Here is a 144,179-nt window from a genome sequence, read left to right on the forward strand (position 1 = left end):
ACAAACCAAATGTAAAGAAAAAACTGTCTTGTGCTTGTCAGTCAAAAGAGTTGTAATTTTTTGTGTTCCAAGAAAACAAAAAAAGCCTAAAAAGCAACCCATCCTTTAAAATAACAGGGAAAAGTAGTACAGTACTTAAATTAATGTAGTCTATCTGAACAACAAGTAATGCAACATTTCCTTAGCTGTAGTAAAACTAGAGACAACCCACAGATATGGGCAGTTGGTGAGTGGGTAGCACTCCAGTACAGTCATGCCTGAGGAGTAATTGCATTGTAATTGGTATTTTTGCTTTTGCTCTCACTTTGCCTTGCTTCCAGCAAGTGGATGCTCTTCTTCCCCCACACACTGCTCTTACCTGACATGGACTGGGGGAGTGCAGACAATTGAGAGAAACTGTAAAATGCTCCAAAGAAAATTAAGCTTTTCTCTCAATATTTTAAACAGGAAGATATACCCATTTTGTGGTTGTAAAGATGAGCTGTTCCAGTGTGAAGCCTGTATGAATTCTCCAAAATGTACCGTATTCTCCATAGTCTCCTCCTTCAGCTTACTTTTATGCCACAGTAATTGCCTCTTTACTTCTCAGTCGCTTTGTACCAGAGGAGAGTGGAAATAGACGGTCCTGCACTGTAAGTTAGCAAACAATCTCAGGTCCTTCTCATATGTATATTGGGGATATTGTTTTCAAAACTGGTTACGTTATTTTCTGCAAACATCCTACTCACCAGCCCTAGGGTCATGTTCACAGTCGTATTCAACTATTATACAGTATGTAGGAAAAATCATGTGGAACAGATTTGACTTTTATGTGGAAAGGCTTGGCATAGTGGCCAGGGAACACTGTAAAACTTCTAGGTTTGAATCTCTTTTGTAGTTGCCAACATTTTGCCTTGAATTCCCTATAGAAGTAATTTTTTCACCCACAGATCTCTTCATTCTGCTATCACGTTAGTGAATCTGCCTGGCTGGTATTTTGCAGGGGAAGAGTCTGGGGAAACTGTGTTCTTCTGGCTTTATTATGGCATATTCTTTAAGGCTTTGAAAACAAAACTTACATTCAAAGTTAATTATCCTAAAGTTCTGGAAGTCACTTTTCTGAACTTAGACTAGATTTAGTTTTGCTCGTCTCTCCAAATATAAGACTGAACTCGTACACAGGACCAGTCACCTTTGATAGTAAGTCTGATTTGACTTTTTTTGTGTTTGTAACACAGCCATCTTCATTCACTTTTAGATACAGATCAGGAATTTCCCAACATTTAAATATGCACCTATACTTTCTGTATTAGAGGTTCTTTCACCAGCACCCTTGCAGAAGATGAAAGTGGCAGTCAAGGCCATCTGTTCAGCCTTGCTAGTTTGTAAATCTACCTGTATATCATGGGATCACAGTTTGCAATGCACAGATTAATTAAAACTACAATAAAGTCAATAGTATAGATTGACACTAACCAGGGAAAATGTCAGCTCCTTATTGAATGAAACAATGAAGTTAGGCTAGCAATTGCAGAGCTAGTATGACTAGAGTCAAATAAATAGCATGCTGCAGAAAATATAGCCAGCCTTACCTTAATGCAGTAGAAAGCATTCGAGGTGTTAAAGAGTAGTGTTGCCCCCAAGGCATATACATGATGTACTGTCTTTTAGTAGAAATTGGCAACATTGTAAAGACCATTACAGAGAGCAGACAGGACTATTAGTGTTGGGTTTGTCTATGCAAAAATGTAATCCTAGTGAAATCCACTTGGGGACATCTAGAAATTTAGAAAAAATACATATAGATATAGATATGAAGCTGGCCAGAAAAACATAAAACTGCAGCAAAGGTGATAGAAAATTGCATCCTGAACGGTTCTCTGACTAAACCAGTAAAAAATGGGTTGAAAAAAATATAAAATCAGATGAATTCGTGAGAGAAAATGTGAATAGACCAAACGTGAATAGACCAAAGGTCTTACCAGGGTGTGTTATATTTAATAACTGTCAGTCAAGTTTTCTAGGAAAGACCATGGTAGGACGTGTCTACAATCTGTGTGATACAACACATGAACACAACCTTTCTCAGCAACTAAGCTGTTACTGCTGTAGATAGTGGTTAAAAAGCCAGTATGTATATATATATTTGAAGGAAATAAAAAATCTAATACACTGCTTCCCTCCAACTCTTCAAAAGACAAATACAGAGCTACTGTAAAACTTAAGACAAAGAGACACAAAGTGAATCAGTTTGCGATGTGGTTTTATTTTTACATCATTTTTATCTTTGCTGCTGGGAATATTCTTTGACAAAGGATTGATTGTAAGAGAACTGAAGCATACATCTTGAAAACTAATGATGTATTTAAAAATCATCCTTCCTTTAATTAAGAAATATAAGAGTGAAGATTATTTCCGTATCTATGAAGTAGAGAAGTAAAAATAACTGTAGTGTAAATAAAAAAAAATACGTATGTAACAGTCATGATACAATTACTAGATTATTAGATTTCTATTAGATTATTTGTATTAAGTGTCTCTGCAGTATTCAGGGCTGGAAAAATTTGATCCTGCTGGTTTGGAGAGTACAGTGAGGTCACTACTCTTGTCCTTAGAAATGTATGCCTGCAAATTTTATCCATGTAAATTAGACTCATTGTTAGGGAAGCTTACACTTTCCCTCCAGATCTCATGAGAGTAGGACAGTTTATGACTCTACTCAGTTTGCAACTATTTTGCAGCAAAATCACTGCTGCCACCAACAAAAAGCCTCCAGTTGTGCTATTGTGATTTGTTGTTTTTATTACCATTCAAATCTGGAATACTCATCAAGAATGGAAATCAGTTACATGAACTGTATTTTAAGAGTTGTGTTGAAGTTGTGTTGATTCCCCCCAATCTCTAATTTATACCCATCATTTGCAAATTTCTATATATTGTGGTTATTGTTTCAAAGTACCAGTCATAAAATATTAGTCTTTTGTATAGTGAAGATGTTAAGGGTTGCAGCTTTGAATGGTAATTTTCAGTAACTTTTGCTGTCTCCTAATATCATGTGTCACAACCAATAAGCGTGTATATATGAATTATGTCAGCTCCTCCTTGCATATTAAAATATTAAGGTTTTCTAATAGAATCATAGAATGGTTTGGGTTGGAAAAGACCTTAATATCATCTAGGTCCAACACCCCTGCTATGGGCAGGGAAATCTCACCCTAGACCATGTCGTCCAAAGCTCCATCCAACCTGGCATTGAACACTGCCAGGGATGGAGCATTTGCCACGTCTTTGTACAATCTGTTCCAGTGCCTTACTACCCTCACAGTAAAGAACTTCTTCCTTTTATCTAACCTGAACTTCCCCTGATTAAGTTAGAACCCATTACCCCTTGTCCTGTCACTATAGTCCCTGATGAAGAGTCCCTCTCCAGCACCCTTGTAGGCCCCCTTCATGCTGCAGTATGCTTTCAAAGTTGTAGTAAATGCAGCAGTAGTAAGCTCTAATCTGTGAAACCCATAGAATAGATGTATTTTTACAGTTCTAGCTTGCCTGAAGCCACATAGTGGTCACAAGTGACAATGCCTTCAGAACCCTTCATATGAGAGAGATGTGTAGCAATATGTGGCACAAGGTGCAAGCTATCTCTAAAGGCATTCATACTTCTTATGAAGTTAGATTTGAAAACGTCAGATGAGATAACTGAAAACTTCATTTCCATAACAGGCGTAGCAGAGGACAGATTTCCTTTTCCTCCCAAGTAGTTTTCTCACAACTTGTTCCCATCATGGTAACCCACTAGGACAATCCTCACATAATTTACATGCTCTGAGTTGTCTTCATAGCATCTCTAGTTTTATCCACCCTGCCTGCCAATAGATGGCTTCAGTGGATGCTATAACTTTTTGATTTGTTAGTGTCAGCATGATAATCAGGTCAGTCACTCTGGCTACTTGCACACTTAGGGCTTTTACACACACTGAACAAACTGGGGTTTTCTGTCCATCTGTTAACATGAATAAAAGTGTCACAGTCTCCAGCTGCACTGCATTTAGTAACTAGGATTGCCTTGGCCATGATCTTGGCAACCATGTTTCCCATGAGTGAAGAACTGTGCCTGACATCATGTGAACATATCCTGCTCATCAAGAGAGAAAATGCCTCTTCACAGAGGTTTGTCTCCCCCTTCAGACTGCTCCTCTGTCTTTGTCTCTCTTAGTCCAGACAGAAACTGTTCCCTAGGGCATCTTGTGAAAAGCAGGTGGCATTTTTTTAATACGTAAGTGTCTGTGGTAAAGATGGGCATTTTCTTTGCAGGTAAGTTGCATTTCTGTGGTGTGGCCAAACTAGTACATGAGCGAAGCCCCAGAGTGTTCTGAAGAACTTACAGGGAGATAGATATTGCTGACATCTGGATGTGGCATGAGGGCGTCTTTGTATGGACCATAAAATGAGGTATGGTGAAATATCTGTTCCAGACCTGCTTTTACCTAGATGGCAGCAGTTTCCAAGACTAGTCATTCCCATTTCATGCAGAGTTTCCTGAGGGAGTGTTCTGATACCTGGAAAAGGACTTTCAAGCAGTTCTTCCTGCTAAGGTGTTCAACCATGTCCTCATATGCTTCTGCAGCAAGATGGCGTGCATAGCCTGTGAATTTGACTTGTAGGCTGTTATTCCTGGTTCTCTGGTAAGGTTTTATAGACGCAATAGTTAAGCTGAAAAGGCTCTTCAGGGCTATCAAAGGAGAAGTTGCAAAGAGTTACAGTGCCTTCGTCTAGAGTTTGAGCTAAATATCACAGCTCTTTCAGGCAGGTAATTGAAGTATAGGGAAGAACTTTGACTCATCATGCAGGTAGAGTGCTTTGGTTTACTTCACAAAAGGAAGATCAACCTGATTCTTCCTGACAGTTTAACAAATGAGTCATGCCATTTGGTTTTAATAGTAGTTCAGATTTCCCCAAACTTTGTAGAGTAACTTTAGCAAAATGTTTCCTAAGAAATTACAGATTATTATTCTGCATGCTCATGTGTCTACTAATTCTTTAGAATAAGGATCTGTATGCTGTTGGTTCTTTGAACGGTTACCAACGTCATAGTCACTAGTTAGCACAGGACGACAAAGGAATTCCTTCTGTAGTGTTAATTATGCTGACAGGAATCTGAAGGAATATTCACAGAGCTGAAGGTTTTCTCTTTTGCATAAAGAAAGGCATCAGAAGTAAGCATTTTCTAAGCACTACTGATAGGGAGCTAGCTGGTATGAACCAAGTATGCCGCATATAGTTTATTTTGGTTTTCTTTCTAATGCAATATTTTCTCTCTGTTTTACTTAGTGGCTGAGAAGCTAACACTTGCAAGTCTACTGGTATATGATGATGGCATGCTCTGAAATATGGATTTCTCATTTTCATTTTTAGGTGGTTGCTCAAGCAATATATGAAATGAACAATTATGGTAAATGGTTTGCGTAGAGTGAGGCCACAGAGATAAGTACACTAAAAGATATCATGTACTAATCACTAAAATGGACTACTGAGTAACAAGAAAAGGCATCTGGGAATACTTTTGAAAATTACTTAGTTTAAAGGCAACAGTTGCAAAGGAAGGGAGGAAGAAAATTGAGAATTTTAGCTGAAGAACTTAGAAAATGCCTAAGGATGATAGGGTACAGTGGATAAGACTTGGATTTAAGCAAGACTTAAAGGGAAATGCAGTAATCTCACATATAAATGTTCTTAAGAATAGTTTCCACTGAGGTCACTAAATAAACCAGTTATCTGCAATTTCTCAGGTAAGCACATCTTCAGAATAATTAAAAAATAACCTCAGAGAACTTTGCAGATTTTTCTAGTGAAATGTCAACAATAAAGGAGCAGCAAAGGTGAAAAAGAACAACTATGGGTATGTGAAGACATTCAGGATTCTAAGACAGCTTCTTAAAAGCCAAAAATCTAAATTAACATCTTTATTGAGAGCTGAAACTATCAAGTGTTTCAGAGTTGGTCACACACAATGTTCAATATTTCAAATAAAAGACGGTCACACAGTAGTGATTACCTGCTATGCTGAGTATATTAGTTTTCCTGTAGAAGGCATTCCTCTCCTTTACTATAGACAGTATGGTCAGAAAGAAATAAGTTTTATAAGCAGCTGCACTGGGGGGATAAAAGAGGAGGGCCGTAAGTACCCCACATGAACACCCTGGGCAGCAGCTGCCTTGTGCTGTGGTGTTCCATAGCCAGATGCTGCGATACTGCAGGAAATCCTTCTAGAACTGGATCTTTAATGAAGTGTTAGTTTTTATCCTGTTGTCTTTTCTGCCTCCCCTTCTGTAGGTTTGGGAAGATTACATTTCTGGACAGCAGAAAGATCAGAAACAGGGAGTACTTCACTGTTCAGGTTGGTTAATGAGTTCAAGGATTAATTGCAGAAGTTAGTGCACTGGAGGCTAGGGAGTCAAACTACACTGCACCAGCTACCTTATGTTACATCTGCAGCCATGTGCTCTTGTGGTCAAGCGATGCAGTAAGGGAGCTTGGACTGTTTTAAAAATGGTTCTGCTATTCAAAAGTAATTGGCATATACCTCCCCATCCATAGATGAAAGCTCTTTACATTCTCTACAGCCAAGCAGTACCACGGCTCTGTTACTGAGTGTGTGCCCAAGCCTCTGCAGTAGCACAAGCAGGTTGACCGGTTTCCTCAGCCTGGGCCTCTCCATACCCCAGACTAGTGAAATGAAGTGCCTAGTAAATCCACTGTAATCATCATCATGGTAATAGGTATATGGGAAGATGTACCTATATCTGTAGAATAGGGACTATAGTGATAGGACAAGGGGTAATGGGTTCAAACAGGGGAAGCTCAGGTTAGGTGTAAGGAAGAAGTTCTTTATTGTGAGGGTAGTGAGGCACTGGAATGGGGTGCCAAAGGAAGCTGTGAATGCTCCATGCCTGGCAGTGTTTAAGGCCAGGTTGGATGGAGCCTTGGGTGACATGGTTTAGTGTGAGATGTCCCTTCCCATGGCAGGGGGTTGGAACTTGATGATCTTATGGTCCTTTCCAACCCAGCTATTTTATGGTACTGTAATATTGCTTAAGCTGTTTCCATTAATTATTCATTTATTAGTGGTCTCATCAGGATGAGAGCTTCAGCTCTGAGGATGGATATCTGGGAGAATCTCTTTGTCTGTCTTTGGCCAGGCAACACAAGTGCACAGTAATGTACGGTGAAATAATTTAGCCTCTAGCTCCCCAGAACTGACACCAGTGTCACATCTCATTACTCAAGCGTGGAACAGCTGCCCCTCTTTCTCCACCTCAGACTTTGAGCCAGAAGAATTGCTGAAATACTTCTTCCTGTAAGTTTACAAGACTTTTGAAAACATGCATAAGCTTTGAACATGGGATGTGATTTTTATAGGTACCTTCACAGCCAGTCTCTAACTGCTCTGATGAGACTCTGTTTTTAGAAAGCAGCTAAGGTCTTTGCATAGCATTAAAAAGTGGTTTGTTGCATCTCCTTTTTTTGGTAGTATGCATGTTTTGCCACAGTACTCTCATAGCTTTCATTAATCTTAGCTGTATTTTGTTCTTACAATAAGCTTAACAAACAAGTATTTTAAGTTGACCTATGTGGAATAAACAGTTTAGCAGGAAGCTACATTATTAGTCTAAGAGATTTTTTATAATGCAGTGTAAAGGAGATTAAATTAATTTGGTCCAAAATAGATAGTAAAAGTTCAGGTTAGAGTTTCTCAGTGGAGTCTGTAGGAGTTATTAATAGAATAAGTTTGTTGAGTAAGAGTTGGTGCTGAGGAATCAGACTTCATGCTGTACCCTTTTGGGGGTGGGGTGTGTTGCTCCAGATGAGCGATATGCTGTTTCTGTAAACAGAACACAACTAGAAGCTGGTGTGCATCTTCTGGTTTAGTTTTACTTTGCATACCATAACATTGCTTTCCTACATGAACCACATTGGTTACTGGGGGATTCACTTCATGAAAAAGAAAATGGCTTCCAGGTTGCATCTACTACTGTGTTCTCGTGTGATTCTGTATCTGACTCAGGGGTGCCCACTAACCCCCCAGCAATCCGGTGCACTCTAATGACTGAGGGAGTGGGAAGATGCTGCTAAGGTAGCTTTTCCATTGGCTTACTGGCACACATCTCAAGCTGCTATCAGAGGACAGACCACCAAGAAGAATGGTGATCTTAATATATCAAATAACTTCCTTCGGGTCTACTGAGCATCTGCTGTGGGAGAACTTTCTTAAAGTCCCCCAGGTGCAATATTTCATGTTGGAATTCAGAGGTAGAGGAGAAGTCTGAACTTTTCAAGTGTCTCCATCAGGAAACAGAGCATCTTTTGTTTTAGTTTGCAGGTACTGTTTGTTGTACAGAAATACACCCCATCAACTGTGTATTTGTTTGGGTTTGTTTCCATGTTTGTTGCATCAATAAAATCTGCACCTGTTTGTTTTGGCACCAGGAACAGTTCATTTTCTATCCTCGATAAACATTTTCCACCTACCTCACTTATCTCTTCTCCAGTGCTCAATGCCCACTGCACTTGCTGTGGGTAATTAGCAGGCCAGTTAACCCAGGAGAGGCAAATATTTCCTTTCAGATATCTGCAAACACTTTTTTTCCTACACGCACTTTTGTGAAGTGAAAGGAAGTGAGTGGGATTTTTTAAGATACACAGGGAGAAACGGAAAACATTCCTAACTGATGTGTTGTTATGATGAACAGGCATTAATAATTGACATTGGTGGAGAGAGGGAAGGCAGCATGCACTCTGAGGGATTGTGATGATATCATGGTAACCATGAGAGCAAAGCCCGAGTGGTCTGTGATGACGGTAGGTTTGTGCATAGCTTTATACAAGCTGTTCCTCTGTTGGGTAGTTTGTATTTGATGGAAATCTGCTTATTAAATCCATACGTAAAATATCTACACATACTCCTGAAAGTTTGTTGGGGGCAAGATAAGGTCAGGGGGGGAAACAAACTGCTACTAACTTCAGGCATCACCAGAGTGAAATAAAGCAGAATGTCTGTCTTATGGTACAAGGGAATAGCTGTGCTGTGTGGAAGGAGCCTGCCGGCAGGCGAGCTACTTCCTAGGAGTAGGAGTGAGGTGAGATTCTCATCCTGCTTGTCCAGGGCACGGGCTGATGTATGGGGGATTATAGTTACTCCTGTGAATTGTAGTAGCTGCAATTTCCTTTGGTCATCCTTTTCTAGTCCTATCCGAAGCCCTCCAAATACCGCACAAAGATACCTATCTTCTGTGGTCACAGGCAGGCATCGTATTGGTTTTGCATAACTAAAAAACTGTATGATTGTACAACAGCTGCTTGTCATCTTCACACCCTCACAAACCAGTGTCCAGTAACTACTGTGAAAAAGATCTTTTTCTCATTTGCCTTGATAATTAATACACTTCCCAAAATGCAAATAGTTATTCTTTTCACTCTAATCCTTTAGCAACTCAATTAACTTGGCAACAACCCTTTCAAAGGGCAGCTGGTGGGGTGCCAAAGCCTAATGTGGGAGGACATCCTCAGGTCCCAACATTTCAGAATGGTGAAAATGGGCAGCTTCTCAGCTAAGTCTGGTGGAGGAGAGTAGCTTCCAACCCACTTTAAGCTGAGGTCTCGCTGCTTCAGTTTGCTGTTGCCTTTCTTTTTCCATAGACCGTGAGCTAGCAGTGATACAGAGCATGATACCAAGCTGCTGCTTGTTACAGCATGCTTAACTAAGGCCTTTTTGTACCTTTTTAGTTTTGTGTTCAGCCCTTCTGCTTAGCTGCATAAGCTGGTAAACCAAGTTCTGACCTTAAAGAATCCCTCTGGTTTGAGAATTTCTTTGCTGGCAAGACAGCTCTCTGCCTTCACAACACCAGTGGTGACAAAGGACCAGCTATCCTTAGGTACTGTTATGCTGTACTTACTAAACATGTGTCCCTGAGGAAAGAAATATGTGGCATGTAGTTGCAGAGCACTTGACATATGATGTGTTCTTGGTCTCTGTCCTAGTATACAACTCAGCTGCATAAACCTCTGTTCTGTGTAGCACTTTTTTGGCAGTAGTGTTGTTTCAGGCTAAGCATGAGCAGGTATAACTTGGTTGTCTTATCCTTTGTGGAAAGGATGACAAAACCCTAAAAACTATAAATCATAAGGTTCCTAGTTTCATGCTCAGCCTTCCAAGATAGGAAGATGCTGTTAACTGAATATTTTTGTTTTGTTTGTTTATTTCCTATTCTACCTGAGTCCTACGCTGGTTGTGTGCCTAAATCCTACATGGATTAGGTAGGTTTAAAAGTCTTTTTCTTTACAGATCGCTCAGGTATATGGAAATAAACTCACATAATCTCAGATTGCACACAGCAGTTATAAGAAGTATTTGCTGTAAACTCAAATAAGCATGTGCTAACACTTAGAAACAAAGAAATGATAGTGGAAAAAGGATAATCCCTTCAGTGTTGGGAATTTTAGTCACCATTGCAATGCAAGATACCCAGTAATGTTCCATCTGGGTAGCACCTTATATTAATACATGATCAGTTCAGTATAGCTTGTGGCATCTCAACCATCACTTTCCTTCAGAATGATTTTCAAGACTGCAGAAACATCCATGAAATGCTCTCTTAAGAGAAGAGTAAGTTCTCTGGCATTTAGTTATACCTATATTGTCATGATTTCAGTTGGGAAAAGCAGGGCGTTCTCCTGAACAAATGAAGTGTCCCAGTGCCAACTGAAGAATAAGAAGTATATATTAGACCTTTTAAAACTGTCCTAAGAATAGTCTCCTTTTTCCTAATTCTTATGTAATATTTGTCTTAAAAACACATGGACGCATAACAGATGCATTTAAAATACAAGAAAATCTGTGATAGAATGAAAGCTGAACTAATAAATGTATTCTTTACCACTCCTCACTGTCCAGAGGGATAGGTAAGGATCACTGACTGAATTCCTCTTTTTTTTTTCCCATGCAATTTTTGTAACCTAGTTACCCAAATTTCTTTTATACTTTTCTTATTTCTACCGATGTTATTATTTCCACATAACTTGAAATGTAAGTCTTTAGAAATGGATAAGGAAAAAGAAATAAAACTGTATTTCTTTTCTTCTTTTTTTTTTTTTTTTTATCGCTCCCTTCTCTTGATAAGCAGAAAACAAGAGAAATACTCAAATGTTTAGTGTAAAGGCAAAATACTTGAGCATCCTGGGAGAAAAGGGAAGGAATTTTCAGTGACAGGTAACTTTATGTGCCATCATGAATAACAAGCCTGTTTGTTTGAGGTAAGCATAAACTTTTCTGGTGTCTGTCTGGAGGACCTATGTTGTTTATTGATTGTTGCCCATACTCTTCAGACTTCCATTGATACAAGGTTACGAGACTAGTTTCTGCTGGTTCTAAGGATCAGCCATCAATAACAGTTGAATAATTTTCATTGTGTTTTCAACCTGTTATTTTTCTCTCAGGGTGGAAGAACTAATAGTTGTGTGGTTTAGCAACTAAAATGAACCTATTTTGTTCCCATTAACATTCAGATTTAGCTCAGGAGAAAGTACTCCATTTCAAATATCTGCTTTGTACCACACCAGCTTATTACAGCCCTGGAAGGCCAGTGGTTAAATATTAGTGTTAGTTTCCCCATTGAGAAAACTAGGAAACGTATAGTATTTGCACAAACCCAGTATTTCCTTTTTTTAGAACAAGAGGTGTTAAGTATATGTTCATAGCCTGATAAATGAGATCTCTTCCAAGGAAGCTAATCTGTGTGGCTTTTTCTGTTTGCTTTGTATAGGAACTCTTCCTTGAGGACTGAGCACTTTTATTTGAATAGCACACTGAACAATTATTTGCTCATTTAGGCCACATTTTTTCATCTGTTTCTCTTAGTAAGAGTGCCAGTTCAGTTTATTCTTGCTGCATTGTCAACAGTTCATTCCTGCCCTGTGTAGTTATTTTCTATAGGCTTATTTTTAGGCCGAATGAGTTCCCTGATGGAGTTTACATGACTTTGTAAGCAGTTGCATCAGAGCAACAGAGGGCGAAGCACAGAGGAAAGAAGGGTATATGGGAAAAGATGGTACTAAGCTAAGAGGAATGGGTGCAGTCATGACTTCAAAACAGTCCTTTCTGGGATGAACTTGCTGTTTCCTACCTGAGCCTTACTATGTATCTAAGAACAATGCTTCTCCTAGAATTCAGCTCAGGTGTTTTGCTACACATAGGCTCCATGTTTTCTGTTTGACAGTCTCTGTTCAATGTTGATTTCTCACCTCACCTGGTTTCCCATATTTCCTTTCCAGATTTTAGATGGTTGCACTGCCTTATATGAAGCACTTTAGGCTATTCTTTAATCTACTTCTGGGCATTGATTTTCTTGTCTGATGTTTCAGGTGTAACAAGAAAGTTATTTTAGTTTGAAAAAGAATATCACTCAAATATTTTCACTCGAATAATTGTAGTATTTTTGATACTACATTGTGGCCAATTACATATTTTCCCAGGTTTGAAATAATAATGATATATTTTTATACATAGATACTGTGCACATTCAAAGAAAGAGACTTCACCTTCTAAACCCAGATACAAACACATTTTATGTGTCTGCTTTACTGTGGACTGCTTTTTTTTTTAATTAGCATTTTAGATTCATGGGTAGCAGATTTACATATTTAATATTAAAAATTAAATTTTAAGTTGGAAGTATTAATCAAGGCTATGAATCTCTCTTTGCACCAAGCAAGCAATAGAATAGAATTCTTAACGTGAGGTAGCTTCACAAATTATCCTGTAATAGCAGAGGCCAGACTGGCAGTTTGACTCAGGTTCCACTGAAGTTGATAGAAGTCTCTGCATTGGTACTTATGGGGAATACACACCAGCTAATTATAGCTTAGGCTAAACCTCCCCAACTTCTCACTGCACAGTCAAGAAACCTAAGCTTCTCCAAGGGCCAGTTTAAAGCAGAAGCCTAGCACAGCTGTTCTTATTCATGCTCTGAAGGATCATGCAGTAGAGTCCTCTTCAGACTCTAATTATCTGTATGACCTAAGGTTTCAATAGCATCCAGTGCCATAGCAGCTAATCCTTTTACATGTTAATTAGATCACTAATATAATACAAAATGACAATATTCATTTTAACTGTACATAGAGTAGAAAGTTGCCATGTTTGTGGGTTTTATAAAAATGTTTGTTATAAAGTTACATGAGCACGTTATTATTTTCTATAAATGTACATAAAGACAATAAAACTAACAGCAGCTGCATGTATAAGCTTCCTTTTAGGCATATTTCTTAAACATAAATAAGGTCTCAATGAAAGAATGTGTCCCATTACTTAACAGGTATCATTACTTGCTAACCCTGATTATTAAAACTATGCTTCTCTGTTCAGGCATGCACACCACACATTCTATTTTGTGCAAAAAAGTCTGCAAGAGTTACAGCATCTTACCTTTGAGCTTCAAATGGAAAAGATTAAAAGATGTAACAAGTCTGGGTCAGAGCATTTCGTATTGTAAAGTCCATGAGGTCTCATGCATGTATCAGAAGTCCCAGTGTCAACAGGGAAAACAGCTCTAACAGTTCCACCCCATGTCCCTGAAAACGTAAGCTGCTAGTTACTGCTAGTCAAACCAGGACGCTCGTGTTCTTGGGGTTTTTTTTAATTCCATTTATTATATCTATTTCGCTGGTCCATAGAAGAATCTTCAACTTCCTACATGCAGAGGCATTCTCAGCTTTGCTCTCAGTTCCACATGGCATCAAGAGAATATGCAGGTCTCGTGAGACTGCAGAATCCTGTTAGTTTCTCAGTTTATTGAGCAGCTGCACAGGGGAAAATCCAAACCAACTCACCTCCGCAAAAAACCCTGGTTGTGTTGAAACCAGACAGGCATTTTAATAGTTTGCCTGTTAAACATTAACTTCCAAACTATTAACTTAATTAAAGGCCTATATAACCCTATGGTGAATACTGTAACACTTGCAAGGGTCATCACTCTGTAGCCTGAGCAGTGTTGAAAGGTGTAGATTGGAAGCAAGCTATCTGATCTAAAAAAATTAAACCAAAGCAAGCTGTATCACTAAAGTGAATGGACATAGGCTGTATATAACTGACAGTTTTCAGCAGCAGTGCTGGTTTAATCAGTCTGCACCTCCAGCTGCTAATTCCCTCTCTTTCCTTTCAGTGTGCTGGGGCAGGTAGTTGTGCAGCTGTGAGGCTCATGCAACTCAAAACCGTTATTTTCTCTGCTGGGTTGTCTGTCAGTGCAATCAGTTCCCTCTTTGGTTCGCAGTGTAGCTGAGTAAACACACCAGAACACAAGATGGGTGTCGTGGTTTAAACCCTGTCAGCAAGTCAGCCACACGGTCTACTCCAACACCACACACCCCCCCCCCCCAGTAAAATGGCAGGGATGAGAAGCCAGGGTGCTTTAACCGGACAAAGGTTCTTTAAAACTCTAGAGACAGTTAAGAAACCTTTCACACCTTCCCATGTTGGTAAAGCTCAAAGAATTCCTCCTTTTCCTAATGTGTAAGTCACAAACTCTTTATTACACATTTATATTTTAAAAGACTGTGAAGGAGTGGGCTAATCAAACCAGACAGTGAATAACAAATCATCCTTTCTGAAGAGCTGGGTTCATTTTATCAGTGTAACTTCAGTTCACATGTGGCTGTATCTACCATGTGTATATATCTAGAGATTTTTTTCTCTCCATAGTGTTGTGGTTTTTTTTCTATAAATCAAACTTTGCAGATGGCCTTTGATACACTTAAAAGAGGAGAGGGGAAAAAAGTCTCTCTGCTCTCTGGCTGATGTTCAAGGCAAATTCTAAGAATTGAAGTTTCTTTTGTTTATTCACTTCTATGCATAAGAAAGGGACTTTAAGGGTCATACTTAGATAGTCACTGATGACACTGTAAAAGAAGACCTTTTTTCTTTATTTTCGCCCGTACTTCTGTGACATGCCAGAGATTCTTTTCTTTATTTCAGTTGAGTGAGTTCTGCTGGCTTTTTAGGCACACTTACAGTTTGTATTAGAGTATGAGTATCATAGTGCTTTTTCAACATCTCTGTTTAATACAGCCTTCCTTCCTACCAGCACACTCAGCCAGGATTCTTTATGTTTTTAAGCCAGGCAGCAATTATTAGAGGTTTCTGTTCCTAAGCACTTGCTCCTGACCCTGTGCCACTGTTTTGGTTGTGCCAACACTCCTGCACCTGGAGTTACCTTGGCCAGAAAGTATCTTCCAGGGTTCTCTGGTTTGTCATTTACCCTGAAAAATGTAATTGACCGAATCTACAACATATTTCTGTAAGTTCTTTGGATTGCCACAGCTCAAGTGACAATAAATTCTGTCACAAGGGCAGGAAACATTGGTAAGGGTGAAGAGTGATGTATGAAATGCAAAGGTATATTTTGTCAGATAGTTTATGATTAATACAATATTTTTTATAAAGTTGTGTTTCTTCTTGAGGAGATTAAAACTGAAAACCAATGTTTTGTAGTCATTGATCGTCTTCAGCACTACACACTTTTAGACATACACTTAATAACTTTATTCCTATTAATTCGGTTGCATTCTGAAGTGAGACACCTCCTCAGGTTTCCTTCTCTCTATCAAATTTTGTTCACTTTTGATCATGTTTATTTACCTGGAAAACTTTGTTTCTCTGTTGTCAATGGCCATTGCACATCTGCAGTTTCTACAGGTCATGTATTTGGTAGCTAGAATAATCGCAACAAAACCCCAACATGTAAAACATATAAAGAGAAGATTTAAAAGTAGCCCCATTACCAGATAATTTGTTTCATATTGATAACACTTGCCTGGAATAGCTCTCAAATGAAATAATCTAATCTGTCAGTTCTCCAAGACTTCCACGAGTGGCACCGCCTGAAGGTTATAAATTCATGCTCACAAACATTTGGGTTAGCACCTATCTGGAGCGCACATTAGCTTCTCATCATCATATCATTGTAATAAGTCTTCATCTGCAGGCCTGTGAAGTAACAGAGCTATTGCTTCTGCCTAAAAGTTGGGGAACTACACTGCTACTCTTTCAAAATCATACAAAAATCTGCAGAATATTTGGGAATAATCTGAGATTTTCCCAATTTATAAAATAGCATGAAACTGCTGTTTGACCCTTCCTCCATCCACTAATGAAAATTCCACAAATAAGATGAAACTTGCATTGGCAAAGGATGACAAAATAATTTGAGACAAACAGAAAAAAGGATCACATTCGATTAGAGGAAAGCTACAGCTCTATTTATGCACTAGACAGAGATAGACTTCCTGCCATAGAAAATTCCACATGTGGAATCTGGATTTGGTCCCTTGCTCTTGCCTCACTGGGAGCTGGAGAATTATGAGACACCCTATTTCTTCTTTTGGATATGCTGCTTATTAAATTGTTCTTTAAAAAATGCTCAGCATAGTATAGTGTTAAGTAGCAGTGATTGCCTGGGCTGCAGAGCTCCAAAGCTAAGAACTGTCACATAAGTACATTTTCCACTTACCTGTTTGCTGCTAAGTGGGAGAGAGGGGAGGGGACACCCTAGAATCAGTGACTTTATTGGTACAGATTTCCTTTCTCCCCCCATAAATTGTCTACATCCTCCCTGTGGGATTGCCAGTTGTACATGCTAGCAGGCAACAGCTCACTGTCTACACTTTGAAATCAGGACAAGCTTTTTTTTCCCCCTCTTTTTTCATAGTCACAAAATAACTTGTTTTAATATTTTCAGAATTGCTTTCCCCAGATTTGTTATCATATCAGTGCAGTCTCTTCACACCCTCAGTAATTTCCACACCCGTTCTCTTATACTTAAAATAACTAGTTAATTCTTTACCTTCTGGTTTATCTATCTTTACATTAATCTCTATTATTTAATCTCAGACATTTTCCTCTAGTTCTTTATCATTTTCTTTTCAGTTACATGTCTTTTAAGATACATGACAGCTTTCCTAATCATCATCAATCTTTTTTATTTCAGTTTGACATTTTCTCTTTTATGTCCTTTACTTTTAATTTAGCATAGTCTGATCTACTTTTCCCTTTGGTTTTCCAGTAACCTGTTTTCCATCTTTCATCTTTTCCTATGTAATGAAACTCAAATAATTGTAGGGTTTAGCTATTAACTCCTTGATTATGAACTGGAGAGACTGTAAGGAGATTAATAGGCTTTGTGTGATAAATATTCTAGAAACACCTCTTTGAGTAGTTTTAAAATAAACAGGAATTTAAAAATTGATCTGAATTTAAATGAGGTGGAAGCCTAAATCCATATGCCAAGCAAAGAACCTAATTTAATTTACCATATATAACATAGATGTTTCTTTAAATAGCCAATCGCCAAAAAAAAATAAGTTCCTATTCAGATTTATTATCCTTAGCTCTCCCGTAGAACTTACATTTAAGACTGTATTATGGTCTTTCCTTGTCTAGAGACATTATCGTGGTATCCGGGATAGTATCTCACAGGACTGCTTTGACGCATAACTGCCTGGTGTTTGGAGAAATCATCATCAACTTTCAGGTCATAAGAAAGATGCCTCAGTACTGGTAATAAGTATGTCCATTTGTTATCACTGAAAACTGGCAAACTTAAATTGGGAACATTTACATGATGGCATGTTGAACAAAAGTTTTATCCTTTTTGTTGTGCAAAGCCATTCTAGTATCTATCTGGTGAGATATATGTGGATTGTATGAACTGTGAGGATAATCCAGGTGCTCTGGGAAATTGTATTGGTACTGCTTTGCTAGACTTGAGGAGCCCACTTAGCACTCCGTGGCACTATCTGTCTATCATTCCCTTGAACTGACTTAAGGACCTCAAAATACTGCTTTGTTACTGCCTTTCCCTTACTTTGTAAATTCATATGCCATAGTCTGGTGCTATACAATGTTTGGGATTTTTGATTCCAGGAACATGAAACAAATACAAGACAAATATTTCACTTCATGTTTCAGTAACTGTTTCTTCCCTGCTTGATTATATGACATCAGTTAGTGCCTGCTGTGATTTGTATCTCCCTGTACAAACAAGCACTCAGGTATGTTGCTTCAGATATGAGAAATTCTTATTAAAACCAGATCAATTATTCCAATAGCCTTATTAACTTAGAAACAGTTTAAAATATAAGACTTTTAAAGTATGGTCTGATTTATGGCAGTTTAATTATTGTGAATTTGACACATCTTTTGGATATCTGGTATTCTCATGGGAAATATGACTTAATTTTTTCCTTATATTGATTTCACTGGAAATGTTCAACACTGATAAAGTTGTCTAAAATTCATGTCAACTCGTTATAACCTTACATTTTCTTTCATTTAAAAACAATTTCCCTCCTCTGTCTACCTCTTTCCACAAATAAAAAACACACTTTGGTAGAAACAAGGCAAAATGCAGTTCCTGAGATTACCTATTCCACTTCTACTTTCAAGAGGAATACAAAGGTTTAAAAATCACTGAAGAAAACATGAAGGCCTCTATTATTTACATGAGTAAGAGTTGTACAGATGGAGCCTGACATAGGGGTGATTCAGCGGTGTGGGTAAAGAGAAACTTCTCCAAACCTTTTCACACAACTGGGAATATGTCTCATCTAGTGTTTTTCTGATGACTGGAACAAAAAATACCCTTTTCATCCCTCTATAGAGTTTGTATTTTGTATTTGTATCATGCATTCCAGGTATTTTCTTCTGGTCATCTTAAATGGGCATTGCATCAGGCAGGCCTTACTAGCAAAAATTTAGGCTGGATCTGTGGCAAGTATAAATACATGTAGCTTTGTCAACTGGAGTGGAATTTTGCAGCTGAGGTGGTTTGATTGTGTTTTGATGAGACTGTAAGCCTCTCTACGTGCACGAACATAAACAGATTGATATAAATGCTTACAAAGTACCTGTAGAGCAAGTTCTTGTCAACAGTCAAGCACTATAGCATCCCATATTCCAAAGGACTGTTTCTTGTGAACCAAATATGCGTGCATTTGTGTAAGGTTGCAAAGCTGCCATTATGTGTTTTTCAATTTTAATGAAATCAAAATCCAGAATTTTGAGGCTAAATTAAAACTGAGATCAGTGTTTTGCAGTTTGAGAGCATGAGATAGGCCTACAGTTCTGTGGCTGAGTGGTTTTCTTGGAGTCTGGTATCAAAATGTGTGATATATCTTCAGTGTAATGAGATATGAGGGTAGATACTCAGCTTCTTGTTGATCTGAATAAGGTACAAAAGAAATATAGAAACCTCATGTTTTCATTGAAACCATGGGAAATCAAGGGCCCTTAGCATCTTTGCAAATCCCGTGTGAAGTGCCTCTAGCAAAAATTGTGGTTCCCTAAACAGAACTCCAGAGTGCATTTCACACTGTGCAAAATCTCCACTGAAAATATTCTGGGTCATGGTATTAAAATCAATACAAACTAAAAATTAAATGAAGCCCCAAAAAGTAGTGCCAAAATGAATAACTCTAAATCTCCTGACACATTACCTCCTGCAACCCAAGCTGCGTACATCCCTCAGTTGATACTGAAATATTTGGCATTAACCTATTGTTATGTCGCTGTTCTCTACAATTTGCTCAAGATTATATATTTTTTTACTGTAATAGTTGTAATAACTGGCAGTTTGACAGAGCATAAAGTATGAGCTAATGAGTTGAAAGAACAGAATATACTTGCAAATTCGAAGCATTTACATATGAACTATCTGCAGTTTCTTCTGGAAATGTGTATTCTGAGTACCAGGTTGTGACCTTGCCTGCAACTCCATTACCCCATATTCAACACAGAGAAACATTTTCTGATATAGTAGCTTCCCCTTTATAAAGAATTAGCTTGTATTTTGTATATGTAACTCAAACACATCCTTAAAGTCATTGATGCTCTGCAACTTTCTCAGCACTAATGAAGGTCAGAAAGACAAACATGACCATTTGCTTCCTCCTCTGATCTTTCTACAACCAACAGTACTTAAAAAACTTTCTAGAGCAGCAGTGTTGGGTTAACAGACTCAGTGATCTTAAAAGTCTTTTCCAACCTAAATATTTCTGATTCTATGACTATGCTCCTTACACCCTTCTATATGCCGTGATCAGGAAAATTTTGGCTGTACTTTGTAGTCCACCTTCTAACTTCTTATATGATTGTTATGTATTATCGTTATATACTTCAAAATACAGAAGTCACGCCTGTAAGAATTGTAAGTAGACTTTATACTTGATTAGTTAAATAGCTCTGAATTGCCCTTGGGTCTCTTTTTAAGTGATGAAGCAGTCTTAGTTTCAAGTTTGTCTCCATAGCAGCAAATGAAGGAATTCCTGTATGATTCCTGTGTCCAGTCCCCAAGTGCAGCCGGCAGCTGTGATATCCTGCCCAAGTATCATCAGCCTCAGGCATTTTCTGGCCCTAGGACTTGTCTTATACTGAAAACTGTTCCAGAAACCCTGATTATAAACATCTCCCTAATTTCCAGCCAAGGTATCATAACTCTATTTAATAATCATGATACCCTCTTCGTTTTACACAAAGAATGGCACCTCTGTTAAATATTTTTACTTGCATACTCCAAATTCATCAAACAGATGAACAATTGAGAGATCTTGCTCATACACTTAAAAGGATATGAATAATAAGAATGTTTAAAACTGTCACTGGAAAGTGAAATTCATGTTCAATAGGCCAATTGTATGACCAAGACAAGAAGGGGCTCTAACTTGCCACGTCTTTGTAGTCTGATAGGCTGATGTGATAGCAAGCTAGTATACAGACATATTATCTGCTTTACAAGTCCACAGAAAGGATCCAAAAGAATATTACAGTCCAGAGTGTTATTAGCTATGTACTTTTGTAAAAATTTTATCAAATATTTAAAATCCATTTTCTGAAGCAAATAACCAGAGTGAAATTTCCTTCAGGAAATACACAAAGCATTTGTGTATATCATATATATATATATTTGTATATATCAGTATAAGACAATGCAGAAAGAATCGCGCCCCACCTATACCACCCAAGGAGACCTTTCACTGTGCTTTCTGAAACGGGATTTGCCTTTCCCACATTGGCCTTTTTAGTCATCAGTGCGCTTGTAGTAAGTGTGGGTAAAGCTCTTCCCAAATCTTCGTTCACAAAGTCAAGCCATGATGAATATCAGTATATATATATTTGTTTTAAAGAGCCAATGCTGTTTGTTTGTAAAGGATTGTAATCTGACATCTACATACCCAGATTTTGTTTAACTCTTGAGGAAAATGTATATTATTTGGAATCTCCTTCAAAAGCATTATACAAATGTGCATGAAGCTCTCCTTAGTCATTTACAAAATCCTGTCACCATAACAGAGAAGGTTTTCATTTGGTTTGGAATATGTTTAGTAGTGTCAGTTAGTTGCAATAACACTAAATTATTTCATTGCTGAAAAGTGACTACATGAATACTAAAATAAAATAACAAACTGTTTTCAATTGGAAGTTTTCATGCTATTAAACCAGCAGAGAATTAAAACAGTTTGTTTTCATGCCTTTTATTATTGTCTTTGTAGAAAATCATTACACGCACTCAATTTTTAACCTAAGATTTCTAAATCCCATGGTTGGATTAGTGAGGTATTGATTAACTCACTAATTGCATGTAATAATTTAACTATAGGAAAATTCATCACAGGACAACTTTTGCATCACATGCTATTTAGCTACTTGTTTGCAGTGCTGCCTCCAAATACGAGTCAATAATGGCACCAAGGCACAAGAAATAGGCAGAAATATGGGGCTGTTGAGATATTAACATAAAATATTAATATTAAATAAAAGTTAAATAAATATATAAAATATTAAGATATTAACATAAACATGCAATCCTAAAAATATTCCTCATGCAGAGAAACAGAAAATGTTGAGTGTCTTTGACAGATGATTTCTCAGATGGTGAACAGTAATGGTTTACAAACCAATGAAGGATTCACAAAGATTCACAACGTGTACCCAACCTGTTTTTAAACTCAAGCAAAAGGATTAATCTCATTATATGACAGTTTTAAGGTAATAAAAAGACGTCTAGATCATAACTAATAAGCCTCTCTAGAGGCATGTATAGAGGTTAAACTGTCTCTATACTGGGAGTTAACACAGATAAAAAACTTCATGGCCACACAAAATCATCAGCTGCTGAACTGATATCACCTATTTTGTATTTGTAACTGTAGGAAAGGTTGTGGACTGCTCTGCAAAGGCAAACTGATTCACGGAAGGCTAAGAACAGAATTTGTTATGAGCCAGCAACTCCCTAGCTAAAGTAAGATGTTGCCTTTTGTATCATAGTATCAGTCTCACAGTGAAATATTAATAACCATTCTACTGTAACTTACTCCACATTAATTCCCCTGTATAAACAAGTCCTTGGATTCATTGGGAGAAAAAGTTTATGAAGATAATACAAATATTTTACAGTGCAGGATTTACATTTATCAGGTGTCAGTGATTATGGAAGTTATAAAACTGTATTTAGCAAGTGATGAATTGGGTACAGTTGGGTGGTCTCTATGTTCCTCAAGCTGGCCTTCTTCTAGAAGTGTAAACATTAATACGCGGCTGCCAGCACGTATACAAATGCTCTGTTTTCTGCAGTTTTTGAGATACGGCATTACTTTGCATTTCGTCCTCATCAGTCTTCTAGACTTGTTAACCAGTAACTTAGCTTGGCTCCTACCAGTGCTATATTTCCCTTTTTCAAGGAACTAACATGAATTCTTGTAAAACAATATGAACCTGTTATGCACAATTTTTTATTTTAATTGTAAGATGGACTAAATTTCTGATCAGTCAAAACTAGTGGAATGCAGCCAAACTCCTAATACTGCTTACCAGTGTAGAGAATAGCAATGCCTTTAGCAAACAGAGCTCATTAAAGTCTTGAGGACAGTTCCTTTAAATTTATGCTAACATTGCTTCCCAATTTACTAGAAAGAGGAAACTTATGCTGACAAGGAGATGGTGTTATGGGGGTGGAAAATAGACACGATCCAATCAGTGAAGCCAGAGGTGGGAGGAACAGCTGCTTCTTAAGTAATGACATATAAGTAATATTAGTCCCATTGGTTTAATTACATTGTAACCTTAAACAACAAACATCTGTTTTCCATGTTTTCTTCCCAAAGGCCCTGACATTTTCAACATAACCAAACCCTCTTTCATGATAAAATAGTTTGAAGCAGTTAATAGTATGAATGGTTTTAGTATTAAAGAAAAACCCCAACACATCCAATCCCAAAACCAAGATACACATGAAAACCAGATCACAGTTGTTCTCACAGTTTTCTTGCCTCCTGTATTCTTGATTGTATGCTACAAAATGCAGAGATGAAAAATGGGGAAAATAGCAGATGAAGATGTATCTTTTTCTCCTTTTTCTCCTGTCCTCGTGAGTGTCTGTGGAGAACATATACCTATGATCTATGAGGCATACTTAACTTTCAGATCAATTCTGTTTCCAATATAAAAATAACTGGTGAATCACTGTGCAGATCTCAAGCATGTTTTTAAATTCTGTTGTGTTTTCATTTCTCTCTTCGGTGCATCTACAAAAACAACCCATTTTTAGGTTTTATGCTTGGGATATGATGCACTGCTGTGATAAAGGGTGAGGGAATCTGCGCAAGTCCATGTGCCATACAGGCTGTTGGAGTGAATCACAGAAAAAGGAAAAAAAAATCCTACAGGGCAAAAACTTGTTTTATAGCAAAATTCAGTGTCCTGAAAAATTGTGTTTGCATGTACATGCTTCTAGATACCAAGTAAAGTGTGCCTAGAAATACCTAAAATGAGACAACTAGGAAGCAAGGGTGAGTGGGAAGGGTAAAAGGTAAGCAGGCTGGATAGTCTTGCAAATACTTTCTGTTGGAGAAACTTACCTAAGATGAAGAACTCAGTAGTGTTCAGTGGAATTTATCTATGGTGTAGGAAATAATTTGTGAAGGATGATTACCAGTGCAGAATTGTGGACAGAAATCACTATTGCAGGATGCTTTAAATTGCATTGTAAGGATTTGTTTCAAGAATGAAATGGTACATATTAAAGATGGAATTCAGATTTAGAATGCATTTTAATAATTAACGAAAAATATCATTACACTAACATTATAAATTTTACAGATCACATGCACGGTACATACCAGATTAGCTGTGTCTGTGAAATGTTATACATCTGTAGGATATGGAAATTCACAATTAGAGATACAACCCAACCCCCCAAACTCCGATAATGCACTAACTAACCACACACTTAAAAGACATTTCATTAAGTCCCCTGCTACAATGTACTGATTGTTAAAGATGTATTACAATAGTTGGAAAATAACTGCTTTTTACTGTGGCAAATAATATTTGCAGATACAACATATTCCACAGATACTCTGATCTGAAACACAAATAAGTGTTTGAAACATTTTTTAGTACATTCCAAGCATAATAGTAATCATCTTCTGGTTTGTTATAAAAAGTGCCTGAATTCAGTTTATAAGGGATAAAATCCAATTGGAATCTACAGAAATAAATTAATTTCAGAATTAATTCTTTTCACAACGTTCTTTTTTGTTTTCTAAGAAGACTGTCCCAGCTACTTTCAGTCCACCTAGCAGTTATTTTCAGAGACCTGCAATAGATTTTGCTCTTGAAATGCTCTTTCTACAGTATACTTGCTGCTTCCATGACACACGTTAAGGATCATACTGGAATAAGCGTGACAAGTGTTGCCTCAGGTCTTCACGTCATTACCAGTGCCAGGTATTCATCCTGATACTTTTTTTTTCTTTTTGAGGGCTTTCCTCTCAACTACAGCCAGTTAATGGAACGTGCATCCCCATCTTCCTTAAGATTCTGAATCATGAATTGAAACAGCAGAGGCGATAGCAGATACTGTGTTCTACAGGCTCTGCTGCAGGGAAATAACCTGAAGCAGAAGAAGAGGAGTGAGACAAAAACTAAGTTGTCATAGTAAGATTTTTGAGTTCATTTATCAGTATCTTGTCTGCCACATTAGCAGTCTTAAGTGTAGGAGTACTTATGAACTAGGATGAAGTCTGCTTTCTTGGTGTTGTATCTTTGATCTGTGATGTAAGGCCATGTTTTTAAACTGGACGTTCATTCTTGTGGTTTCTTTTTAATTTGTAATTCCTTTGAAAAGTGACCATCAAAACTAAATGCATTAATCTTCACAATCTCACAAGATACAGCGTCAATGCTTGTAATCAGTTCTCTTCATATTATGAGGCCAGCATTAAATTAGACTATCTTAGCAAAGTATCCCTCTGGGAGTAATATTAACCCCAGGTACGTTTATATACAGCCTCCAGTCATGAAAAACATCTGCATGCATTCTGGGAATAAGGTGCACAACTGTAGCTCCTGCATGCGGCCTCTGGCATTCAATTGTGTTAAAATGCAAGTTTGTTAAGCAGCCTTGGAAGTTTTCCAGTGAGAATTAAGATTGAAATAAAGTCATTGGTCTCCATTGGAAAAACCCCAGTAAGGTTCCCCATTAATGCAGTAGCTTGCAATCTGTCGGCATCCTCTGGATTTTTCTGTACATGTTCCTCAATGCTAAATGAAATGACTAAAATCTATAAATTTTACATGAACAACAGACTGATCTGCTCAAAATTTGCACACAGTTTGTTTGGTGACATTTAATTCCATAGAATTGGAACTGATTTGCAGTGCCGCTATTTTTGTATTTCAGTCCCCATTTATTTTTTTGTCTTGTAGTATCTGTTTCTATACTTTCTTTGGGCCTGACTGAAAGCTGCTTTTCTTAATATTGCAACATTCAGTTGAAGCTAGAAATTGTTTCACAGTGTATGCTAAAGATATAAATAGGAAGTAAAAAATGCTTAAGTATGTGTTATTTGTATTTTAGATTCTGTTACACAGGGCATGTATAAACTGCTAACAGTGGCCAGGCAGCAGGCTCAATCACTGGATCCCTGATCATCCACACAGTTCCGTGTTTTACTTTGGATCATTCCAGTGATGGAATTGGAGTGCTTCCAAAAAACAGGATGATTCAAATCAGTGCCTCAAATTTAGCTTCCTCTACCTACGCAGTCTTTTAAAAAACTACCTCAGAATGTTTAGTGCCCTCAAATGCACCCTCATGCCATGCTTAGGTCCTTGTCACCTCAGTTGTGTGCCGTAAAATCAACCTCTCTTGTAGGCTGCCAAGAAGCATTGCTTTATTACAGACTTTGAAGTTCTAAAAGTGTACAATAATGATAACATATGAAGGCAACAGAGGGCCATATGGGGATGGGAAGATAGTGAGATCCAAAGGCCAGGTAGCCTGGATCTGGACAATCTACCACAATAGAGGCTACTCTTAAGTAGCGTAGATAGTAATTGATCGGCTCTACTTGGTGTTGGAGTTGCTCAGGTATTTGAAATGGGTAGTGTTAAGCATGTGAGAAAAAACATTCAAGGTTGGGTTTCTGCTCTACCTCAATGATATTGCATGGGAGGAAGTAGTTTAAATTAGAAATTTTGTTTTGATCTCATTCCTAGTTAAAAAGTTTTAATTTTTCTTAGAAAAAGAAGAAAAATGTAATAACCTAAAGCTCTTTGTAAGAAGGGGTTTTTGTATAACAAAAAGTGTGGAAGGACCCACTCATGTCATCTTTGTACCAGGCTAATCAAATGAAAGGTAGTGTTGCAATAAGATAGCATGAATGTTTTTCTTTTAATGATTTAAGAGTTATATGTGATGTGTCATTCCTGATATTAACTTTAAGAAAAATACGTAATTGCAGATTTTCAAGGGAAAAATAGATTATTTATTGGGTTGTCTAGACTTTATTTCTTCACTTCAAACAACACAAGAAGTCAAATGTAAAAGGTTAAATTAGTCCTTCTTGCACTGAGTTGGCAATGTCTCCTGAGCTGTAGAAGGTGATGTTTCCTGGTTGTTAAATTTTCACAGAATCTTGTTCTCTGTGCAGTTTTTACCTCTGATGGATCTTGGCTTTGAGATGTTATAGTAGGGAATTATGGACTCAGAAATGAGGTAACTGGCGTCTTGTAAGAAAAAAATATTCATGCCAAATTAATGGGTATTTTTCATGGGTAAAATGAAATTCTTCAGAGGCTTGGCTGTAAACTAAAATGTCCTGATATATAGTGAAACAATTTTCTTCTGTCATTTCTAGTAATATGTGATTAGTAATAGTAATATATATATGTATAAAAGTAATATATGATTAGGAGAAATTCTAGTATATTGCCTCTATCACTGATGCTGTATGTTGGATATATTGGAACCTATCTTCATTTCTGTACCCAACCTCAACTATCACTTCCATTCATACTAACTCTTGTGAACGGCAATCTTCCCATGAGACTCAAAGCTTATGGAAGGGACCTCATCATCTTAAACAGCTGCTATGCTATTTAAGACACTGTGGGCTTTAAAATGTAAAGGATATTAATAGAGAATACATGTCAATCAATATGCAAAGGCTGGATAATGAAAAAGATGGAAATAAACAGTAAGGTGGCATCAACAGTGGCTGGCTCTACTATGTGTGAATAATGTTTGAGGGAGCAGGCTTGAGAAGGAACCAATTTTGGGGAACTCACTAGCACATCTGTAAAACTGTTTCCTTGGATGTTAGCTTCTCCTTGGTCTTCAAGTTTTAAGAACCTTCAATTTGTGAGTTCTACAGTAAAAAATTGTAATAACTTTTTTTACAAAGCAGAACAATATACGCTTTCCAGAAGCAAACTAGGACATTTTAGTCTGGCGAATAATGCAACACAACCTAGATTTTTCCTATTTACACTCAAGTAAAACATATTTCCTTTCAAAATAAACCCACAGTGAGTAAGCTGGAATCCTTACTCTAAGTCAAACAATTAGATGAATACAGTAGCCAAGGGGGCGGTGAAAGGTCTTGTAGCTCACACCTTTGTGCTGAGCATAATCCATCAACCTTTATTTGTACAGTTGATGTTTAAATGCACATAAAATCCACTATTTTTGTCACTGGGAAATTTCTGTAGGGCCTCGTGACTGGACCGCAGTATTTATCCATTGTTTTCTCCTAGGATAATATATCTGTTTCCAAGCAGAAGACTTAACTGTCGTCATTATATAATGCCAACTATTCAGACAACAGAAGCTAAACCTGTTGTCAAATTGCCTTTCCAATTGACATTCTGTGAGACATTAGAAGTTACTACATATATCTTTAGTGCATGTGGGAGTCATGACATTAAAAATGACATAAAACTTATTATGCAGACAGAAAATAAACATTTTCTTCCCTTAAAGAATTTAAGATTGATAGATAATTACTTTGCTTGCCAAGGAGAGACTTCCATAATCAGTATAAATCATAAGGTCATTAAATTGGTAGGGCAACAAGAGATAAATCAATGCCCTGAAGATGACTTGTAATTGCTTGTTGCAGGATACATGGCTGAATGATATTTTGTAAAGACCATACTGTGCATCTATCTAATTGGGTTGGATGTGTTAGAGAGTCTATAACAGAGCTAGCTGAATAAGTCAAAGACCACCCACATATGAACCAAATGACTTACGTGTCTGTGGGACACTCAGGAAAATCTGTACTTATTGCTCTGTCTCAACTCTATCAGGAAATTCCTAGGCTGTCTTAAAAAAGGATAGAAAAAGAAGAAAAGGTTGATGCAATTCATTTTGTATAATGCGTCTAAACCCAATGATATGGAGACAAAAGTGACATGCAGTCATAGCGACAGCGATGCTATTTTGGAATGTTCTGCATGTACGTATTTCATAATTGGATTCAAATGACCAGAAAGTGACACTTCTCCCACAAGCAGCCAACTCCTCCTTGTAGGCAAATCTAATAAACAGTTCAGAATCAAAATTGCAAGAAATTAAGACTTTGCAGTTCATGACCTTTTTAGTACCGTGGGTTTCTAAATAATATATTCATCAAAAACAACTTAATTAACATGTGCATCTGCAGAAAGGCAGTAAATAACTGTTCTGAAATTGAAGTAAACTGTGATACAGGATTATCAACAGGCTTCACATTCTAGAGAATTGCCTCGAGTCTGTCTTGCAGGCTGGGCAAAATAATTGTGCATATATAAACCCCATTTATTCCATTGTTTTCCCTGTGGATCCTGGACTACTTTGTTCTCAGTTAACATCTATATCAGTCTGTATGAACTCCACTAAAAATAATAGGACCATTCCAGACTTATATCAGTGTCATTTTGTCTTTACATGCCTGTTACTAGTGAAGGAAAAGGCAGGGATTTATTAAACATTGCTGCTCATTCAACATGCCTGCTTGCAAGCAAATGTGTTTAGTGTGGATGACAATGACAAAGTAGTTATATGACATTAAGGTTTAATCAGTCTCTAATTCCTCATGTGCTGGGAGCTGTACAAATATAAAGATACCTTCCTTACCTCCAGACATTTTAAGATTACAATTGCAACTAAAAGGCTTGACAACGTGATCCATCGTGCAAACAAATGGAAAAAGTTTAGTCAACGTAGTTTTGTTTATGTATCATAGCTGGGTTGTAGGTTTTGTGTGTTTGGTTTTTATCTAGGAGAAGACATAATGGAAATAGGAGACAGTAGGAACAGCCAGATTAGTTATAGCAAAGTTATTGGAAAAGTTACTGGAGAGGCATAAGTTCATGTTTAATCTGAATTCCTCAGTTTTCTTGTTTGTTAACTGAGAATAGGCAGACACAAGTGTTAGACTCTTTAAAGCACCTATTAAAGTGGTTCACTGCACAGTGCCGTGGCTACTATCCAAGCATGTGACTCAAAGAGCAGTGAATATGTCATAATTCAAAATTCCAAACATTATTCTAGATTTAAAATGTGTATATTGTCCCAATCTGTGTAAGAAGCCAAAGCAAAAACTGCATCAGAACTCCAAGGCATACAGGCTGATTGCTCCTTCCGAATGTAGCTTGTCAATATCTTTCAAAAAAAAAACCTAGATGAGTAAAGTAAAATTTTATTTTACACTTTTCTAATGAAATCCATATTTAAAGTTAATTATTTTTATATTTAATGTTAAAGCTTTGATGGCAAATTACTAAGACAACAGCAATAGAGCTTCTAGTCTGTCAAGTTATAGATATATCTATTCAGTACGTTTAGAATGAAGTACTCAGCTACCTTGAGGATTTCATGGCTATCTCTACTTGCCTGAATTATGTTGAATTAGCCTTTAGAAGAAAATCCAAAAGCTTTGAATCAGGTGGCAACATGAGCAATTAGAAAATACACTGCAGTGTTAACCATGATCAGTTTTAACATGGATACTTTGCTCCAGTAGTCACGGTCTTCTAGTAAAATGAGTTTGCTAAACATAATGGGATAATGATATTCCTTTCATTGTTTGATTAAATTGTACTTTAACTTTCATCCTGCCTTAAACCTTTTCTGAATTGTGACAATTTATTTTTTTTTGGTGAGAGTTAAACAATTATCCTTTTCTTACGTTATTCATGAGTAACAATGAAATAAAAAGTTCACACTTTCCTGACAAGAGGAGGTTGTTGTTTCTGCCGTGGTTTCTTAAGACATTGGGCCATGTTTTCAAGTGCAGCAGTTGAGTGCTGTTCCATCCAATCTGATTCTTTTTATCCAACCAAACAGGCATTCAGGAGGACAGTGCATGGGAGAGGTAAACAGAACAGACACAACCACAGGGCACTGAATTGTGCAGCTTGCACTTGTACTTAATCATTATGATTGTGTGGTCTGTGCTTCACATGTTAGGTGGAAGCGCTGGTCCTTCTGTTAGGCTTGTGAACTTGGATGCTTACATGTAAAGGGTGCAGAAGACGAGAAAACATTTTTGAGTCTCCATGACTAAATGTCTTTGAGGACAGATCAGACATTTAGGCAGGGAAATAGTCTAAAAGATCTTTTCTACCTCTGTTTTCTACAGGTCTGTGATAGCCCCATGTCATTGTTTTTCACTTTCTATATACCTGCATACTGACCTCCTAAAAGAATTGCAAACATGGCAGATGAAATTTCAATATTACCTGGAGAAGCAGATAGAAAGAGGGAAGCCAAAACCATTTCTTATTTTGGTGATTAAAGTTAAGAGGTGTTTTCCCTTGGCCGGGGAGAAGGAGGGATATGCCAGCTGCTGTGTTACTCACGAAAGCAAGATCCCACTAATTCGATGTTCTTCTCCACCTACATACAGAGAATAATCATCTCCTAAAAATATTTATACATCCATACTGATTTCAAATAGAACACATGCTTCCAAAAATGTAATAAAGAGATGTATGTTCCAATAATGAAGGTTATAAAATATTTAAATACTTCCTCCGCTTCTTTCAAGAGGAAATGCCAAATAGCAAAGAGGAAGGAGATTCCAACTTCTCTTGTTTTTAGTGTGAGGTTCTTATTCCCCTTTGCTTTATCACTCTCTTCTCCCAGAATAAAAACCTATTACTATTTTGTGATGCATATCCTGATCCAAACTTCATACATATGCATTGCCATATGCTTCACACATCATATGCTTTCCTTAGTTTCATTTCAGGTTCAACATCAACACTCTTTACCCATCACGCTTATATACACATACTTTGTTCATTTCACACATCTTCCTATGTTTGCAGAGTGGAACAGAGAAAGGAGTTGAATTGACTGTGTATCTTATGGGGAAGAAAAGACTCCAGCCTATATCTAGGCCCTTGTATGTCATCCTTACTCACTGCTTACTCTTGAAAAGAGTAACATGAGTTATTCACTGACTACATGAATCCAATCTAAACTCCCTTGCTTGTGCAGGGATAGAATTTCAGTGAAATTAAGAAAAAAACAATTCTTTTATGTAAATCATTAAGAGGAGACATCACAATAAGATTTGGGTATCTCTAGGCAGCATTAAAAAAATCAAATTTTAGATTCTCTGTCACTTAGTGGAATCCCTTGTTTCCAGTATGCCCAGGTTTTCCTGGGGACAGGAGCAGGAATTCTCAGAAGCCAACTGCCTTGCACACATAAAGCGTAGATGTAGCTCCTTGCCTGGAGGCTGCAGGGAGAGCCCTGCTGCAGCTCAGGATGCTCAAGAGACCTAGAGATATGTTGCAGATTCCAAAGGTGGTAGCCTGGCTGTCCAGACAATGAAGTCCCAGCAGTATAGAAGTAATCCTGCTTCTAATGAGTGAATGGCAAAGAAAATAGGACATAAAGAAAAGGCTTGAGGTGGTTGTTCCCAGCTCTAAATCTCCTAAGGAACTGCCTATGGAGGACTTCTCACATTCAGAGCATCCTTTGAGGATATTGCAATAGATAGGTAAAGTGACTGCTACACAGGACGGATGTTCCCCCTGGAAATTTACATGGTTTTTTTTACTGGAATTAATTATAATAAATTCTTCCCCTACCCCCAGTGGAAATGAGATGATACAGCAGTCCTTTTACTAAACTCTGCTTTCTTTTAAGACCACAATTATAACAGCTGCTAATGTCTTTGAAACAGGTGTTGTAAAATAGCATTTCTTATCATGTTTAAATTTTACAGTCTGCACTTACAGTGTATAAGAGAATTAGTACTTGGAATTGTGAAACTCAGCATTTCCAGATTTATAATAGTGTTAGGCATTCCACCAATGTATTTAGTATCTTACATGGGAATACTGCACAGTATGCGTTTCTGGACAGGGATCCTTTTGTTTTCTAACTAGCATTTTAGTTATGGCTATGGATAGGAAGCATTTATGTTGTGCGTACCTACAAATCAAGAGTTCTTAACTAAGAGTTCTAAATTAAGAGTTCTTTTATGTTTTAGAGAAAGAGTTTGTTTGCTTGGTTTGCTGACCTGTTTAGTGATGTGCTGGTTCCCAGGCTGAGAGGTCTAGTGCTATTTGGTGTTATGTCCTGACTTTTGTACCTATTCAGATATTGCAGAACAAGTTTTCAGGTTGTTTTTTCTTGAGATCCTTATAGTTATCAATGTAGCAATTTTATACTACTCATAATTCAGTCAATGTTCTTACATAAGGGGTGGCTTACCAAAAAATTTACTTAGGTAGTAATTCTGTTCTGCTGATACCTGAGAAAAAGCAGATGGGTTTCACAAGTCATAGATTTTAAGGTTCTTAGTCTGAGGGGCATACAGAGTCTGAATATTTTCATTTATATCTCCACAGTCCCTATCTAAATATACTTAATTTTAAATTGTGTTTTGTAGTTCTGTTTCAGCAAGTGTGAAAATGAGACATTGTATAAATTAACTAATAGTTTAGTGATTTGAGTGCTCACCTGGAAAGTGGAATATCTGAGTTCAACTTCCTTGTCCAAATCATGTCACGTAGAAGCAGCATTTTGGGAAGAAGATAGGGATTAGGTGTGTCAATTAAGGGTACAGTTGCCTCAGAAGGATCCTGTTACAAAGTCACTAACTTGCCCTGCTCAGAGGAACAAAACCCAGAGTACAGATGGGAGTTACTGCTTTAGAATTCTCCAGTATCCCAGTTCATCATGTCCATTAACCTTTGTCAAGGGAGGTACCTCACTTGACCTTTATCCTTTTAGAACCCTAAATATCAGCGGAAACAACCATTTGATATTTGATATTTATACAGATAAAAATACAGCTTTATTCTCATTTGACATTTATATACAGTTACATTATGGTTTTTCAGATAAATGTCAAATGAAAGGTTTCCAAATCTGACATTTTTTAATAGTATGCCTAAAAATGTTGCGGTCAGATGAAGGGCTGTGATTCATGTGGCACTTAGAATGGTCTACCTGGCTTCTGCACACAACTTGAAGGCTAATTCCAGCTAAACGGAAATCAGTATGGTAGCACCTGACCAAAAATGAGAACAGGAGAGTTCTCTGTGGAATTAATCAAGTTGAAGTAAACCCCCTCCTTCTTCGGTGACACTCTGAGTCTTACTGTCAAAGAGCTGAATGACCATTTTAACTCTGTCAGACTCCAATTTTCTCTAATCAGGTTCTTCTAGATATTTCACACATGGAGTGTTTAATGTTTAATACCAGATTTATTCATTTGTAAATATTTGACATTATATAGGATTTTGATTCAGCAGAGTGATACCACAAGGTACTAAAATCACAACACATGTGCAAATGGCACTTCACAGAATACAGGAATTGCACTATACAGTAACCACAGTACAAGTGTGGTTCTCATTACTGGTCTTTATAATATGCTCACTGTCAAGATTATGGGCATCCCCAGTTGCCAGGGAAGTATACATGGCTTGAAACTAACTCAAGCCTATTGCTTTCTTCAGAGTTGATGCTGTTGTTTTTTCAGCTTTTATACTCTGTACTGGAACCACATATCCACTCCCCTCATTTTCGTCTGCCTAACTCGGGAAGACACTCATACTCAGTTGATGAACTTACATTTTCACAACCAGTTCATCCACTCAGCTGATCTACAGCTACCCTCTGGTCCCCTTTATGTTCAGCTAAACTCAATTTCCTCTGTACAGCTATGGGCAGTCACTCTCTCTATTCTTCCCTGAGTTTTATGGGCATATTACTCATCACCCCTATGCTGTGAATCTTCTCCCAGTGTAGAGGATTCTTGATCAGCCACAAACTTGTAAGACAAGTCCAGCTCTTTCCAGGAACTGATAGGATGAGCATTACATCAGAAAAAAAGAATAATGGCAAATCAAAACCAGAGTGATTCTTAATATATGCAAACCAACTGTCATCTTTCAAGGATTTTTATCTGTCTGCCTAATACAGTAAATTAAATTTTCTCTTCCAAAAATATGCAAAGTTCACTTGTGATCAAAGAGAGTTGTTCTTGAGTTGGCCCAACAAATGACTATTCTATTCAATCAAGATTACTTCAGAACAGTTTACTAAAGGCACATGGGATTTCTTGCAGCATTTCTGCAATGCTGTTGACTTTAACTGTTGATACTATATTCTGTGTGTAAGACCTTGAAAGGATGTGACTAAATACTGACAAGTTTTCAGATTTGTCAATAAATGACTTTGCAATCTATTTTACAGTGGTATAAGACCTTTTGGAAAAAGTTTCAATTATACTCTTTTATTGCCTTACAAGATTTTCTTTTGCTCTCCTACAGGAGAAAGGGACCTAGCCCCACAGCAGTTCATAAATGTACATTTATTGGCACACAGAGAATTTATTGCCTAATGATTAATAGATCTTCTAGGAAGGCTCTATTTTATAGACAAAGTTACCTCTGTGATCACTAAAAGTTACTGGCCAACAAGATGTTACCACTGTCTGATTGGTATCAACCTCTAATAGCAACCATTAATAAAAATGTATTAATCATATATTAACAACTTATATTTTATGTATACCCTGCAGTGAATTATGCTCAAGAAAATCAGAGAGCTCTAGTACATTTTAGTCTCATATAGAAGTATGAAAGCGGCAATCTTACCCTCTCCAAAGATACAATTGATATTGTGAGCTCTAAGACCTATCTTTTCAACAGGAATATGCATTTCTGTCGGAGACTTTATGCCGTCGCGATGCGGAGGGAACACAGCACAATATGATTGATAAAGTGATCCGTTTATTTATCTGAGGCCCAGGGTATATATAGTGTTAAACTGCTACACACACACATTTTTGGAACATTAGAAGCGAGTGGGAAAATTCTGCTTTCTGTTACATTTGCTACTTTTAGTGTGCTTCTTGCAACTTCACTATCCTGCTCCTACATCTTGCTAACCTTGAGCGACTTACCAAGTTTCTTTGTTTTACAACTTACTAAGACTCTTTGTTCTGCTGCACGTAGCTGACCCTTAATAACCTAAGGTTAGGCCTTGAAGCCTGGGTAACTCCAGTACAAGCCTCAGAGTTTGGCTAAGACCAAACAGCAGAAATTGCTTCTTATGTCCATCGTTACAGAACTGGTCCCTTAGTCAAGGGAACGTGACCTTTGTCTGCTAACCACGCTTCCACACATTTCCTTGTGAGGTACTGGATCCCTGCTTTTTTTTTTTTTTTTTCTATATTTCTGTGAAATAAAGTATATGAAGTTACTTCAGTTGTTCATGGAGCATGTTATTCAATAACACCACCTTATCCTAGCAGCATGCCAGAAGTATGTCACAATGAGAATTCAATGTCATTCATTATTGCTGTGGACCAAGACAGTGAAGAAAGTTCAGAGTGAGACAGTTTTCATTTTCACCTCGTCTTGAGGTTTTCTGGTTTGAAAATAAATTCTTATGAATCATAAAAACGTATTTCTTTTCCTTTAAGTGATATGTTTGATGATGAATCAGAGAACGTCTTAACATAAGCAAAGGTCCTATTACTGACATCTGTATTTTAATTGTGAAAAGGAGTTTCTCCCATCAAGAATCTATAATTATATTGGTTGACCACGACACCACTGCAGATGTGAGCAAGCATAATACTTAAAGAGAGAAAGAAAATCTGTATAGAGAGGACTCTTTTCAGCATTTTGGTGTATGCGCAGATAAGTAATGACCAGATAGAAGGGAGAGAACTAGAAAAATGCTGGAAAGTAGAATTATGAAACTGAGTAATGCCATGTTTACCCACTGGTATCTCCTGGATATTTTTTCTTGGACTTGGGGATGGTGAGGGAGGCAAAGAAACCTTTAACCCATTCTTTCATGTTACTGGTTTTGAAATATATGAAACTGTGTCTTACCGTTGCAGACTGATCACCAGCAGACAGATCTGTAATTGCCATACAAAACATTCCCAGCATGGCACTTCAAAAAGAAAACAAAACCAGGTACAAAGTCTTGGGTGACATGGTTTAGTGTGTGGTGTCCCTACCCATGGCAGGGGGGTTGGAATTTGACAATCTTAAGGACCCTAACTATTTTATGATTCTATGTCAAAATTCCGTTTTTGTCATCTTCAGATAGAAAGTTCTGAACAAGAGAAAAGGGTTTGTCTGAGGTTTGTTAGACATGGGAAGCCTATGGAAAAGATACAAAAGTGGATCCAGATCAGTTTGTTGCTTTTGATTTCCAGAGCATTCATAGGACATCCTTAAGGACATGATTATAAAATTGAAACCTCACTAAAAATATTAGGCCTGATTTTCTTAACAAAGATGACTTTAACTGTCCTCAATGACACATACATGTTAAGGAACAAGAAATTTAACTCCTTGTCCTTAAATGCATGCAAGTTTTATGGCTTTTCTTTCATTCATGTCATAGGAAAAAAAAAAAAATTGCCCAGTTTTCTCTCCAGGTTTGAATTTTCTGTATCGTTTTATCACTGTTGGGTAAAAGACCTATTATAGGGAAATGGACATAGTCAAACTTTAAGAAAGCCATTTGAATTTTACCAAGAATAGCAAATATAATAATTCTTTTTGTCATACGATTAAATAAACACCTGAATTAGAAGTACTTGTTTGGTGCTAATCATACATAGTATCTGCTTTGGTATTCTTCCTTTAAGACAGCAAATACCCCCATGGAAGATGCTGCACATGGATGACTTTACATTGCACAAATCAGGTGGTCAGCTAGATAGCCCTGGCCAATTCTTCAGGACTTCAGAGAGAGGTCTTTCAATTTCTGAACACCACAATTAAGCTTTTTTCTTCTCCACAAACTAATTGTAATGAAAATTTGCTTCACCAAAATGTCACAGATGCCAAATATGAAATTGACAACTTTCATACATGATTTAGATTCAGATTTAGCATAGAATCATAGAATCCCAGACTGGTTTGGGTTGGAAGGGCCCTTAAAGCTCATCCAGTTCCAGACCCCTGCCATGGGCAGGGACACCTTCCACTAAATGAGGTTGCTCCAAGCTCCATCCAACCTGGCCTTGAGCACTGCCATGGATGGGGCAGGCACAGCTTCTCTGGGTAACCTGTGCCAGCGCCTCAGCACCCTCACAGGGAAGAAATTCTTCCTAATGTCAAATCTAAATCTCTCCTTTGTCAGGTTAAAGCCACTCTGCCTTAGCCATAAAGAAGTAGTTTAGCATTAGTGCAATCAAGAGGACTAATGGGTTAAGACTCTGTTTTTACTCTATCTTTTTATTCTTATCTAAATTGCTATCACAGCTTAACATATAAAGTAACCTGGAAAACAGAAACAAAATATTGTTTATTCTATGTTCAGAAAAAACATGAAAGAGACAAAACAATAAGAGATTGAAAATGAGTTCTACTTGCCTGTTCAAAGATTAAATTCCCATTTTTTTGTCATATATCATCAACTAAAGTACTTCTTCTAAATTTTATTAATTACCTATCCCTATACAAAGAAGCATCTTAACATGGATTGAAACAGATTAGCCTATGCTTCTTCAAAAATGTGTACTTTAAATTTAAAAGAATGTAAAAAACCAAAATCACAATATGCCTTTTAAAAATCAGATGGACCAGTTAGAAAAGAATGGCCATTGCTACACTTAGAGTTGTGTTTCAGTGTCTGCGCCAGGTTTGCTTTTTCACCATAAAACCAAAATTCACATCTGTTTAAGTTTTTTTTTAGTAATTTATAATCCCAGCCACTGAAATGAGAAACAGATGCCAGTTAAATGAAAAGGCAGTGTAGAAAAAATTACAGGATGTGTTTTCCATAAAATGGGGGAAGTGTAAGAAATAGGAGAAAAAGATTGTGTCAAGTCACACAGTCAGAGGAGCAAGGACACTCCTTCCAACCCCCCACCCCCCCCCAATTATCATTAATATAAGATAGGATCTTTATCATGATTCCATCCTTACATGTTAACACCTGAAAGAGCTTCCACTGTCAACATCGCCACTACTTCTCCATCATTTATATCTGTATCAGAGAACCTGAGGTAAGAAAGTTCATTACAGGTTTCCAGTCTGGTCTGTGTTTGAATTTGGGGCTTTGTTTTATTTTGGTTCCTCTCCCTCACCCCCCCCACCCATGAGAGACATGTTCTGCTATACCAAACAATATTGTCAGCAAATAAGCAAACTACCAACACTAAAGAACATCTACAAAGAGAATTGAAAGGTAGACAGCACTGAAATTTTAGAATAGACAAATGGATGTACTAGTAGGGAGGACCAGATTTGACATGGTACAAGTGTAGCTGTTTGTACAGGAGTTGTGGAATATCTTATTGGCTAGAATTTGTTGGCAGGAGGTTATTAAAATAATAACAGTAAAAGAAAACATACGTGAGATGACATCATTTAAAAAAGGCTGTATTAGCAATACAGTTTGTTCAGATAAAGGCAACTATCCAGTTCCTTACATTAATTAGCCTCCTAAAAAACAGGTTGGGTAGGAGACAATCCATGTAGCATGTCATTCATTTTAACGCTATGCTGGAACAATAAAACCTGATTTTTTCTTGCTAGGAAAAAGCTGAGTTTATAGCCAGCATGTTAGGGGAAATGATCCTGTCAAAGCAGAGAAAACAACTAACAGAGCACTTGATAGCTGGTTTGCTTTCCAGTGCCTCCTTTGCCTTCATAGAGCTTGAAAGTCACCATCTGTCAAATTACTTCAAAACTACAGGAATAATTTTGTGAAACCCCGATGTATGAACAAGATGTTTCATTTTTCCTTTCTCTCAAGGTTTCCTATTGAGATGATAGAATGCAAGCCTTTAAATTTAGGGGTATAAGAGAAGTCACAACATAAAACTAAATATAGGAAAACAGAATTTAAAACCTTTGAAAAGCATAGGGTCATGAAATACTATTGCTTTTTAATTATGATGATGTATGTCTTGACAAAACGTGAGAATTAAAGTCACAGTTTTCTTTGATATGAGAGAAATCAGAATCAAGTCACTTTTGACTTTGGCTCCCAAGCTCTTAAAGTTACCTAATTTTATAAGAAAAAGTGATGAATTTACACATCAAAATTGCATTTAGTGGAAATGGAGATTGACTCCTAATTGTCCTGTGAACACCAGAAATTAAAACAGAACTTCTTTTGCATACTTTAAATACTGTATTTCCATATTACTTTTATTACCATTAATTAAAAAAATCAAATGGAAGAAGACTGTATTTATTTTTTCATACTATTTTAAAATGATATTATACTATTAATAAAAGTGAGAATTTCTGATTTGTGTCCAAGAATGTTAAAATCCATGCTGCTAGAACTAAATGCAGAAACAATTAAAATAGTATTACTAAAGAATCTCTTAGCTCAATTAATCTAAACTTGTAAGAATATTGAATTCTCCCTTATGTATGAACAGTTTTGAGTAGTTAAGAACTTTGCAGTCAAAAATGTTTTAATACAATATTAACAAATTTGAAATTAAACAGTGCTGATTTTAATTTTTAGCCAACCCAAGGAAAACTTTGGTTTCATCAGGCAAGTTGAAGGGAGAAGGAACATGTTTTGCTTCAGACATTTTCTAACATTTCTTCTTTCCATTCCTACATAGAAATACAGATTTGCCAAATATTTTATTTGAAAATTATCAGAATGTTTCATTTTACAACAAACCAAATTACATTTTTTGCTTGATTTTTTTTTTTCTCCTGTCTCATATTAGACTCTTGATGTTTTCACATGGTTCAAAAGCTACAAATTCAGGCATAGTCAAATGCCTATAACTTTCATTTGCTAGATACTGGCAGTGGGGTTTACTAATTTATTTATTGATATAATAGTGGTCAGGAGATTTTCTTGACAGTGAGAATCTTGGATTTTTATCCTTGATTTCATATTTTCTACAAAGACTCTATAATGCAAAATACAAACATAGGAATACATGGTAGTGTCAAAGTTTGTCTCCTTTCAGGTTAGCTGTAAGCCCCAATACAATGAGCATCTCTTGATCTTTGATCTTATGAGTTTAAGCACTTCCAGGAGCTAATGGCAGCACAAGCTGTAGGTTCGGACTTGGGCATCTGAATTCTCATTTGTCCCCTAGACAGGTAAACCCTTTACCCAGCTGTGCTCTAAATGCCTACATTATGTGTGTAAAGGTTAAATTCACCATGGCTAGGAGACAGGAAAAAGGAAAACTAGAAGCTGATTCTAGTGGTAGGGTCAGGAAGCATCAGGGTACACTATGTGCAGAGCTCTTTCCTGATGAAACAAGAAACTGTTGCATTCAAACCAAAACGCATGGTGGGAGGGAAAGGAGGAGCTGCTTGCCAAGCCAAATATAAAAAGGGATTGCCCCTGCACTGCCCTGCAGTCCTGAAGTTAAGGAGTGGCAGTAGAGGGGAGAAAAGCTGAAATGACTTTTTCTCTGATGATTTAAGAAATTCTTATTATAGGCCTTTCTCAGAGAGGAGCACTACTGGAAGATCACAGAATCATAAAATAGGGTTGGAAAGGACCTTAAAATCACCTACTTCCAACCCCCCTGCCATGGGCAGGGACACCTCCCACTAAACCCTGTCACCCAAGGTTTGTCCACCCTGGCCTTGAACACTGTCAGGAATGGAGCATTCACAACCTCCCTGGGCAGCCTATTCCAGTGCCTCACCACCCTAACAGGAAAGAATTTCCTTCTTATACCCAATCTAAACTTCCCCTGTTTAAGTTTTAACCCATTACCCCATGTCCTATCACTACAGTCCCTAATGAAGAGTCCCTCCCCAGCATCCCTATATGCCCCCTTCAGATACTGGAAGGCTGCTATGAGGTCTCCACGCAGCCTTCTCTTCTCCAGGCTGAACAGTCCCAACTTTCTCAGTCTATCTTCATATGGAAGGTGCTCCAGTCCCCTGATCATTCTCGTGGCCCTCCTCTGGACCTGTTCAACAGTTCCATCTCCTTTTTATGTTGAGGACACCAGAACTGCACACGTGAGGTCTCACAAGAGCAGAATAAAGGGGCAGGATCACCTCCTTCGACCTGCTGGTCACACTCCTTTGGATGCAGCCCAGGATACGGTTGGCTTTCTGGGCTGCAAGCGCACACTGAAGCTGGCTCATGTTCATTTTCTCATCGACCAGCACCCCCAAGTCCTTCTCTGCAGGGCTGCTCTGAATCTCTGCTCTGCCCAGCCTGTAGTTGTGCCTGGGATTGCTCTGACCCAGGTGTAGGACCTTGCACTTGTCATGGTTAAACTTTGTAAGGTTGGCATCAGCCCACCTCACAAGCATGTCAAGGTCCCTCTGGAGGGCATTCCTTCCCTCCAGTGTATCATATTACTGATCACTGTTTCTTAAGAATAATCACTTTTTTTTTCCCTCATTCTGCCCAAATCTTTGTTACCATGTCAGCATAAAAGAAGGCATAGCTCATATTTCAAATGTAATTTTTCATTAACAGAATCATGAATCTTGTGACAAGTAGCACTGATCTTCAGACTGCCCAAACCAGAGCTTCTAACTATCACTTACTTATTCAAGATACTTTCTTAACTAGAGTAGGTTCTGAAAACAAAACCATAACAGATGACTGAATTTGAAGATAAGAGATCATAATCTTTTTTAGGGAATTTGGCCACACAACAGTGATACTATACTCTGAAATCTGCTTTCTATTCCATTTTATTGTACTTGGCCTTTTAGCATATGGATTTTGGTGAGATCTTAAGAAACACAATTACAGTATTTTTAGAAATACATTGAGGTTACTTAGAAGATAATCAGACATTCTGAAAAGTCTCCAAGATTTTTACAAAATTTAATATTTGTGGAAAGTACAAAAATGGAACATCTTTTACCTGAAATATCTTAATGATCTGCATATAGTGCTAAAAGTATCGTCTTTATGAATGAAAATTTAACATAGTTCTTCATTTCAGCACACTTCAATTAGAATGTTAAATGACCTGTGGGAGACTCCGACTTTTTTTTAACCATTTTTTAATTCATTGTCTGTTGTGATACCAATTGTGAAAGAATGTCAACTTTAGAGAAGCCACAAATCTCACTGAATTGGCCTACCACTTTACTTGCTGTTGCAGCATCATAAACAGCTGTACAGCACAAAAAATTGTGTCTCTCCAGTAAAGAACCTGATGCATTTTTAAGTCATTGTGGGGAAGTTTGTATTTCAGTTGACTGCCATTTACTGCCTAGACAGGATTAATTTTTTGTTAAACTTTTGCAGTCCTTCTCCCCCTCTGTTCTGTTACTCTGTATTACTTTGTTTTTCCTTCCAGAAGAACTTTGGCAGTAAAATAAATGTTTCCAGCACCTGAAATATAATGCAATTACAGGAATTTCCTGAGTGGACCCCCTATTTGGTTACCTTTGAGGAAGGTTCACCAGTTGGGGTTGTGACAGGAATCAGCAGAGTTCTCCATGAGCAGGGAGGGGGCAGAAAGTTCAATGCTTGGAAAGACTGTTTCCTGCAGTGGCTCTTCAGTACTCACCTTTTAGTTTCCCACTCCAGTGAATGCATGATGAGAGTGTTCAGAGACAGCCCTCCAGTGATGCAGGCAGAGCATGGCGAGGGCAAGGAACTGGGAAGCAGGAAGGGGAGTAAAGCAGTTGCGCACTTGACTGTGGAGCATAAGATAAGGCAAAAAACCCAAAGGTAAATATGGAAAGTATAACTATGTGTATGCGTTTGGAGGAATTCCCAAGACTGGTTCTAATGAACAAGGTCTGTACGCACAACCGGGAATAAAAGCCATAAGATAGTGATTTTTAAATCTGAAATTTTAGTGTAGTATGTGTTTGTTTTCTTTGGCTGAAGCGTCTTTTTTATTTACTACATTGAATGTATGACTGAAATACATGTGTACTATCTAATATGCTGCTTCTCTCACAACAGTAATTTAAGGTGAATCTCATTAAAAGCCCTCTTTCTGAACAGATAAATGAAGCAATAATGTATTTTTAATGAGGTAAGGTGATTTCTTGCTGTGCAAATGTGCCTAGACCCTGTAAAAACAGCGTTCCTTTTCTACACAGTGAGGATAATGATGAGTGTTTATCAATACATCATTGTCCTATTTGCTGCTAAGACTGACCTAGTGAGCTACATATCAGAACTGGGGGCTACTCTGCTAATAAGAAGGTCAGTATTGCTGTTGTGAAAGGGCACTGTTTCACTGTTTGAATTATTATAATGTCATTGGCATAAACTTCCAGAACCTTGGCTGAATTCTTAGTTTTTCAGGGAAGTATGGAAAGGACTGAAAAGACTGGGAAAGGTGTTCTCCAAGCACAACATGACAGTGTTTTTAGAAAACAGCCAGAAATAAGGCTGAAAATATACCTGTAAAAAATACCAGCTTCTGAAATTTCTCCACCAGTGATCCATGAAAAAATGACAGGAAACAAATTCCTCCAAAATAAAAGTAAATTGTACTCTTGATCCAAACCCGCCTGAACCTCTTTTGGTCTACTTCACATAAAGCATTCTGGATAATTTGGGAATTTTTAGGTGTCATTATATATTGGACACTTCAGATTGTATTAGGATAAGGTGACCAAAATGGCATGATTTTGTGGATTTTTTACATTATGCCTAGGTATTTTTTTTATTTTTTTTCTTTCCTTTAGTGTTATCTAAATTGCTTTGTGACATTTTCATATTATAATTACAATGTTTATTACTGGTTTACATTTGGCTTTTGTTTTCTTTTTACATTTTAGTCATGGTAACAGGTAGAAATTCTAATCTCCATCACAGACCTAATCCTAATTTATTTTGTAATTCTCCTGTGGGGACTATATTGTATTTTACACTAAATAAATTCTATTTCTTACTGTCTTTCTAATTTTTAATTTATGCTAGTCATGGGATTATTACTCATACCTACATGTAGCAAAGCTCTAAAGTACAGAGTTATCTAATTTGATATAAGGCATCGGAAAAGTTCAGATTTATGCAAACATTTCTGCTTTTAGATACAGGCATAATGTAAGCAGAAACCTTCAAAGAAAATGCATACTTTGGTCAATCAGCATTTGAATTAGTATCTAAAAGATTAATGTATATTGCATACAAAATGTTAGACCTGAGGAAATCTTGAAAACAATTTTCCTTTATTTCCTATTTGTTGAAAAACTGCTTCCATAAAATAATGATTAATTTTAAATTGGACCCAAAGAGGGTTTTAACACTGCTACATTTGCAAGGGTATTTTGTGAATTATTGGCACTTTGGTTTTTTCCAGTTGGGACTTCCTGTGGAAACATATTTGTTTGTTTGTTTTGGTTTGTTTGTTTGTTTGTTTTATATCTAAGGCCAACTAGTTAGCTAATCAGTAAAAAACCACTGAGCTCAATGAGCAGATTCTAGGCAAAGACCAGGAAGTGTTTTTGGAGCTTTAAATTTCAGTGACTGGACATTAGTTTTGAAGAAAACAGAGCACTGCCATCTTTTGTTGGAAGAGACTAACTGCAGCTTTCAAATGTAATAGCTGGAACAGGTCTGATTTGGACACACTACTTTCTGTTGGAAGGGTTGTTTACCACGTAGGCAGATATTCTTTCTTATTACACGCAAAAAGATATATTTTTTTGTATTTGGCTAATATCTTCTGAGGGAGAAGACTTCATACAGATATGAACAAGAGTCAGAACCTACCATTCTACTAGACTGCTTGTACCTTTATAAACAAAAACACTTCAGGCCAAATCCGTAAGTCTAGATATGGTCTTTTCTTACAATAAAAACAATGCATTCAAGTTTGATTTGTTAATGTAGCTGAAGTTTTTAATGAAGAAAAAAAAAAACCCAAGTACCTACCTGTAACCCATGCTGCTGCTGAATCACAGTTTATTTTCTGAGAAGACAGATCCAAGTCTGGGGTGGTTGGAAAGGCCTTTGCTTTCTATTGTGTACCTCAGGAAGGAAGGGGTGAAATATAAAACTGTAGTTAATGTACACGAAAAGCTAGAAACCTTTACATCTCTGATTTTACTCACTTGTATTATGGCAAATAATAATTAACAAAGACTGTTGCTTCAGGAATGAAGGAGCTTGTAAGAAACAGTGACATTTCATAGTGCCACAGAATTGAGAGTTCTGTGGGTTTCCAATAGTTATTAATTCTTAATTTCCTTAAGTAGAAAGACATGTCAGATCCACATCTGCCATTTTGGTATGCATAATTTGCTCATTTTTATCTATTACTTCTTATTTGAGGGCTTTTTTCTGACAATTTTGTACTGTGGCAAATCAGGACTCTCAAATCTGCATTTGACTGCCAGTATTCTTCTGCAGATGCACAGTAGATCACCTATGGGCAACTGTAGTTTGATGCCAGCACCTCGATCGGAGTTTAAAAAAAAAAAAAAAAAAGGAAGAAAAGTTGTATATTCCCATAATGTAATAAATAAGCTTCTCCTGTTCTTCTTCCCCCCATACAATAGATTGCCACCTGGAAGTTCAAGATGGTAGAAAATGCTTATGACAGAGGGAAAGGAGAGAATATGCCAGATGGTGTAAGGACCCTCATTAATGTGAGTGCTTGGCTTAAAGCATCTTTACCTGTATATCCCTACTGACAAATATTTGTCCTGAGTATGTAGAACTGCCACCAGCCATCATAAGCTGCAGAGGGAATGTGAAAACTGAATTCTCTTCCACAGCTGTGGCTGTAAAGATTTCTTTATATTCCCCATTCAGATGCTACCCAAGTTTGAACACTGGGCATATCTAAAGGGCAACCACTGTATTCTTGCCTATCCAATCTGATTTATTTAGTTTTTAAGGTTTCAAATGGTCCATTTATTTTAAAAAGTATTGAATCAAAACATTATTTGCTTTATTTATATTTTACATGTACAGGAAATTATTTGGCTTGTATAAGACAAGTAACAAACACTATCAGATCTTAGTCTTTTTATATGTCAAGAGCTCAAATTTAGCAATATTCCAGTAAATATTCCAGAATATTTACGAAGGAGCTTTGGAAGTGCATTAATTGCCACACAGCTCATCTTATTGAAAAATCAAATCAGAGAGAAGTTCACTCAGTATTAATAAAACATACAACCCTCTCCTGCCAGTTACCAAATTCTTTATGTTTCAGTGTCATTAATGCTGTTTGTGCCTTCCATAAGCCCTAGGCTAAATACATTGGTATCACCAATGGCTTCAGCAAGTCTCTGAGTAAGTAGACTAATTACATGACTTCATCCATGTATTTGGATGTCTGGGGCATGACTGGTGTAAGCCTGAAGTTATGAAAGAAGAGACCTGTAACATCCTGTTACTCATCTATGGAATGGCCTACAGATCTCTGCTTTGCCCTTAAGAGACTATCCTTAAATCTGAGATATTTAGATAAAATAAAGATTCTCATTACCCTTAGAGTTATATAGTTGTCACTTCTTTCCAAGTCCAAAATCCAATTTGTGGAATAAAAACTCTATATAATCCATTTTGATAAAAGATAATTAGGCTCTTAATATATTAATATATATTTAATACATTAATATGTTCAATCAATTCACTTACTTATCATGCAGTTTTTATTCTTAGTTTTCCCAACAGGCTATGGCAACGACTCTTTCACAGTCTCAAAAAATGAACTGCAAAAATCTCATTTGACTCTGAGTAAAATCTGTTTGCTCAAACAGCAAAATGTTAATGAGCATACCCTTATTAATCTCTGTACCTTTTGTTGACACAACTTGTTAACAAGGATTCACATAAAAATTATTGAGCAATTTCATTCTATAGTCTGAGTTTCCTTGAATATGTAAGCACTGAATTTTGAAAGACATAGATGCCACTTACTTAAGTCTTCTTTATGTAACCTCTCTTAGAGGTTAAGGGTTAGGGGTTAGGGTTAGGGGGTTAGGGTTAGTGGGGTTAGGGTTAGTAGGATTAGGGCTAAAGGTTAGGGGGTTTGGGTTAGTAGAGTTAGGGTTAGAGTTAGGCCATGCCAATGCTTTTATGAATATTAGCACAACGGCACATTACAGAATGCCCAAATTTTTTGTTTACTACAAGTATAGTTCAATATATTTACTGGAGGTACATTTTAATACACCCATTCTATACAAGCAATTTTTCCATAAAATAAGTTACCTAATATTAATACTTTTGCATAATTGCTATAGGAAGGGAAAAATGTTTATGCCCAAGTCAAAGCTACAGTCAGTTGTCAACTGATAAAAGAACTGAATTCTCTCTTACCTGCTTTAACAGACTTACTTTTCTCTTTTGTAAAAGAAAAAAAGTTCTAGAAAAAATAAATAGGCATGGTAGAAGCAAGTGCTCCTCAAAAGTGATAAACACAGCTGGAGTAAAAATGGGAACAGTTATGCTCTTCCTGGCTAGGAACTGATCTTTAACTTCTACTAAGTGAGGGGCAATAGGCAGTGCTCTGTTTGCGCTGGTAGCTCTCAGTTTAGTTCTTCATGCAACAAAATTGACATTACAGTTTCCAGCTCTAGTGTGTTGAAAGCTTGCACAGTAAAATCCTAAACTAGGGGCATGATGGGGGGATTTTATTATTTTTTGCCTTTTTATAATAATAAAGAAGCATTATTTTTGTAAACTGAATATGATGAGATGGTTATGGGCAATGAAAATCCTCATTATAATAATAAATATAGAAGCACTACAAATCACAATGCATTTCCTTCCAAGACTGGGATTTTCAAAATGTTCTCCCCATGTCCTGCAGACCAGCAGCCACCTGTTGCTGGAAGTGAAATTACGAGACTGGAGAATCTGGGCACATCCTGGATTGTTTCTAGTTCATTCATGATCTTGTACTTACTAAGTGCTACTTCCCAAGTAATTAGGTGGTATCTACTTGCATGCAGTAGAATAACCTCTGTCTCACGCATTCATGCCTCATTTCCTCATTTAATGCTCTTTTCAGTCTTGTTATTTATTTTCTTTAATATTACACTTCCAGCTCTATAGCCAGATGACTCACACTCGTTGCCATCCACAGCAGCATTCTCCAGGGCCTGTGAAACAATAAAGTAATTTATAAAAGCTTTTCCACTAAAGTTATATACAGTCAGAGAAGCTAACCTTTATTTTAGTGGCACTTGAATTAGGATGAAGTTCCATTCAGAAAAGATTATTCATAATAAAATACAGAACATCACCATGTATTTTATATTAGTTAAGAAAAAAAAAGAAGCCACAACTCCGTAACTACACCACACAGCACAGTGCAGTGACAGGCAGTGCCTGACACTCACAGGTTATTTTTTTTTTCATTCAGAAATAAAAAACCCTAAGAACAGGGTGAAAATTTCAGAGCACTTCCCTTGTTTGCCATAGAAAAGGGAGAATTGAGTTCTAAGAAATTCTACATTAAATACTGAATGACTGATTTATTTTCCTCACAAGAGTCAAAATGTTGTTTCCTTTGAGTTGCACACTGTTCCCTGTTCAGCTGTCATTATCCATCTACGATCATTACAGTGTACAATTAGAATTTGTGATTAGAGAGTAATTGTTACCTTCCTGAAGGTGACACTGACAGAGAGACAAGTAAAATTACTGAGATAAAACAGAGGTAATCCCTTCTAACATGCATACAGAAAAAAAATCTTGCTAGCCAAGAATAAAGGTATCCATACACCAAACACGGGTGAATCTATTACCTGTAACTGAGGGGGAACTCCTGTACTTTTTCCATGGAGGAAACTACTGTTGTTTCAATGACATCAACAGAAACTGACCTGTGAAAGTATAGTACATTCCTTTGTCATTTTAACCACAAATTTCAGTTTATTCACTGTGATAGGAAGATACTGAATGAGATGAAAGAATTGTTACTATTACTGTCTTACTCTTCCTTAAGGTAACTCTCTCTGTGGACTTCCAGTGGAATTAGGATCGGTACATTGAAATGCATGTTATGTTCTGTAAAATTCAAGGAAGCTTCAAGATGCTGGCCTGCTGTGACACTTTATAAAATAACCCACTGAAAACAGTCAGATGCACAGTGAACTACGAGTCAGAACACAGCACTGCTTGCAGTGTGACAAGCATCATGGTCTGCCATGTTTATTTCTCCAAATCCCTAAAGAATAAGATGGCTTGTTGCATTTGTAGTTGTTGATGGGAGAAAGGCACAAATACTTAAAGGCATTTCCATACCAAGAAAGATACCTCTTCACTTGCTGGGAAAAGAAAAATTGTGTAACAAGGTATGGATGCAGAATAATTCAGTCTAATGTTTGAATTCTGTTATCTTGGGTTCCAGGGGCCAAATACAACATTGAACAGACAAATATTACTGAAATGGAGAAAATTTAGGGATTTGTTGAATTTGCTTGTTTTTATAAATAAACAAATTTACCATTACACGGTAGAGGAGATGTAAATGAAATGAAAGACTGATTCCTACACTTGTAATTTGAAGTTCAGAACATATCTAAAATGAAAGTATTTTGCCAGAGCAAAAAGAACTACTCAACCAACACAAAACCACCAACAGAATTACAAATTGGCATTGCGACACTGTGAAGAGTATTCCCTTCCCATTTAAGAAATATCTATATACTTCAAGATTAAACAAGTGTAACCTGACACATTGAAATATCATAAGTTTTCACTAGTTTAAGAAAAAAAACCCCAACATGACAAACATTTAAAATAAATATCACTTTAATATCATTGCAATGCTATTAAAAATCAGAGTGTAAAATTTCATGCTCAGATCATTGAATGGTTTGAGTTGGAAGGGACCTTAAAGCTCACCCAGTTCCAACCCCCTGCCATGTTGAACTTGTGTTTAACAATACCGTAAGTCCTGCTCCCCAGGGCTGCTCCCAGTTCATTCTCCTCTCAGCCTGTGTTTGTGCTTGCAGATGATGAACAAGAACATATATTTTATACCACCTTAAAAATCTACTAGTTTCTTCTTATAAATTGTGCCATTTTTCATACCTGCATACTTGTGAAGACCATGGTGTGTTAGAGGTCTGTGTAAATGTCACATACACAATTTTCAATCTTCTGGTATAGAAGATGTCGTATTTCCGTAATATTCTCTAAGAAACACAAGTGTCTTTGGCTGCACACCGACATTGTTAGCAAAGTCCTTTATGACAATAGAGTACATGCTGTAATTTTCCCTAGAGCTGAAAACTCTTTCAAATGAACATGAGTCAGGCAGTACTTTTGGGAATAATGTCGCAAAGTTGTAAATGCTGCTTACCATCCCCATGAATGCTGCCTTTTGGAGGCAGTACATCAAATGTCAGACACAATGTGAACTCTAGATTGTTGGAGTGCCTGTTAACATAGTGATATTTTCAAAGTTGTCTTGCTAAGTTTGAAGAGAAACAGCTATTTAGGTTGGCAAATGAAACAAAGGTTGCACAAACCAAACATATGCCATTGACTGTGACTTGCTTCATGATGGAAATATGGTTCTAGATTCAAAGCTCACTGGCACTTTGTGATCCAGGATGATTTTATATGAAATACTGGTTGTTCACAATCTAACACCAGCCTGTTTATTGGAGAAGCACTAACACTAGCTTAGTTTTCAGCACTCTGGTGATAGTTCTGAGAGATCTTAAAGACACATGCTCAGCTTTTCTACCTCCTGCTAGAAGCCTGCCCTACTAGAATTGTGCCCTCTGGAAGTCTAGCCATGTGGTAGGGGTGATTATGATTACTTTGGTAATTACTTATTAGAATCAGGAGAAACCACAAGGTAGCACAAAAAGAATTAAATCTGAATTTAACATGAATCATTTACTTCCTTCTGCAAACCTTTTCAGGAGAAGCTTTCTCCTTATTGATGATGATATCGCTGTTGTTTATTTCATGCAGGTTTCACAAAGGTATGTCTTCTACGAGTAGGTGCTGTCTTAGATTGCTGACGGTTTTCATAGTTTTTTGTCAATATTGAACTTTTTTTAAAAAAAAAGTTGTACATTAATATTTTCAAAATTGTCATGTTTCAAATGAATATTCAGAGTATTTCACTGTGTGACCAGATTAATAGTTCATAGAAATAAACTTGGCGAAGTAGCCCTCTATTTTCATAGGCTGGGTGAATATACAGAGGTGATTTACAACCAGTATTCTAAGTAACTTTTTTTAAAGGGCTTGAAACAAAGCTGGGATTTCCAAAGCTGCATATGGCTAAAATCTCTTGTCCTGTATGTCCTTATGCCTTACATAGTAGTTCAGGCCTGTGTTTAATGAATGATGCATGAAGGGCTGTTAGGAAGTTGTGCTGCAGGGGAAGACTTTATTCTGAGTCATGAGCAGTGCTGAACTGTAGCCTCATTAATTTGATTAAAAGCATGGCTCATTATAGCCCATCTGGTTATGCAACTTTTAAATAATACATAGTTTGCCTGAGATCTCATTAATTGAAGTTATTATGCATTTTATATATTTTTGTGACTCTTTGATCTAAACTCGTGCGTTATCCTGCTGTTTACATCAGCAAATTTGCCACTGGCCATGCATGTGCAACACCTGAATGTTTGCAACATAATCCTTTTGATGCTTACCAGATATGTAGTTGAGTTTTCAGCTTTTTGGTATGGTTTGGCATTATGAATCACTAGGAAGGTGAATAGATAGCATCCATTTTGAAAAATAATTATATAACCTGAAAGTACTGCTAATAAAGGAGTTTATAACAGAATTTTAAGTATGCTTTGAAAGAAACTTATTTTGCCTTTTTTAAAAAGTAAATGCTAATAAGATACAGTTAACAAAATGATCTACTGAAAAATTAGTTCTATAACTGTTTTCATGCACATCTTTTGCCTGGTGGTCAAAGTTATTAAGGTCACACTGATAAAATTATGCTTTCTATGAATTACTCAGTATTATATACCACAAGGCAACCAGCACTAAATCTAGCACAAACACTATTCTGAATCACCTCAAGAGATGACAAGTCAGTAGGTAACAAATAGGCAGTAAGTTTAAAAAATAATAATAATAAAGACTGAAAAAACGATATTGAAAGAAATTCTACAGCAAAAGGAAAAATGTCAGTACTGTAAAGCTAACTGACTTGAAACCTTTGGTTCATATTGTCCTTAGGTGAACTATCGATGCCATTTTTAGGAGGAATACATGATGCTTTGAGTCATATCCAATCTACTGTCTCTAGTGAATGCAGAAGGTTGACCTGTGTCATAAAAGATGCCGGAAGCATCCTGGAATTTGACTCTAGGTGGAGAGAACAGTAATGAAAAATCTCCTTCAAGACATAAGATTTCTTATTTGCGAAGCCCTGGCTGACAGGCTGATGTTTGACATGTCTGGAAGTCTTGTGATTGTCTGGCTGTGCTGTGATGTGCTCTGATTCTGCAAAGAACTGCTTCATAACTCAATTATAGTTCACTGGGAAAATAACACTTTCTAGTAAGGAACTGTGAATGACAGACACATTCTTAGAACTCCGGGGGGGGGACTGGACTGTAGACCTTCTTATCAAAATCACATGTTCTTCTGCATCATAGACAAACATTGGTTTTAGAGCTGGCAAATGCCGTTTCCAAGCTTGCCACTTTTGCCAGGCACTGCAAAGATGCATCCTGAAGGTCAAGCAGAACATAAATTATTGAGATTTTCACTTCCTATATGTAACTTTCAAAAATTCTAAGCCTTTACATAGACAAAACTTGTAGTGTTGAATAAGAACATGTAAACTAAAACCCACCATCCTCCCCATATTAACTAAATCCAGAGGAGCTGAAAGTAACTATAGCTGTTAAGGGTTTTTTTCTGAATACTGAACTTAATTCAATGGATTAATCTAAAATATACCTGATGGGACTTAACCAAAGGAAAGTTGGTTTTCTGGGAAGTGATTACCATGCTAGCTGAGAAGCTATCAGAACCATGATCAGAACTGTTGACCCAGGCTTTCTTATGAACCATGCTCAACTCCTTTTGTAAAATCTGGGCCATTCATACCCTATTTGAGGTGCTCAGGGTTAATGCGTCTTTGTGGGATTTCAGCACTTCAGGCTTTCCAGTTCAAGCACGCGTTCTTCTACCTGATCAGTGTTCAACTTACGCAAAGAACAAGAGAAAGTCTCATCAAACAATATATGAAAAATTTGACAAATGCCATATTAATCTTACCGAGATGCATCTGAAAAACAAAGTACAGTCATATAAGTGATAGAGCCATCTAAACCATAGAGCTGAAAAACATTGTGAATGTAAGATGGCATAACAAATTACCTAGTATAATTCAACACAGTGCTATTACTCTTCTATCCTCTCTCACAACATGCTGTTGAACTTTCATCCAAATTAACTTGCACCTGTCTTTGGCATTGTCATGGTCCTTTCATCTACAACCAGTTTATCTGTATTTTAACAAGATACATTTTCCTTACATCAAGTCTTACCTTGCAGTAGTACATGAAGTTCCCAGCTCCAAGTCCAACATCCACTCTTCATACTCAACCCCTAAAGACTTCCCAAGCATGAAAATGTAAATCACCTGTTGGAACAAGTTGGGTTTTCTGAAAGAACAAAACCAAAGTGACTGAAGAGCCTGGGTTAACTTTATAAGACATCTAATAGGATGAATTCCTTTTAAATCCCAGTCCAGTTATTACGCATTTTACCCACCACTCAAATAGACACAGGATTTACCCCAGGGAAAAAAACAGAAATATGATTTCACAATTTATACAAAATAACAGGAAAATGAATAGTTCAGATAATAAAGAACTAGTCCTTTCAAAACAAATTTCTAGAAGACATGGTTGTGCAGCCAAAAGCTAGTGTAGAGTTAGTGAACCACAACTAATCACTTTTCACTGTCTCTTTGTCTGTCCTGACTGTTTCTCAACAGAAGCTTGGATGCATTTTTTTTTCCTGAAAACAATGAAAATGTACAGTAGCCATTAGAGCACAGAAGTTTGGGTCTTTTTTGTCTTTTTTTAAAGCAAAACATCGAAGTGTCGGGGCGGGGGCAGGAAGGAGAATTAAAAAACCTGAACTTTTTAGCAAAGTTAGCATATCAAGAGGAAAAAAAGCTGTCCTCAGCTGCTGCTTGGAAAATGGACCATCCAAACAAAACACATCCCAGGAACAGAATTGTGGATGACACTTAGCTATTTCTGAGATGAAATATTTTGTTGAACTGAAGAGGACTGAACTTACTCAGGTGGAAAGACTTAAAGAAGGAAAACTGGCTCGGATCAAAGAACCATGACAGTATTATCATTTATTTAATTTTTTTTAGAATGAGCTGATTTGGGCAGGTTGCTTGTGCTCTAGCACAGTTACATTCTTCTGGGCAAATTGCTATACAAAATGAACTCTGAACAGACACACCATTTTTTGGCAAGAGATGATGAGCAGGCACAAGCATCCATCTTCACTGTGTGTCTTATCCTCCCAGGTGATGGCAGAATTTGCTTCATGGTCTCTAAGCATAATTCTACCAATAATGATTATTTTTTTATAGGAGACATTTACTCAGGAACATTCAGTACTATAAGAAATGGTTCTGCTTTCTAAAAAAGACAAAATAGCTAATGTTCATGCTCTAAGAAACTTTTGGGAGCAGTATATGCATCAGACAGCTTATTTATATAAAGCACAAGCTAAACTGTAAGATTACAAAAAGATCTAAATAATACAGGTGTTTCTTATCTGTATAGCATGTTCCCTTCCAGAGCATCTCTGATCTTTTCAGTATTATCAGACTTGACTTTTGGCCAAAAGAAGAAGCTTGTAACCAAAACCACCAGAGAATTCTTACTTTCTGGGTACATGCAGAGCCTCTATTTAAAGTCTCATACAAAAGGTTTCTATAGAAACCCGGAGGACTCAGCCAGCCAGTACTAAAACGCCGACCCTGAGGCCTATACGAAGTCCACAAATATATTTATTCCTCCTAATGGCTCCTTAAGTCACTGATCTCTATCATGCTGAAGCATACCTACCTTCTTAATATATAGTGTTATACCTTACACTAGCATACTCTGTCTTTGAAAATAAAATAATCTGGTAACTGTTAAAGCCATGTTTTAACTCAGGTCCTTAACTGATCCCATAGCTAGTGAATTGAAAATTAACTCTGATCTCCTTTCTGGCATATACTATCTCCTAGGACTTTTTTAAAGGAGCTGTTTGTCCTATATATAGTTATGTCTCAAATTGTTACTCACTAAAAGAGCAAGTATTTTTGGTTCCTTCTGAAAGTCATATTTCCATAGTGATGCCAAGCTGACAAAAATATGCAATACATCATGATAACTGAAAATTAACTCACTATCACAGATACTGCTCCCAGATGCCATTTTAAACTTGCTCTGGAATATTATACTGGTACAAAATTCAGGTTTTCCTGAACCTGATTTTAATATGTGTTCGGTATGAAGTATTCTCTCCTCTTAATTTTCAGCTTGTTCCCCATTTCTCTTTTGGGTTGTTTCAGTTAGTTATCCTAGGCTAAAGCAGAGATAAAGATTCATTTCAGGGTCTACTCCTGAACAGCAGCTTGGATGGGACTGTGCTAGGTTTGGCTTCCTCTTCCCTGTAACACTGTTCTCATAGTGCCATAAGCACTGCACAGTCCTCCAGCAGGCTTCTCAGCAGACTTCCATTCCTCATCTCCACAGCATCTCTTTCCCCTGTGCTCATTTTCACACTATAGAACCATCACGGTCATCATTTGACAGACAGCATTTCTCCATGTTTGTCCCCTGGAATGTCCATAAATGCTTATGTTCTGCTGGCTGTTAGGTCTACGCAGAACTCCAGAGAGAGATACACATTGGTTCACCAACGATGAAAACTCACACTGAGCAGAGGGTATATAGCACAAGACAGATGGAAGTCAGCTCAACCCTCTCACTTAATTTGGGCAGCGCTTTCAATGTGCCTGAAAGGACAGACCACGTATTTCTCATACCTGTTTAGTGAAAGGTTTTCCCTTGTGCAGAATCTCTCTGCTTTCTTGACAATAGTCTTAGAAATGCAGATTCCTTCATTTTCCTACTTCTGATCTACCACTATGGCTCAATCTCTATTAAAATAACATTTCAAATAGAATTTAAGTCTACAAATATAGTAATATTTCCTTTCTGTTAGATCAAGAACCACCTGCAGGAATGACAGAACTCCAAAGTTCAATAGCACATCAATACTTCACAAAGAAATGACTCTCCAAGACAAACTGGGCATTCATCTCTCTCTTGAGCTTGCAGAACTATGATACTAGGACATACCACAGACACCAATTCCAAGGATAATTATTCATACCATCTATGAACAACTCTCCCAAAGGTTGTGGAGTTTGGGGCAAGTTTATCTTTAAAGAATTCATGACATACCTCCTTTCAATCATCTCACATCCACCCACACTGACATTTCACAAACCAAACTTATCCGTAATACCTCTCAACGCAAGGCATTTTCTACACATTTGTTCAGGTCAGTGTGCAAATGTTCTCACTTTCCAGCCTTAAAAAAAAGAGAAAGAAAATAAAAGGAAAAAAACCCACATACTCCCACATTCTTGTACAAAGGACTACTCAAGGTCAAGATCAAGAAAAAAGGCCTTTGTCCTCCGCTTTTGTCCTCCCCTTAGCTTGTGCAGTACCTTCGTTCACAGAGCGCTCAATAAATTTCCAATCAGAATTTCGCATCTCTCGCAACCTCTTTCCCCCAGGGGTAACAAGATCAGACAGAATCAAACAGACAAATATTACAGATCTTTGTCCAATTGCCATTGCAAACCCCCCCCCCAAAAAAACCCCAAACCACCCCCCACCCCCCCTTCCCAAAAAACCCCACCCAAATATATGTATAAAAAAAATTAAATTACGGAAAACAAAACCCTCAATCTTTATTTCTAAGTAAAATCCTCACTGTAGCTTATTTATGCCATGGTTGTTGGAAATACCTTTTGAAGCACTTTACAGCAGATTTGCTGCCTATGTCTCAATTGCCTGCTAAGTCCTCTAGACCATCTTTGATTTTTACCATTTTTTTATTTTTACCATCTTTTTACATCTTTGATTTTTTCAAAGATGTAAAAACTGCTGAACAGCCCTTTTTCCAATTCTACGGCAACAGCTCTGTTTTTCTCTTGGACAGACCTCAATGACATACTTCATGTTAAAAAGAAAATGACAAGAAAAATGAGAGAGTTCTTTTTATGGCAAGGCAATAGCTGTCTCAGCTGAAGACAAGCTTCCGTGTATGATAGTTATTATCATCATATTGGATGAATTGCATTACAAGTTGGAATACTACATGTAGGAAGCAATGTGGTATTTATGCAAAGGAATTAAACATATGAAAAATATATCTATATATGACTTAAAATGATGTAAAGGCAGAAAATGCTAACTCGCATTTGCTGGATCTTCAAGACAATTATTCTAAAAATTAATTAAATAGTAAACATTATTATTCTCTGATTTCCAGATTTTTGTTGTGGAAGTGAAGTCACTCGCACACAGCCTGCTAGTGTGCCACTGCACTGGCTGTATGAAAATGAATCTGACCCCAGGAAGCACAAATGAAGGATCAGGCCTGCATGAACTAAGGATCCATTCATGCAGTTTTAGAGAAGAGTTCTCACTAGCTTCTCAATTTTCTTGCTGTACCACTGAAGCACCATGCAGACTCATTCATGGAAACAGCTTTCAGCAACCCATGTCAAAGGATGCTGAGCAGACTTTTCAGAGGCTTTTAATTCATTTTTAATCTTTGTTCCTAAATGTGGGGCTGATGCAAATAGAACGGCCAGAACAACTTTATTTTAGGAAGAAAGAGTCAGTTTTATGCCAACATTGCTCTCAGGTAGGCCTGAAATGTTTCATCTTAAACTCCCCCAAAATGTCAGCTTCAGGCAACTCATCTCAAGTTAAAAATATCAGCTTTAGGACTGAACTACAATAAAGCAAATGAAAAGGGCCTGGCAACTGGAAGTGTCAGTAAAGCTTAACTATGGATGACACCGTCAGTTCCCTGTGCAGTACCAGGAACTACACTGTCTGTGTGGTAAATGGTGTGTTTTGTGATCTGGATGTACTTTCTAATGATCTGCACCACTTCCTAAATGTCAGACATGTGATGTGAATTTCTATTCATGTTACCACTTCAGTCTATAATCCTGAATAATCACTATAATCTGTTCTTAGCAACTGTGGTCATGGTAAGGGATGTACATCCACATCCATCAGAGATCACTGCCAGTTCTCACAGAAAACTTCAGGAGAAGAGAAAAAAAGACTGGAACAAATGAAAACCCTTCATTCAAGATTCTACAATGCCAGTATGATTTGTGCCCTCTTCGCGTCAAGCCCTTGAACGCATGTATAATTAAGAACTTAATTAATTCCACTGAAGGAAATAAAGCTGCTTTATATGCATCACTGTTTTGAAGGAGTGCAGTTTTGTTCTCACAGCAGTCATATTTCATGGAATGCTGTTGAAAATTAAGTAGTATAATTTTTTAATTACATGGAATAAAAACCAATCCCCCCTCAATAAAACCCCCAAACCCAGTATTGAAACTTAGGTGAACAGACATGCATCAATGTATTTCAAGATGTAAATAAATGGACCACATTTAGAGCTCTGTCAGAGAAACTAGTTAAATTTAGTTCGAGAATTTAGTATTAGTGTCTACTTAGAGGACAGGCGCTTTTATGTGTTCAGAGGAAACGCTGCTCGTATCTCTTTGCTAAATACCAGCACCAGTACTACAGAATGACTGCTGCTGCTGAAAAAAAGATCCCCAAAAGCGATCATAAATGAAATAGGCACCAGATCTGATTTAAGCACAAAATCACCTAAAAATAACATGCCTGCATACATGTAGCTGTAAGACAGAAGTGGCAGACTAGTCTAACCGATACAAATTGAGGTCCCCAACTACTAGTAAGCACATATTTGACATGCAAGAAAAAAAACAAAGAAAAATAAAAGTAACACATGCCACCAGTATTGTAGACTTTGTATCTGAATATTCTACTAGAGCTAGTAGTATTTATTACTTTGCCTTATAAAGGAATGATTGATTGATGACATTATTTTCTTAATTAATACATTTTAAATATATTACTTTTAGAATTTATTTACTGAGCACAGGTTAGACTGAAGTTAAAGTACTTTTAACGGTTCATAGCAATCAAAATAACTGAATTAAACTGAAACTGGATCAACTTAATACAAATCATGTTATTCTGTGGTAAAACACCCTATCATAATAACTAATATGGGCTTTAAAGTTCCATAAAATTGAATATTCTGACAATCTTCTGATCTTTCTAATGTCCAAAAGAAGGCTTCCAGGGAAGGCTGAAGTAGACTAGAACCACTATTTCCACCATGACTATCTTGGTAAAGGAGCTTGGCAGAACCAGTTTTTCAAGAAGGAATAAAACTCCAACAGAGAACGATTTCTACAGAGTCTTGCTGGAAAAAACTTTATCATTCCAGACAGAGGAGCAGCAGAGAGAAGGCTGTGACTAAGGACAACAGATTTTAGATGTGAAAAATTAATCTTGTCGTTTTCTAATAGTTCTCTAGCAAGATATCAAGTAATATTTGAAAGCATCACTGATAAGACTGTCTTCAGAGAGATTTTAGGTAGTACTATAGATGAGAATTAATGAAGGTAGGGACTACAGAAAAAAGCAAAACACTTCATAGCACATCTGGCTTCTGATAGAATAATGTAGATATTGAAAAGTGCTCATTTACATATCAATGTATTCTAATGAGCAAGGACAAAATATAAAAGGAAGGAAGAAGCTGAGCTTTTTTTGTTCAAAGCTGAGCATCACACAAACACACAGGGTAAGGCAGGCCCTGATGTTCGCTTCAATTTCTAGGAGTAAAAGAATCTTGTCTCATCTTAGGCTATGTCAAAGAAAAAAAACAATCCAACCCCCATTTGAAGACAACTTTAGCAGTAACAACATTCTTTTCCTCAAGTGGTGGATCCAGCCCAACAAGGTGTTCTGTCTTGCTGTAATGTACCACAACCAAATCCCATTTTATGTGTAACAGACAATACAGGGAGCAGACTATCGCCTGTGAGCATCGCTGACACAGAACCCATTCCTAAACTTTTTGCTGAACCTTCAATTTAGTGGAAGCAAAATTAATCGTTTACCCAGCACACACACTGCAAAGCATCTAAACTTTCACTAAGTCCTGTTTTTCAAAGTTAGTGTCTTAAAAAAAAAAATGTAGCATCACACGTACACCAGAATAACCATTTCCAAACAGAGCATTAACATTCCACATGTGGACTTCTGAATACTAAAGAAAGATTAGTATTCAAATAAAGGAAATAAGGAAGGTCTGGGTTACTTTGTTCTTTCATTGCTGGGAAAGGAACCTCATGCTTGGCTATCACAGAGCTTTTGCTCCTGTTTATTTGAAGAACCGAAGTGTCAGACTGTGCTCCTGCAGGCTGATATGTCTTTTTCACTGATCAGCTAAATTTCTCTTTCCCTGATTTTTTGTTTTGTGGTCAATATTTCAGACATGAAAAATTAATCTTATAATTTGTGAACTATCCTCTAAAAAGAGATCAAGTAACAGTTGAAATCAAGTGTTAATGAGACTGCCTCGGGACACAGATTTAAGGAGGGAAGGACCCAACTCATTTCGGCTCAGGATGGTGCAGGGTGTTGGCCTGTAAAAAGTTACAACAAAACCTGTTAAAACTTCACACTCAGAAGAACATACCCCTAGAGTATATTCCCTCTCTTTGCCTTCCTGATGAACAGTTGCATAATCTCTTTTGCCAGCTATTTGATGTGTTATGGTCACGCTGCTCTGCCTGAACAATGAATCCTCTCATAACACAGATACTAAGTTAGTTGACTAGGTAAATTTACTTCCCATTATGATGGAACGAAGTAGCTGTGCTACACCTATTCTTTGGGTGCTGATATAACTTTCATAGGTTTAACTTGTACTGAACAAGGACTGGTAGGAGACCAAAATTATTCCAACACACAATGAACTGTATGTCCTAAAACCAACCAGGGAAAGCAGAAAGCAGAAAGAGACCAGAGAGGCAGAAACAGAGCGCAGCTTTCCACTTTTCCTCATGTGACCTCAGTCCATTACATGGGTAAAAACCTGTAAGTGCTGTCTATCAGATATAATTCGGATTAGGATTTTAAATTTTTTATTTTTAGGATGGAACAACATGGAAGGCACTATGATAAGAAGTCTGAAGGGGAACAGGATGGTATGTTAAGCCACCAAAACAAAATTGTACAATGGAAAATAACATGGTCCCCAGATACTCCTTTAAAGTAGGGATGGCAACATCTTCTAAAAGCAGTTGAGTATTGCAAATTAATTAGGAGAAAATTAATAATGTATGCAATTAATATCTTACATTGCAAGAAAATCTAAATAGTTTGTCAGTGCATAATACATACTGCATACAGAAATACATAAATGAAACAAAAATGAATCACTTGAGTTTGATGCTATACTAGCAATTAATTTTCTGCCTAATTCTTCAAAATTCCCTTACATAAATATTGCATTCTCTTGGTGTTTGCTAAACAGAATGCTCACCAGTGAAAACTGTTGTCCTTATGCTCCTCTGAGAAGCTGCACTTACTGTATGTGTGTACCAATCTGTTCTTCATGATTTTCTGCAGTTGACAGATCATATCCTCCAACAGCATCACAAAAGGTTGAACCAGCAGAGGCTTGCTAACCTATCCAAGCTGAGGTGCTAGTCTTTCCCTTTGCTAGAATACATTATAAGTAGATAAACATGAAAATATTAATTCATTTGCATATGAATTAAATCCATATTTGTGGAAAGTGAGTTACCAAACTAAGACATATTTGACTAGGTTTTGAGTAAGCTCTTGAAAGAGCTATTGATCCAAAAAAACATCAAAGGCTTAACAGAAAAGCTTGCCTTCTAAAGAAGGCTTGCCTTCTAAGTCAGCAATGCTCTTCAAGGAAATAATAAATAAGGCATGAAGGGGCCTTAAATTTCATTCCAGATAAAAATATTCTTCCTTAGCTAGTAAGTCTCAGTAAATGACGTAGGTGCATGAACTTCAGTCAGGCTTTTCTAGTTTTTGTGAGCATCTGCTATAATGCAACTACTGCCTTTGGTTCATGGGGTATGTAAGTATTAATGATTGTTTGCATTGCAACACCAGTAGCCAAAAACACCTCAGAGAAAAGGAAACAATCAGCATGTCTAGACAGAGCAGGTAAAATTCACAGACAAAATATCACTGTTTTCCAGTGAAGTCTTGTACAAGATGCTGTGTACTGCCATGTCCAATAGGCGTATTAGGCAAAGAGACAGCATTTGAGTTTCCAAGGACATTAATTATTTGACTCTTAAATCATTTCCAGCAGCAGCTTTAGTTTCCAAACTATTCTGCATCAGATTTGCCTCAGGAAATATAAAAGACTAGCTTAACTCTCAACGTGTGACTGGCACTGCTCCATTCACATTTTTTAACTTTATCTACATTTGATAAAGCTACTTTCTGTAAGTCCAGCACCTCCTTTTTACCATTCCATTTGTCAGTCTACTTTGGGAGTTCTCCTGGCACTGGTATCTAGAAAGGAAGAAGAGTAATAATTAAAACCAGGAATCAAATCCCTTTCTGAACAGACTGAATTGCCCATTGTCAAACCGTTAAATTTTGCCCTTTTTATATGTCATGAGTTAACTCATTCTAAGCTTTCCATAGATCAGACTCATCAGCCTCTTTTAGGCCATTCTGCTTTAACAGTTACATAGGGTTCTGGTTAGAGTTTTATATATGTACAGATATTACACTGAGAAATTCCATCATTCATCTAACTAGTGTGAGATTCTCTCTTCTTTTATAAAATCCCTCTTGAGATGGACACTAACCGACAGACAACATCTGTGAGGCAAGCATAATAACAGGGACCTGACCTGTTAATATATTTTGAAACTATCCTGTTATGACCATAAAACAATTAGGAGAAAAATACAACATGTTATTCAAATTCTAGCTTACATACCATTAGGACTGTGTTATCAGCTGATATACTTGGACTGACTCTCCTCTCAAACTACTTCAAAACAGAATTGGAAGCATGGTTTTTGAGAGAAATCCAGATCCATAATTTCAGGCTAGAAAGCATTAATAGCTGTTTATATATACAACTTGCTGAAGATACCAGATACCAGAACCAAGACATTCCAAGCAAAGACTTAAAAATATGCCTTGTTTTAAGGAGCGGAAATAATTTTGACTGACAACAAAGGATACCTTTATGTATGCCAACTTAAGCATCAGTGTTTGCAAAAAGCAGACCTTTTATTTGCGAAATATCCACTGATGTTTGGTTTAATCTCTCTGAAAATAAGGAAAAAATCAATTCCATGTCACACTGGCTGAATTTTAAACATGAGATTCTCAAAAGACGAAGCTTTATCTGGAATATTCCATACATTTATCATCACTAATACGTACAACTTTACTGGAGCAAGGAAACAGAAGAGCTAGAGCAATTAAAAGAAAGATGAGACCAAAATGCTCTTGCCTTAGTATTCTCAAAAGAATTAAAACTTTTGGAGGAGAGGGAAGGATAGGATGAAAATAAGTTTGTTTCCTAGAAACATAACAGAGAACAGAACGCAGTCAGGAAAAAGGCTGTGTGAAAGTTCAGCATGTTGACACCACAAGTACACATGAGCTGTCCATAAATAAAAGAAGCATCTACACATCAAAGGAGTGAGGGTCTGGAAAAGATCCTCAGAGAGAGCATATTCATTTATTTTAAGATGGAGCCAGATGCATCTAGTAAGAAGGATTAAGATTTGATGGCCCAGATTTTTCATAATACTGTGTTCCAGTTCTGGCCTTGGATTCCAAGTTGTGCCCCTTTGTCCATCTCATGCAGGTTTCCCATTGTTTAGGGAAGCTAAAGATATTTTATTACAACACAGATATGGCATCATAGTTTGGATTAAAATAACCAAAAGTTAAGCAGTGACATATGGGACTCAGGAAAGAATTAACTTCACCAGTTTCAGACTGACAGCAGGATGTAGGGCTTCAACATTTCCACCCATTTGGGAGGTGAAAGTGGGAAGAATGAATAGACAGTGAAGCTTCCTTTTCTTTGCTTGCTTTCTTTTAGCTATATTTTCAACTTCCATCAAGAAAGAGCAGAATACCTAAGATCCCTGGGCATCAGTTCCCCGAGTTATGTAATCTGACTTTCATTTCTTTTAGGATCCTCTATTTCAAAGTATAGGATGGAGATTACTTGAATCTCTGGAAATGTCAATGTGAGATCACAATGCCAACATTTCTTACGTAAGGTACACCATACTGCTATGTACACAGGATAAATTCAAGCAATTTATTATCTACAGTGTCATCTAAGCTTATTTTGAAAACATTAATGTGATAGGGATGTAAGCAAAGCATGCAAAGCACATCCAAACCTACCAGAATGAAATATTTCCAGAGGCAGCCAAAAAATGAATCCTTTGATATATGATAGAAATAGAAGGCTAAGAAAGAAACATGTACCATGCTTTATGCATAAAACAATGGATTTTCTTGGCTGTCCCAGCATTTCCTCTTCAGTTCCATTCAGCTTACTGCCTGACGCCCAAGACAAGTCTTCTGGCTACAGTGACTATGGCAAATATTAGGCCAGAAGGCTGAAGCTGTGGTAGGGCTGGTTCACTTCATGAGGAATACTTTCAGCTTACCCAGTCCACCAGAAGTGCTCATCGCAGAGCATACATCCCTGCTTAGCCAAGACCAGACATCATTTGTTTGAACAAGCTCATGATTCAGTTTGTGAAAAGAGCAACACCCTTTTTCATACAGCAAGATTCACTCTCAATGCAAAGAGTACTGTGAAGTACTGACAGAACAAGAGGAAAAAGTGTATTGTTCTACAGCTCTGATGATGTGAACTCAGTTGTTTCAGGGTTTGGGGTGTGGGGTTTTTTTGGTGATATTGGGAGTTGTATAAGAGGAAACTTGTTCTTATCTGTAAAATCCAGTTTATGCCCTTCCTATGGAATTACTGGGACAAAAGAACTAAAATTAGTGTAAAACTGCTTAAGACATTTATAATACTGACTCATGAACATGATGAGATTTAAAAGACGGATGTAGCTGGAAGGAGGAGGGAGGGGGAAAGAGGGGAGTTTCTGTTAGAATTGATAAATTATTCAGACCCTAAACAAACTGTTCAACAGATCTGACCAGAATAATAGAATAGTTAGCCACTGGCCTCTCCCCCACCTCCCCAGGCAAATATTTTGCTTCGCATCAAAGTTTAGGAAATTGCTATGGACTGAAAATGGAAGAAGGCTTTTCTGCATTATTTCTAGGCCTTACTTTAGATTTGGAGAATTTTAATAGGTTGGCTAAATCTTATTTGTTTTAACAGAAGACAACAATTCTCCCATTTATCACCAAATGGTAAGGATATTTCCCAGAGGATCTAGAGCCCCAAAAGATAAAATTGAAATCTGCATTTCCATAATAAATAACTACTTAATTAAATTCTTTCTATTTTTAAAGTTGTGAGTGCAGTACAAATATGTACAAGTGCAGGTACCTTACTTTGGTTTTGGGATACCCAACTGAACTTTGTAATATGAGAAAAAATCCCACAATTCAATTTCACCTTTATTACAAGTGCTTCTATACATAAGCAGAACACAGGGTTAATCAGTTAATATTTTTCATACATTTATGTTTTAAATGCACTGTTTTATGCTTTTAAATTTTCCTTTATTATGATGGAATTGACTTAAAATGAAGAGTGTGGGAGGCGTAAAAAAAAATAAATCTACCCTACCCAGTGTCAAAAAGGATATCAAATTATTGATCTGCAGACAGGAAGAAATGAAATATGGGATCACCTTTTCATTTAAAAGAAAATAATTGGAAGAGCTCCTTAAAAGTTCACAGCACAAATAGATTAAAAATGTAGTCATAAAATCAACTACTGTCTTGAATGTGTTTTCTGCAGAAGTTTTATTTACAGAGCACCACAGATATCAGGATATATCAGAAGAGTAAGGACTTAACTTTCTTTGCTGACTGTAACTCTTCTGCTTATATAGCCAAAGATATTTCTTAGTTGTGACAGCCAAAATTATTACTTCACCTCTGAAAACCATTGTTTTCAGTGACATATCTTCATATATTTTGCTTCAGCAAGCTTTTTCTTCTTGGATTTCTTGAAAATGTCTCTATATTTTATCAGAAGTCAGTCTAACAGATGGACAAAAAACAATCAATACTTTTTCCATGGAGAGCTACAAAATCATTTTTGCAGCTCTGAGGCCTGAGTTGCACCAATTTGGCACACTTTATTTCCATTAAATATTCATGGAGGGTCAATCCAAATTTGTAACTTAACTGTAAACTGTTTATATCTGTGTTATTGTATTTTTACCTGCATTTAGTGTCATTCCACATACAGCTTGGTCTCTAAAGAAAACAAAGAATGAGATAAAAGAGACCAGTGCCTTATAGGTGTCCAAGTATCAGGAAATTCAGAGATAGAGACTTAAGATGTAATCATAAAGACTAGCTTTAGCTCTAACAGTCTAACCAGTACTCTCCATGTGCCAGTCTCTGCCAGAAAGAATGCTTTATTTCCTTTCCCTGACAGTAGGTGGAACCAGAGATGACCATCCTTCAGATTAGTTTTTGTTTCTAAATATTTACATCCCTGTATGATTTAGGCAAGTAGCACCAGTACCATGGACACCAATCCCCATGCTCCCAGAACACAGGCTCAGGTATTCAGCTATAGCCTCTAAGACCTACCTAAAATTCTGTTTCCTTAGATAACAGTAATTTCCATTCTGTTTTTCATTCTTGTGCATACACACTGTAAGTGGTGTACTTCATGATAATTTGAGAGAAAAGAAGGAGTCTTAAAAGGATTGTGGATATTCAGACAACAAAAGCTTGAACACAGGATCTTAAAAAGCATGGAATAACCCTGTTTAGAAAGGATCTTGGCAGTTCATGTAGCCCAAACCTCTGCTCAGAGCAGGGTCAGCCCAGTGATTAGGCACAGCTGATCCAGACTTGACCCCAGTCAGGTCTTGATAAAACTCTAAAGATGGAGATTTACAATTCCTCTGGACAACCTGTTCCACTATTCCAATGGTGAATGATGGTCCTAGGGTGAAAAAGGCTTTCTTTGAATCACAGTTGGAACCTCTCATGCTTCAATTTCTTTCTGTTGTCTCTTGCCCTCATGCACCAGGCACACATGGCTTCCTTCATGCTCGACTATGTAAAAATGTGAGTAGGATACTGTTTTCCAGCACTGATACAATAGTTGTACTGAGGTTAAATACCTCAAGTACAGAAAATACGGTTTTAAGTTGCAGATTATTACAGGTAGTTTCATTAGTTTACTTACTAAAAATAATAGAAAAACTAAAAACCAGTTTGCTCTCTGTTCACTGTTTCCATTCCCACCTTTCATCTAAGCTTTTCCAGCCTTACAGCCCTCTGACAGAAAAGCTAGGGAAGAAATGGAAAGAGAAGAAAATCTAGAAATAAAAATAAATCAAAACTTCCCAGAAGTTTAGAACTTCCATTTGAAAAATTGAAATAAAGCTTCAGATCATTTTTGCTATCTTCAATATTTTTCAATTCCAATATAGCTTAAACTTTTAATTCCTACTAAATTTATCAAGAAGAAAAAGTTTTAAGCTCCACTCTTAAGTATTTACTAACCCTACCCAAGAAATTTCTTGCATCTGTGGAATTGTTTGGAACTCTTCAAACCCTGACTCATTCATTTGATCAGTAGCACTGGGAAAAAAGCTCTTGTACAGTTCTCCTAACCCACCTTGATTACATGCAAAGAAATATCAAAACACAAAGAATTCGCAAACTATAAGAAATAATTTGACTACAAGACACTGCATCAATGTTGGTGCTGTTAACTATGACAGATATTTGGACAGAATATTTTGTTAGTTGAACAGATTTATCATGGAATTATTTCTAGGCAAAGGCTAACACTTTCAAATGTCAGTACCCAAAAATCAATCTCTAGGCACACAGTGAAACAATAATTTTCAGCTGTACATCTGTGTAATTTTAATTTTCTCATGAAAATCTCATGAATCCCAACAAGATTATCTTTATATTGTGTGTATATGTAATGCCAAGGTCTGAGAGGCTTCAGGTTTTGAGGGGAAGGTTTTCAAGAGAACCCTCCCTTCTCCCTGCCTGACCATAGATATTAAGTAACTCTCAACTAGCTTTGTACCAGTTTACATCCTATTAACCTTCAACAAGGGAGAAGAAATTAAATGCTCGAGAATTGCTGAGAAATAGACATATTAAAGAGATTATCAGAAAGTTAGGTTTTATGAATGGTGGCTCCCATATTAGGGGGGAAGGTAGGCTTAGCATACACAAAAAAAACTCATTTGTTCCAAACCGTCTTTTCCTGTGCAAGTGTGCTTCCTTATGTCTACAGAAAAAGAGAGATTCTTGGTTTTCTATTTTGTTTCCATCCACACAGACCAGTTAGTATAAGAAATGCCACCCAGACAGCTGGAAGCAATGGTCTCGATTTTTATATTAAACTGTTTTACTTACATACAATGATGTTTGGGACGACAACATTAGAACACATTTTAGCAGACATGTGCAAGTTCCCAGTTTACATAAGGGAAAGAGGGGTATTACATGCACATCACAAATTTAGAAGTAAGCAGCTAGCTGACAAATTTTTCCTCTGCTGGTTCTTGTCTTATTAGCTTTTTTGTAAGTCTCCCAAGAGTTTCTTTAGCTGCACCATGTGATATTTCACTACTGCTATTTTCTACCCTTACAGCAAAACCTACTATTTCATCGTAAACAAATAGCATTAACACTTGTGATGCTTAATGTTTTGTCAGTTTGCTCAGCAAGTGTGAAGAAAATGCAAACACTTCCAAGCCTTTTTTCATGCTGTCAGACTTCACAAAGTCAAGATCTCCCAAATGGATGGTCTCGTATGCTGCATTTGGATCGTTTGCTGAAAAATTAAGCGCTGAAACTCATGTGACTCTTAAAAGAGTCAATACCTGGTTAGTAAAACCTGTTTTCCACCAGGAAGAAGGAAACATTTTTCTTCACAAGAAGCATTGAAGCTATGGACATATTTCTTAGCTACAACAGGCTTGCTTCCCAGAATGGCCTGTCTTCCTTTCATTTCTGTGAATGGCTTCATAGATATTCCTATGTATAATTTCCTATACACATGCTTTATTTTATATTTTTATATAAAAATCTGTGCGTTATCTACCCAAGTAGTTACACTTTTCCAAACCTAAATGTTTCATCTCTATTTAGCTCTTTCACCACTTCATGTAATTAGTCCTTCCTGGGGATGGAGGGGTGGAAGAATAAAAAATTTATCACAATGAAATGTTTTTCAAAATACGGATTATTTTGTTTTCTTTCTTTCTTCCACTGGTTTTATTCAAACGTCACTCTTACAGAAAAGCTAGCTGTGTTGGATAAATTACTAATAAAAGATACATTAACCACTTGCAACAACTTACATTAATTCTACCAAATATGGGTAACCTTAGGAAAAGCTGATACACATAATTCCCGCTATGCAGACTGATACAATTTTAGGGGTCTATATAAAGTACTCAAACACGTAATCCTGAAACTTACTGTCCCTTCAATTTCAAAAAGTGCTTGAGATGAATTAAAACTTTTAAATGTAAAGTTCAATGCAATTATCAGGTATCTAGTGCTTTTGAAAAGGCCTATGATATTCATACTTACCTCTGGCTGCTAATCCAGAAAGTTACAGGTTTCCACAGATGAGAATCTGCCAGCCTCATGCAGCTGGTGTAGTCCAGCCTAAAGTATTGTAGATATGACCAGAATTGTACTTCAAAATAACACATACACAATCCTCTTCCAAAATTTTCACTGAAAGTTTCCATAAGCCATGCAATCTTACATTGGATGTAAGAAGGACATGACTAGAAAATTAAGAAAGGAGCTTTTCTTAGGAACTACCTAATCCCGGATGCAGGATTTATTACCTATGTTACCATATTACATGTGCAACACACATTATTTTGACAAAACAAATAAAATCAGTATTTCCTTTGCTATTTTAAACCAGATCTTATCACATTTACTCATTAATCTAATAATCAGAAATTAAAAACATCTGGAATTGTAACTCACGCTTCAGTGCATCACCCAGGAATCCCCTTTTGAGAAACAAGACCACCTCCAACAGACACATGCTGTTTAGCTCAGCTTTGACATTCTTAGAACAGAGCAAAACAAATTTAAGAAAAGACTGACCTGTGAGGTTTAAAGAAAACTCTCATCCTAGATACTTTATTTCTAAAACATTTCCATAATCACTGTGAATGTTTTATATGTAACTATATTTTATATGCCAATTTATTTCTGGTTAAATAATTACAGTATTTGCATCATGAGAAATCAGTTTCACCAGACTAAAGACAACAAACATGGTCTCTGCAGGACAGGAAGAGAAACGAAAACGTATACAAGAGAAGTAACAAATCAATGCTAGCTAAAACACTGGACAAAATCAGGCAATTGCAACATGTCCTGGGGGAAAAATAAAAGGCAAATTACTGCTAACTCTGATTAAAAAATTACTTAGAGACAAACAAAGCTTTCTTACTTGAACTATGTAATAAACTGTCCATAGCAACCTCTTTGACTTGAAAGAGACTGACCCAACAGTATAAAAATCCAGCAAATAAGGAAAGGTATCAAAATCAAGCCTCCAAATTGCATAGTATCTGAGGTAAGTACTAACTCAAGCTTGATTGAGGTCTTGGAACACCACTGTTACTTAGGGATTAATTTCTTTCCCTGAAAGGCCTAATTCCAAAGCCAAGAGGGCATTGCCATTCCTACAGCTCATATGAACCCCTTCAAGCACAATACTAGAATGACCTGTTGGGGAGAGGGAAATAAAAATCTGTCTGTAGCAATCTACTTCCAGGCTATTTACCCACGTTGATGGCAAGGAAACTGGAAGCAGACTAGTAGCGCCTGTAGGATTTAGTTCAGAGAGCACTCAGCAGCCTCTGATGTCACTGAAAGTTTCCAAATGCCTATCTAAACTTATTAATGGATACAAAACACTGTGTAAGGGGGAAAAAAAGTTAAAAAGGGCAATTATACTCCATTTATTGTTATTAAAATACTTCCTTTCTATTTATAATAAATTGCTGCAACAGGAGTTGCCCGGTGGTATGAGACATCTTGTTACGTAGAATATTTTTAAAATAAAGACTAAAAGTTTTTACAAGAGAAACAACAACAAAATTAATGCACAGGCAAATTTCATTTCTTGCTTCCTACTGGACTCTTGGCTTGTATGTTTTTGTTCTGCTTCAAAATGATTTTTAAACAGACTTGGACACCCCTTTACATAATGCTGTCAGTTTGAACCAGATTTATTTGTCCAATAAAGTATGTTTTATCAGAACATTCATTACCCTTTTTGAACATGGTGGAGTCAAGGATCAGAAAGCAATTTTCTTTCTTTCCTGGTCTCAAAAGTATGATTTTATTTTAGTGAGGTTAAGCAGTGCTTTTTCAAATTCCCTGTGCTTGATGTGTCATCTGTCGATGAGTCAAGCCTGTTATGCTGGAACTCTGAATACAAGAGCAGTCCCTTGCTTTGCAGACTTTGAAAAGGAATGCTTTATTGTCTCTATAAGGGACTCTGAAACATGGTCTCCTTTCACTTGTAGATGTCATGGCCGTACCCACTAATACAAAGTGTTGACTTCGTACACAGCCTCTTCAAATATTCATACTTCCACCATGACTGCATTGCCTAACTTGTTCTGTTTTGAAAGACTAAAGCTACTACATCAACATGAACAGACTGGAATTTCTTCACATTTTTAGAAACATCTGCTCTACATGTCACTATGTAATGTATCCATATATTTACTGTAAAAGAAATTAAGGTGTTAATTTGCTGCCAAAAACTTAAGCATGTACAGGACATTACTATTTTTGATATGCTGCAGATGGAGTGCTTTAAAAAGGACAAGTTTAGCCTTTGCAGCCACATGTAATGAATGCATATCCATCCTCCAGATAAAAACATCTCTAGGAAGTAAATGTTTAGTCTGTCTTTCTGCTTTTCACTGAATTTTACTCCTAACAGCTGCTTTCTAGTTCAGGTAAAAACACTACTGATATTTGAGGGAAGAGCTATGCATCTAAAACTTGATGCATGATTTTCTTACTGATCAGCTTAGCCCCTTCCTTAAAGTAAGGGAGATTGAATTCAGAGGTCCAAACTCCCAGGAAGATATTCCAATCACACAATGATAGGCTGGACAGGGGTACCCCTTTATGACTCTTGATATGAAAATGTGCCATTATGTGAAGTAGCATATAATATTCACAGTGAGGGAAGAAAAAAGCAGAAGTATGAGACCTTTCATAGTGGTTACAATTTTTAGCTACAACATTTGTAATTTCTAAAAGCTCTTACATCCTTTACCTTGCTTAAAGCAGAAAGGAACAGCAAAGAAACTTAGAAACCCTATAGAAAATGCTCAAGCATTGGCATGCATTAGGAGATTTCAGGGTGGTAGACAATCAGGAGGGGAGGATGTGTCAGTCTCCCAAGATACCCACTTCATTGCTACAGCTGAGGCAATGGTGAAAATGAGGTATTTTTATTTTTTGCCTGATCCATCTTTTAATTTCTCAAACTCTGCCTCTTCTGAGTGAAGAGTCTTTGCTGGACATTTTTGTTCTTGGGATACTCCACTGCAAAAGGAAACACTGGTTCCATTTAAAACTATAACGTCCCTTAGAGAATATCACTCGAAAAGTTGAATTGATTCAGGAGATAGTCCACAATATCTAAACAAACAAAAAAAATCTTAATCTCAAAGTTTCCTACCATATGAAGTAGCCACCCCCAACAAGTAGATCAACATCTTCAATGATAGTTATCTGGAAGGGAATTTGTAAAAAGGAAGGGGCAATATCTGAGCAGAAAGAGTTTGCTGTGTTCTTTTACCTTCATAGCTACATGTAAGAGCCAAAGATTAATCCAGTTTTAAACATTCTTTTTCTGCAATATTCAGTTTCATGTAGTGTCTGATACTTAGAAAATGAAGGTCTATCAATGTTTCAGCACAGGTTAGAAAAATCCTACTGAGGCGAGCCTCTGAGCATTCCCTGTGCTTGACCAGGAGTTGGATTCTCCCTACAGGACACTGCAGGAGCTCCCTCACCACACTCTAGCTACAGAGGGGAAGGCAGAACACCTGGGGACTATATATTAGAGCTAGGCTGAATGAAAACCACTCCAACAGAGGCAGAGTGGAGATGTCCGGTCTTCAGCACCAGCTGGTTTCCCCTGCAGATCCATTCCTATTTACCCACCTGCTAACAGAAGTAGCTCAGCTGCCTGCCAACTGTATGTTAAGAACTGTGACTAGCATTTCTTGCATATGCTCATTCTTTTTGTGTCTCTCCTACAAAATCAGGCTGAGAGATTGATGCTAAACAGCACAAGACATTCTTTCTCTTCAGTGCCTGAGCAATCTGTCTCTGTGGTCTTCCCAGCCTTTATGAACCCAGGGATTTGGAAAATAAAACTATCAACTAAACCCAACTAAATCATATTGTACAGAACAAAGCAGAGACAGAACTCTGGCTGGCCCTCACCATTCAGGAAAACAGTACTGTGCTTAGATCACTGATATGTGGAAAAACAAATGCTTCTCTCAACTGACAATTTTTCAGTTTATTTTTTTCTTTCAATAAATAATACTGAGTTACTATACATGCTTTTTAAGATGGAGAAAAATGAAGCAAAATTAAGTGGCATTGAACATCAAAATATCACTTCAGGATATCACAAGCAGGATGAAGCTTGTCTGAACTACTGGAAGCTCTTTGACACTGCAAAATCATGCAATACATTTTAAAGCAGGTCAAATATTAAGCCCTTCCACTGCCAGGAATTTCCCATCAGCAAAAAGAGAGGATTGGGAGGAAAGAAGCTCTTCCATCATTTCAGAACCTAGGAAAGGCTGGTACTACAGTCAGGTGACAGGGGTATTGGATATTGTTTTACCTAGATTTTCCTTCTACCAAATTTGATTATACATCATTAATGTTTTTTAACTAGGTTACAGTTCCTTTCACGTAGTACTTGTGTTCAGATTCAGAAGTGTTCTGAAAATGCAATTTGATGCAGTCTTATGAAAATCATTATGGACAAATATGTGCATAGACTATTTAATCGCATGTATGCATATAGGTAATTTCTACCATTTGCATTTACAGATCCCTAAACATTGGCAAGAACAATCATAATATTTGGACATAATTTATTAGCTGGACAATTACACAAATTACGTATTTGTATTTTAAATGAGTCCCTTATTTTTCTACATTTTGTGTAATATTTGATTAACTCATTAAGAAACATGAAAGTTAAAATTCAGGAGTGGCTGGATGCATGCCTGTTACGCTTACTTAATGACTGCTGAAAGAAAGATCTGAGAATTATCATACTGTATGATGACAAAGATCTTTGCAGCAGTAAAAATACTCTGCACAAGGTTTTAATCTGGTTCTTTGGTAAGTTCAAACAGGTGAAGTAAAATGCAATATTTTGCATTATGTCGGGACATTATTTTAGAGTTTTATTTACAAATGCTGCAAGTCATTTAAAGAAAGGAATCCTAGTAGGAAGGTGTAGTAATACAGGCTTCAGTATATATTAAATACTTAAATATGTATGCCATACATTAAGAGATTGACAGAGCAGCAGAAGATTAAAATGCAGCACTTTTGGTATAAAGATTTCAGATACAATACAGGGCATGAAAGCAAAGTAACAGAGTAAATGTGAATCTCCTGCTAAGATGCTGAAAATGTTCAAAGGGTTAAGGATGGCAAATCACATTTTGTTGCTATGTGCAGCAAGGATAAAAATCTACTGGAACCCCCTTTAATAGGTGAAAGGTGGTCTGAGCCAAAACGCACATACTGACGTCCAACCCTTCCCCAGAGAATCAATGATGTTTTTTTGTGTGTGATCAATGTAATATTCCACAGCTAAATTTAGGGACTCTGCATCCTATGAAAATGGCACCTCTCTATGACTAATTAACAATAAAAAATTGTGGTTATCTACAGGTTTAATTATTTGATCTCCAAGCGTTTGATTAACTTAAATCTTTTTAGTAAGGATGAAGAAGTGTATGGAAAAAAAAAATGCCTTTCTAATGTTGTTTATTCAGAAGGGATTCTGTAATTTTCCCTAGTCATCTTGTAAGGTTACACCTTCTTTGCTGTTAAATCCCCTAACCCAAGCAACGTACAGCGCGAGACAGACTGCTAATAAACCTGTGTCACTGTGCCTGTGTATTATTTGGCTAAATCATAAGCTATACCTACCTTTTATTTATGTAGGCATTATGTATTTATATTAATAAATAACTTTTATTTTGGAATGGTAAAGACTTAGTAATATAGAGACCATAAGATTCAGTGTTGGATTTTGAGGTGTTAGAAGAAAGCTGAAAAGGTAAAGGCAAATGTCTTTAGCCACAGTGATGGTAACTGGTTTCAGGCATATTTTATAAAGCAAACAAATCTTTACATACAAGTCTACTCTCTTTTTGGTACTGGTACTGCATCTGCATGTTTATAAGTCATGGGGTGGTACGTATTGGTCCACCAAAGTCAGAGGGAGCTTTGTTTGATATCAGTGGGGCCAGATTTCACTTTTAATAATTCATCTGGCATACAGGCTGAAGTATTTGAAGTGACAGAGCAGGTGGAAATTGTGAAAAGAATAAAACAGGAAAGAGACATTCTCACCACAGAAACTCTTCCAGGAGCCAACACCATTGTAAGTCCCGTTTTCTCCATGTACTCTGAAGATTTTTCCTTATATCTTATTGCTCTGCCCCAAAGTGTGTAATAATTATTTTAATGAAGATTTAAAGGAAGAAAAAGACCTGAAACTCAGGGAATAAGAGTTCAGTTCTCAGCTCTGACACCAGCTTGATCTAAAACCATAAGCAAACCCATATGGCTCAATTTAGAAACATTAATAAGAGAAATTAGCACATGAGGAGATTTGAATCATATCACAGTGAGAAAAAAACCAAGAAAGTCTGCTTTTGGAAATATACTCTGGTCTCTTCCTGGGTTTTTTCCCTTAATATTACACCCCATAAATGAAGGTACACTATAAAAATGAGCATTTTAATATCAAGTATTTAATTTATTTCTGTAGAATTTGCCTTACCAAGCAGAAGTTCATTAGGGATAACTTCATATGACATAGGCATTATTCTGAAATAGTGTTTATGTTAAGCTTACATTCAAATGCGGTTTTGTAAGAAGAAGCCTGTGCTAGCAAATGGAACACATTTTCAAGAACCAATTAACCTACATGCACCAAAAAAACCACCCCAAAACCAAAAAGACATTTTGTCCAAATACCTGCAGAAAAGTTCTATTTGGATGATTGCAGGGTGTAGATGTGATCTTCCCAGACAGAGAAGTTGTTGGTTTGGTGATAACGCTAAGCAAGAATTGATCAATAAAAGTCAGGCTCAGTTTTCACTATTGGCAAGTGAGCAACACATGGACAACCCAGTTAGAAAGTTTCATACTCTAAATTACTTGGTCTAAATCAATGCAAAACTTTGACCTACAATTAGAACAGCCTACACATGCATTCCCATACTCACAATAAGTATCACAGCTCTCCACTGGTATTTTTATAGTTCAATGCTAACAATACTTTCTTGCTCATCTACAAGTTCTGATACCATCATCCTACAACACAATTGATACATTCTGACCTCTACTGCTGCTACATGTGTTCCTTTACCCACTGTGTTTTGTATTCAATTCAGGGTTTGTGCAAATGTTTATATTATCACAAAAATATGGCTCTTGTGATCTTAGTGGGCAAGTGTAAAGAAAAACAACATTGAAAACATTTATTTTTTCCTATTACAATAGACATTTTAACAAACAAATCAGATGTTGTCTTGGACCATTCAGCTCTGCCTTGCCTTGAAAAGGCAAGAGCCATATCTGTCAGGATGATTGCAGTCCTATCTAATCTCTGCTGAAAAATGTGAGGACTTGTTTTCACTAGCTTTATCCACAGTCTCCCTTCACAGACGGACTCCAGATGCTAACATTTCTCTAGAAATAAAGTTTCACTGCCATTTTACAACCACATGGCCTCCTGGTGGAAAAAAAGAGAGCCATTCACATATTCCGCCTCGTACAGATAAATAAATAAATAAATAGACAAATAAATAAATAAATAAATAAATAACTATTCAGATTTGTTCCATAGAGAAAAAATATTCACAGAACTCAGTTCAGCCTTCCTCTCTGCAGAGTATTTTATATTAAACATTAAAGTAAACTGAAGTCACTGAAAGACATGGAAGCCTCAGTGATTTCGGAGGAGAAAACACCTCTGAATTCATAATGATCCCCCCACTGGAAGCAGTAGCACTCTTGACTGTCACATAGCAAAACAAGGAAGCCATCGCTATTTCTCTTGGATATGTGTTGTCTTGAAATCTTGCTAGGCCCATTATAATCCCAGGTCACAAGCTAGGGAAGTTAGACACTTCTCTAACAGAGTTAACATGATAGAAAGAACAAAGACTTGAAAGACAAATGGAAAACTCATTTGGGAGATATTCAAGCATTTGGGGAGCTAAGTAGCAGATTCAGGTCCATTCCAACCAAACAAGGATGTGTGTGGTAGACCTACCAGAACATCAACAGCTGAGGCACTGGAAGACCACACATTCAGTTGATAATTTGCTGGAAGTTCTAGCTGTCAGGATTTGTAGCTGTACTTCATCTGATCTCAACTTAGTTCTTGCTATACACAATGATAAAGGCTGATACAATGAAAACAAATTTACACAAGCTACAAATTATGTTTGTAGGTTTTTTCAGTTCACTCACCAAATGCCCCCGCAGGCCCAAATGCTGTCTGATTATTCCCAATAGTGCTCCATTTCAAATCAGTGACACAAAGAAAGGTTGCTTGAATTACCCAGAACCTGGCTTTGAACCAAATTATTCTTCCATATGTTCAATATTTTTAGAAGAAAATAGTCCAGGCAGCCCTATCTATATTTAACATTTCTGAAACAATATTGAATCCAGCTGAAGTAACAGGTGAGTGAAGAAAAAACCCAAACACCTATGTATGACCATAAGCTGTTTTTCAGATGACTCTGTCATGTTCCTGACAAAGAATAGGAAGCTTTCACGGTATGTATTATGTCTGTAGAGTGGACAAGACTGTTGTCCATTGAAATCCTGCTTTATTTGAAGCAAAAAGGAAATATGTGTGCTGAAATGGAAGAAATTGTGGAAGAGTAGAAAGCTGAAGGACAGCAGGTTTAGGTAACTTCCAAGGTCACATACAACAAGGTACTACAAGGCATAAGCAGAAGAATCTTTTTGGTCTCTTCTTTCAATCACTGAACAATGGGCAGTATGAAGAAAATCTGTCCACCTGTCTTTCGAGTCTTTGTTCTTTCTATCATGTTAACTCTGTTAGAGAAGTGTCTAACCTCCCTAGCTTGTGACCTGGGATTATAACGGGCCTAGCAAGATTACAACAAGGTACTACAAGGCATAAGCAGAAGATTCTTTTTGGTCTCTTCTTTCAATCACTGAACAACAGGCAGTATGAAGAAAATCTGTCCAAGTAGTATGACAAAATACTTGTTTTGAGCTTACAGCCCAGCTTTTTGTCTGTGAAGTGCTGTGTGCTTGCTGCTCTACCCTGGGCTTCCACACTGGTAATGGGAAAAATCAGTCATTAAACCAGCCCAGCTGCTGGAATAAACCTGATAACACTTTCAGTCCTTTTACGGGTGATACAATCCACTCCTCCTTTTCTCAGATTAGTTTCTCTAAATGCATTCCTTTTCCATTTAATACATTCAATGGAAAACTACATGACTTTTCCATAAACAACACTTCTAAACACTCACAGACATGTCACATTTATTTTCCCCTGCATAAGGTTTCTAGAAGATGGATTTCTGGCTTGCTTTTAGGATCTCTCTAAAAAAATGAAGAGACACTCCTGAGCATCAGGGATGTTTAGTCACGTGATTAGAGGTAGCCAGGAAAATTTCAAGGTACAAACTGTTTCCTGGCTCAGAGCTGAGATGAATGTGTCCATGGAAGGTGAGAGTACAACATCACTCCCAGAAAATAACACAGGCTCTGCAGTTCTCAGGAGTACCCTTACCCAGTGTGATTTAGAGCAGCCACCAGGCAGCTGAGATTTGGGACACTGTACAGCACTACACAGCACCGATGAGACTGCATGACGCATTCTTTACTCTGATATTTTGAGAATCCCTCTTGTACCCTGTGTCAATATTTCCTTCCCTGAAAGACTTCTGTCCAGAAAGAATTCTGTGAATTTTTTTCCCAGAAAGAATTCTCCGAAACATTTTTGGCTGTGGGGTCACAATGAATCTGACCCTGTACCGTGTTGTGCTGCTAACACAAAAAACACTTACTGACCAAACATCATCTGTGGCTCACAGTCTGTAAGTGCAATTTCGTGTTAGGGATACACAATTACTTGTTCCTGGCTTCATTATCTGCTAACAATATATAGATTGGCCAGTGTAGCACAGTTTTGTGCTTGAAGGGGATCCGTGGCTGTCCTGTAAATAAGTTAAGTAAAATGCAAATAAAAGAAAAACCTAACCCAGTTTGTGAAAGGCTGCTTGTAAGTGTTATATTAGTACTTTTGTCACCACAGGCAACCAGAGTGTGAAGCTGGTAAGAAGTAAAGCAAGGTCTTGACGTCAGTTTTTCCTCATTTGGAACAATTTTGAACAATCCATGACTTATGTTCATGTGCTGATTATTGATTAAGCCACAGGGATGTTTCCTCTGGTGTTTCTTTGCCTTTATTACTATAAACAATATAGTACTTTTCCAAACGACTTAGTTTCAGACTCTGTGCATGGTCTATTAATAAGTGCACCCTTATAGTCTTTGTTTTTCATGAATACCTAGAAGACGGCTGATTTTCTGACAAGCCCTGGATCTCTGAAACAGGCATCATAATCAGCACTAAGTTATGTTTATTTCTTAGTTGCATGCAAACATTAGAATTTATGCACAAAGAAGAAATCATTCCTCTAACAGCATGATCAATTTTTGTATTCCTCCATGTAGTTACACATTAGTCACTTGGCATTTTCATTTAAATGAATATGTTCACTTAAAATAAATAGTAAGGAAAAAACAATAGCACATAAAGACATCATAGGCAAACAACAGCAGTAACTAAGGGACTTCTGATGTTTTAAGAAACCCCTGATGCCTGCTTTCATTCACACAGCACAGATTTTAGAGAGAACTAATTTATTTGAGTATGTTTTACTAAAAGCAAATGAAAGGTCCAGGGCACAGTTTAATAATCTGTGAGTTATTATTTCAGCTATGTTCAGTGAATATTGCATGTGCATTTCGTGTTTATTCATAGCATGGAACCCAGTAATGTGGACTCCATGTGTCTTTTCAGCCTTTTTCCATATCATTCTCAAAAGCCACTGCTATTTCTTGCTACCACCCCATTAAAAGCCTTAAGTTGTCTCCTGGCCATTGTTTTTCAAGGCAGAGCCACTGAAATAGGTGCTGCAGCTCAGTAGATGAAGTCTGACAGCCTTTTTAGAGGAGGTATGGACACTGCAACTACTAAACATAAGAAAGCCTGGTAGGTCAGCTATGAACTGTACATGGGATGTCTTGTACTGTGTGCCGAAGCTAAACTTGCAGGTGTCAGCTCAACAAAGTTAGGAATCCGATACCACAGCTAATAGGAAAGAACAACACACCAACAATTGCTGTGAACAGGAAAACTGTTGCTTTTCTTCCTATCTCAGGTTACAGTCAGGAATGGCTCATCCTACAGGCTTGCACTGCTCTAGATCATAGCAGAGCAGAGATGCTTGGCCTGTGAAGGAAGATGGGAAAAGGGAGTATTCCCAAAGCAGGAGGTGGAAGGAAGGGAGCAGTCTGAAGTAGCAGGTGTGCAGAAGTACAGAGAAAGGGTTTGCCCCTCTGCTTGCAAGTTGCTAGACTCTATTGACCTCAGTCTTCTGATTTCCAAAGTATTACTTATCTTCACAGAAAGCATGTAAGACTTTTTTCTGGCCGATTACAAATTCAATGCATCTTTACCTGAGAATGGCCCAGCAGAATAAGCCAATTATGAAAATCTTCAGATCAAATACCTGGCTCTGCAGTTTCCATCCCTAGGAAAACCATTGGAAACCTCTCTTCAGGAGTATGTGGAATAATATTCAGTTACTAATTCATGAGCTGAATGCACAGAAGCACCAATTAAGAGTGGTACAATGCAGAGCAGTACAAGCTGGCAGACTAGTAGTTACATATTTCTGTCATCAGGTCATATAGTACCATGATCAGCCTACTACCAGCTAGACTTAACCCTTTCAGTAGGATGGTGAAACAGAACAATGTACATATATTCAGTCATTTTCTGCTATTGTTTCTTGTTTCTCCCTGACATGTTCTAAACTGTGACAAGAGGGAAACCCCTTAAGCTTCTTCACGCATCTTTTTCTCTCTAAAAGGTGTTGAAGCATGAATGAACTGCTACAAGGATAGTTCAGGATAAGTATTTTTGTGCACATGATGACATTAATTATTGCTGGTGCTGAATGTTACATTCACACTACTACAGTTTTTCCTCCACTGAATATTTGGAAATACTTGGATGATTTAAATGATCATTGTCTTGGATTTGCATAGCAATATTTTGGTAGCAGGGGAGCTACAAGGGTGGCTTCTATGAGAATATGCCACAGGCTTCCCCAGTGTCTGGTGGAGCTCCAAGATGAACCCACCACTGGCCAAGGCCAAGCCCATAAGCAACAGTGGTAGTGCCTCTGGGATTACATGTTTAGGGGAAAAATATCCTGCACAACAGCAGCTGGAGAGAAGAATGAGAACATGCAAGAGAAACAGGTCTACAGGCAGGTGCTGGAACAGGTATCCATCTGCAACCCATGAAGGTACACAATGGAGCAGATATTCACCTGCAGCCCATGAGGACCCCATGCCAAAGCTGTGACCCTGTGGGAAGCCTGCACTGGAGCAGGTGCCTGGCAGGACCTGTGGCTGTGTGGGAACAGATTTGCTGGCAGAGGCTGTGACCTCACAGGGGACCTAGGCTGGAGCAGCCTGCTCCTGAAGGACTGCACCCTGTGGAAGGAGCAGCTTGTAAAGAACCGCAGCCTGTGGGAGGGACCTACACTAGAGAAATTCATGGAGGATACTCCAATGGCAGGGACCCCACGCTGGAGTAGTGGAAGGGCATGAGGAGGGAAGAGTGGCAGAGACAATGAATAATCATAAGTTCATAATAATGAACTGATCCCAACCCTGCGTCACTCATGGGGAGGAGGTAGGGAAGTCCAGACTGAAGTTAAGCCCAGGAACAATGGAGGGGTTGGGGGAAGATGTTTTAAGATTTGTTCTTATTTCTCATTATCCTGCCCTGATTTTATTGGTATAGGTTCATTTCCTCCAGTGGAGTCCGGTTTGCCTGTGTTAGTAATTGCCAAGTGATATCCCTGTTCTTATCTCAATCCACAAGCTTTTTGTCATATTTTCTCCTCCCTATCCTGTTGAGGAGGTATAGTGATAGAACAGCTTGGCGGGCACCTGGCCACTAGCCAAGGTCAGTCTGGGCTATCACTTAACTATCAAGGTACCACTAACTACAGCTTTGAAGTAAATTCCACTCTCACTGATACTAGTAAGAATTTTGCATTTTTTCCAAAGATTCTAAGTGCATGCCAGTCATACACCAATGGTGCCTGCTATTAAGCTGAAAAGAACCACATATTCCAAGTGCATACTCAATGATACTAGTACTAAAAGCTTTCCTTGTGAATGTTTATGTCAAATTCACCGCCACCAACACTTAAGGACAAAACAAACTCTAAAAGCAACAAAAAAGGCCTAGAAATGCAAGAATTAAAACTTAACTACAAAGGATTTCCAGTGGAAAAACTAACATTTTTAATTACTTCTTTGAGGAAACCTGCTTCTCTCAACTCTTACTGCAGTATTCCCAAGTAAAGCCCTTAAGGATGCTCCACTTGGGCTTGTTCAAATCATCATTCCTGCTGTAGGAAGGAGAGCAGAATTATTTCTGGAAAATAAAAGGCCATGGACAAGGAATGGAAATAGACCTAGAAAGGAAATATCTCTGTTGAGATTCCCACCACTGGAGATGAAGCTCACTCTACAGAGAGCAGTGAGACATCTTCCTTCCTCACTGCTCCCCCTTTCTGTTCCTCACCTCCAGATGCTTATTCAAAATATTCCTCTCTGAATGTGCTGAGTTTTGGCCTACGATATATGGCATGTAAATTCCAGCATACCAAATAAAACCAGGATCAAACTCTATTAAGCCAACACATCTGAGGTGGGGTTTCTGACATTTTCTTTTTTAGTTCAGTGGGCCTACAAAGCATGAAGGGCTAGCAGTTATGTTTCTGACATGCACGTTGGAGTAGTAGCAGGTGGTTTTCAACAAACTTGAAGACTACAGTCTCTTCAACACCATGTAAATTCAAGAGTGTCACAGGTTAGTGTGGGATGTGTGGGTACCTGAAGGCTTTCCTCTCCCCAACCTCGCAGACCAATGCAATCTCAAAAAATACTGCTGTGTGCACAGCTAAGCAAACACTCAGACTGAACTCACTGAAGGCAAGCCACAGAGGTTAAAATGGAAATACTATTAACACGAAGTGCTACTCCTACTACACCAACAGCTGGTAAGCCCTCAGAAAAGCATAAACAAACTAATTAGACACAGAAAAATCTTCAGTGTAATGATGTCCATCCACGCATTGTGCATGTGCTTTCTGATTAGCAAGGGCAAAAGGAAAGCAACACACTTTCACTTGCAGGCATATGACTTATCCACTACTGACCTTTAAGTAGGAGGGTATCTCGCATACAGCTATGTGCCAATGTACACAAGCATGCCTGGCTACCCCATTAACTGGATACAAAATTCATCAATGCCTCTGCACAGCCTTTCAACCCCATTCCCTCGCCCCTTTTTTTCTTGGCATTTTAAGAGCTGCACAGTCTAAAACTTCCTGAAGGAATGTGTGGGAGCACGTGTTACCTGTGTAATATTACTCTGTGAAATTTTCAATACCTATAATGGAATACTGAAGACAAGTCATTGTACAAAGCAAAACCATCTATTAACATTTAGTTAGAGTTTCTACTGTTGTTTCCAAAAACCTGCAACGTTTAGGTTTTCTGGCACACAAGCAAGACTACTATCCACCTTTTAACTAGAAGAGTAAAAATACTTCATAACAATTTAACAATTAATGTTTCACACTGGGGAGAAGGTGAAAAGGGAAGAGTTCTACAAGAGCTGAGAGATGACTACTGAGAGATGTCCCACTTTGTCAGCAGCCATGCATATGGATGGTTGAGTGTCTGTCTACTTTCTGGTTAACAGATCTAATTCTGTTCAGAAGGAGGTTCACATTAGTTTCTTCCTTTTGCATTTCAATGATAATACCACAACACAGGCATGGAACAAAGTTGGGTGCTTCATAAGATTTGTGCTTTATATAAGACTTTTCACTGCATTATTTTATTCCTCTCCAAATAGCATATTTATTTGCTTTTCAACTCAAAGGTACTGTCCTGGGTTCAGCAGTAGCAGTCGTTTTTCTCCTTCTTAGTAGCTGATGCAGTGCTGTGGTGTTGACTTTCAGCGTGGGAACAGCACTGATACCACAGGTGTTTTTAGTTGCTGCTAAGTCACGTTTACTCTGACCAAGGACTTTCTGAGCCTCACGCTCTGCCAGGGAGGAGGGGAAGCTGGGAGGAAGCAGAGACAGGACACCTGACCCAAACTAGCCAAAGAGGTATTACATACCACAGCACATCATGTCCAGGATGTAAACTGGGGGCAGTTACCCAGAAAGGCTAGATCACCCCTCGATTGGGCTGGGTATCATTTGGTGGGTGGTGAGGTGTTGTAGTCTCTTCCCTTGTTATTTCCTTTATCATTGTTATTATTGGTGGAAGCAGTAGTGATTTGTGTTCTACCTTAGTTACTGAACTGTTCTTATCTCAACCCATGGGAGTTACATTCTTTCGATTCTCCTCCCCATCCCTCCAGGAGCCAGGGGGAGGAAAGAGGGGAGTGAGCAAGCAACTACATGATTCTGAGTTACTGACTGGACTTAAACTATGACAGGTACCTGCAAGAATCTCCATATCTACGCAAGATTTGGTTTTCAAAATAAGACAACATACCAAAGCACCCAGTAAGCATAGCTGCTGCCTCTAGTCAAAGCAGAATAAGAACATAAATGCTGCAGATTAGATCCTGTGCTGTTATACAGTGGTACAGTTCAGTTTAATCACCTGATTAGTGGTGGGTTTAGTTTAGGTCAGGATGTCCTCTGACACAGATTTTAATGACAAATTAGAGGTCTAGACAATAATATCAGAACAGTTTTCTAAATTTTGCAAAAGTGAAGTGAGTGAAAATCTAAAGCAAACAAAAAATAGGTTTGGAGTGAATTTAATGCTGAGGAAATAGCTAAGATTTTCTCCCAGCTATAGGTTTCCCAAACTCAGAGATCTGTGAAGTCATACTTCTATGTTCTTCTTGGTAATATGAAATAGTCTATACATTGAGTTATGTGTAAAAACTACTACTATTAAATACCTGCAACTTTTCTACTGACTGTGGGGCACTGCCATTCTGCTTCAGGTGTTTTGCAAAGTCACTTACTGCTCAGTAAAATTAAAACAAATGGAAGATTTTAGATTTCACAATACTTCAAGCAGACAGTATTTTGAAACAGAGACAAGTGAAAACCATGGATCACAAAGAAGAATACAGGCAGAGGCTCTGTTCCATATGCACCATTGACAATTACACAGCTGAGGAGGGAAATGAAGTATGTTAGCACTAGTAACCTACCTTCCAATAGCAGAAATCAGCATAAATTTCCCTACAGCAGAGAAGGAGCACTGATTTACATCAAACATGACCACTTTCTGTGGTCTACAGTGGACCACTCCCCCACTCTCAAGGGGTGAGCCTAGAGTGCGTATTCTACCATTCACTGGCAGCAGTTGAAACATTCCCTTCATCTTAAAAAGAGAAAATCTTAGGCACCCACTACTGTAATTTTTACATTTATAGTAACCTGCCAGCTTCTGCTTTTATTTAAAGTAAGATCTAATTGCACATGGGATTTTAGGTCTTGGTTTATATTTGTAATATGAAACAGTATTCTCCTACAGATTTTTTAAGGAAAGCTGAGAAAACACAATTTTTTTTAAGAATGCAAGTGACAAGGTAGAAAATCCCTTTTTCTTAAGTGCTGGAACAATAATTTAAAACAGAGAATGAGAAGAAGTACATGATATGTATTTTCATTCATATACTTGCTATTGTATTTCCACTAGAGTCAGAATTCTAAAATTTGCCCCATGAGTTTCATTATTTCATTTTTAACCTTCAACACTTTATTTTCATATCAAAATTTTCACTAATATGTAATTCCTGTGGGAATATTACAGGCTTATTTGTAAAAGACTTTTTTTTTATTTTTATTCCTCCCCTTGAGTTTTCCATTCTAACTAGGAAATGATGCTGCTAGTATTTGGATGAACTCCAGGAAAAGGAGTAGGCTAATAGCATATGTGCTGGATGAGAAAGGATTACAGACAATGGAATACACTGCACGTGTATGCTTAGTTCAAAAAAGAGATCCTGCTCTTGAAATACTTGAAGTTTTACTGCTGCTCCCTGCTGCTTACTCTAATGAAGAAGTTATCATCTTCACCTTTATAAATCCTGAATTATAAAAGAATCATTCTGCAGGGAAAATATTAATAGCAGCAACCAGGCCATACTAGCAGCAGGATTTATCCATACCCTCACTTGTTGGCTCAGTGATTTAGCATACCAATGAATGTGTAGATTTAACTCACTGCAGATTTCTTGTAAAAGAGAACACTAGATGTTTTCCTCATTCCAGTAGGCTGCACTTGTCCTGTTAGCTCATGTGAGAACCTTGTAAACAACACACAGTACTCTAATAGTATGTCTATGGAGATCCCATAAAAAAAATATATAATAGTATGTCTATGGAGATCCCATAAAAAAACATAACTAAGAAAGTAATCCAGAGTATGACATTTGCTGAATTACCCCAGTTTGAGGTTCTCTCTCCTCCTTCCATTTCTCACTCTTTAACAAAATTACTCACTTGCAGTGCCTGGTATTTGCACTCTTCCACCTGGCTATGGAGCAGGAGGTCTGCCAGTTAGAGCCCGACTGATAGTCAGGATGGAAAGAGAAGCATTTAATATCCTAAGAAGTGGAAGCTCATAGGTTGGGGTGAAGGAAAGTGGGCTCCACAGGCTGGGCAAAAAGCCCCAGCCAATCTCCTAATGTTCTGTGGGGAGCAGGGACCCAAAAAATAGCACATTCCATTATTGCCACAAGGTTTTCACTCAGTAATGGAATACGTAGCTTTCAGATACACATTTCGTATTTGACTGTGATCATCTGGCCAGTAGAATACATCAGGACAACAACAGAAGAAATTGCAATTGTTAACTTTGGAGTTTATTGCCTCAGAACTTAACCCCATGGTCTACAAAATCCACAAGGCAAACAGTCGCTCTTCTAAGCAATGGGCAGGTAAACACTCACATGTACTGCACTGTATGGCTCGTAGCTATATTTTCAGTCAAATTTTGCTCGACTTGATGATTATCAAATACCACATAGCATTGTGGGTTTCCATACATTATACTTCTTTGCTTGTCCAGCAAAATGAATGTATCATGTAAAATTTTGCCACTCTTTATCCTCATGGCCCTAAATAAATTCTATATATCCACTTCCAGCATAATTTTTCCAAGTCGCTTCAGTGAAATATACTAAAAACCCCACAGTGTAGTACCCAAAACTGAAGATGCTAAATCTCAACTTCAGGAACATGAAAAGACATGAAAGAAAGGCTGGGTAAAGTTTAAGCCAATGGAAGTATGAGTCATTATTATATAACAAGCAAGTTGGGTATGTTCTGATATTTTAAGCTGAAGAAGAGAGAGGTTGAGAGGGGAAGAGAGCACAGAAGTGGGAGTCAACAGGGGAACTGAGGTAAAGTAAGTGGGTATGTAAAAGTTTAGGAGCACTAATAGGAACATCTATGTTCTCTTAATTCTTGTTTCCCTACCTTTTCTTTTTTTCTAAACTAAGGTAGACCTCTATAAAAAAGTTAACTCTATTTTCTTCCCAAGGGATGAAGTATCCATGTAAACCATACCAGTGTAATTAATTTTCACTAGGTAGCGATTAGGCAACTTCTAGGTAACTTTGACAAACTTATTCTGTTCATAGAAGACACAGCTGGGTAGAAATTAGTCTCTAAAAATACTTTCACACAACCTGCTTGTTTTCTAGTCACTGTCTTCTTATGTTATGCTCATTCCATCTGTCAATAGATATGAGTCACACATTCGACCTTTCAGTTTCACTTGCGCACATAAATTTCTTCCAATTTCCTGTGAAACAAACACTTTTAACTCTTTAGGGGCAAAATTTGCACATTTGGCATGCTAGAATAGTTAAGGTAGAAGCAAGCTCTTGGCCTGATATTATTAGCTTTCCAGTCTGCACTACCTTTCAAAAGCAGACAGTCTCTTCAATTTGGTGACCACACTTCTGCCCACATCACCATTTTTAGTGAAAAACTAGCATATATGTTGACCTCCAGTTTAAAAACAACAGTCTAACCATATTGTCCTGGGTTCAGCAGCGGCACGACACATTTTCAGAGTAAGCAGAGAAGCAGATACAAGTCACTTCTGACATTACCAGCCATGATCAGCAGATTCACTGATGGAAAGCTGTAATTTTACCATTTTTACATCTGAAGCAGGCAACATTTGGTACAAACCTAACTTAAAAATAAAGACTCATGCTTGCCCAAATGCTACCCACTGACATAAATCATGATGCCTTTACCAACAGATCCTATTTTTCTCTCCCTAAACACAATAAACATCTCCAGTATGAACAAAGAAAGAACACAGCCACAAAGAACACTGCAAAACATGAAAGCTAGAGCAGTATTCTGGAATTTAGGAGTATATTATGTTATTCTTTCTTTCAGGCATAGTACACTTAAGTTTTCAGGGAGCTTTCAGGAAAAAGGGGAAAAAACAATCAGTTTTAATAAGAACCACAAAGCTGGACTACTGAACAAAAGACCAAATTCAGCATGTAGATCTGGTAAAAGCAGGACCAAGACCTGAAATGTACAATTTCCTGGCAGACCTCATTTGTGAGCTGTTCACTCATTATTATTGGAACAGCAGCTTACAGGTGAGATGCTTTAACCAGACTTGTAGACTCATAGTCTGTTTCAATTAAGCATTACAATGGCATACAAATGTCTGTGGTTTGGCCTTGTGGGTCTCTTAAAATGCAACAGACTCAGACCAACTGCAATACAATACCATGAAAACTACTTTAACCATCTAAGCAAACTTCCACTAATGACTGAGATTTCTCCATCTATAGTAATAAGAGGATACTTTTAATGGAGACAATAGGATGTCAGGCCTGAAGTTCAAAGCCCACAGTTGCTGGAAAGGATGAGTGGATGAGGTATGGCTGAGATGACACTGGAACTGCTCAAGCTCCTGTGCCTGTACACCAGTGTGACAACAGTGTGATCAGTGACACTTCAGGGATCAGTGACACTTCAGCACTGTCATGCAAGAGAAGCACTTTAGACAACACTGCAAAATGCGCAAGCACCCAGATGTATGTATGAAGACTGAATTTTTTTGACCTTCAGTATGTCAACATTGAAATAACAGAATGATGACATGTTGATACAATGGACATGTCTCCCAATCACTTAAGTCTAGTCAAATTATTGAAACCAAGATGGCACTGTAGATACACATATGTGGTCTTTGTGTTAAAAACCTATTCCTTCCTTGCAGGCAACACACACTCCAAGGATTAATTCTGGTGACTTACCCTCATTGCCAACTTAAGGAAACCAATTCTTTTATTTATTTTTTTTTTAATCCTAAAATTAGCAATAAGCACTATTAGCCACTGGGGCTATTGGTTTGTTTCCTTAGGTGGGGGCAGGATGAAGTGTGGAGAGTTGGCATTTTTTGTTTGAGGGGTTTTTGTTTGTTTGTTTCCTTGCTTTTTAGTGAAAGAACTATGCAAGTTGCGTTTGTATACTGATATTTTGGTCATTATGTGCCTTTAGGCTAAACTTGCATTACCATTCTTCAGGCTCTTCATGTTCATTAGTTCAGATAAACACTTGCCATTGGCACACTGTTAACTGATAGTAACACCTACTGTGTAAAAAAAAAAAAAAAAAAACAAAACCAAAAAAAAAGAGCAAAATCTGTTAGGCGATGGCTCCAACAGGCAGCTTTTCTGTGACAAACAATCTTTCAAAAATGTTATGATCCATTTACAAATCTATACACTGCCTACTGTTGCTTTCTTAAGGCTTCAAATCAGCATATTTTCCTCAGCTTCCAAAAGCATATAGAATCATAGAATAGTTAGGATTGGAGAGGATCTTAAGATCATGAAGTTCCAACCCCCCTGCCATGGGCAGGGACACCTCACACTAAACCATCTCACCCAAGGCTCTGTCCAACCTGACCTTGAACACTGTCAGGGATGGAGCATTCACAGCTTCCTTGGGCAATCCATTCCAGTGCCTCACTACCCTTACAGTAAGGAATTTCTTCATTTTATCTAACCTGAACTTCCCTTGTTTAAGTTTTAACCCATTACCCCTTGTCCTGTCACTATAGTCCCTAATGAAAAGCCCCCCCCAAAATCCTTATAGGCCTTCTTCAGATACTGGAAGGCTACTATGAAGTCTCCACACAGCCTTCTCTTCTCCAGACTGAACAGCCCCAATATACGTCCACTGTTGCTCAAACATCTCACTGAAGTCAGTTGGATTTAGAAGGTGACTTTCATAACTTCATGTGTCAACACAGTAACCTAGCCAGACTGTTCTAAAGTCAGTGCATTTTTACTTCTCCACAACACACCAATCTTATTTTTGGCAAGACCAGATTCTTATTTCACAAATCAGGCAGAGAAAAGAGGAGTTATATACGTTCATAGTATAGATAAACAAAGAGAAATTAATACTAAGATCTCTGTTTCACAGGAAACTATCATAAAAATGTATTGTCAGTTGTGAAACTATGACCTAAAATACAGATGGTGACTCAAGGATAATTTAAAATACAACTAGGTATTTATGTATTACATATCAATAAGTACTTTGCATATTTTAACCTGATGCCAAATTAGTTTGAGTGGGATTTAGATTAAAGTCAATCAGGAGGAAAAAAAAAAAAAAGCATTTCAAAAGCCCAACTTCATTTTCTTCAGTTATTAGAAAAACTCAAGACAACTAGTACAAGTAGAATTAAAGAAAGAATCGAAGATAGTCTGCACTTCTCTTAAAGGGTCCTTCACAGAAAAGCAGCAAGTGATCCATGCCTTGCTAGCAGTGATATTAAGGATGAAAAATCCATATTTATGGATTCTTTACCAGATATGTATTTGCATCAGGTCACTCATCACATGATACAGACTTTTCCACAAATGTGCAGAGGTCTGGTGACTACAGTCACCTTTTATTTGCTCTGGATAGTTCCCAAAGGGAAGGCAAAATTTGCAGCAGCCTTTTGGACTGAAATTCATTACTGTCATTTTCCACGAAGTTTCTAAAAAGGCTGAAGTTAAAAAATGAACAAACAAACAAAAAAAACCCCGAAAAACCAAAACCCAACCAACCCCCTCAAAAAAACCAACCAACCAAACAACAAAAAACCCCCACAAAACCACAAAACAAGAAACATAGGTCTCTCTGTATTCATTCCTTCCAGATAGTTACTTATCAATCAATAATTGCCCAGGTGTTATTGTCAGCAGTACTTTCCAGCCACAGTTACTAGAACATTTATTAAGTGATTGCAAACAAAGAAGGAATAACCTGATCAAAGTACCCAGACAGGAACAAATTTCACATGTTGTTCACTTTCTGCAGGTTGTTCTGGAACCTTACCTTTAACCAAATGATATGAAAGGAAATAGGTAGCTTATGATTTAGCACACCAATACACCCAGACACCTTCATCTGTATGCTGGCAGAGTTTTACAGGGAAGCTGCATTAAAATTGATGAAAGACAACATAACTTCTGTTGGATGATTCTGTGCATCTGAGCTGACGAAAAAATGCAGCATTCCTAATTTTTGTTCACAGGAAAGGCATCCAATATTTTCCTTGCTTTATTTAATAAATGCTTTTGCTCTAAATACCTTGACTTCCTGTTTTGATGCAGTTTCACTGTTTCCACTTTTAGTTCTTTGCATCCTGCAACCATAAACCTAGTGATTAAGCCCTGTTAATAGCAAGTTGGTGACACAAAATTATTTGCTAGAATTCAAGGGCATGGGAGACATTTAAAATCCTTCAAGTTCTGTCATTGTAGAAGTCCCAGAATCACTGAGGGTTTTAAAAATCATGCACTAAACTAAACGAGTACCTTAGTGATTAATTATTACATATACAAGACCACGTTAGACTTATGTGCTTGATATATGTGTACAGGTGCACTGCAGAGTAGGAGGGTAACATGCATGTTTGCATGAGATGGCAGAAAGGTTTCGTTTTGGGTTGGGGAGGGGTTGTAACTGCTCTGGATTGCTTCATTACACAGCAAAGGCAGTTGTTCTGTTAGTGCTAATTAAGCCTTGGGGAACCATTTGTTGAGGTAGCAGAAGAAAATTTGGATGAGAGCAAAAAGAGGAATTTTAATGCTTTAATCCCAAACAGAAGCAGAAGCTTTCAAGATCTAAACTTCTGGGACTGCAGCATAGGAGCTCAGTGGCTGATCCTGCAAAGAGTGAGAACCCACACCTTTCACATAAGCTTACAGACGTTTACACCATGTTGCAGGATGGAGCCTTTTTAATAGAGGTCTGGTAGTACATTAAAATAACTGCATCATTTCATATGGTTGTACTATTACAGAAGATTCCTCTGTTTGCCAGGGTCACATTCAGGATTTTATGGCTGTATAGGGAAGTACCACAGGTAGTGGGTTTTCATTGATAAAGATTTTTCTCTTCAATTTTTTCAAAGGCTTGTTACCAAATGAAGGAACTGTCACTCTTCCAGCAAATTAGTTCCTATAGAGACTATTTGATTTCAGTAAAAATCACACTCACAACATCTCAAGAAACAATGCTAATCCAACAGGTAGTACTGCTAGATTACTGAGATAATATACAAAAACTTCTCTAAAACAAGAACATCCTCACTGTGAGAGCAGTCTCGCTACCCTTGCAGTAAAGAGCTGCTTCTTTATATTTAACCTAAATCTCCCCTATTTAAGTTTGAACCCATTGCCCCTTGTCCTATCTCTACAATCCCAGATGAAGAGTCCCACTCCAGCATCCTTGCAGGCCCCCTTCAGATACCAGAAGGCTGCTAATAAGCTAAACAGTAATTCTGGCAGGATCAGCATGACCACTAGCAAAAGAAACCCACCAAACCCAAGTGAAGAGACTGAGCCTTTGTACCTGATAAGCATGAGAAGTGAGGGGGACCTTTAACCAATAAGGGGTGGAATACAAATTAAGGGAAAAATTGTGTAACTCACAACCAACGGACACTGATTTCTTTGACAAAATGTAACAAATATCTTAAAGTTACAATCATCAGGGTGCTTGATTTGCGGAGACTTCCACCAAGCAGCCTGCACAGAATAGACTATTTCCTTTCTAAACTAGTCTCTTTGATTAGGAACCCCCAACTTGACAATAGCCCTCAAAGCAACAGCACTGAAGCCTGCATCCCCATGCTGTCATATTAGCTTGGATCAAAGATGGACTGCTAGCACAGGTAACACCTCATCTTTCACATAAATGTGAATTTAGGTGATGGCTGTTTTTTCTTCTAGGTCATAACTTAGAGAACCAAGAACAGATAAAAGGCAAACAAGATAAAAGACTCTGCTTGTTTCTTTACTGGCACAAAAAGTGGCAAACGGGGAGGCTGTCTAGGGATGAAGGAAAAAAAATAATGAGCAAGAGTTCCCTGCCAGGGGAGGCAGAGGGGAAAGAAAGGAAGAGAGAAGGTTCTTCCTAGATTGGCTACCTGCGTTAAGAGCCAAGAGAAACAGAACAAGCAGCTGTGACATACAAACACTACCAACTTTGTTATGGACTTGCAAGGGGTAAAACCAGAGAAGAAGCTTATGGAATCATCTGCGGGCAGGCAAGAGAGATGCAAATATACAAAGATTTGTGTATTTGGGGGAAACTTTTTGCTCATATAATGTTTCAAAACACTGGAGATGAAAAGTATTCCTTCTTTTAAATTCCCAAGAGTCTCAATACTTTATAAACCAGAGAAAGACATATCAGAAAAATAAAACTGGATTCTCTGATGGGAAACATCACAGCAGCAGGTAAAAATAAAAATTCTGTTTTTCACAGATGTCCCTCCCCAGTTTGACTTCTCAGAAGCCTTTAGTTGCAGAAGAACAGTTCAACACAAATACATGTGTTTTACCAAACCCCATTCTTCCATGTAAGTATCCTCTCCCAAGATTCCATGAATTTTCCATCATTTGTAGTTTTGCAGTCTTCCCACAAATCTCCATTTCTCTTCATTACTCTTTCTTACATCCCTTGTCTTTCTTCACTCCCATCCAACCAACTCCTCTGCATCTATTTCTCTCTGATACGCAGATAGACTCCACAACTCGTTAAAGTTGTAAAGTAGGTATGCTTTTATTCAGCACTGAGACGCATGGGGGATAGCTCCTCCAAAGGCATGCATGCCTCAGTGTTGTTTCCCTCTAATTTATTCTCAAAAGTTATACATATTCATAAGGCTGCACAATACACCTATACATATTCATGTGCTATCCCCGCATGGTATTATAATGAGCTAGAAGGTCCTTTGCACTTGGCAGTGCCCCCCCCCGCCCCCTCCCCCCAGGTCATGGGCAAGGGTATCAAGATGAAGTAAATGAGTCTTCCTGGAGCCTGAACTTTTCACCTCTAGCCATCACGCCTGCTCTTTAGGAGTCTGGTCAAAGTCCAAACCACAAAGCTGGTCTTCACTGGAACTAAGTAACTGTTCCTCCCCATTATCAGTCTGTTTCTTCCCCTTATCAGACCATCTGCCCCTTATCAATAGCTTATTGTCCTGGTACTGCATGGGAAGCTTGACAGGTATTTGCAAACAATGCTTTCTGTTAAAGAGGCAAAATTCCTTTATCCCCTCTTGCACAACCCCCTTGTACGACCCCCCTGTATATTTGTCAACCCTCTGCATCATCTCTGCAATTCTAGCATTCCTTGAGTTTGCTCAGTCACTGTTCTTTGCTCTCAATTTGCATTCCTACATGCACCTCCTGCACATTAACCTTCTCCCCTCAACTTCCTCCTGCTGCCACAAATTGCAGCCATCCTTCCCTGAACCAGCTTCTCTGTTCCTTCAGTGAACAAAGCAGAAAAGTGACCATCTTGTCTAAATTCAAGCAAAGTTTTCCTTCTCAGAGGATGAAGGGCGATAGTAATCATTTTAACAGCTTGTTGGAAAAGTAGTCAAGTTTACTAGTAAAATAACACTTTTCTGTTCTAAGCCACAGTGTATACATTTGGAATTAAGAAAAAATCATTAAATGATGGATGCGCACATTTAAATAACGTTTTGTTGTGGTTTTTTTTTTTTTTTTTGAGGAGACATAAAACCCAAACACTCACACACACACACACACACACACACAAAATAATCATAAACCACCAAACTAAAATACCCAAACCCAATCTTAAATAACTTCTGTTCAACACAGACATCCTCAGGAGCTTAGTGGCTATTCAACAGATTTCTCTATGCACTTGGGAACCACCCAAACAGATTTCCTTTAATATGTCTGAAAAACCCTCAAATACAGTTGGGGATTCTGCTGTTAGCACCTAGAGGCCACAGTCTGCCCAGGCACCAGGCAGAACAAAACAGCAGTTTTTGTTTCAGCAAACAAGAGGCTGTTAAGCTAACGGGTATAGCTAAAGTCAAGAGTTTTAGCAAAAACAACTTACCCCTCTCTCTGAGGCCCCTTCAAATCTCAATCCCTCAAGAGTGTAAAACGTGACTCAATGAAATGCCCAGAGGATCTACTTTTAAATAATTTCAACTCGTCATCAATTATCAAAGGACTTGCTATTAAATATATTTTTACACACGGATTGTGCTCTAAGTTTGGGAAGTGTGATACCTGTTATGTGGAAAAGCTGAATTCTTTTGTCAAAGGAAAGGATTGATGCACTCTTGACCATGAAGTGGTCTTCTGAATTTCCAGGGTGTTAACTACCTTCTAGTTGCCATTTCCCACAGAGCCCAGGCTCATAAAACCTGAAGGCAAAAATGGTAATCAAACTAAATCACCAGCTGCCTCAAGAAAGCAAGGAAGAGCTAGTGTAGAACTCCAGCATTGAGAGCATTAGTGTTATTCCTCTAAGCAGAAAAAATACAACCAACAGGAAGAAAAAAAATAAAAATATATATATAAAAATCTGGTTGCTCCATGTTTTATTTTAGAAATTAATTAATACCGTGTTTTAGCATCTGAATTTTCTGCCATGTAAATCCTTCTTCAAAGGTTCAAATGACCCACAATTATTCACAGCTTTCTATATAAAGAGAAAGTATAACTCAAACACAGCCAGAGGGATAGTCTTTTAAACCAATGCTTAAGGTATTAACTAATACTGTCGGAAACCATTTATCTGTTTCAACAGATCAAGGATAACAAAGGAGTATGTAACAAGCCAACACATAACTGAAAAACACCAGTAAAGCTAGGTAAGTTACAAAGTTTACCCAAAAGAAGTTTGGCATAAATGACCATTCTGTTCCCAGAGTTAGAATTAAATAGTTCAAGCCTATTTCGAGTCCAGCACTATCCTATCATGCATATTTTGATTGTGTAATTAAAACAATGCAGTAACTGGAAAAGTATTAAACATTTCTGTACCTCTTGCTTTGGGTTTATAATTCTCTTTCCTAAGACTTCTTCTCCCTTAAGTATCTCCTTTGATCAATAGAGCATTTTAATTTAAAAGTCAATGTTACACATAAAATTTGGGTAAAAAAATCCAAGGATCAACCCTGAGCTCTAACATCATGGTTTACATATATAGCTGAACACTTGTCCTCTAGCCTAGACCAAGAAAGCCTGAAAGAAGGGATGGTAAAGATGAAAATAAACCACTGATGATTAAGCCTGATGTAAGGTTAGAGCACTGGCGTGGGTTCAAGGCAGCAGAGATTCAGAATGTGATACACTGAAGGCCTAGAAAATCTGCACTGAGAGGTAGGTGAACCAGAATATAACTGCATAACACTAGCTAGATTTGTCTTATCACCCTCACCTTAAAATTAGAGGTCTTAAAGAGGAAGAGCTAGTACCATCAGGAGTCAAAGCTAGAGGTAAAAGCAGGGTTAGGATCAGCTGAAGGACTGTGTTTATAGCAAAGCCTTTTGAAACACTGCAAAGGTCGTGCAGTAGACAAGCGAGTTAAGACATTAATATAGAGACAGGCAAGAAATATGGGTAAGATTTGCTGTTTAGGAGAGCACAGGCTGAGAGGAGAGCCAAGTTCTATAGAGGCCCTGGGCAGCTTAGAGAAATACTAGAAATAAAACACAGTTCATGGTATAGTCTGGCATTCAGGTGTGTTAAAGACAGATTTGACGCTGGTTTAGAGTTCGAACATAAAGCACCTTGATCCCCAAACTGAAGTAATCACTTCATCCTACAGGAATCTTAAAGGAGATCAAAGACTACAACTTCAAAGACTACAAAAGGTTTTTAGGGTCAGCCCTTGAGTCTGAAAGCTTAAACTGAACACAAATCAAAATACAGGGACAAGAGTAACACTTACTACTTAATCCATAGGATAAGCCAGGGTAATAAGGAAATATTTAAAATAAAATTTCAGTTCAGACATAGCTGCAAAAAAAAATATTCTAGAAGTGTCAAGAGATTAGGATGAAGGCTATGAATCAGTTGGGATCTGGATTATGTCCCTTGCAGGCCTCTGTTTCATAACCAGTTCCTAGGTTATGAGGCTATACAGTTTAGGGTGGGAATAGAGTTAAGGGTTCAGTGACTAAGACCAGATCTATATCATAATGCTGGAAAGGCCCCAGGTCTACGACAAGAATTTATACTGGCAGAGGAGTTTGAGATAGGCAGAAATCCCTTAGGTTGGCTAAGAAAAAAATTGCAGCAGGGGAAGTTTGGACTGGATATAAGAAAGAAGTCCTTTACTGTGAGGGTGGTGAGGCACTGGAATAGGTTGCCCAGGAAAGCTGTGGATGCTCTATCCCTGCCAGTGTTCAAGGCCAGGTTGGACAGAACCTTGGGTGAGATGGTTTAGTGTGAGGTGTCGCTGCCCATGGCAGGGAGGTTGGAACTAGATGATCTTAAGGTCCTTTCCAACCCTAACTATTCTATGATTCTATATTGAAGTCAATGACTAGCACTGCTAAAGTATGTCAAAGACTTTTTTCACATTTTCAGGAAACATTCATATTAAAATAAACATGGAAACGTAATCAAATTATAGCCAAAAGTAACGAGACCAGATTATCTCCCTGTCTAAATCAGGGGACTTGAAATAATACAAGTGAAAACAGTAAAGGGAAGCACTGCAGGCAAAATTATCTGTTTATTTTAAGGTTTGGTGGTGGTTGGCTTTTGTTTTGTTTTTTAACTCAGGGAAGTGAAAACAATATGCATTGTATTGTCTTTCTCCTGAAAGAAGTTATGGATTTTTCCTTCTACTTTTTCCATATGTTATAATTCAATTTCATATGAGGATAAGCAACTGTCATTGTCTAAATTCTGTTCATAACCAAAATACAAGCTTGGTTTTCTATTCAAGTCAATCCTAACAGAGAGGAAGTATTTAGAAATAATTCCCAGTTTAAAAAGTTAGTTTTATTTAAATACCATAACATGCAGAAAATATTTTATTAGTGTTCCATTATTTTATCTCCTCTGCATCATTTAAAAACTGTTTATTGAGGAAGGGTACTTCTGAGAACTTTTAAAGGCATGGTTCTTGATTTAACAAGATCTAGAATAAGCACTAAAGATTTGCACTATCTGAAGTCTTACTAGACTATAAAACTAGATTAATAAAATATTAATCTTTTGAAGACTATATAATCAGGAAAATATTTTAAAGAAAGGAGTTAAAATAACACTGTTTCCCACGCACACAATAGAATATATTTCCATTTAAAGATTCAGTCCAAAAGTAAAATATTTTGAATTCGTCATGTATCAGCAGTCAGGTATTAAGTGTTTTACTTCATCTAGATGATCGTATCACCAGCTATATTTTCTGTTTTTCTGCTGCTGGAGGCTTTCATTGGGAATTAATTTGTTTAACTACAGCACACAGGTGGCTGAAGGCTGTTTCGGTTACATAGACAGCAACAGCAACTGTACCAGGCCTCAGCACAAAGGCAGGTTAGTTTTTTGATGAAGTGCTTTTGTCCCAGTAATCCTCTGTCTTAAAGCTTCATCCCCCACATCACCGTTTCTCCACCTACATAACATTTAAACAACTGATGAATCACAAGAGCTCATCACCCTGTGGCTGGCAGCATCTCCCAGACACACACATCTCCCGCTGCACAGCTGCAAGCGGCCACACAGCTGCTGTAAGGAAGGTTAGACTTATATTTCATTCTACTCTACTGCCGTGGGCTAGGTTACAAGCTACAGAGACCAGCATGAAAGCTATCAAGAAGATTCAAGAGAGGGGTAATCTATAACCACACCAGCTGAAGATGACACAGGACATCCCAGATAGTACTTTTAGCAAGACACAATGCAGTGGCTTCACTTTCTTCTAGGCATCTACTTAGGAGATTAGTAGAAAAACCAGCAGTACCAAAGACCCCATTTTCCCTTACATACTCCTATAATGAAGAAGGCAGTTGAGATGGAATGAGGAGGAAGGAAATGCAGAGGAAATCCCATTTTGTATGTTTTATAAACTGTTTTATTACTTTAAAATAAATAAATAAAAAATAATCACACTGACAGCTCAGTCCTTTAAAAACTGAAATCTATGAAGTTGTGGAATCACCTAGCTGCTTCTCTCAAGAGGTTTCATGGATAAGTCAGACAATCTTGGTTTTCAGTGCCTATGACAGAGCCTGGGCAGTTCATGGCCCTGCTCCATTAACATCTGGCTACTGCCTCATTGATATTCATTGCCTGCAGTCAGAATAAGAAGCTATTCCTGATCAAATAAATGTTAAATCACGGAAGACAGCTGATTTCTTCTCTTTTCCCCCTTCCCCAGTCAACCATAGCCAGCAATTCAGAGGAGTGTTTTGTTATTTGAGGAAATGAGTCTGTGGCTATTCAACAAGCAGTAAAGACCCCAAGAACACCTGAACAACATGCTGCTTTAAAGCTTCTCTATAAATAAGCACCTGAGCGCTAGCTTAGGTGCTTAAAACACGGTATGTGCATGTCCATGGTAAAGCATCATTACTGCAAAGCTAATCTAAAGGGAACAAACTAGGTGTAAGAGGTCAATAACTAGGCAAGTTCTCCAAGACTGACTCATTTACACAGAGGGGTTTTTTTTGCTGTCCTGCAGCCAGTGCATAAAATTGAGAAGTAGTTATGACTGTACACCATGAGTACAGCTGCATGAATAATCATTCTCCCTCTAAAATGGGGGGATTAACCGGATAGCTTGGATACTAAGGGTAAGGTGTGGCTTTATGAGGATCAGATTTAAGCCAGCTTGGCATCTGTCTCACTTCAGAGGCAGATTTCTGTATGTTTTAATACAGAGGTAGACAGAGTTTATGCCTTACACATTTTCTCTTTTGACAGGCATAACTACAACTGACATCATCCATTGCTAAACCCTGGCTCCACTAGCAAGAACCACTTAAATTAGCACTAGTCCTGTTTCTAAGCACAGGGACTTGTTTCTTTGCAAGACAGAATCTCACTCCAGTTGACTGTAAAAATAACTGTTTATTACTTGACTAACATCCCACATGAGACACTGGGTAGACCCTGAACATCTCCAGGGCATTCCTTCAAGTAACAAGTTGTTCGGCTGTTTATATTCCATGGTTTTGCCTCTGTTTTCAAAGGCGGAGCCCCATATTTGGACGTGCTACCACCCAAGTGAATTCCCAGTGCCAGAACTCCAATGTTTATAATATGCAATTATCCTCTTCTCTGGAAACAGGAGGAGAAACAACAGCAAGGTCATGTATTGCCACAAAGCAGCACAGAAAATGTATAAAATCTGAAAATACAGCCTAAGCCACCCGACCTTTCTGTTCGCATTGCCAAACATCTCTCTTACTGCGCTGTCTCCGAGGGCAGCATTGCTGGAGAAGCCACTTCACACCTGCAGAAATATCTCTGTTGAATAATGGGGTGGATAAAAACATAAAATATTTTATTGCTCGGGTTTTCTCACAGAGCCACTATCTGGCTGCAGGGCACTTCCACCTACACATCAACATAAGAAAGATCCTGCTGTAAATGTGCTGTCCTCCCCCACTGGGCAGGAGTAATGGGAGAGGGGAATTCTTCAGTTACTACTCTGCCTAACTGGAAGACAGACATTCTTGTAAAACTGTGTGTGGGAGCATTTCACAGTGAAACCAAAACACTGTTTAAAGTAAATTCAGGGAACTACTTCTCATGCAGTGCTGTTATATGAAAAGATGAGGGTATTTTATTTATTTTTTTACACACACAAACTGCCAGACATCAACACCACTGCAGTGCCAGGTTGCCACCAGAGAGCTAGCATGCTCTTTGTCCTTAATCATACCTATTATTAAGGCTGTGGACCAAGTCATACCTTCACATGCCAGTCCCAATCTATCCCTTATCAACCCAAAGAGCTGAGGGCAACATGTACCTTGTTGCTTCAGCCTCTATGTAACTCTTGTAACCCAATTTAAGTCTTGTTTGGAGATGACACAATCAGCTAGCATAAGTCTGTGTGGCACCCTTGACTTTCTAATCATACCAGATTTATGCTGATAAAAAAATTAACAGAGGCAGCCATACCGTCAACAAACTTCTGTGCCAAGTCTGTTTAACGAGAAAAATTCATTGCACCTACCTGCTTCATTCAGCATCAGTCCAAAGACATACTGGATGCAAAAAAGGTCTTACTACAACTGTGAGGCACTACATTTTTAAAAGAGCCATATGGTAGGTACCAAGAGTAACATGCGATTGTTTTGTTTTGCTTTTAACCTCAATATGACAAAATAATGAAGATTAACTCTCTGCCTTAGCCCAAGTTGACAAAATTGAAACACTTGATGTTTAATATAATTGATTTTCCACCCACCAAGAACAATAGTTAAACACTAACAATCAATGCCGATCTCTAAACTCCTACTTTTTTTTTTATCACAATTGGCTGTTGTGTAACGAGTTATATAGAGAAGTGTCAAAGTGACGGGAAAAAAGTAGCAAAGGAAATAATGTGGTCAAGACCATCATGCTCTTCATAATAACCCCTCAAGGCATCAAAATATTAATGACAGAATAATTCTCCTTGGCAGTAAAAGTACATTGGCTGTTCAGGACACTGGTATCTTAGAGTCGGCCTGTATTCCCACTTCATACCAATGGGAAACAAAAATTTACAGCATTGTAATCCTGTGAATGCCAATACAGTAGAACTGAAGCTTCATACTCAGCCTGAGCAAGTGTAGCTACTGCTTACCTATAATTTCTACTCTTCCATTAAGCCTCTTCCTCCCTCAAACATTTGCAGCTACTCCCTCTCAGATTTGTGTCCTTGAAGGCATACAGATTAGTATTTGCAGAAAATATTTAAAGAAAAGTTTTTCAAACTCTTGTACCATTGCCACACTATTGTTCTTAGGGCAATCTAAGAGAACGACAACCATGTGTATTACATACACACTCAGGTACTGTTTATAAGGGAAGCTCACTCAGTGGGAGCCAGTTTCACAATTTATATTCAAGATGCTGTTACGAATGTAAAAATATGAAATAAACTACAAGTATTAGCTGTTAACATTACAGTAAACCTTTAAAAATATCAGGTCACACACAGAGTTACAAGCTTTATGTACAAAGTGCTATATACTCTACCCAAGCGCATACCACTGTTTCATCTAGCCAAGCCAAGAAAAGCTTCATCTTCAACTATTTCACAACTTTGCAGCCTTATTTTTATATGGAGATATTTACCCCTTACACAAAGGAAGCTAACACTCACATCACCCACTAGACACACAGGTCAAGAAGTATTCCTGAAGCCAGCATAACCAAGTGGACAAAGTCAGGCTTTTCCTTTATTATCAGCATTGGATAAAGATGCTTTTAATTTCTATCAAACATTTGAGACTTCTTTAATAATTCATAACTGGACACAGTTAATGAAATGACCTACTGATTATTCTTTGTTGACCTGTGTATTAACTAACCATAAAAAGCTTTGGCCTAGAAGAAAACATCCCAAATTCTCTCTCTTTAATCCTCATGGAATGTAACAAGTTTTCTTTGTCCCTCAGAAAGACTTCTACCCCAAAGCAGGAGTTGCAGTTCTGATAACACCACATTTAATCAGACAGTGTGCTCTCTGATACATAGGGCACAACTCTTACAGTTTCCTACCAATACATAAACTTATCCTTAAATTTGCATGAAACTACTAATGGCCTGTGCAGTAGAACTTCTGCACTTTTTGGTTTACAGCATGTAAAATCTGTTTTATGGAAACAACCACACGGTGGTGTTGTCCATAGCGCTTAGTGATTAGGCTGTAGGCACACAGCCACTTCTTAACTGGCTACAAGGATACTATAGGCTCTCCAGCCTATCATAGCTTAAGAAACTGTGCTTAGCTATATTTACCTCTGTGAAGCTGCAGTTCAATTCATATTTGAGTTCATGTTCAAGTTAAACTAGTTAAGAACACAGTAACAAGCTTCTCTTCACTGAGGCAGGCTGCTCCAAGTGATAAAGTAAACCTTAAGGAGTCAGGGTCAGTGGAACTGAAAATTGGCTTTACACTTTCTATCCTGAGCCACCTTAACTACACCACTAAAACAAACACACAAAGCTAATATTCACATCCAGCAGAACTAAGACATCGTTTTTATGCTTCTACTTAGCCAGGAGTTTGGGTTTTTTTTGTTGTGTTTGGGTTTTTTGGTTCTTTTCTGTTTGTTTGTTTATTTAGGGTTTTTTTTTGCATATGAGGTGCACTAGAGTTTTTAGTTGTGAAATTAAGTTATATTATAAATTATAAAATTCAGACACAATAATGTATTCTGTGCTCCACACTGAACGGTGTATGTAGCACTGAAATAAAAACAATTCATGTTGATCATTTATAACATTATATGTGTGAAAACTGCTGCTCAGGATAACTATTGTGTTATCTGAACTGACATGGAATAAAAAGGCTTTAGTTCTGTAGACATCCTGCCATTCTACGCCATATTAAATAGATTTAGTTAACACCATAATGAAACTTGTGCCATACTTTCCAGCACTGAGCACTTCCATCCTAAAGGTCTCACCAGTGAGAGCAAGAGGATGGTTTGATCTGTCATTTTCTCTATGCCAAGACCAGCAAAGTCACATATCTCCACTGTGCTAAGGAAAACTATAAACAAAGGCACTCTTTGAGCTTGAGAGCAGTACTCCCATTTATCTATACAGGGAACTAGGTCAAAGAAGCCCCAAGGCCTCTCTGAACTACGTAAGCAAGCAGAGGCCCATAAAGGGATATTTCTGCAGCTGAGAATCCCTTGTGCAAAATAACAGCCAATTAACAGTCTCTTTTCAAGACACACCCGTGCACTGGATACAGGAGAAAAGGACAATGTCCAAGTTACTCCTTAGTTCAAGAAACATCCTGTTGGCTTGCTAAGTTAGTTCAAGGAGAAGAGGGGAGTCTATACAAAAGTGCACCCAGCGGATACCAGAGGAGAGCCACAGGCTACTATTTATTGCCAGCTGTAGCAAACAGCCAAGCATTTTAACTACTGGGGACTGAAAGGAGACCAAACTAATTTCAGAATTGTTACAGTCCAATTATTGTTTGGTTGCAGTATACTACCTCAAACTTTAAATACAACCTTGCAGCTAGATGTTTCTATAACCCACTGCCAGTCATGGGCCAGCCAGTCATCTCCAAGTATATTTTCTTGCAGCAGATTATAACGAATCAGGAATTTCATCAGACAGTTTATCAAAAAGATAGAAGACGAAATTGCTCTTAGATGCAACATAGAAACCACTTGCTTACATACTATTAAGAGTGCATATATACAGGAAAACAAAAAGAAAGAAACAAAATACAACCTGGCACAAAGGAGAGAAACCATGTTCAAGCTCAAACAGGTACAGGGCCTCCCTAGGCCTTCTCACATTATTATTAGTTAGCATACAGAATCTGCCTGAGTCTGAGGACAAGGCATTTTAAGAAATCAGGTACCAAGATTAATCACAAATCAAAGACCCTGGACATTATGAAAACTCTACATATAGTTTAAACTGAATTTCAGCAATATTTTGAAGGTGTAGAAAATAAAGAGCCAGCTTGTTCTCCTCAGCCTCCCTTCCCTCCAGTCTATCACATGGCCTTTTTCCTTATATTTATCTTTCTGGAACACTTGTCCCCTATTATCTCAGCCCATCCCAAAACCCTGTGGCACCATCCCTATTTGCAGCAGCCTTATTTTTTACCTAGTTTTTGGTGGGAGTTGTACCTGAATTTGGGGTTTGTTTCATGTTAATTTTCCCAAGGAAGAAATTTTCTCCTACTAATAGGAGCAGGGCCTAGCACAGAGGATTCTAGACTGGATAACCTCTGCATTGTACTAAATAGCACATTTTTATGGGTTAAATTAACGGGAAAATGGGAATAATAGCTCAGTATAGTAAAACAAGCGAGAGAAATGCCAGTTAATAATCCTAGTGTGCCCACACAGAGTATACTAGTGGGCAACTGATATAATTTTATATTAGAGGTGGGGTGTGGGAACAATGGAATAACACATTTATGCAACTTTGATAGGCAATGTCTAGAAGTAAATGTTATTTGTAGGATATCCACTTGGAAGAAAGTGAGATATTCCAAATGGAGATTATTGCAGATATGAGATAAATAAGGTTGTAACAAAATGAACATTTGTCCAAATCTATAGGAATTACATAGTCAGAAATCTCCCTAGACAGAGAAGATACCACAACTTCTCCCATTAGTAGTACCAGTTCTATATGGATAAAAGGAGTAACTTACCCCAGTAACTTTTGCTGGCTTATTTTTGGGTATAACTTGAGCAGCAGCACCATATATACTGGAATATAGCATGCCACTAGTAAGTTCCTACATACCTGTAGAGTCTAAACTATGAGAGCAAGGACTTAAATAGAACATTATGTACAGCAGCAAGCAGAAGAAATGTGTTGTAAGAAGATAGGTTAATCATAGTATGCCTATTACAATGAGTCATATAGAAACTAGATCAATAATCCCTAGGATTTGAGAAATACAAATTACAATAAGCAAAAGTAACAATGGATTACTTACCCTGGTATTGTAGCTGCTTCAAGTTCCCATCTCTTTAGCTTCATAGCTGCAGGTACATGACACAGAGCAGTTTACTAAGTATATCGCAAAGTCCAAGTTTTCAGGAAATAAAGCTGCTCAAGTAAAACAGTATTTCCCCAATTGTTCATTTATCCAACATTGAGACAGGAAAAAATCACATCTGTTAAGACTGAACTCCAAATTACAAACTACAAGAACAAAGCACAAAAGAATACTGTCTGTGCTCACATGTTCTGCAACCTGACCCAGAAGATAAATTGGTTACAGGTGAGATTCCTCAGAGACCCTCATCAAAGGAACGGGCTGAGCTTCACCAATGCCTCTTATTTTATGTATTGGGGCTAAATCAAGTATCTGCTCCTAGTTTCTTGGTTTTGTTGTTGAAAGCACAAAGTTCTACTATTCCCTTCTCCTTATCAAATCTTGGCATCAAAAAGCTTGAGGTTTAAAATGAAGCCTACAAGTTTTAAGTTACAGTACACAGAAAATAACAATAATAAAAAAAAACCCAGAAATGTGCTTCCAGGTATGTCAAGGCGCAGAAAAAAAGAAGTGTTTTGCTTTGAGTTCTGTGCTTTTAAACATTATAACCTTTATCTCTGACTACTGGCAATGTTCTCTGATTCCACGCGGTAAACACATACAGACCCCACACACACTCAGACTCCCTTGATTCAATTTACAAAGAGATGAAGAGCTTGACATATTCAGTAGATTTTGTGCCTGGTCATAATCCTTCTGAAGTAATGTCTAAACTTTCTTGCAGCTAATATCTCAATAGTCTGTCTGTTTAGATTTTCTGTACTCTTACCACAGATTAAACACTCAACATCTAGCTGCCCGTGCAGCCTCAAAGCTCCAGTTCTGTGCTTGCAAAACTGATGCCAGGGAGTGGTAATCATACTTCAATGACTTTATTGACTGCAAATGATTAAGCTAAGCATGACTGACAAAGCTTCACTGACCACTTCTATTTATAACACAGCACCATTCCATACCCATTCAGACTTAGCTACACGTGGTTCTTGCGTGAAGCAGGGCTTTACTGCCTCATAAGTCTTGGGGGCTTTTACAATAAGTGGGAGTTATTCTTTCATAACTGGTCATAATGCCATTTGGAAACTTCTCAAATCTTCTGGGATTTTGGGAGACTGCAACAGAACTGTGTTGTTTGTAAGCAGTGTATTTTTCATTTTCTTGGTTTAGATTAACATATACTGCCATCATGTGGGCAGAAGTAAGAAGAAAGAAGAAAAAATGACAGCCTCTCACCTTGAAAGCCTTACCTTCATTTTAAAACCTTCTTATTACCAATGAAGACACTAAATCAAATTATCGAAATGCTTAGGGACATGGATTAGGGGTGGACTTGGCAATGCTAGGTTGGACTCCATGAACCTATCATTCGAAGAAAAACCTGGTTTTCTGTTTGCTTTTGTTGTCCTTTAAAAAAAAAAAAAAATAATTAAGCCACTGCTTGAGGACTTAGTAGAAATACCATAAAGCTATGCTGCAGCAGCACAGTAGCCGACTAGCACAAGTGGAACTATACCAGCTTCAGCACAGTATTTTAGCTGCTTTTTTCTCCTACTCATTGACTGCACACCTAGACATGACTCACATGGGGCTGGAGATTAGAGTGACTAGATAAAAAGAGTGCAAGCAAAAGATAAGCCCCAGTGCAGCAGTGCAAATGCTCAGTTTGCATGGCAGTGCCCAATATTACTGTCTTTTAATCCATGCACAAGACTCAATAAACCCATCAGCTCCTCCTAGACATCACTGCTTCTTGCCTGTGGGTTCACCCTTTTCCCTGAGCACTGCAAGAGTGTATTTATCTCTTTCAGCAATAGGAACTTAAACCTGAAGTACTGTTGCAAGAGATCCAGAGCATAAGGGATGGAAAGAAAAACAATGATTCAAAAGGATGTATCTCAAAGAGATTCAGAGCAACCCTGTGGAGAAGGACTTGGGGGTGCTGGTCAGTGAGAAAATGAACATGAGCCAGCAGTGTGCGCTTGCAGCCCAGAAAGCCAACCGTATCCTGGGCTGCATCAAAAGGAGTGTGACCAGTAGCTTGAAGGAGGTGATCCTGCCCCTTTATTCTGCTCTTGTGAGACCTCACTTGGAGTATTGTGTGCAGTTCTGGTGTCCTCAACATAAAAAGGACATGGACCTGTTGGAACAAGGCCAGAGGAGGGCCACAAGAATGATGAGGGGACTGGAGCACCTCCCGTATGAAGACAGGCTGAGAAAGTTGGGGCTGTTCAGCCTGGAGAAGAGAAGGCTGCGTGGAGACCTCCCAGAAGCCTTCCAGTATCTGAAGGGGGCCTATAGGGATGCTGGGGAGGGACTCTTCATTAGGGACTGTAGTGATAGGACAAGGGGTAATGGGTTCAAACTTAAACAGGGGAAGTTTAGATTGGATATAAGGAGGAAATTCTTTCCTGTTAGGGTGGTGAGGCACTGGAATAGGTTGCCCAGGGAGGTTGTGAATGCTCCATCTCTGGCAGTGTTCAAGGCCAGGTTGGACGAAGCCTTGGGTAAGATGGTTTAGAGTGAGGTGTCCCTGCCCATGGCAGGGGGGTTGGAGCTTGATGATCTTAAGGTCCTTTCCAACCCTAACTATTCTATGATTCTATGATTCTATTCTATATGTTGTAGTTTACAAACATACCTTGAAAGAAAAGCAATAGAGAATTTAGTTATATAAAAAATGTCTTACCATTTTGAGGAGCCTTGTCATAGGACGTAACCCCCAACCCCTTCAGTTTTCAAACTGCATGTATCTGTATGGACTAATGCTATTTAAAAATATTTTATAAGACCTGTATGCTTTTAAAAGATAATATAAGCATCTGATATTGCCAAGAACCCCAGCTCCCACACTGAAATAAGAATACACTTAAATTCTAGAAATCACCCTGGAAATAGCAGCAGTTTTAAATTTAACTACACAGTAGAAAAATAGGGGTAGGGTATTGAAATCTATATTTTAAATGTAGCTTATCGAAAACTAGTACTTAAGTCTTCACTAAAGTACTAAAATGCCCAAGTTAAAGCTGAATTTACCAGCTTCATGGTCTCTTTCTGTACAACCATTATAAGCTACTTTTTGAGGTCCATCACATGGAACCAATTAGTGGCATCTGCCTTCACAATGAGAAGCACTGTGTTCCAGAAGAGTCCCACTGAGTAATTTGCTACTCATAGAGAGCTCAGTACATCAGGATCAAACAATTACATAGTAAAATATAAATAATATGTTGATTCCCCTTGTGTAACAGCTTATCAAGGAGTAATATGAAATCTATTAAATATGATTCTTATTCAAGAATCTTACCTTTTGCAGAAAATAACCTTTAACACAAGAAAACTACATCCAAACTGCATAGGATCTGAGATTGTATGCTATAATTACTGTATAAACAAACCTACATTGTTTAACATAAGTAACTTAGACAAAAACATGCATATACTGTCACACAGGTGTTACTTGAGAAATCAACATTAGCCACCAAGACAGAATATTTCTCTCCACATTTACCAACGATGTAACCATTCGTCGTGGTTTTACCATCAGGTTTTTGGTTTACAATAACTATTGATAACTATTTTGTTAGGAAAGATGGATTCTAAAACCTGGCCAGCCTAACAGTTTCATTATTAAGCTTTTTTAATTGTTTAGGATATAGAAACAATTTTTCATTCATTCATTTTCTGAGTGCCATTTTCCGAGTGCCATTTTCCTCTTTTATTAAAAGCAGATCTTTTCCTGCAGCTGCCTTTTAATGCAGTTATCTAGTTGCTTCAGAACTTGTCATGTCATAGATTGCCATTTTACAAGGTACAGCTAGAGGTGAGAAATAACTGAATTTATACTAGATGTAATTGTTAATATGACAATAATTCCTTCAATTTAATAGCATTAATCTAGATTAAGATCAGGTTAACTTTCCCTTTCATTAAAAGTACCAGAATTGTTCTCTTGTTTGCCTTTAGACACAGGCATAACAAACTACACTAATGGAAAAGAAAATTTAAGCAGATGAGCATTAAAACAAAAAATAAGAAAGTTACAAAAGCATAGGAGAATAATGAAAAATGGAAGAGCTATAAACTCTAAAGCAAGAGTTCCATCAAATACACTGAGAAAATAGCTATCTTCAATACATCATGATGTTTCATGGAATTTCTGTCATTAAGACTGAAGTGCAAGATTGACAGAAAATTCAGGACTTCTAACGCATGGATCAAGCCTATACATAATACAGTAAAAAGAAATGGGAAAAAAAGCGAGCAAGCAGCATTTATTTCTGCTATTCACTTCAGGGTCACTCAGTCTTAACACATTTCATCAACATCCTTGTACTCTCCAACAGAAAATATCTGGATGAATAGTAGATTGAACAGTGGTGCTGGAGCAAGTCCAACATATGTTGCTTGTTTGCCAGTAACAAGTTCACCAGCTTCAGTTGTAGCTCCTCATCTCTCACAACACTTCCATTGCAAGCACAAATAATTCTCATAAAACAGTGCATGAAGTTCAAGGAAAACAAATACTAAGCCAAATGTATCACCTCCCTTTCTACAATTTCTATAATACAGGAAGTTAAGAAACTCCTCTGGTTTGGACTGGAAGGAGCCCTATAGATACACACATACTGCATTTTCACATCAACAAATATGTTTTTATCCAGCTTAAGAAGGACTTACGTAAAGAAAGGACAGAAAGGGTGTTTTTTAAATCTTTAAAATTGCTAACTGGATTTCTAGGCTTACAGCTAAAAGACTAAGGAAATTATTTTTCTGTTTCAGTGAGATTCATTCTTTCCAGTTACTTCCAAGTAGAATATATGGATACCTTGTTAATTATCTAAGGATGCTATCACAAAACCTGATAGAATATCTGACCCCTGATAGACAATTTTGTTACATTTTGTCACTATGACTTGAACCTACACTGAAATACAGACCCTCCAGTGAGCTGGAGACAAAATTGCACTGCAACCTCAAAACAAAAGAACAGCTTAACCAACAGGCAGAGAAGTACCCAGTGCTTCAGGATTCTTAAGCAGACTGCTACCTAGATAAAACATATAACAAAGAAAACATAACTCTGTAGTCCTTTTTTATGTATTTCATTCTAAGATAGCAGTCTGTGAGGGTCTAAACAGTTTTGGGGTCAGTACCTTCTTACCTTGCTTTAACTTGTAATAGTCATTAAAAGCATTCTTTTTTTCCCCACCTCAGTCAGACCACAACATGCAGCAATGGTGAGACAAATATATCATACTGGCCAATCAAATCAAACAGACCATTTCCTCTTCTTTCTAAAAAGAATTAGATAAATTTCTGTTCTTTTTTTCCTTACCTTCCCAGATGTGAGCCTGTATTTCATACAGAGGTTCACAGTGGTGTCTGGCCAGGTTCACTTAATGACCAGAGCTGGTTGAAAAACAGGCAAAAGCTCAACAAATCTAAGAGGATTCATTGCAGCCCTGAGAACTACAACACTTGAGCTGAAGCACCAGCCATACGGGAAGTTCAAATGGGGCTGTAGCCACACTTGCTCTGTGGCCTGCAGCTGAATCCCTCAGCAGGAAATTTCTCCACAGCTACAGGAAAGAGAGGAGTTAATACTTTACATATACCTTAACTCTGACCATCTGAATGTGACTGCTTGCTCACTGACCACTTACACAAAACTGAGCAAGCTCCGAGGAATGTATAGTGCTCCCACTTAAGACATTGATGCTGCTGTGCACAGGGCAGCCTGTGGGGCAGAGCTTAGACCAAAAGCTGAGGTAAGTGAAGTTTGCCAAACTCTGACTGAGATTTGCATTATGATAAGGACAGGTAGGTTTGACAAACTGTTCAAAAAGCACAGAGCTAGAGACCACTGCCTGAAATGAAATCATACATTTCAGGGATGTTTTAAGGAGTGGGAGGTATATCCAGGTCTGAAACTCTCCAGTAAAACTAATCCCCTGAAACCTTAGTTAGACAAACAAATACTGGGGCAGATAATATGTTCCTGTAAACATAAGAAGAGTTGCAAAGGTACAGAAAATATAGCTGTTAATAAAAAATGCAAGTCCATTTTCTACTCTTGCTTTCTCCTGAATCTTGTACTTAACTCCCTCTCACCACCTAACAACTTGGGTCTGACTGGTTAATCCGTTTCCTGGGGTGATGGAAGATAATCATAGGTGCTTATGTTATAAACGATTAAGAACCATACTGAGTTGTATACACAACAAGGCTAAAACTGAAAAGGCTGATTAACAGTTTTTTTTAAGGTTTTGAAATTCCTGCCTGAAGGATAAGGTTATTTCTAAAAGGACATGCTATAGCAGGCCTTGATTTAAGTCCTATTTACCCAATCGTAGCAACTTAATTTTTGAAAATCTGTGGTTTTGTTGTTATCATTTACCTTATTATTAATCTCCTAGAGGTCAAGAACTAAGGACAGTTAATAAAACATGAGCCCAAATCCACTGTCTACACTTGAATATGTAGAATCTATTCACAGTAATCCATAGAAAAGCTGTTTAAAAGGCAGATACGGACAAAACCTTAAATTCTGGAGCATACCACTAGAGGGTACACAAGGCTACTCCATTGTAACCTCTGTCTTCAGATAGATACTCTCACAAAGCTCCAAGTAGGCTTGCAAGCACTGTTACTCAAGCTTTAAAAGGTGTGATCCTGGACTTCAGAGGAATTACACTGTTCACTTGAGTAAGGGCTGTGCTAGTTCAGAATCAGGCACAGTCAAATTTGGCTTTCTGTTCTGAATATCCAGATTGGCTCCTCCAATGAGCCAAGGTAAATTTGCCCTGTGGCTACTGTTTTGTGGAAGTTTTGGCTTTTATGCTGTTTCTCCACAGCCTTTGGAGGAAACAACACAGCCACAAGCAAATTGCTGCAAATAGCTAGTCTTTCAAAAACAATTCAGGATTCATTTGCTCACTCTCTTGGAGCCCCTTGGACAAAAATGTGAGCTGAACCAGTCCATAAGATTCTCCCTGTGCCTGTCCTTTCTTCTAGGCTCTGCAGAATTCATCCCAGTGGAAGTCTTTGTGAGGGAAGGGTATAGTCTGCATTATTATTTCTAATGTGACTGGAGTACTGGAAGTCATAGCAAGCGGCGGTGAGGAAACTCCAGTTTCAGGGAAACCATTTGACAGGGGGTTTCCTTTCTTGTCTTGTTAAGGTAAGGGGATAAAACTATGGCTCCATGATTATTTTTCATGACTCCGGAAAATACTTTCTACTCTTCTGCCTGAGCCTTGCCAAAATATTCAGTCATCCTGATAGAAAGGTGGTCTCACCAAACACTAGAAATTAAAAGAGCACCAGAACTAAGGGTGTCTAGGTCATGTTTTGGACAGAGAACCACATGTTGCTGGCTTAGGATCAGACCCTAAGGGCTGATGAAGTTACGGGCACCAAGCTACCATAGATACTATAGACAGAGACAGCATCAGCAGCCAGATTGGGCTAGGTATTGGAGGATGTTCTGTTCTTAATTTGTAGATTATCAAAAGAAAAGGCACATCAGGGCAGATGAAACAGAAATTAGCAGACCATATATGGACAAATAATAATTTCTATTTGCTATTTACCCAATTATTAATAGCATTTCTAAAATAGAACCTGAGATGTAAAGGCCATTAAAATGTCTGACAACAGTAAATAGTATTTTCTTAGGACAGACAAGAGAACAGGGAAAATGCAGAATAAAATAAACCCATCCTTACTGTTCCAGAAGACTGGAGGTCAAATTGCTGTTAAGGGAATTCACAAATGAAGATTTCATGTGAGCTAGTGCAGTTAGTAGTCCTCTGAAAGACATCTCTTCTGTCCCATTTTAACCTTTTATACTTCAGGCCTGCCTGTTTGCTATCTACTGTTGTTTTTTAAGACCAAATTTTATTTAGACTCTTCTTTAAGAACCCTTTCCATGACTATCTTTGTTGTCTTTCTCTGCTATGTTTAGTTTCGCTAGGAGTATGAGAGTTATCAGTGACCACACTCAGGACTTTATAAAGCAGCATGGTAATGATTTCCACTTTTTCACGGTTGTTTCCTGAAATTCCTAGCCTTCTATATATTTTGCCCACCACTAAGTTTTGAGCTTATGATTCCTGAGAACTATGAGAATTACTTTAACTTTCTTTCTATGGTAAAAGAGAGCCCTATTCATCTGTTTTTAAAGTTTATTTATGTGTAATGGCCATTTTTGTTTAACATCCTCTAAGGGGAAAACTATTTAGTACCATGCTTCATATGCTATTGTTTATGTTTTTCATTCTACAGCAAGAAATGATTTATTTTCTTTGTTTAGAAACCTTATCAAACATCCATGAGATATCTAAAGATACTGTTAATTATTTATCCATATTGACATTGTCATTGACGTCTTTGTAGAATTCTAACAGATTTTGAAGATAAGATTTCCATCTGCAGAAGTTGTGTTTTGTTTCTCCCAACATCACTGTTATCTAGATATCTACTAATTAATTCCATTTATTACAGTTATATCTTTTCACACTGTATAGATCTGTAGCTCCTTAGACCCACTGTCTTCTTTCTATTCTCCAAATCATTGTTTAAAGTTAGCATAACCGCTTTACTAATATACTAATACCTCCTCCTTTAAGCAGCCACATGGAGAAGTGACCACAGAAATGGAAGCAACAATTTCATGTTTGATTGCCTTGGAAGTCATTGGTTCTACCAATTTGTCAGTGGTTATTTTATCAGGTTGTCGTAGGGTATCTCCAACTGATTCTTCAAATGAAGACTGTTCCTTCAAACCCACGGTTAAAAAGGATGATTCTCTAGAAGAGAATATCTTTTTATTTCTAACTGCTTACGACTGTGCTGTGCAGAAAAGCTACATTAATTTTTCCAACACACTTGAGTCCTCCCTTTGCACTTTCTTCAGAACAAAGCAACTCATCCTTACTAAATGCAATGGATTTATGTCCATGGATTCAGAAAAGCAGATTTAAAACTGGGTTCAACGACCATCTGCAATCAAATCTACAATGTTAAGGTTTTTCATGCAGTTAAGGATCACAACCATCAAAAAAATCACAAAGATTTTTCTTCTTCCTGGCTGGTTGACTAACTGCATAACACTACTATCACTACCCTGATCATTATTCCTGGGGGAAACAACAGTTTACCACAACAGCAGATGTTCTAACCTTTTCCTTTGCAGCCTGTTACAGATGATTGTAAGTCAGCTGTCAGGTCCATCAGCCTTGGGCTTGTTCGTTTGTTTAAATAGCTGCATCTCCTGGGCAATTAATTTTTCTAATCATGCTCATGATTTGATCCAGCTGTAAGAAGAGCTCTGCTCAGTTATAACACGTATTTATTGTTTGTATAGTAAAACTACTCTCACCGTGACTATTTTGTTTTGCTGGGCATCATTATATGACATAAACACTAAAAAGAGGAACAAGGTCTTTATTAGACACCTAAAAACACATTTGGTTAAGCCTCCTAATGTTGTTTTACATGTCACTTTTCCTCTCCTTTCCCCTCTCCTCTCTCCTCTCCTTTCTCCTCTCCTTTCTTCTTTGCATTCCTTTTCCTGGACCAAGAATCACTTGTACCGCTTCCAAATACTTAAACCAATATCTTATGACACCCCAGCTGTTGTTATCTCTGGAAACAAAGTAATTGTTGCTATCAATTATGATCACAGAACATATAAATAACGAGTGATGGCAGTCTAGACGCTTAGGGGACTTCCACTTGGGCATTTCTGTCTCAACTGACCTTTTCCTTCCATACTGCTTCAAATTCATTTATCCTGTGAATGAACTTGGAAACAGCATCTCAACTTACTGTCAACAATTCTTAATTTGTTTGCTTTCTTGGCATTCATTTATTGAGATAGTGCAGTCGATGTAAAGGAAATGTTTTCAGCAGCCTGCCTTTTGAGACTTTTCTTGCAATAAAAATTGGGAGAAACGCACCCAGCCTTTAAAGTGACTGAGATGTGATTTGGGTTATTATTGTTACTTTTACAGTACAGTCTGAGAAAGATGAGAGGCAAAGCAGTAAGTACACATCAACTGATGAAACATGAGATTCCCAAAATAAAACACACTATATTTTCAGATTTTAAAAGGGAACATTTATCTTTTCTAATTCCTGCCCTTAATACTGTACACAGTTATCCCTTAGGCAGAGAGAGAGATAAGTACTTAACATGACAGAATGGCACAATCAGCTAAAGAAAGGCTTACACATGCCTAAATGCTGTTTCCAGAGAAATGAGATTATAACATTTTATGCATGTTGAAGGGCGTTCTCTAAAACACTGCATACAGAAAAGAATGAACTGCTTGTCGTTAACTATATTTTCATTCTACTAGGACTATTTAAAGGATGAATTTTTCTTTTCTTCATGATACAGAACCGGAATAATTTTATTGAAGGCTGTAACCCCATGCCAAAATGAAGCTTTCATGAAGTATGAGTCAATTAAACCTACTGAAACCAGAAGTTTGGTAAGTCATGTCTGTATTTAGAAAAACAGGTAGAAGATAAAATCTCTTCTTTTGACGATCCACTGAACTAGTGATTCACACAGAACTAATTCAAAGATTTAATATATTGTGATAAATTGAGATCTCAAAAGAATTGTCAGATAAATTAAGGCGATTAGTTTGGCTGAGAATGTAGACTAGGTACTGGCAGATCAACACAAAAACAATCATGTAAGAGATCTTGTAACAAATCTTTAGGGAAGCAGAAGTATTAAATTTAGATGGTGGATGAAAGAATTAGTTACATTACAGTAACTGAGGTCAACTGGAACACTGTGTCCTTGCTTGAGTCAGAGTTTCCCTTGTAGCCTTTCAGAACAATTCCTGTTTTGTCAGGGATTAAGATGAGAACTTAGTGCTGTATACACTTAATTGAGCTGATACACAGTTTGTACTGTATGTTTCTTCATGAAAAACAACTGATTTTTGTGATGCATCACTTTAAGTGGTCATGGAAGAAAATACTTGTTTAAGAACTAAGTCTCTATTCAAAATCGTTTAAAAGAACAGTAGGCTATGCTAAAGTTTAGTTAAGAATACAAATACTTCAAAACTTGGTTTTACGTCATGATGCTTTTCTCTCACACAATCCCAATAAAATATTGTCAGCCCTGGAGTCCAAATAAAATATTCTCATATTTAATTCATTGCATTTCTTATAACTGTGACCTCCTTGGAACTGGCCAGAGAGTAAATTCACCAAAACACATCTTCAAGGGAAATTGAAGGTTTTGGTCAATCTTTGAACAAAAAACAAATAAAGAATTAAAAAAGTAGAAAGAAGTTTTGAAACTGTTGAACAAATTCACTTGCTTGACTTGTAGGATAGTAGAGGGTGTTATTTCCCTTAAATAAATGCTTTGTGTAACACAACTTTTTTTTTTTTTTAAGCCCATGTTATTTATTTGATCTAAACCACAATTTTATGTTTTTATTAACTCAATAAAAAGTTTTCTTCCTTATATTTCTTAGGATGTGTGTACATCTATTGGAAGCACATAGCTGAGTTTTCTCAACTGTCTAGTATAAGAACTTATTTTTAATGATTTGTACTTTGTCTGGCATTGTCTGAACCATGACTGTGGTTCCCAGAATGCAGGAGACTTGTTTGTGTCTTCCAGTGCTTTGTGGGCAGACGAAAAGCAGAAGAAAAGCTGAGATGCAGGGAAAAAGAGCTTCAGCGGATATAATTTGAGGGATGTTGAGGTAAATTAGGAAGACAGGGAGAAGTGGAACAGAAAAGTGCCTGATGGGAGAGAACAACTGCAAGAAAGCTAGGAGCAAGGGGAAAACATTTGAGCCACATAAGATGTGTGAACTTTGAGGATGCAGTTGGCAGAAACAAAGCAGGTGCAAGAGAGTTGAAAACTAAGAGAAGCTGAAGGTGGTGAGAGGAAAGCAGAGAAGGAGAGGTGTATAATCTTTTACCTATTTCCAGATGCTGTTAACTCAGGGTAAAAAGTGAAGCATGGACTGTGGTATGGCCAACTTTACAATGCCAAGAGGCTTTCTCCCTGCCTGTCTCCTTTGAGTGACCTGCTATACAAGTAAACAACCTTCAGACACCTGATGCTGTTTTGATAAGAGACAACAAGAAAAAAAGAAGCTAAGAAGTACAATTAACCCATTGAGGAAGACAAAACATTTTCATGCCCTTGCCTGTTACTCCCCATTCACTGAAATACCTCATCCAGGAAAAGGGATATGGCAGTATCTGTGCCTGCATTGAAAGAGAAAGATCAACTTTCTAGAAAAACAGAAATTGCTGGAGAAAGGTCAACCATAGTTGATACAGAGAAGAAAATACATGAAAAGTTAAAAGAAAAGAAATAAACCTAGTTCAAAAGAACATGCACTTTACAAAATCAAGTACAAGTAAGGAAATGTCAAGTATAAACATTCTTATGTGATCTTAATTTGACTTTGCTACATACAGGCCAAAACTACTTTTAAACTTAGTCTATTTTTAAAATAGAGTTCATAACTGAAATTTCAGTTCAAGTCCTTCTTTGCTATCATTTGTATAATTAATTAAATCCACACTAACAAGGCAGCAGTGAACAACATTTCAAAATCTGGTATTTTGGAGTAACTAAAGCATGAATATGATTCTGTTGCCTCTAGACTAGTGAATGATAAATAGTTGCTCCCAATCAATGAGACTCATTTGAATGTGGAGTAAATATTTATATCTGAATGATGAATATCTGAAAACAAGATTTATCATGGAAAGTATTACAGCCTGTTAATTGCAGCACTATTGAAGTTGTCACAGAATAACATAAATCACACAAACATAAATTACTACGTTTAAAAGGAAAGGACAGGCATTTTTTTATACTTCTTTCAGATTAATTTACTATAAATATCAATATTTTCTGACAGTAAAGTAACATGGAAGAGGAAATGTGATGGATGTGATTAATCAGCATAAAATTACCAGCAGACACTACCTCAAAGAAAATAAACTTCTTTCCTTGCTGATGAAATGAAGTAAATAAACCTCTTTACTCCTAGAATGGAGATGGATAGGCTGAAAATGATGAAGAAATGCTGCAGATTGTTCAAGGCTTCAGAATAGAATTTTTGAAGTCCTTTTATTCTCCAAATACTTGTGGTATCATGTATGAAGAACAAAGATGAACCGTATTATTATCTACTTAAAGCAAAATCAATCTACAAGTTCCTGCCCCTTATGCTAATGGTGTTTTCCCCAACCATATGTCAGGGACTTGGCCTTCCTGGACACCTTGTATCCTAGGCTGCATTCACTGGAGACAACACTTCAGAGTAAAACACTAGATTTTATATCTCACTTCCTTGCTGGGATCCTCTAAAGCTTCTAATTAGAATCAAGTTTGGGGGGGGGCCCCCTTTTTTTTTACTTCATATTGGTATCCACACAAAATGGAAATGAGAGGAAAAAAAAGGCAGATAAAAATAAAGAATTCTATCTAAAAATTAAATTAAATATGGAAATGATATAATTTTGGCTATTGAGAGTGTTCACTAGAACACAGACAGTGTGAACTTTAGGTTGGGGGCTCTCAGTAACCAACAACCAGTCAAAAAGTATGTTAGTGATAATTTGCTATCTTTGCACTCAAACACAAAGGATAAAACTCACTGCTATAATATACCTGTACACTGAGATGAGAAAATAGCACAAATCTTATTTGGAAAATGAAAAATTAGAGTGAATTCAGTGCCAGAATAGAAAGATTAAAAATCCTAAGGTCTTAAGTTCCAAACTTTGTCTTTTGTATATAGTTTAGTAATTCAAAGTGGGAGTCTTCTAATGAGAAATACCTCTCAGATCAAAGCTACTGTTTCCAGAACTGTGTACCAATTGCCTAGAAGGGCCACCTTTGATTTTCCAGGCTGAAAAGGTATACTCATATTGCTTTTTCCTAAACACAACTACTCATGTTATGCCAACAAGCAGTCACTGACTTACAGAAATGCCGGTTGGTGATGTGTCACCATTCTACTGCAGTTTTGAGTTCAAGCTCTGTTTTTACTGCTATGCCTAGCAGTGCCAGAAGAAGGCAGAAGCTGAACATGTTTCCTATACTAAATTGCACTGAAAGCATACACAACCACTTCACAAACAACCCGTGAATGATCAGTAGATTGTACAAATCATTCCTGACACCATGAATTACGTTTAAATGACAAATTTCAGCCTTGAAAAGTGCAAATGCTGTAACTGAGACTAAGAGAACAAAAATCACAATAAGAAAACACAGAAGTACTTTGCCAATGTAATGTCTCAAGACATTTTTCCCACACAAGGCAAAAACTGTGGGAACAACACTCTGGTCCCCGAGTTAACTCTATTCTATTTTTGCATTACTGACTGGTCATGAGAGGCAAAAATGCTTTTGCAATTATAGAATTGGCCTATAATTGACAATAATAGATTTCAATTTCTACTTCTGATACAGGATTTCTACGACAAGCCACTTTACATCTCTGTGAAGAGTTTATAGTGAGTTTATAGAGTTAATAATTTTATAAAAATATTAGGAAACTGTTGTTGTATTAGCACAATCAAAGAACAGAGCTGAGGTTTTAATTGCAAAGAAAGAAAAAAAAATAAAACAACCCACCTTAAAAACTAATTTTTAGACAAGTTTTTAAAAGGATATTAAAATTCCCACACATGATTTCTGCATGCACTGAGGATGGTTAGGTGGGATTGCCCTGAGTCGTATTAACATGGATGATCTCAAAGGAGTTACTTATTCCTGACAGTACTTGACATTCAGTAGAGAGCACTCATCTCTGTGTTAGTCTTGCTTTCAGGAAGGAGCTGGTAGAGAAGCAAACTGTTAGATGCCATTTAAGAAAGTATTCTTGACTAGGAATTAGAAGGAGATAAAAGGAAGTACTGACAGTGTTGCTTTTAATCTTGTGTTTCATCAATGCCTTTGGGTGACAGTTTTCAAACCTGACCTTGTCCCAGCTACTTGTGTCTGTTATAGAAAAATAACCCTCTTCCTTACTCCACAGTGTCCTGAGCAGCCACATTTAAATAGCATTCTTTACTGCTCCAGGTGGTATATCTCCTCTTTTCAGGAGGACTGAAAATGTAACATATGAGTACATAAAAGACAGAGGAAACACAAGAGATTTTTACCTGAAATGTTAAAGTTTTTAAACTGAATCAGCAGTAGTATAATAAGCTAAATACAGTGGGTCACAGCAATTCTCTGTTTCCATGTACACATGCACATGGGAACAAGTACGTCTTTCAATGTTAATAGCTGTGCCTGCTGTCAACTTTTCAATGAGGCATAACACTGGATGAGCAGTGAGCTAGACTGAAAACTGGCTAAAAAGCCAGCAGTGTAGCTCAGAACTGGGTCCAATCTTGTACAACACAGAGTCACAGAATCATTTAGGTTAGAAAGGACCTTTAAGATCACTGAGTCCAACTGCTAACCCAGCACTGCCAAGCCCACCCCAAACCATGTCCCTAAGGAACACATGTACACATCTTTTAAATCCTGGAGACAAAGCCTTTTCTTATCCAATGTGTTAAGGTTAAAGTTTAGATTACCTGATACCTCTACCAAGGAGCTTGCAATCTTTGTCCGTAAGCCTTGAAATGCCTACACAGGTGAGCACATCCTCATGGCACTGAACTGCTTGAATTCTATTTGATGTATCTGTAAGTCGTGTATACACTTTCAAAGTAAGGCTCTAAGTTTATCCTAGGTAAAACAAAACAACCTCTTCCTAACTCCAAAAAAACCTTTGGCTACAATAGTACACCAAAGGCCTGTGATCTGTCACACACCTCACTGGTTCTGTTGTCCTGGGAAGCTGTCCTCAGGAATCACTGTATCATCTGTACAGATGTTAAAGTTGTATCTTATTCACCTTAATTTCCTAACTTTGTCATTTTCATGATTAATACATTTCTCTTTGAAGATGCTTCATTACTTTCTAGTTACATTAGTCATTCTTGTTGGGGTGACTAAAACCGATGACTAAAAGAACATAGATTAAGCTAAAAATAATAAAATACAACAGTAATTACTAGAAAAGTAATTAACATTTACTGATTTTTCACTCTTCCTTTTACATGCTTTACAGTTTCTCAGCTTCAGGAAATCCAGGCTAGTTCTTGTGCATCTCTTTACTTCCAAGAAAAAACAGATGCACAAGAGTGGGAATATTCATTCTACAGGCTACCAATTTTCCTCTTAAGGAAAGATTGCTACAGTAAACAAAACATGTATAAAAATGCGATTTTGCAGCAGGCACTTTCATTGACTCTGGGTTTTGCTTTTTGTAAAAATATGTACAATAACGTTCAACAAAAGGTATCGCATTTTCCATGAAATAAATGTATTTCTGTATTTACATTAAAGAGGTTTAGCTGGATTTAATATCCCAAACTAGAAACTATCCTTGGGTCCTTTCAAGGCCTAAGGATATATCCAACAGCTCTGACGGCCTGTCTAATAAGAAGGATTTCATTAAAGGTGCAAAATTTAGGCTAATATGGCTGAATTAGTGCAACAGTTAACATGCACCCCTGTAGTCCAGCGTAAGATTTCCTTTCCCCTTAACATTATGCTAATCACGATTGGATTTAAGCTAAATGGCAAGATTACACAAAGATTTTGTGTTGTCAGAGTTAAGCCTGTAACAGTAAAGAGTTCATTGCTGCATCTTGACTGAAGGAAAAAACTCAAAGGCAGGCCGTTCCTTGCACAGTGTAGGTGTTGCTCTTATCACTACTGTTCCATTACCATTTTCTATTACTTCATCCATACAGCTATTTCTTGGTGAAATTATTCTTGATATAAAAATCCATTACTTAATACAGTTATGTCTATATGTTATATAATAAAATACATTATTAATATGCTCTTATGCTTATTCCAACTAAAAATAGCTAAATTAATATTACAATTGTGCTTCGGGCACCACTCAGAACCACTCAGCATGATGTGCTGTATAAAGCAAGAATGGTGCTGATCCTAGAGTATAAGCAACACGCAATGGAAGATGAAAATGGACAGCAAAAAAAAATACTGAGAAAAATATGGTAAACTAATAGGCAATATTCCAAGCACTTTGTGTACCAGCTGCTTATAATTTCATGTATCACTCACAGGGAAAGAAATAAGAGGAGCAGAAAAATGAACTAGCTTGACTGAATAGCAGCAGTACTTGTTCCCAGATGAGGGAACTGAGGTCAAGAGAACTGATGAAAGACCAAGAGATCTCAGATGGGACAGTAAATGTAGTAGAATAATTATCTGACTTGTGCTCTTTTTTTCAGTAATCAGATCCAATTTAAACAAAAGTAAATGTCAAGACAGAAAGTGATAGGAAACTGTACTGAGTGAGCATCTAGAACACCTAGAACATAGTATTATCATATTCTATTTCTACTCCAAGTGAAGGAATTATTCATAAGACAAATACATTAATCTTTACTCATAACTTCAAAATATATATCATAATAAAAGATTTTGAAATCCAACATCTAGGAATGGAGGAAAACCCCACAGTAGCAATGACGTAGTAATAATATTGTCAAGGGGTTGTTTTCCACATAATAAAGCACTGAACTTCTTTTCTCTGGGCAAGATGCAATTTCCTGGCAAAGGTTTCTGTACTATTTAACTGTATTAAATTTCATGAAAGGACATTCTTTGTTATTTTTTTATTTTTTTTTTATTTTTACATCTTCATTGAATTACCTTTTACACTGACAGCAAATATTTTCCCCAGTTTCAGGCCTCACTAGGAGGGCAGTCACAGCCTTTCATATCCACCATGAATTCTGTTTAATTAATGAAGGCAATAAATAGAATAGCGACTGTATATAAATGAAATCATCACTGTTATCTATTTTAAAAAGCTGAAAATAAAACATTGTAGAAGAGATCAGAACATGACAATATCTCTGATTGTATAATAGGTCTATTTCTATTCCTATTTTCTTCTATTTTGAATGTATATAATGTTTTATAACTGAAGTGCCCTTCCAAGGCTGGACTCTTAGTAGCATTTACACTAAAGCACATGCCAAGAACATTGAAATGATACAGATAAGCCCAAGTAAAGCAAACTAAATAAATGGCAGAAATAATCATCTGGTTTGCATTTTTGCTGTTATACAGCAGTAGGATGTTTCCTCCATTTTGCCAAAAAAAGGCCATCACTATCACCAAAGCATAGACAATTTAATTATCAGTGTTTTTAGCTGTGCTGAAAACAGCACCTGCACAGGAAAGACTGCATGATCTTCCTCTACCCTTCGAAGTTTCCTTAAAACCTCTTATAAATTTTCTGCTGTCTATCTTTCTTTCTTTTCCCTACATATTTAGCTAGGCATGTGAAATTAATCTGATTTGATAAACTAATTTTCTACCCTCTTTAAGGCATTTGAATTAATTTCCTATCCTAATTTAGTAAAAGCTGGACATTTAAGTCTAACTGCAAAGATTATCAACTTGCTCAAACCATCTCTAAAGGGATCAACATGGCAAGTGGAAGCCAGGTTCCAGGAGATCTTTGTACTAGTTGAGGTGTAGTTTAGAAAGAGACTGGAAAGTGAGCAGATGCATCACTGATCCAATTTTCTATGAATCACAGACAAGAACATTACAGTCACAAAGATCCACAACACAGGCTCACGAAGACAACCTACCCCACACATTACAAAATAAGCTTGTCAATGCCTTGTAAGAACTGCAAAGTTATTATGATAAACAGGAAAGGATCAAAATCCATAAATGGACAAAGGGCAGGGAAAGTAGTAACTGCCTTTACTATAACCATGTTAAGAGATGAATTAGTATGTAGTAAGCTATGCACACAAAGATAAAAAAGCCTAAATATAATACTAAATTATATTCTTTCTACATAGGTCTAATAAGCAAACAGTGTGGAGTGAAGTGCAAACATTACACACAGAGTTCTAAAGGAATACACCCCTGAGAAGCACAAAGTGCTCATCTCAACAAGCACTACTAATCAATTTAGGAGTATTGCATTTTCCAAAGACCTTAGCATTTTGTCTTCTTATCTCCGCCATAGACAAGAGACCCTCTGAAATGTTGATAAATTCTATTTTTTACTAACTCCCCTGGTATCAGAAATGACAGATTCCTCCTTTGAAATGGTGAGATTTTTTTTCACTCAGGTCCCCACACTAGTAATGTACAATCTTAGCTCCCTTTTTTATTAAATTACAACTTGATTAAAAAGTTGCAAAATGCTTAAAATTTTGTGTAATGAACAGCATCACAAAACAGTTTTATGCCCTGTAACCCCTCTTTGACTTTTAGTTTAAGTTAGTAGTAGCAAAACATGCTGGTGCTATCAATTGGTTCCACTGTGGTAGTTACAGCCTGGATAAAATCGCCTTCACATCCCTGCCAAAGGAAATGAGTCTCATTCCCTATGCCATGCTTCTCATGGTGTTCTGCACCAAAGGTAATGAAATTGTTTGACAATACAGGCAATAAAGGTGATGTAACAACTTAGAACTTGGACAGCTACTATTTCAGTATCATGAAGGCTCTTTATAAAGCCCTGGAGTCTTTTCCTTCTAAAATAACTAAAACTCAGCAGTGTCCACCTCTATTTGGGGTATTATAAAACTCATCATAGCCATCTGAGGACCAATGTGTTTTTTCTATTTTATCCTGCTCTTAACAGCAGTTGGAGAGCAGTAAAGGTAGAATCCTAAAATGGAAGAAAATATTGTTGAAATAGAGTCAACCCAGTGATATGGGAAAAGTGAAATTAATATTTAGTCAAGACATGCTTGAGTAGAAGTACAGCATATGTTTATGTGAAATACTGATGTAAACTTACTTAGCTCACTGCAAATATGAAAGCTAAAGACTGCTGTTTTCACAAAAGCAGCTCCTGATCAGACCTTAAGTGACAATAAACCCCAGTTCTCACCCAGAGAGATCCAAGAAGGACTTGGGGGTGTTGGTCGATGAGAAAATGAACATGAGCCAGCAGTGTGCGCTTGCAGCCCAGAAAGCCAACTGTATCCTGGGCTGCATCAAAAAGAGCGTGACCAGCAGGTCGAAGGAGGTGATCCTGACCCTCTACTCTGCACTTGTGAGACCTCACTTGGAGTACTGTGTGCAGTTCTGGTGTCCTCAACATAAAAGGGACATGGAACTGTTGGAACAACTCCAGAGGAGGGCCACGAGGATGATGAGGGGACTGGAGCACTTCCCATATGAAGATAGGCTGAGAAAGTTTGGACTGTTCAGCCTGGAGAACAGAAGGCTGCATGGAGACCTCATAGCAGCCTTCCAGTATCTGAAGGGGGCCTACAGGGATGCTGGGGAGGAACTCTTCATTAGGGACTGTAGTGATAGGACAAGGCGTAATGGGTTCAAACTTAAACAGGGGAAGTTTAGATTGGATATAAGGAGGAAATTCTTTCCTGTTAGGGTGGTGAGGCACTGGAATAGGTTGCCCAGGGAGGTTGTGAATGCTCCATCCCTGGCAGTGTTCAAGGCCAGGTTGGACATGGCCTTGGGTGATATGATTTAGAGCGAGGTGTCCCTGCCCATGGCAGGGGGGTTGGAACTTGATGATCTTAAGGTCCTTTCCAACCCTAACTATTCTATGGGTCTATGATTCTAATTACTTGTCAGATGAAACAGTATCAGACAACCAAATCAGACCCTAATTTTTTGTTGAGAAATTAATATAAGGAAAGACTTTCAGGCACGGGGACTGTGCTGTAAGTGTAGATAAAGACAGCCTGTAAATACAATACTACAACTTGCCTACTGGTCTATAAAAATGCGGTACTTGCTATGAGTTAGATAACAGGGGCACAGTCTACTGGATATAAGACATTCATCTGGACTTTAATAAGGTGAAAAGTTGCATCTATATGAAAAACCAGCCATGCAGAACACATTGAACTATTTAAGTTTCACCAAGAAGGAGCATCCTAATAAAAGACTAGCAAGGCTAGTTTGCAGTATCCAGGAACACCAACATCTCTCTACATTGCTGTCTGGAGTTTATACCAACCATGACACAGTGAGGTATGCGAACTAATTTTTTAGCTCAAGATCTGCAGAAGATTGGTTTTCTCAGCTGACAATCATATTCATAGACAGGAATTTACAATATGTTCAGCAAACTCCTACAAACAGGAAATTACATTTATAAATAAAAAAAAACATTATTCCAGGTAGAAAGCTGATACCATCATGGTGTTACTCAACAACAACTTAAAACTCAGCTCTGAGTTGTAACAGAGCTCATTTTATATTGTGGCCAATTTTGATGAATTAGACAACATTCTATAATACAATGTGGAATATACGCCAATCTTATTTCATTTATAATTTAGAACTCCAATAATTCTAGATATAATAGAACAAACCACAGGCAATAGAAGAAAATAGAATTTCAAAAGATATCTAGTCCCTTTTACATACCTTATAATGCCCTCAATAATCCATATCAAACTTAAAATACCTTGCCAAAAAAAAATCCAAACTTTACAAATTAAAATATACCCAAAGAAGAGATTGATAGAAATAAGAGCATCTTTATTTTGCAGAAGCTTCCCCAATAAGGAATCATTTTGGTGAAAATGCATGTAGTGCATGAGATGAAAGGGGATAAACTAAAACAAACAAACAAACCCCAGCTTTTCCCTGCCTGAAGAAAACTGTGTCCTGATTCTACAACTGGTCATTGCTGTAACCCTGATGTGTGTGAGAATACACGCTAACTAAGTAGCTGGAAGACTTCCATAACCATTAGAGGAACAAGCTAACCGAGGTTTGTCTATTGTGTTCCAGAAGAAAGCAGACAAACTACGCACCAAGGAAACAGCTATGCCTCCTTCTCCCATATCACTGGTACAAGCATCACTTCAGCCAAGCAAATTGTTCATTTACCTAGAGATTAAAATAGCTCCATTTAGGGTACATGTTCTTTTCAAGATTGTACTCCCCAATGGAATTATAGAAAAAAATTGTATTTGTGCCCTGTTGTGTCCAAGTTAATTATTGGAGAGCTAGAAGGGAAAGGACAATCAGAATAATTAAGTCTTAAATCAAGCTCCAAATTCACCAACATTTAATGAATTATCTCAGGGGAATTCCATCTCCTTTACAAACTGGTACATAAAAGTTTGTCATTTGCAATACATTTTCGGTCCTGTACTGCCTACAGTCAGTAAAGATATCCTTCTTGAAGGATGCAGTGAACATTCTTATAGGATGTAAAAATGCTGAGATCAAGTGCAGTGATGTTCTAGTACATGAGCACAGTGACAGCAACAAAACTTGTTCACAGCTGCTTGCAATTGAAATAGGAGCTTACCTCTTAAGCTTATCTGTTTAGACTGAAGAACACTGAAGCAATTGACTCCATGGAATAAAACAATTCTGTTAACCAACTGGCAGAGATTATTATCCTATTGTTCAGCTCTGCACCAGCTCTCTACAGAAATCGGAATTATACCAATATGCCTGTTAAATGTCCTCCTGGAGCTTTAACTCAATTGGCAACTGAGCAACTACTTTTATTTATAAATCTATCCACTGCTACATTCCAGGTTACATTTTTTCCTTTGAAGTTTCCTAACAAACAGTGACTATTCCAGTAGAAGTTCCTTTTTAAGTTTCTACAAAAATATCTGGGCAGCAAAATCCATGATTCAGGAAAACAAATAAAAGCAATTAAATATGTTCTCTGACCATTTTAATAAAACAGATTTTCTGCAGTAGGGTTTTTAAATAGTTGAATAAATATACAAAATAATAAAATTAATAAATATATACATTTATTTCTTATTTCTTTTGCATTAAAAATTGTCAAATACTCCATGAATTGTTTTAATAATAACCGCTGGAATTCTCAACTACACATCAAAATTCCCTCTTTTGACAATGACTGATAAGATAAAGGTGAGGAGAAATTCATGCTACTAAGAAATACCTCAAGAGTTCAAAGATGCATTGCTACCATGGGGATGACATGCATAGAGAAAAGCATTAGGAAGAATGTATAGACAGACAACAAGCCTTCAGTTTGACCCGAATTTCTCCATACACAATTGGGTAAGCTCATGTCCCTGCTTATGCACTTCTGGGTAAGAGCACCTCTCATTATACAGAATTTCATTCAGTATTTCCATATCTATTGTCAGTGCAGGTTTTCTTACTCACAAAATGTAACTGCATAGGTAGACCAAGAAAAATTTTTGTCTCCCCAGATCAGTGCAGTATTCCAGGCATTATGAGTCTCCACAAATTTCCTGTACTGGAGCAAATCAACAGGTGCTCAGTTCAGATAATTTTGTAACATTTTCAATGCACATCTCTTGGTAATAGATCTTAGCTAGGTATTAATAGGATCAGTTACAGGCATGCTCATAATTTCACAATGGAACTTAATCAAGGCTTGTCCTCCATCTGAATTGAGTTCTGTTGCAAGAGAAGTCAATGTGCATGATCATATTCAGGTCAGATCACGGTGCCAGCATGCTCATACATGTGCTTTTTCACCACGGTGCCTGGCCTCACTGTCTGCTTGTTGAGAGATAGAAAGGAGAACCTGTAGCCGCTGCATCCCAGACATACTAAAACAATACAAGTCTGTGAAATGTACCCTTGTTGCTTGCAAGTTAGACAAGTGGAAAAATACAAATGTATCTGTTATATTGATACCGCTTTTAACCTGTAATCCAAGGACATGCATATATGTTTGACCTACCAGTTTGACACAGTTACCTTCCAATTCAGTTAATGAAGATTGCATACCCTATAAACCCCATTAAACTTTTATTAATTAGTAGTTGTTAGTCTACATCTCCTCTTTACAATTCAACCAGTGCTCACTGTGATTGTGTTCACTGTTCATTTTGCCTGTGTGCTGTTATAAACCAAAACAAAAATGTGAGAAACAGAACAATAAATGAAATCTTATTTTATGCAAATATACACGCAGAACCCCTACTACACCTGAGATGGGAAGGCTCTATGGCTGACAGGTTTGTATTTTTGGGGTTTTTTTTGTTTGTTTGTTTGTTTGTTTTTTAACACAAAATGGTCTAGTGTGTGTAGATGACTAAGAATTCAGGGGCAAAATTACCCATTTCTTCAGTTGCACTCACCTGCTTTACCAGTGGGTTCAGAAGTTATATAAACAACCAACCTTTATCTGGATGTCCCAGAATAATTTCATATGACAATGTTCATGATAAGGGCAAAGAACAAAGCATTTTTTACCCCTCTCACTTCCTGATACTTAAGAGTACACAAGCAAGACAGAAAATTAGAGACTTTAGGAAGGAAATAATGATAACTTCACCTGCTTTGAAGGAATACTTAAAAATATTTTGTATTTGCATACTAAATTGTGTTCAAAACTGGTCATCAAACTTCAGCAGCTGATACATGTTCCCAGTAGTATCTACAATGAAATTAGCAGGCTTATATTCTAAGCGAAGGTATTAAGATAGTAACATGCCCGGATGTCTCAAAGTCAGAACTATTACATTGGGTTTCATTGGATACCCAGATCAGAATGTTATATTTTGTTATACATTGTACCTTAGATCTGATGCCAGGACCCTCTTTTTCTATTTGTCACTGGCATCATTTCCATTAGAGGTTCAATACTACATTTTTAGTGGAGTAAGTGTGAAACTTCCAACAGAAATGGCATTGACTGGGACTGCAGGATAATTGGTGATACTCAACATTTACAACTTTTTTCCAGTCTCATGTGCATCCCCACAGAAATTGAATGGTAAATGAAAGCACAAGGAATAATGGAAGAAGTTGACTCTTATTTTCATGGCAACCAATTCTGTTTGCATTGATATGGGGAGGTAAAACAGGATAATAATTTAGGCAACATTTAGGCTTTAATCTGATACACTCTTTTGTACTTTTCCAGTTACACAGTTGAAGAAGTTCTGTGTATTAGCAAATACAGATAACAAATAAATGGCAAACTCTCCCAGCCACCCATGGGAATGCATGCAAAGAAGAAACACAGTTCTATCTTAGATAAAGAAACCAGAGTGTCTGAGAATTTTTAATAGTCTTGCTGCCTGTACTCGTGTGCAACTTCAAGCCTTTTTGGTATTTCCTTGTGTTTGCAAGAACAGATATGTTCAAATGTTCAATACCACATAGGAGGTAAAAAAAACAAATGAAGACTGTATTTTAAGTGTTTTGCTTTGGGGTTGTGGGTTTTTTTTCCCTGAATAAAATAGTTTTGAATATCTACCTTAATTTTACCTTGAAAATCTGAGAGCCTCTAGAGCTAAATCGACTTTCAGCTGAAACACGGAATTTTGATTAACAACAATTAAATAATAACATTAACTATGTTTTTCTAATTAGCATCCTTTAGATACAGTGAGCATATCTGTATGCACATATGTAGACCATATTTCATTTTATTTAAATAAAATGATATTCAAATTCAAAATCAACATATTAGTTCCCTACTACCATTACTAATATTGCATCTGGCATTTCAGACACATTAAGTTCATTTGAAATTGCATTCATTGATACTCTCCATTGCTTGAACATCTTAGCAGCATTTGTTTTCTTCCATTTATGGCAGATATAACTTAAAAGTGACATGCAATCTTAAGTAAAAAAGGTGGTTAGCGTTTATTTTCACAGCTGGTGTGAAACTCTCTCTTGGCCTTGCCAAGAGGGAATTATATATCTGGAAGTGAAGACATTCATTAAAGGATTTGGAATGCCAACTAACTCATTTTCAAATGCTTTGTGCTTAATTCATTCAGCAGGTAATGTTATTTAGTAATACTGATATAAGGCATTTTACAGCCAATTCTATGGCATGATTAACTTTCTCAGTTCTGTTATTTGAAAAATATTCAAATAGGGTGGGTAAATTGGAAATACTGTTGAGTACTTTCAAGCTCTGAAAAGCCAGGTTCTGCTGTGTTTACACATTTCAAGTAATATACATACTTTCATTGATTCCCATGGCTGCTTTTCTAGATGAAAGGAACAAAGACAGTAGAAATAGGCCATAATCGTTCATCACATTCTACTCTACTTTCAATAATACAGAGGATTTCAATGGATTTATAAATACATTATTGAGAATAAAATTATTAGGGCTACTTGCCATCTGCATTTCAAGCTTAAATATCAAAGGTTAGTCATGAAAACACCTGAAACAAACACACCTTACTACTCGGGTAAACATCTTCAATGAAGAACATCTGGTTGATTTTCATTCAGGATAATGATATTGATTTTTATATTTGTGGATCATATTTGTGATTAGCATAAAAGAGACAATGTCAGGTTTATTTTTAAATGAAATTATGTTGATCTATAATATATCTATTTGATATTTTTACATTACTATATTTGTTTATATATTAAATTCAATTATAATGCTTTTATATAAAAAAAATACACTTCTGCCTTAGATTTATATCCACTAGAATTCACACTGTGATCTCACTGAGGACTTTTTAATTTCTACAGGATAATTCACACACACATACATGCACTGACAATAAGAATGTTCCACTGATCTTTCATAACTGTGGAAGAAACTATATATAGCTCATGCTATTGTGGGCATATGTTATGCCTCCAGGAGGGTCTGATTAGATGAGATGCTTGGAACAATTCCCTGAAACAACAGTTTGAGATAATGAGTGCACTGAATAACTAAAGCCTTGCAGACATTTATGGACATGCTTAACTTCATGCACACCGCTAATCCCATTTAAAACAGAGTATGCCTTTGTGTAGACAACACAGAGGTAGATGATAAACTACATATTTATATTGCAAATTAGCAGGATATCAGTGGATTCTAGAGTCCTTATAAGTTTTGTCTGTTTACCAGCCCTCCAAGATGGAAAGTAATGCATTTATTTTAATCAGAACAGACAATGCAGAAGTTTGTGGCCGAACCACATAATGAACTCAAATCTCACAAGTCCCATTAAACTATTCTATCTACTAGATTATACTTGCTAAATCAGAGCTCACAAAATATTCCCCAGTCACACACAAAGATACATTTATAGTTTTGTCAAAATTTGCTAAAACATTGCTAATGATTTGCTCTTTTTTTGTTACCTTGAAATTATCCCATTAAGTAACATCGTATACATGCCTACCTTGAATTTTTCAGTAAGTACTCTGCCATCTGTTTACAAACAATCTGCAAGAAGATGCTCCTCATCTCCTCTCTCAGATGGGGACTATCTGAAATAGGAAAAATGAATGGGACAAACAGGCAGGAGAACACTGCCCTAGACATTACCTAAATGACAGCACTATATTATTTTTTCCATAAACAATCAACCACAGATGAATGCCCTTTTGCAGCTAGAGTTCTATGTTAATAATGTCTATATCAATATCTTTTATATCAACATAGAGCTACTTATGGAAACTAATTAAAATAAAACCTCTGATTGTTAATATAAAAAAATTTTTAAAAGACAAATTTCACAGGAGACATAAATAATTATGATATTATTACATCAATGGAACCTTGGCAGCTGTGACTTAGAAGTTTCTGCTGAAAGGAATTTTTTTAAGTTTGGCCTGTGAAAAAGTCTGTCCATGAATTATCTACTACAATGTCAGAGAGCACTGATGAAAACATTTAAAGCAGGTATGTAAGAAACAATACAGGTTAAATGATGTATTTATAATATTAAACTGCAAACAAACTAATTTAAAACTAAATTAAAATTTAAAAAATTAAAGCAACATTAGGATTTGGGGTTTAGTTTGTTTATTTCTTTCATGACACAACAAAAAGGGAGTATTTAATAAAAAAGGAGAGGTGGAAAACTGAAAATAACCAGGTTTGTTAATTGTTGCAAAGGTCAAGAATTTATAAAAAATGATCATGAAATCATACAGTTGTTTAAATATCTATTTATGTGATAATAAAATTGCAGGAGATCATCAAGCATCACATTTTAATTTTAGATTCTAAGTCGATTTAATCTACTGAAGATTCAGTGTGACCTAATGTGGGTCACATTACTCCCCATCTGTCTGCAGAAGCAATCTTACAGCTTCCTTTGAAGCATCTAGTCCCAGCTACTACCAACAAGCAGGAAACTGTTGGTATATCTTTTACTGATATGTGATATAACTTGTACAATTATAGAATATGTACAGGATTTTAGTAACTCCACAGGAAAGATAAAAATGTTTAATCAGATGGATCAGTATTTTTGCACTGTTACTTAATAGATTTTAAAACATTCTGTTATCTTACTTGAAATATACAGGTTGAAAAAAACAAATGGATTATATACCAAACACACTTAACCAGAAAAGTATAGCCATTAGAGAAAAAAAATACTTTCCCTACAAGGAAATAGCATTATCAACCACAGTGATATAGGAATTAGAAGTGGCTCTCTAGTTTTATAATGTGTTGCCACGTTCTTGAGCAGTATGCAAAAGATCAGTTTATATCATTAGATCCCAGGTGTCATGGTTTAAGCCCAGCCAGTAACTTAGAACCACTCAGCTGCTTGCTCACTCCCCCCTTCATCTCACCCCCTGTTCCCAGAGGGATGGGGAGGAGAACTGAAAGAATGTAAACCCCATGGGTTGAGATAAGAACAGTCCAGCAGCTAAGATATAACACAAAACTACTACAGCCACTAATAATAATGATGATGATAAGGGAAATAACAAGGGAAGAGAATACAACCGCTCATCACCCACCAACCAATACCCAGCCTGACCCAAGCAGTGATCTAGGCCTTCCAGATAACTCCCCCCAGTTTATATACTGGGAATGATGTGCTGTGGTATGGAATAACCGTCTGGCTAATTTGGGTCAGGTGTCCTGTCTTTGCTTCCTCCTGGCTTCCCCTCCTCCCTGGCAGAGCATGAGACTGAGAAAATCCTTGGTCAGAGTAAACATGTCTTAGCAACAACTAAAAACACCTGTGGTATCAGTGTTATTCTCTGGCTGAAAGTCAAAAGCACATCACTGCACCAGCTATTAAGGAGAAAAATGACTGCTACAGCTGAATCCAGGACACTAGATTTCAGAACAGGAAAACATCTTAGATATAATACTACATTTCAAAGTGTATTTCTCTCTTTTGTGAATCAGTATTCCCAAAGTCTTTTTCAAAGCTCTAAACTCATCGTAATGATTGGCAGAAACAAGCCAACTCAGCCACTGATCAACTGAACTGGAAGAAACCCAAATGACAGTTGCCTTGGGTTAACCAGCAGAACTGATGTTCATTCAGCAATAGCAGAAGAGTCAGCTGAAATGTTTACCTCAAATGCTTTGTAAACCTCCCCAGTGTTCTTGGCAATAGTGGTAAGGATTATGGTTTGTTACGAAACTTTTCGTGATTTATCCCAGTAAGCAACAGAAGAAGACATCTTTCAATACACAACCCCACAAAAGATCAATTTTGGAAACAATGATATTTAATGGAGTTGATGATTTTCATTGACTGCATTATTGCAAATATCTTATATTTGAAATGATAAACACAGCAATGAAATAATCCAATAAACTAGCATCTCCAGAGAATCCCTTACCATGAAAAATGGTACAGGCTTTTGTTGAGGGTATATTTATTTTAATCAGTATCTGTCATGTATTTGTGATTTTGTCAAAGCATTACAAATTCTTCAGGCTTTTTCTGCAAGAGAAATCTAGCCCAGTGCAACAAAACACAACCAGGGCAATTCACCTGCTGAATCAGAGCTCAGTTTTGGTGTCACTGCAAGAAACCATCAAATCATTTTGCAGTGTCACCACAGTAAATACATTGAACCCAGGAGAAGACTGCAAATTGGCACTGATCTTGCAGAAAACATGTCATACCATAGCTGCTCAGTTCACAGAGGCACTTTGGACCTCCACGTCCTTCCTAAAAGATATTAGATCAAATAAGGTGCATCACTAAGCAGAACAGGCATTGCTGCTAGCACCTCGGTCAGGATTTTGATTTACAACTGTTTCACTCAGGTTCCAGAGACATTTCCTAACATGACAGCAAAGTACCTTCACCCAGAGGCATTCACACAAAATGCTGCTTTAGTAAATGGATACAGAGTTTTGACAAGGTTAGCAGCTAATAGATGGAAGAGAACATCTGTGAAAGTGGTATGTGACACTGGAATTGTCTTCACTGGGAGAAAGGAGGTATTTAGGGGAACCACAGGCAATTAAGTTACTACAATAGTCTCCTACTGTACTACCTTCAGCTTCTTCACCATGTAATTCAAATTCAATGATAGCACAAATGACACCATTTTGTCAGCGATACAGGTTTTCATGTGTAAAAATAACTTGTATCACAATTTCAGCATCACTAAATGAAATGACATATGATAGTAGGAACTATCCAGGTGAAAAGAATGAGCACAATATACTTGTTTGTCTGTTACTTGCATTTAGAGATAGGGTCTAAGTGATCTGCACTTCACCTAGTTCTGGAGCCCATCGTTTCTTATTGGTTAAGGGTATCCAAAAGTCTTAACACAGTTCATAGCTACAGGAGCATAGATGAAGTTTCAGTCATTTCAAACCTGCACAAATTCTGTGAGTACTAAGGCAGTGGAAAGGTAGTGCCACAGAAATTACACGTGGTTTATGTCATGACATTCATCATGGCATGTGAAGTTTATCAGCCTTCATTCTGCCTTTTCAGTCTCAGCCACAAACCCCCAAATTTTGCAGGTGACACAAGGAATCTGTCTAATGAACTTACAAAATAATACCTTCATTCAACAGGATTTTTTTCTTGAAGGGTTTTACATTGCATGAGTGAGGGTATCCAAACAGTCTCTGCAACCAACATTTGGTTTTATGTTTATCTTAATGTCTTACACATGAGAAGATGGCAGAGTAAATAATGGCAATTACAGCTGAACAAATATAATAAATACAGTACAGGAAGTGTTTCCTTTTCAAGAACAAAATTTCAGCCTAATATTTTGGCTTTGAACTCACACAAATTAAAGGCCAGTGGCTATTCAGCTAGGCTATGCAATCTCTGTAGGACTGTGTGCCCACACATTCTAATCCAACAGAGATGCACAAACTCACCTTTTATATAATATGAATAGTTGTTTGGAACTATACACCAGTCATTCTTCCCTGGTACAAAAGGCATTTCTGGAAATTTCATCATCACTAAATGGCATTTCTTAACTTACTGGCTACTGAAATAATCAATCATACTCAAATTGTCATTGACACAAAACAGCAAGAATTTCCTTAATTCTCTGTGATATTTTTGTGGAATAAGGATTTCATAAAAATAATAGAGGATCCTAACTTCAAAAGGATGTGCAGCTGCCTTTATACTTAATAGTGATAGAAATACTTACTTCAGAATTTTACACAAGGATGGGTCCTGCCACTTCTTGCAAATTTTCCATTATTTGGCATCTGGAAATTTTTATAAAAAGATGTTAAATACAATTTGTTTATTGGGTGTTAGATCTTAATGCTGACTATTTTTTTCTATTTTTTTTTCTTCTGAACTCCCAGTAGTAGAAGTCTGATTTTATCCTGGTGACACTACCACTTTAAACAAGATTGGAAGTTGTGCCTTTCTAAGTTTTGCTTCTTATTTGCTTTTCAGAGGACCGTGGATGTTTTCAAAAAGCATAAAACAATTTCTAGCACTGTAGCTCCCAAATTAATTGTGCTGTAAGTAGCATTATCTCTTCCAGCCCGATACATTTTCTACTTGTGTCCTCTTCCTCTTTTATCTCAGATTGTTACAAGGCACAAAACACACTTAATTATATCCATTTTGTTAATTTTGTATTTTGTTTTCAAGAGAAACAAGCAGTCTGGAGTACAGCTGGGTTGCGTAAAATTAATCAGGAAACTTGAAAGACGTAAAAAATGATTGAAAGGGAATATGTGCTTTTAATTCCATAGAGCTTTTCTAAAACGTCTGTTTAGATTTTTTGTTTAAAAATTAAGACACACAGGAAACATCCTGAACACAAATGTAAAAAAAATCTTTTTTTTTTTTTTTTTGACCAGTGTTAGTGAGTAGTTCTGATCTCCAGAATTCTCTGTGACAGCTGATGAGAGAGATGGAAAAAGAGGCATTTGAATTTACTTATGGTAATTTCTCTTTATATTTTGAACTAGAGATGGATGAAATTAAGTTGACATCTCAATCAGAAACTGGAGTTTAAAGAAAAAGGTGTTTGTAATTTGGATCCAAATTCTGAAATATTTTCTCATGCCCAGCTTAAACTCACAGCTTGATAGACTGCCCAAGTCTATACATAGCTAATGAACGATTACTGCTGGAGGTGGCTGGAAATTAGCCAGCAACCTAATAAACAGGCTTGTCAGGAAAAGGGAAAAGGAGACAGAGCTGTGGTTTGTGGTACACAGGCTGTTAACAAAGTGATAATGGTAAAAGCCAAATCTATGGGGGAAGAAAAGGCCCATGTCTTTCCTTTTGATCTTCAACTGTTAGCAACCTCCTCTATTTTGCTATCGCAACTAAATTTTCGTGCTCTAATTGTTAATTAATGTCATTGTTCAGATACCTTCAGATTGTTTCTCTGAAAAATCTTCCCTGGATTTTTACTTTAAAATCAGTATCATATTCCTTTTACATCTGTCTCACCATTGTAAAAGGCATTTGTCAAATGGCTAATTTGTTTCAACTGTTACATGTTTCTTTTATTAGTTGTCCTTTGAGATCTAAGTCATCTAATTCCTTAGGGACAGATACTTCTCTGGTTTACAAGAGAATTTCCACTGACATCAATGAGAGATGGACTGGTGGATTCATGGCAGAATAAGACTCTAAGCATGAAGATTGCTCATTTGGGACTAGGCTGGTTTTAGCTTTTAGTGCTCTTGGGCTGTGAAAGCAGCTTCTTACTAATCAGTCAAGTCAGCCTATGGAAGCTTTTAAGATTTGACTTCTTTGACTGTTTGGACTTCCTGAAAGAAACACAGAGAGAAAAACCATATAAAACTCCCCCTTGGCTCTCCACTAATACTTCAATTACATTTCAGGCTTCATTTTAAGAATTTCATTCTTAAAAGTTGAATCAACTATTTCCCACTTTAGTATGTTGAGGAAGAAACAGAAAAAGCAATGCTGGTTCTTTCCTCAGTCCACAGACCTTAGGGATTTCCTCCAGGTCACAATCACACGTAAGTAAAACAATGCTGTCCTTATTTTCAGTTCTGCACATAGCTTAAAACCTTTCAGTCGATAAATTACAGTGTATGCATTGAAAAGCATGTCTCTTGAGGCTTGGAACTGAAATATTTTGTTTGGTAGTTGTAGGGAAGATTGGAAGTATTTCAATCAGATACAAGGCTGCCCCTCTTGTCTCCACATTAATAGAGTTAGTGAAATTAGTTTTCTAATTAGAGAGTAGTTAGTGAAAAACAGTAAAATATTTAAAAAAATATATAGAATATTCTGCCGTTGGCAAGCTGAAATTTAACACATTACAACTACAGCTCAAGCAGAGAACACGTGGTTGAATATGACAATGCAAAGCAAAGATTAGCAGTCATCTATCACCCCTTGGGTTAGTGGTATTACAGCTCATCACGTCTCAGGAGTTCCACCTGCTGTCAGTTCTGAGTTCTAGTGTAATAAATTTTATGCTCCCTGTGACTCCCAGGGAGGTAACAGTCATAGAACAGTAGATCAGTTTTTAACAAAAGTTTCCCTGATTTTCCAAAGCTACAGAAAGAGCTGGTTCCCCTGTTTTGTCTGATTCTTAATGGGAAAAGATGTTTTGCCAGATCAGTCCCCACTTTCATGGAAACACACAAAGGAGATGGTGCATAGTAAGTGAAAAAGGAAACTCCTCATTTTATCAGTCACAATTTGTGTCCCTGGTTCTCCAAGAGTGCATGGAAAACCTATAGATTAAAGAGCAGAGAGAAAATGAGAATAGTGCTATTACAGAGACAGCACTGTGCATTATTCACTATCAGTGACTGCAGAAATAAGAACCTATGGTTTAGGATATGATTTAAGATTATTAAGCCACATGGCTTTTTCTAATGTGATTTTTTAACTTTAAATGAATCCTGACCTTGGAATGATTTCAATAATCTTACAATAAGCACTAGGAACTTTCCTATTGCTCACAAGTCCTTCTAAGAACCATATGGATTAACTGAAAATGTATTCCCCTCTCAATAAGGTGATTATTTGCAGCAGCCAACAGCAATCTACACATATTTTTTGTGTTTAACTGTGCTACACAGAATCTCCAACCACACCAGAATATATGGATATTTCACCATTCCCTTTATTCTATGACCCAAATGTCACTCTGATCTATTTTAAATCTGCAGCACATTAAATATTTGTGACTTTTAGATAGTAAGTAGGGCAAGTTATTTTCTGATGAAATAGTATTTACACTATGCTTGCGGGTGGTTATTTTTATTCCTTGATGTATTCCACAGTTCAGAATGTGAAATAGATTCAGAATCAGCAAGTTGGGTTTTCCAGCCATGTGGAATATGGCTTAGGGATTTACATCTCTTTAGAACTGACAGCAACTGTCAAAAGCAGTGATCCCTAGTTGACACTGACAGCTGACAAAGGTCATTCAAGAGTTAAAGATGAATACAAGGTTCTAAAATACAGATGTCGAAAGAGTTCTAAGGGAGTGAAGCAAGTTTGAAGATGTGACATCACATTTAGCAAAAATTAGACTTAAAATTACAATCTGATGGGTAATACCCGAAGCAATTTCCTAAAAGAAATATTATTACAGAATACATAAGATAGTAACAGAAGTAACACTAAACAGAAGTAAAACTAAAGCTAAGGGAAAGTCATTCTCATACATGCTGCAGTTTGAGATTAGTTTTGATAGATCATTACCTGCACAAACTAAAAACAAACCAAGAAAACCCCAACAAAATCCCACCAAAATATTACACAAGACCAGTTATTTCAGTTATTTTTCTCAGTATTTCTGCATATTCACCAGAATGACTGGCCAAGCATAATTTCCCTGAGGGACTTCAGTTATGCTTGACAAATCAGAAAATATATGATTTTGTGAGCACCAGCTCACTCTCGTATTTACATTCACATTCTTGTTTGCTTGTGTTAGCTTTTCAAATGTGGAATAATATTTATCTTTCTAGAACCTGAGAAAAAATAACTATATTCAACATTTTCTTTAGCCCTAACAATTATAGCAGAGACTTATATAAAGTGAATTGGAACAAAGGGACCCTTTTAATGCAAAACATGACCAAACAGATAAAGGTAAAGAATCTACAGCAGTGAATTTCCCTCAATGCACTGGTTTAGTTCACTACTCTACCAGCTGAATGACATAATGGATGTCACAACTGCACCTCAAAGAAATGTCTGTGAAGATTCAGCTGGGTAAGGCAAAGACACCTGGCAGAGTTTTCTTAGGCAGACAATGTACTCTGTGTACTCTACTGAAATATTATCCCAAAGATGAAATATTTATTTTAATGAAATTAGCAAGTAGCTTGGGCTTCTTACACTGAAAATACTCTTAATATTTTACCTTTTCACAAGACTGCTTAAAAGGAATTTATTAGGTGCTACTATAGTTGAATTGTTGTTTACTGCAGATCAGAGACTGATTCATTCAAAATACTAAGCTATTTCCTACCATGATTCTCATCCATTCCTTACAACATGATCAGAAACTTCCTTCAAGTTTCCCCTTTCCATCATGATTATTCCTGGACCATATCCCTGTACCTGGATTTGGAGAAGGCCGAGGTTCTGAATGACTTCTTTGCCTCAGTCTTCACTGGCAAAGGCTCTGACCGCACCACCCAAGTCTTGGAAGGCAGATGCAGGGACTGTGAGAACGAAGACCTTGGGCCAACTGTAGGAGAGGATCTGCTTCAAGACTGTCTTAAGAACCTGAACATGCACAAGTCCATGAGACCTGATGAAATCCATCCGCAGGTCCTGAAGGAGCTGGCGAATGAATTTGCTGAGCCACTGTCCGTCATATTTGAAAAATCATGGCAGTCAGGTGAAGTTCCCAACAACTGGAAAAAGGGAAATATAACCCCCATTTTCAAGAAGGGGAAAATGGATGACCCGGGCAATTACAGACCAGTCAGTCTCACCTCTGTGCCTGGCAAAATCTTGGAGCAGATTATCCTGGAAGGCATGTTAAGGCACATGAAAAACAACAAGGTGCTTGGTGACAGCCAGCATGGCTTCACTAAGGGGAAATCCTGCCTGACCAATTTGGTGGCCTTCTATGATGGGGCTACAGAACTGATGGACAGGGGTAGAGCAGTTGATGTCATCTA

At 37.4% G+C, this 144,179-nt stretch overlaps 1 long non-coding RNA gene across 1 annotated transcript; it reads right to left on the reverse strand.

Annotated features, from left to right (window-relative positions):
* Window positions 1-48,628: 48,628 nt before the first annotated feature.
* On the reverse strand, window positions 48,629-108,155 carry LOC133214004 (uncharacterized). The gene is made up of 5 exons (XR_009725955.1): window positions 107,743-108,155; window positions 62,418-62,596; window positions 57,188-57,317; window positions 51,627-51,766; window positions 48,629-48,853 (listed from the first exon to the last, which is right to left on the reverse strand). It is a non-coding gene; the product is annotated as an uncharacterized LOC133214004 (long non-coding RNA).
* Between the last annotated feature and the right edge of the window lie 36,024 nt (window positions 108,156-144,179).

Source organism: Neopsephotus bourkii, unplaced genomic scaffold, assembly GCF_033783945.1.
Source record: "Neopsephotus bourkii isolate Nb327-2 ecotype Australia unplaced genomic scaffold, CSIRO-AGI_Nbou_v1 NB_860, whole genome shotgun sequence".
NCBI lineage: Eukaryota > Metazoa > Chordata > Aves > Psittaciformes > Psittacidae > Neopsephotus > Neopsephotus bourkii.